This window comes from Lepidochelys olivacea (assembly GCF_965140295.1).
Source record: "Lepidochelys olivacea isolate rLepOli2 genome assembly, chromosome: 1".
Classification (NCBI taxonomy): Eukaryota; Metazoa; Chordata; order Testudines; family Cheloniidae; genus Lepidochelys; species Lepidochelys olivacea.
In genome coordinates, this window is record NC_140411.1 from 305,622,037 (window position 1) to 305,766,215 (window position 144,179).

Sequence of the window (144,179 nt, forward strand, 5' to 3'; positions counted from 1 at the left end):
CCATTTGCTCTTCTTTCTGAGAAGATTCTTATAAACATCAGGGGAGCAGAAAAACCTTTAAAAATGTTATGAAGGGATTTAATAAAAAATCAATATACTGTATTGGAAGGGTGCTCTTTCAAAAACCTGAACGTTTATTGAAATTAATGATTCTTATTGATAGGCTCTCTTTAAGGTTGTATTGTAGTGTGAAAAGTTGAATGCTGAGTATATGCTGCAAATAAATTAATTGTTGCAACCCAACTCACCTACTTTTGCTTGATTCTTGAATAATTCTTCTTGACTTATTTGTGGGAATATAGTGAATTGCTCGTTGACCATTTGTTGTGATGAAATGTCAGTTTGCATGCTTCAGTATATGATCTATTCCTTTTTTACATCTATTACCTCCTTGAGTAAACTACCTGCTTGAGCTTGCTCAGAAATAACTGAAACTACCATAAACAATGCCATATGTCTGATCTACTTTGCTAGACATGGGATAAAGTTTCTTGAGCCAAATTCATCTCTGGTGTAAATTCTTTGACTTCATTTATTTTATTTATTCATTTATGAATATTTTATTCATAATATTTTATTTTGCTTTACAGAGTAAGTTACATTCCTTACATTATAACGTTGCAGAACATGTTATAAGTATTTCTAACCTTCGCTGAAGAAACAAAGATCACTTTATTAAATGTAGAAAAGGGAATGATAAAAAATTATTTTTCAATAAAACTTACTGAAAAGGCCCAGTTTTCCATTCTTATTTACATTGGGTTCAATCCTACTCCACTGACCTGAGACAGCAAAAAGCATGCAGAAAACTGCCTTAAATGGGTAGCCAAGGATTCCCCCATGAGAGAGCAATCCTCCGGTGGTATCGAGCCATTACAGTCTGCTCTATGCTACCTGCTCCTCCCCTCAGAGGGGCCATGTTGGGGGCAGGGAAAGGCCAAGCCAGCCCAGGCCGAGGTGGCATGTGGTGCCTAGTCCTCAGTCATTACAGTGGGCCTTTGTGGGACTACTTCAGCTAACACAACTTAGAGCAGCCTATAGGCTGCTTTAGGTCACACCTGGTTATTTCAACTGAATAGAAGCCTAGGAAAGGATAGTTTAGGGCCCTCACCATTCTTCACAGCTGCACCAATTGTAATTTCAATGCAGGTGAGGAATGAACCCATTGCATAACTCAATGGAGGTGAAGATTGGGGAATTAGAACTACAGGGCAACACTAATAAGATTACACAGTTTTTTGGCCAAGTCTAGTGGGTGTCATAATTGAATAAAAATGTGGTACCACCACAAGTGGGCCTACACATTCTCATGACCTTATTAGGAGTACAGCAGAGATCAGCTGCCTCACTTAAATGGAACATATATGATTGCACTGCACTTGTAGCAATGAAATGACTTTATTTTAAATTTTTTCAAGTTAATGTCAGTAATCCATGGGTTGACTGGCTTTGCTGTGTTTTGATTCACTCTGGAGTATGGCAATTTAGGGCAAAGAGCCTTTTAAACAAGCCCTAGAAAAATTTCAGACCATTTGGGGTGGGGAAAAAAAACAAAACAAAAAGCTATGTTGTGGAAACAAGGCCTTGAATACCAAGAGCCAATGGCATCCCACTACCACTGTACCAAGCACCCTTATTCTCCTTCAAATTCCTGTTCAATACCCACTTCTTTTACCTTGCTTTTTCACTGTTGATCTCCACTTATGTGCTGTATACTCCCTATCTCGTACTGAATTTAAAAGAATAAAACATCAGAATGTATAAATTTCACTTGCAACATCATATTCTTTTACAGAATAACATTCTTTGCTTTAATTCTCATCTGTCTATCTCTCTTCCTTACCTCCCCTTTTTTATTTGTACTATTATTTTGCTACATTTGGCTGTTGGTACACTATAAAATTCCCAAGGTGGAGACTACATCCTTATTTTGTTTACGTTTTGTTTTCTTATACTTGAAATAGGGCTGTCTATTAATCACAGTTAACTCACGCGATTAACTCAAAAAATTAATTGTGATTCATCTCAGTTTTAATCGCACTGTTAAACAATAGAATACAGATTTAAATTTTATTAAACATTTTTGGATGTTTTTCTACATTTTCAAATATTTTGATTTCAGTTACAACACAGAATAAAAAGTGTACACTGCTCACTTTATATTATTGTATTACTAATATTTGCACTGTAAAAATTAACAAAAGAAATAGTATTTTTCAATTCACCTCATACAAGAACTGTAGTGCAATCTCTTTATCCTGAAAGTGCAACTTACAACAGTAGATTTTTTTTGTTACATAACTGCACTGAAAAATAAAATAATGCAAAACTTTAGAGCCTACAAGTCCACTCAGTCCTACTTCTTGTTTAGCCAATCACTAAGACAAAGAAGTTTGTTTACATTTATGGGAGATAATGCTGCACAATTCTTATTTACAATGTCACCAGAAAGTGAGAACAGGCATTTGCATGGCACTATTGTAGCCGGCATTGCAAGGTATTTACATGCCAGATATGCTAAACATTCATATGTCCCTTCATGCTTTGGCCACCATTCCAGAGGACATGCTTCCATGCTGATGGTGCTTGTTAAAAAAATAATGTGTTAATTAAATTTGTGATTGAACTCCTTGGGGGAGAATTGTATGTCTCTTGCTCTGTTTTACCTGCATTCTGCCATATATTTTATGTTATAGTAGTCTTGGATGATGGCTCAGCAATCTTGTTCATTTTGAGAACACTTTTGCTGCAGTTTGACAAAATGCAAAGAAGATAGCAATATGAGATTTCTAAAGATAGCTACAGCACTCGACCCAAGGTTTAAGAATCTGAAGTGCCTTCCAAAATCTGAGAAGGATGAGGTATGGAGCATACTTTCAGAAGTCTTAAAAGAGCAACACTCCAATGCAGAAACTACAATACCTGAACCACCAAAGAAGAAAATGAGCAGAACCTGTCATCAGCATGGATACATGTCCTCTGGAATGGTGGATGAAGCATGAAGACACACATGAATCTTTAGTGCATCTGGCATGTAAATATCTTGCGACGCCAGCTGCAACAGTGTCATGTGAATGCCTGTTCTCACTTTCAGGTTACATTGTGAACAAGAGGCGGGCAGCATTATTTCCTGCAAATGTAAACAAACTTGTTTGTCTGAGTGATTGGCTGAAGAAGAAATAGGACTGAGTGGACCTGAAGGCTCTAAAGTTTTGCATTGTTTTATTTTTGAATGCAATTATTTTTTGTACATAATTCTACATTTGTAAGTTCAACTTTCATGATAAACACTGCACTACAGTACTTGTATTAGGTGAATTTAAAAATACCAATTTTGTTTTTTACAGTGCAAATATTTGTAATAAAAATAAATATAAAGTGAGCACTGTACACTTCATATTTTGTGTTGTAATTGAAATAAATATATTTGAAAGTGTAGAAAACATCCAATAATATTTAAATAAATGGTATTCTATTATTCTTAACAGTGCAATTAATCACAATTAATTTTATCATGTGATTAATCATGATTAATTTTTTTATTGTGCGATTAATTGTGATTAATTTTTTTAATCATTTGACAGCCCTAATTTGAAACCAACCAGGGTACGGTTATGCATAAATATCTTAAGAGCACTGTAGTAAATCGTTTTACTGCTACCTAAATCTACCTTTCAAAAAACAAACAAACACCAATATCCAGTAAGGTTCAGTGGCTAGAAGTTGAAGCTTGACAAAGTCAACATAGGAATAAGGCACAATTTTTAACAGTGTGGGTGATGAACCATTAGAACAACTTAATATGAGACATGGTGGATTTACTTGAAATCTTTAAATCAACACAGGATGTCTTTCTAAAAGATATGCTCTAGTTTGACCACACGTTATTGGGCTTGATTCAATGGTGATTCTATAGTCTGTCTTCTGCAGGAAGTCAGACTTGATTATCATAGTGGTCTACTCTAGCCTTAAAGTCCTTGAATAACAAAAAGGAATTCTGTATCTTTTACAGTTTTCACAGAAAAAGGAAATTGATGAAACTCATATAATGCCTCAAAAAAATTGCCTCCTTTCCCAAATTCATCATCTTGATATCAGTGGTAGACTACATCTTTTACACCAGATCTCTATGAGACACAGGCCACTATCTCTGTAATAGTGTCCCCCCATCCCCACCCTCCAGCTGCTGTCTCGATCTGAACAACGATCATGCCCACCTTCCATCTAATCTCTTGAAAACATTTTAAATTCCCCTTCCTACCCATGTCATAGACTGCCATTATGGGCTGCAAGAGTATGCAGGGATTTTATTATCACATAATGAAAGAACATATTGAAATATATATGTGCAACAGCCCAGAGCTAAGGTTGCTGTGGTAACAGGAGTGGGATGGAGGACTTTGTCATATCTCTGCGTCTCATACCATATGTGAAGCATGGTACAGATAGGGAGGTTGATGTTAGAACCTTAACTGAGAACTTCCTGACTATGAAGTACTGCAAATGCTTAATATAACATTTTAGAATTTTTTTTTACTCTACCGTCTACCTTAATTTATATGAACTATGTTTTTATTAGAAGAATTATAGTGTGATGTTACTGAATAGTTCCATTCCCCTTATGTGTCTTATTGCAGTGTCTTTACTTATCCTTGACATATCCCATCAATGATGGCCACAATTGAACCCATTGGGCTCCAGGATTCTTTGTTAATTTCTTGCTGCACTTTCTAGTAAATACCGCACTGAGCTGAATAGGAACTTTTTGCACCCTTGAATTTTAATTATCTTGCTCACCAGGCAAATTTCTTAAAGCTATATCACAGCTCAATTAATTACAATATGGCAATCTCAACTGAAAATGTTTTTTGCTTTTGTTCATTTGTTTCAAACTGTTGTAATGGATCCAATCTAAAATATGTAGACTCCCTGCTATCTGAAACTTGGCAGAGTAAACTCATACTATCATCCATGAAGTTTATTGTGAGCATCTTCCAGATAAGACTTGAAAAATTAATGTCTGCTCCACATTGACATTTATGATTCAATGGCATGTTTTGAAGAAGTAGAGTTTGCCGCAGTGCACTTGGCTAAAACTTTCCTTCACCCACTGTTTTATAGTGTGTGTACTGGAAGAATGAGCATAAACTAGGAGTCAAGAAGCTTTGAGTTCTAATCCCTGCTTTGCCACTGACTTGCTGTGTAGCCTTAGCTAAGTCATTTTACTTTTCTGTCTCAATTTCCTTGTCTGTGAAATGGGGATAACAATACTTTCCCATCTACTTCACAGGAATGTTCGAAGTAATATTTCTACACGATGCTTGTTAGAGGGCTCGTTCCTTCACCCTCCCACTTTCCTGGTCCTTCTCGCGTGAATAGAGAGCAACAATACCTGAAGTCCAAAGGTGCAAACAATTCAATGTTTATTGGGGTGAACTTCCAGCAAGCTTAAATCCAAGTTCCTTTTTTCTTATTTTTGAATCCCAACTTACTTCCTGTTTGCCCCTAATTTATACAGTAATATTCTCAGCTATACCTTAACCAATCATTTTACTGAAATTTACCTAACCAATCCTAACATATTGTAACATGATTAGCTAACCAATTATATCCCACCACTTAATTAGTTTACACCCAGCAAAATTAATTATACAACAGATAGAAACAATCACAGAACCAGACAGAGACCAGGCAAATAAACAATAGAAAAGTGGGAACTATAATGACAAAACAATACAGAAGTGAGGATTTCACAACTACATTTATAAAGACATAAGGGTTTCCCAACTAAGTCTATTGATAAGTGAGTTCTTACCAAACAGAAAGCTATCAAACTAAATTTCCTTTTACATCTTCTAGGCTCTTCCCTTTATCTGGAGGTGTCATAAATATAAAGGAAAGGATAACCACCTTTCTGTATACAGTGCTATAAAATCCCTCCTGGCCAGAGGCAAAATCCTTTCACCTGTAAAGGGTTAAGAAGCTAAGGTAACCTCGCTGGCACCTGATCCAAAATGGCCAACGAGGGGACAAGATTCTTTCAAATCTGGAGGGTGGGGGAGGGACAAAGGGTTTGGTCTGTCTGTGTGATGCTTTTGCCGGGAACAGATCAGGAATGCAAGCCTTACAACTCCTGTAAAGTTAGTAAGTAATCTAGCTAGAAAATGCATTAGATTTTCTTTCTTTAATGGCCTGTAAAATAAGCTGTGCTGGAGGGAATGGATGTTCCTGCTTTTGTGTCTTTTTATAACTTAAGGTTTTGCCAAGAGGGATTCTCTGTGTTTTGAATCTGATTACCCTGTAAGGTATTTACCATCCTGATTTTACAGAGGTGATTCTTTTACCTTTTCTTTCATTAAAATTCTTCTTTTAAGAACCTGATTGATTTTTCATTGTTCTTAAGATCCAAGGGTTTGGGTCTGTGTTCACCTGTACCAATTGGTGAGGATTATTATCAAGCCCTCCCCAGGAAAGGAGGTGTAGGGCTTGGGGGGGATATTTTGGGGGAAGACGTCTCCAAGTGGTCTCTTTCCCTGTTCTTTGTTTAAAATGCTTGGTGGTAGCAGCATACTGTTCAAGGACAAGGCAAAGTTTGTACCTTGGGGAAGTTTTTATCCTAAGCTGGTAAGAATAAGCTTAGGTCTTTCATGCAGGTCCCCACATCTGTACCCTAGAGTTCAGAGTGGGGAAGGAACCTTGACAGGAGGTGATAGATTGGATCACCTTTCTAAGAGCCCCAGATTGCCTTATTTCCATGTGACTAGTTTGGAATGTGCGGATGTTACCATAGGCTTCCCAGCTTATGGCTGCCTCTGCTGCTTAGCCAAAGGCCTTAGCCAAAGAACAGGGCCTCAGACTGTCACAGTGAGAGAAGGCCCTCACACAGGCAGACAGTGATTTCGATTCTTTCTTTTATATCTCTAGAACTAGCTAAATGATAAACATACACCTAAATTCTTAAAGTATAGACCTTTACAGACAGGCCTGAATATCTATATCAGAGGTGGACAAACTACAGCCCGCAGGACCCTCCTGCCCAGCTCCTGAGCTCCTGGCCCGGGAGGCTAGCCCCGGTCCCTCCCCTGCTCTTCCCCCTCCCCCGCAGCCTCAGCTCACTGTGCCACCGGCACAATGCTCTGGGTGGCGGGACTGCGAGCTCTTGCCAGGCCACAGCTCTGCAGCTGCGCTGCCCGACCCAGTGCTCTGTGCTGTGCTGCGCGGTGGCGGGGCTGGCTCCAGTCGGGCGGTGCAACTGCCTGTCCCGGTGCGCTGGGTGGTGCAGCTGTAGCACCGCCAGCCACCGGTGCTCCAGGCAGCACGGTAATGGGGTGGGAGCAGGGCGGGGTTGGATAGAGGGCAGGGGAGTTTGGGGTGGTGGTCAGGGGGCGGGGGTGTGGATGGGGTCGGGGCAGTCAGAGGGCAGGGAACAGAGGGGTTGAATGGGCACAGGGGTTCCGGGGGGGCAGTCAGGAAGAAACAAGAGAGGGGGTTGGATGGGGTGGTGGGGGGCAGTCAGGGGCAGGAGTTCTGGGGGCAGACAGGGAGAAGGGGTCGTTGGATGGGGCAGGGGTCCCAGGGGGAAGTCAGGAATGGGAGGAGGGGTTGGATGGGGCAGCGGGGGGCTGTCAGGGGACAGGGAGGGAGGGGTGGATGGGGCAGGGGTCCCAGGGGGGCCGTCAGGGGACAGGGAACGGGGGGGTTGGATGGGGCAGGAGTCCCAGGGGGGCCGTCAGGGGGCAAGAAGCAGGGGGGGTCAGATGGGGGGCAGGGGCTGGGCCACGCCATGCCTGGCTGTTTGGGGAGGCACAGGCTCCCCCAACCAGCCCTCCATACAATTCTGGAAACTCGATGTGGCCCTCAGGCCAAAATGTTTGCCTGCCCCGATCTCTATCCTAAAACTCCATCCCCCCACTTCCCCTTTTTTTTCTTTTGGGATTTTTCTGCCTTGGCCTTTACAGACAGGCCTGAATATGCTGTATAGATATGAAGTTTTATATACTATGCACCAGTTGGCTGGTATCCACTGTCTAGCAGCTGGAAGAAAGTATAAAAGAGGGGAAGTGACATCATCACTTGGACTTCCCCTTCCCCTCCCCATCTCACCTGGAAAAATATTTGTAAGAAAAAGGGTTTGAACTGGGGAAGTTTGGTCCCAGGCTGGAAAGTGGTCTAGTCTGTGTACTGAGGAACTGGAACCTGCTTGTACCATCTGTTAGGGTGAGACATTGCTTGATTCGAATCTTGCTTAGTCTGTTTAAGTAAGAATTTAGGCTGCGTTTCTATTTTCGTTTCTTAGGTAACCAACTTTGATCTATGCCTGCTACTTATAATCACTTAAAATCTATCTTTCTGTAGTTAATAAATCTGTTTTATATTTTACCTGAAACTGTGTGTTTTGGTGAAAGATCTTGGGAAATCTCAGCTCAGATTACAAAGGCTGGTGAATATCCACTTTCTGGTGAACAAGTGGCGAACTAGGTAATGAGCTTACAGGGGCCACGCCTCTGACCAGTGCAAGACGCTACAGTTCTTGGGTGCAATATTGGGGAGTTAGGGGGAATTGGCTGGATCCTCTCTATTGATGGTTCATGAGTGACCAGGAGATCAACTCAATTGTGTGTGTCCCTGCCTGTGGATGGCTGTGTAAGTGCAGTACCAGTCAGAGGCTTGTAGCTTGACATCAGCATCACAGTGTGAGAGGCAGCCCAGGTTGTTGCGTTTGGAGGGCTCAGCAGTCCCACAGTCAAGGTTGTACCCTGGGAATCCCATCACACCCACTGTCCCAAAGGTGACTTTATACATATAGTTTCTGAAGTGCTTTGGGATGCTTCAGGATAAAAGATTCTGCCACATAAATGTAAAATATTATCTGGATTGCTTTAATAAAGTTATACAAATAATTCCATTAAAACTGTATGTATGCAAATGATTATAGAATAGAACATAAATATAAAGAATATCTTTGTAGAAAAACAAAAAAACATGTTAAGAACATAAAAATGGCCATACTGGGTCAGACCAAAGTTCCATCTAGCCCAATATCCTGTCTTCTGACAGTGGCCACTGCCAGGTGCCCCAGAGGGAACGAACAGGTAATAATCATGAAGTGATCCATTTCCTGTCGCTCATTCCCAGCTTCTGTCAACATACTTAACTTCTTATGCATACACCTTTTCAGTTCAGTCATTTTGTTATGAAAAGCTTTAAACAGATATTGTGGGATTGTTAAATCTACTTGAAATTATTAAAATTGAAAGAAAATTGTATACAATCGAATTTAAATTTCACTCGCTGTAGTTTTTCCTTTTTTATTTCTCATCTTGTCAATAAACAATAGAGCGATCAATTTCTCTTTAGTAAGTTTCACTTTCAAGTTCTTTTGCACTAGCGCTATTAATTATTACTTATAGTGGTTGTCATTAAAATGTCTGTATTTTCCAGGAGATACTACAATTAAGTTATTTCCTATTCAAAGAGAGAGAGAGAGAGAGAGAGAAATTGTGATGTCTTGGATACCAGTGTGAGGCAACTGATTGCACATGCTATCTTTTCAGTTATGACAATGAATATACAATAGCATCATAGGAATGCAATCTTGTTTTAACTGAAATCAACTGCAAAACTTCCATTTATGTCCACTGAAATAAGGTTGGGCCCCAAAGCTGCACGATACTTTGCAGGCAAATAAGGATGGCTCCTAACCCCAGGAATTTACAATCTACAATGGCTGGTTTGCAAACACTGCAGAGAAATGTTTCTTTAAAATGAAAAAAGAAAAGGAGTACTTGTGGCACCTTAGAGACTAACCAATTTATTTGAGCATGAGCTTTCGTGAGCTACAGCTCACTTCATCGGATGCATGCCGTGGAGCATGTTTCCACGGCATGCATCCGATGAAGTGAGCTGTAGCTCACGAAAGCTCATGCTCAAATAAATTGGTTAGTCTCTAAGGTGCCACAAGTACTCCTTTTCTTTTTGCGAATACAGACTAACACGGCTGTTACTCTGAAACCTTTAAAATGAAACTTCTCTCTAGAACACTTGAGCCATGTCTTTTAGTGCTTACAGTATCAAAACTAGCATCCACCTCTCACCTGCTCTCAAAATTTTATTACTTAGACTATTTTGTCCTTAGTCACATTTTTCCTACTTAGTTGTGTTTTTTCAGTCTCTCAGAGAGAGAGGTGAAAATATGCTTTGATGAAAGATAAGGTTCAAATATGGGGACTGAACCATGGTGTATGATCTGCTAGTGAGTTTAAAGGAAATTACAATTAAATCATACAAATTGCTTTTGTTTTAGAAGTTTGAAATGCTGACATAGAGGAGATTGCTTTATAGGAGCATATTAAGGCCCCCTATCCTGCAAACACTTAATACATGTGCTTCATTTAACTATCAAGCATGGTCCCACTGCAGTCAATGGAATGCTCATGGTAATAAAGCTAAGCACATGCCGAATCAGGGCCTAAGGGCTAGTCTATACTAGAAACGCTACAGCGGTGAAGCTGTACTGTGTGCCACTGTAGCACTGCTCGTGCAGATGCTCTATGCCCAACAGGAGAGAGCTCTCCCGTCAGCATAATTTCTCAACCTGCCCAAGCAGCGGTAGCTACGCTGGTGGGACTGCTTCTTCTGCCGACATCGCGCGTCCACACCACTGCTTAAGTTGGTGTGTAATTGACATCACTCAAGGGTGTCTCTTTTCCCACAGTGACTTATACCAAAGTAAGCGCTGGTGTGTACAAGCCCTAAAACTGACAAGAATGTTTTTTCTATATGGATGAAAACAGACCTGCAAGTGAGAGGTGCATGAGATTACAGAAGAGGTGCTGGTGGAAGGAAGTGGTTTAGCTTTCTAGGTATCTGCTCTGTAAAATCTTTGCTCCTTCCTTCTTTATTTATATATCGTACCTGTGCAATCATATGTAAATGTTGCATTGATTTTTTTAAAGTAAATCTCTGCTGTTGATGAAAGGCTTTAGGGCCTACTGCATCTCTGACTTTTGTAAATCAGTCACCTCAACCAGGTTGCTATTTGCAAACTGGTTGAACCTGAAAAGTAGCCTACGTTTTTCAAACCAAAGTGAATAATGTCAGAGTTAGAGGTTAACCCTATTAAAGTGCTACTCTCACCTAGCCCTATGCTACAGCTGCAAGCAATGCTCAGGCATGAAAGCCTCCTTTTTGGAAGTGGAAAGGAGTACTTGTGGCACCTTAGAGACTAACAATCTGTCTCTAAGGTGCCACACGTACGCCTTTTCTTTTTGCTGATTACAGACTAACAGGGCTACTCTGAAACCTGTCATTATTTTTGGAAGTGGTGGCCCCCTTCCCCCCCATTTGCTCAGGGCACTTGCAGGGTTACAAGCCCAGCATGGCCCATACCCAACCCCAGCCACCTGGTAGGAGGATGCTCCCAGTTTGGGCCTGGCTGGTGTCCATGACCTTCTTCTGGCCCAGCCTCCCTGCCCCAGCCTCTGGGGAACGGGTCGGGCAGCGGGACCTGGGGAGCCGCCGCCCCCACGCCTCGATCGCTGCCAGCCACAGCTGGCTGTTTCCAGTCTCCGGAAATGATGAAAAACGAAGAAGCTTTGGGGCGGGGGAGAGAGAGACGAAAAAAGTCCCCGTTTGGTGTGTGCAGCGCGCTGGCTGTAGAGGGCGAGGGCCCGCGCGGCAGCGGGGCGGGGTGCCAGGGGCTGCAGCCGTAGGAGCCCGGGGGCTGCACAGGAGGGAGGAGGCAGCCGCCGCAGCTGGAGAGGGGAGGCGAAGAGGCGGCCGCGCCGCCAGGGGAGATGCTGCTGCTGCTTTGGGAGCCTCGGTAAGTTTCCCTTGCCAGGGCGGAGGAAAGGGACATCCCGCCACAGGAGGTGGAGGAGGGGAGCGTGCCGGGGCCGAGCAGAAGGCAATGCCAAGGTATGGCGGGTGGCTCCAGTTGGCTATGGGGCGCTGAGCATCCCCCGAGCCCCCCAACGCTCAGGCACCCCGGGGGCTGTGCTCCGCCCTGAGCTGCCCGCCAGCACTTTGCGCCTGTGCATCTAAAGGCGCCCTCCGCATGCAGCGGGGAGGACAGGGGCGGAGGGACGCGCCTGCCGCGGAGTTGCAAAGTTGCTTCTTTGGGGCCGGCCCCTCTCCAAGCCCCAGCCCCGGAGCCGTGAGTGTGCGGGGGAGCAACGCACTCGAACGGCCTCTCGTGTGTTTGTCCCTTCAGGGTGGCGTGTTAGGCTGGTCGGGGGGTGGAAGCTCCTAGGACGCGGGGAGAGAGCTGGCAGATGTCCCAAGCGAGGGAACCTCTTCCTCCGGGGCCTGAAGGGCCAGCGCCTGCAGCTCGGACCGAACGCAGCCTTCTGCTCTCGCTGCCTGGCGGTGAGTTGCTTTAAAGTTTCTCTCCAATTGTTGCGCCTCTGATTGGAATGGTACATTCGCTGGTTCATTCGGTGTGGGTAAGGAGGGGGGTGTTGAGCCCTGGTCTCTGCTGTTCCTCTGGACTCCGCTTGTTACTGAAAATGTGTCTCTGCAGTCAACAGAAAAAAAGTAGGTGGGTCTCACCCCTCCCCCCCACCACCCAAGTTCCCTCTTTTTAAAAAACAAGGGGCTTTCAGAGAGCCCCATCATGCTATGCCTTAAACGCTCCCTTTCTTTCGCTTCTTAGCCTTGTGGTTTTGTTTGTAAGCACGTCTCTGTAATGCCTCTCAAATTCCCAGCGTGTCCTCCGAGCAGATTGCGGTAGGCAGCAGGTCTGTGACCATGACTTGTTCAGGTTGGAGGTCACTTTGTTTTCCCTTTGAGGCTACCCTTGAGATACTGCTGACAAACCCAGTTTGTGCTTTATTAACTTACTTTTAATCCACTATTCAAAGGGATGCATATCATTTGTTTTCATCTTAGTATGACACTCTCAGAATTAAATCTTATTTGATTTTTAGTTTGGCACCCAAATGAGTTGATTTCTGGAAAAGCTGCAGGTAAATTAGTTTGACAACTTATCTTCTGAAGATAAGATACAGGAGGATGTGGTCATTTACTGTACATACTTATGGTCTGTGGCAATCAGGCTTTATCTTTTTTTCTTTTACAGCTGGCAGTTTTGATTTCAAGAATTCTGATAGCGATATAAAATAAGTCTCTGAAGAATAGAAAGGAAGAATCTAATTTAAAATTGCTTCAAGTACCAGCTATGTATAAAGTTACACAGCATGGTAACTCAGTTGTACAACTATATAATAAAGCCACACTCTCTTCTTTGGCAACATCTTTAAATCAATAGCTACATGGAATCAAAGTTGACATCTCATTTAAGAAACCAGAAAGTATCCGTAGCTAAATAAAAATGATCTGGCATGTAGAAATGTTAAATTGGCTTATACTGATCTTACTGTTTTTTTTGTCCTAGAGAGTGACTCATAACTGCTAAACAGCAATTTTTTTTTTAAATTAGATACAGAAGATCAACCGTGCAGAACTGAACTGTTAGCACCATGTTTTTGCCAGAAAGACCAATGTCTGTAATACATATTTTGAGCATTAAGTGCCACCTTTATTGTGTCATATAATCAAATGTCCATACTGGTTAAACTTTACATGTAGGCCATGCATAGAAATTATTGAAGTTTGGTCAGTGAGATAATTGATTTAGGAACAAGACTTTATTTTTAAGATATGTGGCTTGGAATTGGGTTTTTGTATTTTATTAATACGAAATAAAATCATTTAGCTTCCCAAATATTAGGCTTTTTTTTTAACTACCTGGGACAAAATATGACCCTGATCTGGCCATGGGCAAAATATGTGTAAGAAGAAATTTGAATATCTATTACATGTGTAAGTATCATTTTAAAGGATTATATGATCATATTTTGAAGAGCCAATGAATCACAAGCGTTGTAAGTACTTTGGTTTAGATTTATGCACTGGTTGGGGCCTGTCACACTTTCTGGAGTGGTTCATGACTGTAAATGTCAGCCTCAGGGCAGACACCTGTAACTGGTTGTATGTTCTATAATTAGATTTTACCAACCCAGTCCTGAAGCATTATACCAGTCTTACTAGGAAGTCACAGATAGTCCCCTTGGGCACTCCAGTCTATCTTGCCACCTAGGCAAGCTGGATTTAGTGATAAATGGTCACTTACACCAAAGATCACAAAATATTCAGGTTGTTCCCAGTCCCAAGAGACCAGTCACTCACCCCAGATCAATTTGTACCTTAGATCTCACATCAAAAACAGTGCTGGTAACCAATCCTACAGTAAACTAACTCAAGCTATATTAACTAAGAAAATAAACAAGAGTGTTATTTTCAGGTTAAAGCAAGCAGACATATACCCAAAAATAAGTCTCTGGTTCCAAAAAAGTGACAGAGCTCTAGTAATCTGTCAATTCAAAATGTCTTCCAGGGTTACCCCTAGGTCCACCCTGAGGATCTCTTCTTCAGTTTAGTGTCTATGGCCCTGAGAGAGTCCAGACTCCAAAGATGAAAAATTTTCATGTCAGCTATCTTTATTTTCCTCTTTCAGAATTCAAACTGATGGGACAAGGCCTTCTGCATGTAGCCTGTGTTGACGTAATTAGCAGAGTCTTTGTATCCGCATGTCTTACAATGGCCCATTTAGTCTCACAGTCCTCTTTGGTGGGTGAGGGAAGCACTCCTCCTGTCTGAGCTCTCAAGTTCAGAGCAGGCATTTTTACAGCTATAAAGCAAAAGATACATATTATCTTATAGCATGGGATACAGAGATTACAATAAGATTAATGCATTCAGCAATTTACAACCAATTTATAGAGTCTAAACACATCCTTACAAGTTTTACATCGATCTTAAACAATACTAACATAGAGATGAGCTGGTCTGGTTTTCAGCTATGAATTTGTCAGTTCTCAGCTGACACCTACACCTTGTCAAGAGCTGGCACAGGGTCTACCAGTGTCACAGCCCCTGCAAACTCTTAAGCACATGTTCAACTTTAAGCATGTAAAAAGTTCTATCAATGGATTGGGGTCTTATTTGCTACAACTTTAAAATGTGATGTATTTTGATGATGAACCTAAACTTGAATAGTATTTGTGGATATTTATTACTTTCTTTTAGCCTAAATCTGTTTTTGAAGGGAGGGGAGAAGGGAACAGGTGAGTTTATATCATTGTCAATCATTATTCCAGCGCTTCAATCAGTTTAGCAGTATATGGTTACAAAGCCAGGGTAGTTCAGGAATTACAGAATTGAAGGTTTAGGAAAAATATTTAGGACTTGACTCTTTCACCTTTACACATATTAATCTCCTGTTGCTTAGTAAGTTATTACTCAGTGTTAGGGTGAAAGAACTGAGTTCATAGTTTAGATCAGTGGTTTTCAACCTGTGGTCCGCGAACCCCTAGTGGTCCACAGACTATGTCTCAGATTTCCAAAAGATCTGTACCTCCATTTAAAATTTTTTAGTGGTCTGCAAATGAAGAAAAGGTTGAAAACTACTATTTTAGATTAATAAAATTGTTTTGGGGAATCATAAATAAACTAATGTTATGCTTTTTATAAATGTGATCCCAGTACAGTATGTGCTCTAGTAAATTAAAAACTGAAGAAAAATGACATCTACAGACTAGCCGTGGAAGTGTATCTTGTAGATCAGTGGTTCTCAAAGCCGGTCTGCCGCTTGTTCAGGGAAAGCCTCTGGCGGGCCGGACCGGTTTGTTTACCTGCCGCGTCCGCAGGTTTGGCCGATCGCAGCTCCCACTGGTCACGGTTCCCCGCAGCCCCCATTGGCCTGGAGCGGCGAACCGCGGCCAGTGGGAGCTGCGATCGGCCAAACCTGCGGACGCAGCAGGTAAACAAACCGGTCTGGCCCGCCAGGGGCTTTCCCTGAACAAGCAACGGACCGGCTTTGAGAACCACTGTTGTAGATTCAGTTAAAGAGATTAGTTGTATGATGTCTGAAGGTATGTTGTATATAATGTAAGGAAAACAAAAACAACGAGGAGTCCTTGTGGACTCCCATCTTTTCATGTACTATGTATAAATATACCTGCTACTGTATTTTTCCACCCCATGCATCTGATGAAATGGGTTCTAGCCCACGAAAGCGTAAAATGTCACAAGGACTCCTCGTTGTTTTTGCTGATACAGACTAACACGGCTACCACTCTGAAACCTGTAAGGAAAACTGTGTCCACTTCACCTTCAACTTAAGACCCTTGTGAAATATTTACAGCATTTATTTTAAATAGAGGAAGTTGCTGCTTTTTAAATCCGTATTTAAGAAGAAATATCTCTAAAATACTCTTTGCTTTGTTAGGAAACTGACAGAGGAACGTATGGAAGTGGAGTACCAGTTTTTCCCAATAACTCCAAATATTAGCAAATCAATGTGCATGAATTTTATTTTGAGAACAGGACTTGTGGGGAAATAGCAACGAACATTTGCAATATTCTGTAGCGCGATTTCCTTGTGACTTGACCCTGTTAGGTGCTGCTGAGGACCTATGATTCCACTGACTTCGCTGGAAGTTGTAGGTTCTTGAAAAGCTTTTCTTTAGCGTACTGAAAGACCAGAATGTTTTTTGGAGTAGGTCAGGGGGTTCATGGAAATAATTTGAGTAATTAATTACACAATTCTTGATATCATTTTCTTGAAAACTTCGTCATTTTTAAATTAGGACTCCGTACATTTGCAGTAAAGAGTATAACTGAATTTCTATTTGCCTGAGAAAACTGACCAAGTTTCATTAATTAGATATAATTGGATTCTTGTGTAGAATAGAAAATATTAAATGCACTTCAGTCAGAAAAACTATAATACAACCTTCTAAAATGTTTTCCATATTTGTCCAACTATTTCGAAAGACTCAGTTCTTGAGCACATCCATTTCTTCTTCTCTTCCATAATTCTGCAATGCGTTGCAAGGAAAACAGACTCTCCAATGGTGTTCTCCTCACTCAACTAATTGTACTTTCAGTTGCGCTGTCAGATAGATAGCTTAAGCCTAAATGTGCTCTTCCTCTTAAAACAAGACTCTTTATAAGGAAGAACTGTTTAAAGTTTAAATGTCTGAAAAATGCCGCAGTTATGTGACTAAGAAAAAAGAAGTGAAAGAAAATAGCTTCAGCAGCTAGTTGGGCACACCCATGCAAGTTGTGGGGAAAGAAAGATGATGATGCTAGCAAAAGTTATAAAGTGTATACTTGGCCACGTTAAATGTTTTTTACACCATGCTCACTGACATGGCATCGGAGCATCCTCCAATCACCTTTCTTATGAGACCATTTTAAAATTAATTGGTAAATATTTGTGTGAGTAAGGTAATTGGAATTTGGCTCTTCATATTGCTGGGCTTACCATTGGTAGCAAATGAATTAGTCATGTCGTCCCTTTTGAAATTGAGCCATTTTAATGCTTAGTTTTGAATCCTGAGAGCCTCATCGGTACCAGTGAGGTACCTCATCAGTACCAGTGAGGTATACCTGGCACTGAGGAGAGTCCTACGAGTGCACCTTTGATACACCTTTTAAAGGTGCTTGTCCATTTCCTCCCCCCAGTAGTGATTAGATCTGCTTGGGTGGGGCCCTGATCTTTTCTGGACAGGCCCCTTGTAGTTGTTGAACTCGTAGTATTAGCACCTCTCACCTCCTGTGCTCCCCGGCTGCCTGACTGTCCCCTGTATTAGTGTTCTGTGGGATGTAGATTGGACTGTGAAGGACCCCTAACACACCTAAATAAGAAGTCTGACTCTCACCAGTAGCTCCCATTGAAGTAAAATGCCTAAAATGTTAGCACTGACCTGGTGCTGATTATTAGTTGTACCCATGGACAGACTTTTTTATATTAAATCCTGTGTATTTAAATAAACTGTATGCTATTAAGAGGTTGATCTTGCACAGAACTCCAGCTGAATAATCAGGCCATATTTTAGACTGTTTTGGAGTCTCATCTAAGAGTACTGAGCAAGCTTTTACCTTGGCCTGTTATTAACTAAAAATAATCTAGAATAACAATTAGTGAACATTGTCTAAGTGTTTGCAAAATAGAGAAACAAACAGTGTTAGTATGAAAGGAAGAATAATCGTATGACAGGAAGAATACTTTAGAGAGTAACAGATATCTAAAGATGATTTAGAGTGTTGAAACGGATTCAAACACATCAGTTGAAAAAATAGAAGAAATAGAGACATTCTGAAAATGACATCCAGCAGCCTCCTCTTTCTCTGCAAAATATACTTCCATATGAATTCAAAATATGAAATTTAATATACTGTTTGAAAAAAGAAGAATTAATGTTCAGTGCCTTGCTCAACTTCAAGCATGTGCTCAAAGTACCATTGACTTTGCATGCTTTAGTTCTTATGTGAATGGGGATTCTTTCCTGAATCCTGGGGCCATTAAAGAACACTGCACCCAAATTGGATTTGGACTGTAATAATCCTGCTTTACGGGGACTCCTAGAATTTCTTAAGGTTACAGCTAGCTACTCCAGTTGCCTTAATAGTCACACTTTACCAGCAGTTTGAGTGTTATGAATAATGGGGATTTTTTTTTCAACTGTTGGGCAATTTTAGTTGTTTTTTTCCAAACTAGTTAAGTAGTTACTTTGTGTGTTTCCAAATATAAAATTATTTGGCTTATTATTTTTGTGAAATTGGTTTACTTCATAGTTGTCAGTGTTGGTTCTAAAGTGGCACCAAATGAAAAGCAGAAACTCATAAATGCCTAACTGTAGATTTTACGTAAACCTACTTCTGCTTTCAGTTTCATATGCATAATACCAGTGAAATGATTCATGTCCACAGGGCTGTGATACGTCTGTAAAGCTTTGTGGACAATACCAAGCTGGGAGGGGTTGCAAGTGCTTAGGAGGGATAGGATTGAAATTCAAAATGATCTGGTCAAACTGGAAAAATGGTCTGAAGTAAATTGGATGAAATTCAATAAGGACAAATGCAAAGTGTTCCTTCCTAAGTGGAGTAATCAGTTGCGCACATACAAAATGGGAAATGACTGCGTAGGAAGGAGTACTGTGGAAAGGGATCTGAGGGTCATAGTGGATCACAAGCTAAATGAGAGTCAACAGCATAACACTGTTGCAAAAAAGGAAATATCATTCTGGGATTTATTAGCAGGAGTACGCAAGATACGAGAGGTAATTCTTCTGCTCTACTCTACTCTGATTCGGCCTCAACTGAGGATTGCGTCCAGTTCTGGTCACCACATTTCAGGAAAGATGTGGACAAATTGGAAAAAGTCCAGAGAAGAGCAACAAAAATGATTAAAGGTCTAGCAAACATGACCTATTAGGGAAGATTGAAAAAAAATGGATTTGTTTAGTTTTGGAGAAGAGTAGACTGAGGGGGGCAGAACAGGTTTCAAGTACATAAAAGGATGTTACGTGGAGGAGGGAGAAAAAATTGTCGTCCTTAACCTCTGAGGATGGAACAAGAAGCAATGGACTTAAATTGCAGCAAGGGTGGTTTGGATGATTAATAGAAGAAACTTCCTGTCAGAGTGGTTAATCACTGGAATAAATTGCCTAGGGAGGTTGTGGAATCTCCATCATTGGAGATTTTTAGGAGCAAGTTAGCCAAACACCTGTCAGGGATGGTCTATATAATACTTAGTCCTGCCATGAGTGCTGGGGACTGGGCTAGATGACAACTCGAGGTCCCTTCCAGTCCTACGTTTCTATGATTCTATCAGGGCCTTAGACTGTAGTTAGCTGATAGATCAACAAAGGAATTTAGGCACCTAATTGCCAGTTTTGCTGCCTAAATCCAAGGATTCTAGTGAGAAGGAGGTCAGCTAAAAGTTGTAATGTATAAGTACCTTTGTGGATCTAGTCCTGAGCTCTTTGGGGTAGGGACTGTCCCCCCCCCCTTTTTTTTTTTAAAGCAGCAGTTCCTAGCACAAGAAGGACTTGATCCTGAGTCAGTACTGTAATACAAATGAATAACCATAATAACCAGGGAAAGGGTATGATGCTTTTACTGTATCATCTGAAAAAACTTACAAAAGTTTTGAAGAGAGGTTGGTTTTCTGGATGAACGCATTCTAATGAATATCAAACAAAATATCTAGGATGTTAGAGTTTGGAAATAAGCTGGGTTGAACAGCGTCTCTTTTTCCTACTGGCTGTCAATTTTGAGGGTTTATTGCATATAGGCTGAAGAATGTAATGGAGAAGAGAAGGCTAGTATACAGAGAGAGAAATTTCAAGACCGAACTTGTTTGAACTAGAAAAGTGTTATAAGTTCCTACACAAAACCCATGAAAAAGGAGTGCCTGATCATGCCATTGCTCTCATAGCAGCTTTAGGCTCTGTTTGGAAAACTTTCTGAGTAGGTATGACCCATCAACCAAGGTTCAAGCATTTCCTTGGATTGTTGGTAATAGTCATTGTAATGCTTTAATTTAGTGACCTTGCTTTCAGGCATATTTCATAACAAAATGCAAAAATAAAGTAAAACAACAAAATACCTACAAATGCAATTTTTTAAATTGTAAATTATTGCCGCAAATGGAGGCAATGTTCGTCTTCATGCATGCTTGGACAGCAACTAGCACATTGTGTCAGCACTTCCGGAATCAAGAAAATAATCATAAAATCATAGGAGTGGAAAGGACCTTGAGAGGTTATCTAGTCCAGTCCCCTGCACTTATGGTAGGACTAAGTATTATCTAGACCATTCCTGACAGGTGTTAGTCTATTATATAATCCAAGATGTCTCCATTATTTGAAGCCTAATAATGCAATCCAAGAAGCCTAAGATCTCAACTATGGGGAAAATTCCCATTTAAAAAAAAAAAAATTAGATAGTCTAAGGCCAGTCCTTGCCTACAGACAGTCCCCCAACCTGAAGCAAATACTCACCAACAACCACATACCACACAACAGAACCACTAACCCAAGAACCTATCCTTGCAGCAAAGCCCGTTGCCAACTGTGCCCACATATCTATTCAGGGGACACCATCACAGGGCCTAATAACATCAGCCACACTATCAGAGGCTCGTTCACCTGCACATCCACCAATGTGATATATGCCATCATGTGCCAGCAATGCCCCTCTGCCATGTACATTGGTCAAACTGGACAGTCTCTACGTAAAAGAGTAAATGGACACAAATCAGATGTCAAGAATTATAACATTCATAAACCAGTTGGAGAACACTTCAATCTCTCTGGTCACGCAATTACAGACATGAAGGTCGCTATCTTAAAACAAAAAAACTTCAAATCCAGACTCCAGCGAGAAACTGCTGAATTGGAATTCATTTGCAAATTGGATACTATTAATTTAGGCTTAAATAGAGACTGGGAGTGGCTAAGTCATTATGCAAGGTAGCCTATTTCCCCTTGTTTTTTCCTACCCTCCCCCCTCAGACGTTCTGGTTAAACTTGGATTTATGCTGGAAATGGCCCACCTCGATTATAATACACGTTGTAAGGAGAGTGGTCAGTTTGGATGAGCTATTACCAGCAGGAGAGTGAGTTTGTGTGTGTGTGGGGTGTGTGTGTGAGAAAACCTGGATTTGTGCTGGAAATGGCCCACTTTGATTGTCATGCACATTGTAGGGAGAGTGGTCACTTTGGATGAACTATTACCAGCAGGAGAGTGAGTTTGTGTGTGTGTGTGTGTGTGTGTGTTTTTGGGTGGGTGGGGGGGTGAGAAAACCTGGATTTGTGCTGGAAATGGCCCAACTTGATTATCATACACATTGTAAGGAGAGTGGTCACTTTGGATAAGCTATTACCAGCAGGAGAGTGAGTTTGTGGGGGGAGGTATTGTTTCATGGTCTCTTTGTGTATAATGTCTTCTGCAGTTTCCACAGTATGCATCTGATGAAGTGAGCTATAGCTCACGAAAGCTTATGCTCAAATAAATTGGTTAGTCTCTAAGGTGCCACAAGTACTCCTTTTCTTTTTGGAAATGAGAAGGTAAATCAGTGGTTATTACTTTCACTGTGAAATTTGAAAAAAACATTGGGATAGATTTCATCTATGGACATTCGGGGGCAGATCCTCACTTGGTGAAGTTAATGGTGTTATGCTGCACATCTGTCTTTTGATATCCCTTCAGCAATTTAAGAAACTCATTTTTAGATAATCCTCAGATCAAGAGTTATTTTACTGGTTAGTTGTGACACTCCTTTCTTAAATGCTGCACCTTTGTTTTCTTGATGTTAACAATTTAATCACAATTTCAGGAGTGGTTCACAGAATAGCCAATGAAGTAGTGCTGGCTGGCAGCGTACTGTACATACCATCATAGTTTTTCAAACAGGAATCAAAAATGAGAGAATTCAAGTATGGTTTAGTCCTCAGCAATGAAAAGATGTTGGGAAATGAGTAGAAAGCTAATAGAGAAGTAAAATTAAAGGTAATTAATTATGAATTATTCCGCAGACTTCAGATATTGAGAAGATGTCTACTTAAGACTGAATGACAACTGCTGTAGGTGTGGTGACATCTAAGGAAATTTGACACTTACAGTTGGTTCTACGCTCAGAATTCTAGTTCACTTGGCTAAAATTTAATTTGGAATTTTGACTGCCCCAAAATACAGTTATTCTTTCAGTAGGACTGTTTAATATAATCTACTATATCAAGATTTTAAATAGGATTGTGCACTATCACATCTTATACAAAACAGTTACCGCTGCACAGTGAAACATCAATTGTCTTCCAGCAATTCAGGATTGGTTTCATAATCTTCCTAATTTTGCTACTCTGGTTAGTTTAAGAGCAAAATCTTTTAAAATGATTTAAATCGTTATCTGTGTGCTAGAGATACAGTAAATTAATAAAGGTAACATTAAGAATTTCATGCAGTTTCCTCCCCACTATTCAACAGGTGGTAGTTCACTTTATTTTAAAATAGCTTTACATAGCACACGTTATAAAACACATTCCAAAAATGTTATGAAGTAATATTTCAAACTGCAACTTGAAATCTAAGTGCAGTATTTTTATGAACCATTGTAACATGGAATATAGATTCTTAAACTACAAGGAGTCTGGTGGCACCTTAAAGACTAATAGATTTATTTGAGCATAAGCTTTCGTGGGTAAAAACCTCACTTCTTCAGATGCATGGTGATCTATCAGTGACTGGTGTGTTTTGAATAAAATAATTGCCTACGGAAGATACCTATGAAAGCTTTCATTTATTTTGGTGAGTGAAAATATGAGTCAGTGCTTGTGAGCAAGGAGAAACTTCATATGGGAAACTACATCTGAACATATTACTGTTGAATTCTCTAGTACTTGTAAAGAAGGCTTAAGAATCTCTTGGCCAACACGGTGAAACAAGCTTTCTTACATTTGAAGCATGTTTATTACAAAAAGAAAAGCATTTTGTAAATTTGGTTAGAACTTCATTTTAATTCAACAATGACTTTTCATATCTATAAAAAAACAACAACTGAAAGTTCTGTTACCATGGGATTTTCGTCTCCATCAGTTTTGGCTATTAGTCAACATAAGTTGTCTTATTAGTCATATGTTGAATCTCAGACCTTTGGCACAGTTCCTATAGCTTTCATGAAATTCCCACATAGTAAGTAGTTTCTACACAAGAAGCACATCTGCATGGGCAAAAATACCGGATTTTGTGTGTCATTTAGAGGTTTTATCTGAAAATGTTGTTTTGGGAGGTAAATAAACGTTGTTAAATGCCAAACACAGTTTGCCATTAAACTGTTGTCTTAAGGTGTATTTGCATATGAACATGTAAAATGCAAGCCCACTGAAAGACTTTCATTAAAGAACTAGTCTGATTAGATGAGCAAAAATGATGGGAAAAGTGGTTGAAACTAACATTATTATGCATTATTTAAAAGGGGAAAATAACAATACTAATGTTATCAGTGATTTGAAATTAAAATATGTTTTTTCTTTGATTTAGAAAAATGTGATAAAGAGAATACAGCTGCAGGAGAAAGAGACATAACACCACCTTCCAATAACCAAAGCATACAACCAAAGATACAAGACCAGTCTGTCTGGGGAAATCGCACTGATGGTGACCTCATCAGAAGTAAGTATTTCCAGAACAAATTGCTGTCGTTTAGGCTTGCTTTACTAGTGTAATGGGGTACTGACTGTTGACTCAGTTAAATGTGTGTCAAATCAATTATGTTGCAACCATAATGTATGTCAACAGAATTTCTTCCCTGGAATGATTCCTGTCAGCATAATCAGCAAAAGGTTGAAACCAAGACATAAACAAGATGTTTTGGTGATTTGAGTGTCTCTGCATAACAGTATGATAGGGAACTCCTGTATAATTTACCTTTTAAAGACATAATATTATGTGATGTGATGTACTTTGCCTATAAGTTCATGACCAGATGAGTTTATGTAGCAGACAAACTAGTTGCAGTGTGCAACTTTACTAGGTACTATCACCATAGATTTATCAAGTTACATGTTTAAGTGGCAGAGTAAACTAAGCTCAAAGCAGCTTTTTTTAAAGCGAGAGCTTCCATTCAGATACATTGAGCAACTGAGGAATTTCAAGTCCTAAAGTAGCATGCTTGCAGAAACGTCTTGCATAACAAAATGTAGCCTCTCCAGACACTGAACTAAAAGAATGTTGTAAAACATACCTTAAAGCTTGATTGGTAAGGGATTAACACTAGATAGACTAGGGTGCAGCTTCTAAAACCTATAATTTATTTTAAATGAAGAATGTAAGGCTATTTTCATTTTCTTTTTCAGTCAATGTTTATGCACTGCCCAATGTATTCTGAACAGTTGCACATGCTTAAAGGTCAAATGTTTTGCTAATAACTGTTAGTGCTAATACTGTGTTTACTTTAACATTCTGTAAATAGTTGAGCTTTTGAAAGTCAAAGGAGTGGTAGCATGGGGAAATGTCTCTAATTATAAGGTATATTCATAAATTGAATAAGCTTAAAGCAGCATTTTGCATCTACTTTCAACCTGAGGAATATGGACTGACCATCCACTTAAAGGTTAGCGTTGCGGCATACTCTGCATGTATTGTCCTTCAGCAGCGTGTCAGCAGGATAAATTTGTGCTACTCTAGTCCTCAGAACTCTCCATAGTTAAGCATTTCTTTTCCCTTGTGTGGTCCCATCTCCTCCCCTTTCTGTAAGCAGCTGAATAAAAGTCTCTCTTGAAATATCAACTTCTCCCTTTTTTTAGATAACTAACTCCATAAATATTTTGCCATATCTTGGATGTATTGTGTTACTGGTTAGGTGTTTCTTAGGAAAGCTTAAATTTACCTAAAGGGTAAATCTGCACATTTTTCATAGTTTGGGGTAATAGTTGTTGTTATATATGGTGACATAAATGTATGTAAAACAGCGTGGTGGGAGAGCTGTGCCACCATTAACAGGTTCCTTATCCCAAAGGACTATCAGTCTAAGGGCATAAACTAGGGCAGTTCAAAATACTGTACTGGGTATTAAGGTGTGTGTGCACTACAAGATCTACAGAGGCAAACCTTCTACTGCACCCCTGTAGTGCAGACATTTGCTACAGCAATGGGAGAGCTTTTACCATTGCTGTAGGACATTCCTCCCCCTTCCCCCAAGAGGTGGTAGCTAGATCTTCTGTGGACCTGGTGGTGTCTATATTGGGGCTGTGGTCATCATACCTACGTTTTTCAGTGAGTGATGTAGCTAGGTTGACCTAAGTTTGGAAAAAGTGGATGTTAAATGGTTTTGGAAAAGAAGAGAGTGATGTTCTAAATGTAATGGCGACAGGCAAGAAGATGCAGAGTTGAGAGTGAGCAAAGAGAGAGATGGGTGTAGTGGAGGAGATGAGGGTAGAATTGTTTGCAGAAGGAGGGGTCTGCGGTTCCTTGTAGGTTAAGAGAAAAAGTTTGAATTTTATGTGGGATTAGAAAAGAGGCTGGGGAAGAAGGCCTAGAGTTCTGGGAAAGTAAAATCAATTGGTAGCAATATTTTAGATGGACTGAACTGCAGTGGAGAGAGAATGATATAGCAGAAGGTTGCAGTAGTCAAGATTTAAAAAAAACAACTAGTGCGTGGATTCTGTTCTTGGCAGTTGGATTGGAGATGGGAGGATGATTTTTTTTTCTCTTTATGGTATAGGAAGAAGCAGCAGGAATTGGCAAGTGCGTGGAAGTAAGGAGAGTCTAAAATGACACCATGATTGAAAGCCTGAGTAATGGGAGGGATCATCTCATCATAAATATTTTGGTGGGATTTTCAAAAGGGTTTAGCATTGGCCTAATTGTTCCCATTTAAATCAATATCAGTTTTACCATTGACTTCAGTGACAGCAGTTAGGTCAGTGCTGAATACCTCTAAAGCTCCCATCCTTTACTGCTATATGAAACTCAAATATAAAGTGCTGCCATTATGATGAAGCATGTGTGAATAACTGTTGTGAAATAATGAATACTCATTTTTTATTTCACCACTGTTTTTTTTTTTCTTAATTTTCTTAATGCAGAGCAAAGTGATCCTCCAAGAAAAAGTAGTAAAAATCATGATACTAAAGCAGATTTTCTCACTGTTCTTCAGTTGTGGGCATGAGGAGAGACGTAGCTTTTACATCACATTAGCAGTATTTGACTCGATTACATACTGCAAGTGTTATTTGTAAAAGTTTTATGCATTGGTCTTCTCGATAATTGAAGCTTGAGTAACAGAACAAGTATAATAAAGAGAACCTTGTGTGTCTAAAACATTGTTTATCATCTTAATAATAAGTACTTCAGCTAAGCATGATAATTATTCAACCAAGTATATTGTATTATTCAAGTATGTTCAAGAAATATTGTATATAAAAACCAGTCTGGGACTAGAAGTAAACAGTGTTTTGGCATATTATTATGTTTTAAATAAGAAAATTTACATAACGCTGCCTAGTCAAATAATTAGTTTTTCATGTTTTTAATTAATTTTAAACAAAGGACACATTGTAATTTTTGTTCAAAAGTCTTGCCATCTATTTACCACTGTCCTAATGATTCAGTTTCTCTTTTTCCATAAGGATTGTTTTGTCCACCCACACAGTTGATACATGCTCCCTTTTGTAATAAGAACCTTTTAGTTTTCATATGATAAATGTTTCCATCTGTTAATTTTCCAGGTTTTTCTTTTTTACAGATGTTTCTTATCCTGCTGTGTATGTAACTAAATTCATCCGTCAGTTTTACTGATCCAGATACAGTACAATAGATTAGAATTTTAGGGACTCTGTGTAACGAGTTCACTATTTTTATCATTGCTCATTTGCATTTGTAAATTCATGTTACAAGGCAGAATTAATAAACTGAAATATCTCATCCACTCATTGTCTTATACAAACCCCTTCACACCCCTTAGCTTGCAGCCCGTTCCCCAAACCAGCTGCAGTTTTGCTACACCTTTACATGCTTGGACTCCCACATATCCCTCTTGTTACCACCCCCATCCCCCCAAAATCCCCAAACCCAAGTCTCAGAAACCAGTAATGAACACCATCATACTACCCCTGACAAGTGATCTACCCCCAACGTGCATCTTTCTCCCAGTTGATGATCATTCAGACCATAGTGTAGGCATACTTACAAGATGGGGAACTGTATTCTGGAAAGGAGTGACTCTTAAAAGGACCTGGATGTCATGATGACCATGAGTTCCCTCTACACTGCTGTGGCCAAAAGGGCTAATGCAATCCTTGGATTAATGAATGGGAGAATAGGAGTTGGGAGGTCATATTACATCTGTTTTTGGCACTACCTGAATGCTGTGTCCAGTTTTGATGTCCACACAAGGTTATGCTAATAAATTAGAGAGGGTTCAGAGGAGAAAGATTAATAGGCTGGCCCAGCCAGGAAAAAAGAAACCTTCACAAGCACTCATACGCCCATTCACATACACCCCATAACCATATATGCTGAGCCCAGTAATCTTATCCTGTCCTTGCCTGTTGCTGTGCACCCACACCTTTCAAAGGCTCTGTATGTTTTTTTCCCCACTGTTAAGCTGAAATTAAAGAAGGTGCTTAAGTTTCACTGCATTTGCTTTAACTAGTGTCTGTGGGAAAGGCTATGATGCAACAGCACTGCTTGTGGTAGTGCTCATCTCTCCCAGTCGGAGACGGGGTGTACATGCTTTCACCGATCCCAAACTACAGTGGCTTCTGCAGTTTAATACTCAAGCTATACCGGCACAGAAAACATCTTTGTTATAGTCAAAACAACATTCAAAATGATTAAGTAGATAGATTTTAGACACAAGTCTTATAGAAAGTAAAAAGTCGTCATTAAGGTATGTTTTATGTAGGAAAAAGAATGTGTGTGAGAGATGGGGGAGAGTTGCAGTCACTTGATCGTTATTTACTTGTGAGGATTTAATCTCGTTTCTGGTTTTCAAGAAGGATAGCTTTGTAATATTTAAGAAAACAAAAATCATCTCCAATAGATTCAAATTGCCATGAATAATTGATTAATAATAATTCAATTCTGAAAATTAAATAGCCTAAAATATGCCCATGTTTTACAGATAGAAAGGTCATTGCTATCCATCATTTCTCTGCTTCAATTGCCTCTTTCTCCTCTACTAAACAGCATCCTGTGTAAGCGTTCTTCTCTTCGGAAAGGGATACTTTATCCATCTCTGGGGGGATAAACTACTATGTACACTGTGGTGCCCACTATCTTAATTAAAGAAAAGGAGGTAAGGAAGGTGGTGTGATTACATTACTCTAGGAGGTTTATGATCTTCTCTATTACTCAAATTTACCCAGAGATTTTATTTTCTACAGTTAATGAATGAAAACAACTGCTCTAGGAAAAGGTCTGTTTCGGGATTTGCAATGCAGTATTTTTGTTTTTTGGTAGGTTATATTATACAATTTAAAATTAGGACATTTTTATAACTCCCATTATAGTATCTGATTTTTAGAATGATCCCTTCTGCTTGATTTCAGTCCAAAGATGAATTTTTCTTAGAAATCTTAGACTGTATTAAACCGTTTTAAAGTTATGAGAATGAAAAATCTTGTTCTGTTTAAAAAAAAAAAAGTCTTAGTGCTTGGATTAACTCAAATGGCTGTTTTCAAACTTCAGAGCTGGCAAATCCTCTGTGATGGCTTGTTACTCTGTAAGTCTAAAATGCTTTACAAATTAGATTAACAGAAATGAATGAAAATAGCATACTGATCTTAAATAGTACATCCTCATCCTTAAAGACATAATTGTGCCATGTTCCAAATGGGATAGATGCAGTGCCTGAGCAGGCACGTGACCAGAAGTGTATCTAAATAAACAGTCCAGCTTTGTTTATTTCAATGCCCAGACATTCAAATAAAGGCAAGTAGGATATGAACTTGAATGTTTGATCCCCTTTGAGCCATTTAACACATTTTCAGAGGAAGCGTGTCCAGACAACAGATACAGTAGTTGTGTCTAGGAGCACCTTTATGTGTAGCCATTTCTTGGGACACCTAAGCAATTTCTCCTTCAACCAGATCACCCTAACCTCTGACCCATCTACCAAACACCTCCTTTACTAACTTCTACTTTTCCCTCTAATGTGCTTCCTCTCTCTCAACTCTCAGATCTCCTTCAGTATGTATTGACTGGCCTAATGTCATGTGTATTTTAATTTATTCTTCCCAGCCGGTTGTTTAATTCCTTATCTGAAACTAAATCTATTATACATGATGTTTATTCAAGTGAACTATTACAGTGAAGTGGAGAAAAGAGTTTGGCACCCAAAAGGCTGATGACCTACCAAATAGTGAGATTGCTCATACAGTGATTTCAAAAGTATGCACTTTTATTTCAAACTGTTGAGCATAAGCTAATCATTTCAGCACTACATAAGGATGAATAATTTGACTTACTGTGACAGTTTGCAACCAGTAAGTACCAAAACATTAATTCTGATTATTTAACTTATTTTAAAAAGACAACAGAGGATAAGTTATATGTCTTGCACTATATTGGTTATACATCTTGTACTATATAAAGTTTTTCTGATAAGCTTGATCTTACATTGTATGCCAGTTGTTGTGGGAATTCTGATCTTGAATGAGATGTTTAAGGGCTTAGTAAGCTTGGGGCAGGTCATTGCATTATGTGGTGCTTGTATTCTAGAGTGGGCTCTTAACTGGTTCTTTCTATGGTACTTGAGTTTAGTCCTGATACAGGTGCATCAAGCCTAGAGGAGGAGAATTTAGAAGATTTTAATAAAAGTGCAGTTGCTGGAAACTGGTAAATGCAAGTGAGAAATCGTAAGCCATTACCAGCAGTACACAGACAGAATAACAATCTTGAATATTCCTAATATAATCATCACAGTTCTGAGGTAACACAACAAGTGGAGTCACATTATATTTTTCCATAATGGATACTATTCACCACTACCTCCTGATGATTGAGCTCTGATGGTTTAGATCTCTTTGCCCCACACTTTCTTCTAATTAGAAATGTGGATGAGTTCTTTCCTATTGTGAGGAAGGCTTTTGCAAAAAGGTAGGCTTTACATTGTCCCTGGAAAGGGTCCATATTGGGATCATTCTTATTTTTTACTGTAAGATATTCCAAGGTGCCTCAGCTGAGCATGCTCTGCCCCTTACTCTGGAGAATTTCACCCTGGACTCTATCAGCTGCAGTATAACCTTGAGTACATTTGTCTTGGTGGCCTTATCAGTTAAGGTCCTTGAAGGTTAGAACCAGGACTTTGAAGTTAACCAGATATCGGAAGCCAGTAGAATCAGCAAAGTGCCAGTGATATGCACTTCGTAGCCTTTTTTGCTTAAAAAGGGGCGGGCAGGATTCTGCATTCTGTATAAATTGAAAATGTCTTGGTTTTTAATCCATAACCCCAGATAGAATGAGTTGCAGTGGTTTAACTACCATGGCTAGTTTTTCATAGTGTGTAACCTCCTGGGTGACTGAATGTGGAAGAAGGTGATGGGTGTTTTTTGTTGTTGTTTTTTGGCTAATCCCACTACTTGTGTATGTAGTAGCAGTCATGATTCCAACAGGAACCTTAGATGCTGTGCTGGGTGATCATAGTGTGATGCACGTATGCTACATATACTAATGGCCAAGGTTATTTGAAACCTTTTGTTTCTGTATTACTGCATGCCTGCCTCAGCAGCACTTTACCTGGTTGCTTGGATGACCATCATAAGTTCTGCATATAGTTTGGGATTTCCAGATAAAATTAAAGATGATCGGGTTTGCCATGTTTTGAATATAAAGTAAATTTTAGCTACATTTCAGAATAGTGTCTGTTGTTGGCACCATGTCAGATAAACTGAATCCAAAACTGTTATATGCTGAATTGGTTTTAAAAATAGTTCACTATAATTGTAATTACTTCTGTTAATTGGAAAATATGTATATTTGTCTTGTGCCTTTAAAGTGAAAGACGAATAAAAGTGTGACCAAATTCAATGAGAAATGGTATGGAGCCCCAGAGTTAGTGTGGCTTCAGTCTGCCATTTTTGGTAATACTCGTTTCAATTAGCCATATTTAGCATTGCAAACAACAAATTACATTCTGTACAAAAACATGATCATACATGGTTTGTACTTTTAGAATACTTTTTTGCCCCCCCCCAAAAAAAGTCATGAACGTGAACCATTGCAGAAATGGTTAGCCTTTCTCATTTTAATTTCTATGTATTTTTCGTGTATTTTATAGCACAAATTGGTGTAGGTTGCATGGCTGAAGAGTGTTAATGCGTCTTCCATATAATGTGTTTGTGCATGCATATATAGGTTACATACCATAGTGAATTCTCTCTATCGCTTAAATCAGCCTCTGTACAGATGACTGGAAGATAGCTAAATGTAATGCCAATTTTTTTTTTTAAAAAAGGCTCCAAAGGTGATCCTAGCAATTACAGGCTGGCAAGCCAACTTCATCTACATGTCTAATAATTCTGTTCTTTACTACAGTTTCAACCAATTTGCCTGGTAGTGAACATGATATGTTGGACTAGAGTCAACACAGCCTTTGTAAAAGGAAATAATGCCTCACCAAGCTATTAGAATTCTTTGAGGGGACTCAGCAAGCACATAGACAATGGTAATCCAGTTTTATACTGTACTTGGACTTTCAGAAAGCGTCTGACAAAGTCTCTTAAACAGGGTAAGCGGTCGTGGGATAAGAATGATCATGGATTAGTAAATGGCTAAAACGTAGAAAACAAAGACTATAAATAAATGGTCATTTTTTAGAATGGAGACGGAGAAATTGTGGGGCCTCCCAGGAACCTGTATTGGGACCAGTGCTGTTCAGCATACTCATAAATGATCTGGAAAAGGGGATAAATAGTGAGGTGGCAGAGATTGCCGTTGAGACAAAATTACTCATAAATCCAAAGCTGATTGCGAAGAGCAACAAAAGGATCTCAGAAAACTGGGTGACTGGGCAACAAAATGGCAGATGAAAGTAAGTGTTGATGAATGCAAAGTAATGCACACTGGAAAACATAAACCCAATTATACATACAAAATGATGGGATCTAAACTAGCTCTTATTCAAGAAAGAGATCTTGGTGTCATTGTGGACAGTTCTCTGAAAATATCAGCTTTTTTGGCTCTTGCTTTACATTGAGCAAACAGTGCTAGGAACTATTAGGTACGAAATCGATATTTTCTGTCTTATTATATGTCACTATGTAAATCCGAGGTATGCCCATACCTTTAATACTGCATGCAGTTCTGGTTGCCCCATCTCAAAAAAGATATATTTGAATTGGAAAAGGTACAGTGAAAGGCAATAAATGTTGTTAGTGTTATGGAACAGCTTCCATGTGAGGAGAGATTAAAAAGAGTGGGACTGCTGAGCTCAGAAAAGACTCAACTAAAGGGTGATATGATAGAGGTCTATATAATCATGATGGCATGGAGAAAGTAGATAGGAAAGTGTTATTTACCCCTTCATATAACACAGGAACCAGGGGTTATCCAATGAAATTCATAGGCATCAGGCTTAAAACATATATAAGGAAGTACTGCTTCATACAATGCACAGTCAACCTGTGGAACTCATTGCCAGGGGATTTTGCAAAGGCCAAAAGTATAACTGGGTTCCAAAAAAATTAGATTAGTTCCTGGAGAGTAGGTCTCCCCAAGCACTATTAGCCAAAATGGTCAAGGACATAATCCCTAAACCTCTGACTACCAGAAGGTATGACTGGATGACAGGAGATGGATCACTCGATAATTGCCCTATTCTATTCATTCCTCTGAAGCATATCACACCATCTGCTAGACAGCATACTGGGCTAAATGGACCATTGTTCTGACCCAGTATGCCCCTTCTTATGTTCTTAAAATGAGAGAGCCAGAATAGTAGTTTACCTCCTAGTCTTTTATAAACACTTTGTGGTTTTGACCTGTCCTGACTGACAAACTAGCAATCGTCTAAGGGAACTTAGGTACCCAATTCCCACTGCAAGTTAATGAGTGATTATGTGAATCTGAATTCTAACAGTCCAGAGGATAGAAGGATTTCTAAACATTATTAATTTATTTTGCATTCCAGTAGTCCCCGCAGTGTGTGAGGCACTGCCTACTAATAATATTGGTCACCCCAGTTTCGAGGGTGATATCAACCATCACAGTGTGTACTAATGGGGCTTTGCATGGCTCAGTAAACTAATTTGGAGAGAACATCATTTCCCGGACTGACCACAGAGCCATTTGCTTGCCAGAGTTAATTGAGTTGCATGTTGTTTCCATGCCTGGCTCTGTGCTTCCAGCTGCACAGCGTGGTTCTCCTCAAAGTTGTGGATACTCACACTTAGTGTGGTGCCATCTGATGTGGTCAGATGCCAGTTTATTAAAGATCGAATCAGAAATATTCATCTTGTGCAGATTTTGTCTGAGTATCTTTGAAGTGTTTTATCTGCTCTTCATAGTTACGGTTGCTGGAGCATAATTCAGAATATAGAATTTGTTTTGCTAGACAATTCTCAGGCATACAAATTACAATGCTAGTTCATCTCAGTTGGGTGCAAATCAAATGAGCCTCAATACCAACCAATCTTTTGCCAAGACTTCTGTGTTGGACAGCTGGTCCTACCATTTGATGCCCAGCAGTCGTCATAAGTGTTGCAAATGGAAACTGTCAAGGTTTTTAATGTGCCATTAATAATAGATCCATGTTTCACCCCATAGAGCAATGTCATTAGGACAACAACATTATACACTTAGATTTTGTCTGTTTTACAGAGATTCCATGTTGCTTTCTGATTCAGTGATAAAGGAAACCATATTGCGGCACTGGCTTTCTTTATTTGCATATCCACTTTTTGATTGATTGTCATCATTGTTTAACATGCTGCTGAGATTACTAAATTGTCTGACGTCTTGGAGCATGGTACCTTCCAGGCTTACATGTAGATCTCGATAAAGTCATTGTGGGGCAGGCTAGTACATAGTTTTTATTTGAATGACGGTAAGTCCAAAGTTCTGAGCTGCCACAGCAAAGCAGTTTGTAAGGTTTTGTAGTGCTGCTTCAGAACGTGCTAGGAAGGCACAATCATTGGGGTAGAGTAGTTCCTGGATCAATGCTTCAATCACCTTGGTATTCACATGTAGGGGATAGAGATTAAAGAGCTTGCCAGTGTGAAAGTGGATAAAGACTCCATTTGAAGAGTCTTGGAGGATTCCTCTAGTATTACAGTGAAGAATAAACCAAACATCCTTGCTTTGCCCCATTTGTGATTGGAAATGGGTTTGTTAGATCACCATCAACATTAACTCTTCCAGATGTGGTTTGTGGAATAGCCAAATGATCATAAAATTTTATGATCTGGACGTCCAAATTTAGAGACCAGTTGCCAGAAGTCAGTGTATTTGACCATGTTAAAAGCTTTGGTTAGATCAAGAAACACAATGTACAAAGGTTGATGCTGTTTGCAACATTTTTCCTGAAATTGTCGGATGATGCAAATCAAGTCAACAGTACTCTACTGAGCATGAAAGCTGCACTGTGTCTCAGATAGAATTTTATCGATAATTTGGTCCAGGAGCTAGTTAAAGAGGATCCATGCAAGAATGGAGAGCAAGGAGATACCATGGTAGTTATCACAGTTGCTCTTTAAGCCTTTGTGCTTATAGATATGACAATGTTGGCATTTTTCAGTTGTCATGGTATGATTTCTTGAGGCCAGATATGTGAGAAGAATTCAAAAAGCTTGTCAATGTGAACATTTCTTTCATGTTTGAAAACTTCAGCTGGAATGGCATTAGGACCAGATTTGCTATTTTTCATTGCTTGGATAGCCTTCAGCACCTCAGCTCATGGGGTGGACTGGCAAATGCATTAGATGCAGATAGTTTGGGAACATTATCCAGTGACACGTCAGAGACAGTAAATAAATAATTAATTCACGAAAGCATTCACGCTGCCGTTGATGGATGGCAGTGGGTTCAGTGACAAGAAATTCACCATCAGCACTTGTTAGTGGTATCAAGGGAGATTGAGTAGGGCTATATACAGCTTTGATTGCAAGCTCACACTGCAAGTCAATGCGTGATTATGTGAATCTATGTATTCTAACTGTTCAGAGGAAAGAAGGTCTCTGAATATTATTTATTTTGTATTCTGGTAGTATCCGCAGTGTCTGAGGTAGTGACTATGCATACAGGAAGACAAGGTGCCTACCCTGAAGAGCTTGCAATCTATGAAGATTGGTCCTCTGGTCTTCTAGGAAAGTCTGTGGGTGCCTAGGTCCTCTTTGTGTCTTTGACTACTTGATTATTAATGCTCAGGTTCATTAAGGCTGTATTGATGTGGTGTGTTTTTTTGTGATTTCCAATTAAGATCCAGGTTGTATTATGTGTGTTTGAGATTATATAAAACTAAATTTAGAAACAACCCACTTAGAGTAGCAAAATATGAGGTGTAGCACAATGTTGATCACTATTTGTGTGGGTATATGTAGGCAAGGGAGAGCAGACTGTTGCATCTTCAGATATCAACAGGACTTGAAATATCTATTTGTCTGAGAACATAGACAACTAATCGATTTGCTTGTAAAAGTCTGATGGTAACTGTAGTCATCTGCAGTGCAAGTAATACATTTAAAATAAAATCTGACTGTCATTAGAGGTACACTGTTGGATCAAATTTAGCTCAAACTTTAGCCTATGTAAAAAAATTTTTAAAGGCCAAGTCCCATAAAAATGCTTGCATAAAATAGTAAAATTTAATGAATTAAAAAACAACAAAAACAAATTACCATTCCTCTCAAGTTTTTGGAACCCAGGCATTGCAGCAGTGTGCTAATACATGAGAAGTCAAATGTAAAATTGATAGGAAACAGCCTATAAGCAAAAGGAAAGCTGACTATTCCATTTTAATTTTCTAAGGTAACTGAACTGCAAAAAGTATAGAACATAAATTGTGAAAAGTGAATTCGAGATTAAAAGCTCTCTCAGGTTTAATAAGTGAATTTGATTCAGAAAAATATTAGTAGGGAATTTAGTTTTAAAGAATAATTCTTAATCTGATACAAATTTTGAAGAGAGATACTATCAATATAATTACTAAAAAAAGAAGTTATTTTCACTTTCAGGAAAATATAGCCTGTTCTTGGTGTTAAGACTATAATGCGATTTAAAAAAATTAAAAAGCTATAATATTTGAATAGGACTTTAACTCTAGCCTGCCTGTTGACCAACACTGGGACTACTTTTAACTCAGAATGTGCATTGCTACAACAGAAAAATTTGAGCTGCTCCCCCTGACTGGTACATGTTACTCAACTTGCAAATATGTTTATATATGGCATTCCACATAAGCCGCTAAATTGCTCTCTGGGAGGACTGTATGTGGCAATATTCCGTTGGTTGCTTGATAATGGATACTATAGGTCAGGTTGCAAAACAGTCTGAACTATACTTTCTTGTTATCCCTTACTAGTTGCTGTTTGATTTTAAAAATGTCTGTGCTTGGTCCCTGTGAAAGGGTGTGTGTATATATGGGGGTGTCTCTTGAGTGGGTGGGGATGTTAATTTTTTGGGACGTTAATTAGTAAATCACTGAACAGATTTTACTCATCACTTTTTCACAAAAGTTACTCAAATTGGTTGATCTTTGAAACTTTCATTCGTATGTTTATGACTAAGTTTGGTAGGAGATAGGAATTGTCTGGATGACAGTTTTGATAAGTGACTGTAAAATCACTTCTCAGTCTTGGTTAACATCATAACGGACTTTAAATATTGAAGCTATATCTAAAAGATTTTCTGGAACCTAATGATCTTTACCCAATTTGTAGCATACAATGTATATTTTCTCTGCCCGGATTTTGTTGGGATAAGTTTCATAATGTAGTTGTATATGTCTCTGAAAAATCCTTGACATAGCCCACTAAAAATCCCTCTTTCCCCACTTCATTGGGAACAAGAGAAAATAATGTGTGTGGGGAAAAAATTACAGATCCTACCAAAATTTTTACTGCATTCTGTCACCGGTAAGTTCTAATCAATAAATTCCATGTCTTACCAGCTGAACTATATTAAATAGCTGTAGGTCAATCATGACTTGTCATTAAATACATTTTAAACCCAGAATGTGATTCGTGAAAATATTGTAAATATATAATTCAGACTACAGTACATTAATGAACAATGTTCATTTTGCTTGAATTTCCAAAGAAAGTGGTTAGTGATAGTAGAGGATTTGGGGCCAGTCTGCCATGGATTGAGGGTCTGAATGGTAACACTGAGTGTCCTGTAGAAGTTTCATTATGTATTAGGTATACTGGGTGGTAATGACAGGTGCAGATTTAAGACTTTGAGTGACTCTAAAGTAGACTTCCATATTTCCAGTTTTATATAGTTTCACTATTTAGCATTTCCTGGCTTTTTGGTGTGTAAGTACAGTGTTCTTATAAAATATCATTTGCCCCCCTTCAAAAGTCCATAATACAATTGATAAATTCTTCAGTGGAGGTTATCACTGTGCATCTTTATATCCCTAAGTCTGTCTTAAGAAAGATTTTTGTCTGGGAAAGGTCTTTGCAAAAGATCTTTACACTAACTCCTTTGCAATGCCTCAAGCAATATGCACCCATAATCTGAAAAAGTTATCAGGTCCTCAGTGTATTTCTTATATATACAGTGGCAGTCTTAATTATAGCCAGATTTAGTAAGGTGTGTCGTACTGGAACAAGACTTGGAAGTGTGAAACTAATGTGAATTTTCACCTTAGAAAGATTACAGTTATTGGAAACAAAGGAGATGCGAAAAAGATGATAAAATATTTTTAACATCCTTTATTTATTTAAAGTTGTTTGAATAATTAAAATAGAAATAATCAAATTCTCCCATCCCTACTTTGCTTTGTCTTGCCTTTCAGTCCCTTTTAATCTGCCTACAATTTCCTCCTTCCCTGCTAATCTTCTGGTTCTTATCTGCCAGGCAGGAATGCTGCTAGTGCGGCTTCCGCAGACTTGAGTTGCCCAGCATTGCAGTTTATTTAATTACAGCCCTTATTATTGGTGCTCTGGTCTCTGATCCTCTGATAGATGGTCATAGAACAGATCAGACATGTTGAAAAGGTGATCAGTTGCTTGCGCAGCCCTTCTCTGCCTCATAAAGTGCTGACCAGGAGTCAGAAACTAAAATCTTGGTAATATAAAAACAACATTTGAATGTTTTGATTATACAGATAATTTTCTTTAAAAAGCATTTATGCAAATTCTGGAAGAAATAGGAGATAGGATATGGAGCATAAACAAGGTAGATGTAGAATAATGGTTACCTTAGTTGCATGGCAGGTGGAGGGGAGCAAGAGTTCTCTCCATAACCACAATCCTTCTAGTTGCTATATGCTCAATCCCAGCCTTCCTCTACTTCCCACAGTTCACTTTGGGTCCTCCAGCATTTTGAAACTGAAATAATACTTTACACCAATCACATTGCTTTAAAATTGTTATTAAGTTTATTTATTTATTTTTGGTAATATTCTGCCATTTAAAAATTAATCACATGCATTTGTCATATGAAGAAATGGTATAGAAGCTATGCTACCAAATAGCTGCTGATTTTGTAAATACAAAATAATTTATTTTATAAAAATACTTTAACTCGCTGCTTCTGTTTAATCCTTTTCTACGAGTGCATTCTTCTTGCTCCCCTTTTGTCTCACTGGCAACTCAGCCTTCTGTGTGCACATGTGAAAATACACATATGATAATTTAAAATCACATATAGACACACACACTGTACACACAATCATCTTTCTTAGTAGTTTCTATTTCCTTTATAAGTCATGGTATCAGCACTGTTACAATTACTGCATCCAGACTGTCGTCTTTCCCCTCATTTGTTAGCTTTTTTTTTCCCCTTCACTTTTTCTGAACACTTTTTTTTTTTTTGCTTCCTCCCTACTATCTCCCACTGCTTTCTCTCCCTTGATCACTGGAAAGTGTTTGTGCCTCCTTCTGCCTCTCTTCTGCATCCTCTTCTCTACTTTTGAGAGTTTGAAAGTCTTTCTTTTTTGAAAGTTTCACTTTTTCACTGCTTGCGTGCAAAGGTATGCCGTGATGGGCAAGGAATGGAGAAAGAGTGACTGGCATTTTTTTAAAAACAAATTGTACAACGTAAAGGCTGTATTGATCCACTTTGGCCTACATGGTATTTTATATCAAAATCTGCTTGGAAGTCTTGTGCTGCTCAACATTTTTATTATAACTGTTTAGACTACTGAGGATTAGAGAACAGTGCATTAACAATTTTATGAAAAAGGTCACCATGCATTCATAGAGTTCTTTTTTCTGGATGTCTCAGCTCCTAGAGTTAGCGTTGCCAACTTTCTAATTGTAGAAAACTGAACACCCTTGCCCTGCCCCCTGCACTGCCCCTTCTCTGAGGCCTGGCCCCCTGCTCATTCCATCCCCCCTCCCTCCATCGCTCGCTCGCTCTCCCCTATCCTCACTCACTCGCTCATTTTCACCAGGTTAGGGTGCGGGGGGTGTGGGCTCTGGGGCGGGGCTGGGAATGAGGGACTTGGCGTACAGGAGGCGTTTCCTGGCTGGAAGGCGGGGCCAAGGAGTTTGGAGTGTGGGAGGGGCTCAGAGATGGGGGTTGGGGCATGGGGGCGGGTTGGGATGCGGGCTCTGGGCAGCGCTGACTTCAGGCAGCTCCCAGGAAGTGGCAACCTGTCCCTCTGGCTCCTAGGTGGAGAGGCAGCCAGGGGGCTCCGTGCGTTGTCCCCGCCTGCAGGTGCCACCCCCACAGCTCGCATTGGCCCCACTTCGTGGAGCCGGTGCTTGGGGTGGTACCTGTGGGCACAGAGTCCCCCTGGCTTCCCTTCCACCTAGGAGCCTGAGGGACATGCCAGCCACTTCCCGGGAGCAGTGTGGAGCCGGGCATTCAGCCTGCCTAACCACTTGTGGCTAACTGGGCTTTTAGTGGTCCGGTCAGCTGTGCTGACTGGAGCTGTCAGGGTCCCTTTTCAACTGGGCATTCTGGTGGAAAACTAGACACCTGGTAATCTTACCTAGAGTCAAGTGATTGATTATGTGAGAATTTCAACTTTCATTAAAAAAAAAAAGTTTCTAGTCCTCCATGGTTGCTGAGAAAACTAGAAAACATGAACCCTAAAGGCTCAAAACCCAGACAATAAGGGGAAAAAACCTACTTTTTAAATCCAGTGTTTTTTAAGCCAGTCTCGTAATTTTGGGGGGATGGGACTGACTCATATTTTTTTATGCTTGGGGTTTGCAATACTGCATAGTATAGCAAATGGCAACAGTTCTTGGTCTACAGAAAAGTCACAGTTGAAAATAGACAGTATAACACTGACTAAATACTGGGTGGAGGCCTGGAATCCAGAAAAGTGTTGGAAAATTTAAAACAGCAGGAGCAGAACGCAAGCCTTGAGGAACTTGGACGCAAAAGATTTTGGTAATTATTTCTAGGGAGATGTTCTAGTACTAAGATAATTCATTCTGTTTATAATCAGGCCCTGTGCATGCCACAACGTAGTGGGACCAAATATTGTGGCAATAGCTCAGAAATTCTGCAGCAGCATTACTTTATTCTCTTGCTATAAAATATCCTTCATTCCCATCCCCTCAATCCCCATGAAAATATGTCCTGTGGTGGTTTATAGTTTAAATTATTCATTGATGTAAATTCTGTTTATGATGATGATTTTCAAGAAAGGGTGATTCGTTATGGTCTCCAGGCAGTTGGCTCCACTCCCCAGGGATTGGCTCCCATTATGGTCTCCAGGCAGCCCAGTTTAGAACTTCCTTGTCCTCATGTGTGCCAGGGTAGGAAGGAAATGGTAGCTGACTTCAACTGCTTACTTCCCCAGCTCTCAAGCCTCAACGCTGCACTGTTCTCCTAAATTGCCAGCCGCCATTTGTGTCTCCCTCTCCCTGGCTGGTAGCTGGACTCCAGTTGTTGCTCCCCAAGCCTCTTCTGCCTACTCGTGTGGTTCAGTGCAGGGAGTGTGCATTATAATCCTATTCACTTCTTCTATGGGGAAAACTGCAGAGCAAGAGGCAGTTTAGGTAGGTTATGGCATAAGAGAGAGGCAGAAAACAAAATGTCAAGTGTCTGGCTTCAGAAAAATTAATTCTGTGTCATCTTGGGAAAATGCCAAATTATGCAGCTACAGAATTGTGAAGTCCAGGAGGCCCTGAGTGAGGTGAATGGTGAATCATACCTTTGATAGCTATAGATTCAGGCTCTCTGCAGATTCAGGTGGTGACATTGCATCTGTTTACACTTGATTCATATTTTTGATGTTTTCTCCGCAAACATAAGGACTAGAAAATCAGTCCTTTTGTTAAAAAAACAAAAGGTGAAATTATGCAGCACAATTCTCTGGCAAAATCCATGGCCACAGAACACATGGAGCCTGGTTATAGATAGATAGAAAGGAGAGGAGGGAGGGTTTAGGAGAGGAGATACTGGTGAGCATGTTTGAAGGTTTAGTGAATGGGGCTAAAGAACAGAGAGATTAGTGGGGAAGAAACAGTAATAGTGAGTTGGAAGGAGCAGAGGCTGAAGGATGAGAAATGTAAGATAGGGCGCGCTTCAGGGGCTGAAATGGAATAGAAGTTGGAGTCGGGGGAGGTAGAGTGAATATAGGAGCAAATAAATGAGAAACAGGAGTTCATGCATCCCACTAACTCTCAGTCTAGCCTGCATGGAGTGGTGAGAGAAGGCATTAAAGGGTGAAATTAAAGATGGAGATTATGGGATAGACAGAAGAGAGGATAGTGAACAATGGTGAAAGAAAGAAGGGGAGCAGGGATAGGTGTGTGAATATGGAAAAGCAAATGGAAGTGAAAATTTGAGAGACACCTGCAGGAGGCTGTTGTAGGGAAAGTGAAGGTAAAAGGTGCTTGTTAGCAAAGACATGGTAGAAAACAAAGGTTGGTAAAATGGCAGGATTCCAGTGGCAAAGGGACGTGACATGGGGCAGTACGGTAAAATTAGAGGACTGGCTACTATGAAATAGTTTAATGCAAAATAAAAATGGTGGGGTTAATTAAAACTGGCTTGACAAGACAACAGTGTAAACGAAATCGCAGAGTATATAAACCTTGAGTGCTGCAGATGAGAAAGTGGCAAGAAGCTGGAGCTCTGCCCCTCTGGCAGTAGTTGCAGTATGGGGCTGGGGGCTTTTATAATTGAGGCCAAGAAATGCAAGGAGGAGGGCTGAGATGTCTGATGCAGCTGCTTAGTCCTTTGGAGACAAAGGGAAGGAGGCAACAGATTTGGCTTGTTAAGTAGGAGCCTGATTGAGCAACACTTATTGGTGATGATGGAGTGTTTTTGTGGAGATTGTGGGGGCTTTTATAACCTCTGTAGGGAAAAAGGCTATTAGCATAGGATGCAGCTGCTTTCTCTGCTGTGGGTAGAGGTTCTGCTCTGGAGCTTGGTCCTGTTGGGTAGGTGAGAGGCAGTGTTTTTAACTCTTGTCTTTTTAGCTCCTGAACTGGACAGGTACAGAAAAAGGAGTTTGACTAAAAAGTTGAGCACTTCAACTTAAAACAGTGTTCCTTGGCTGTGAAATGTTACAGCAGAGTTATAAAATCCTGTAAGCAAGGGTTTTGTAATGGAAATTTTGACACTCTTACCATAGTATCACGAATAATGCTACTATAATAAAGCTTTCACTAATGTGTCTGCACTTTGTGTTAAGAGAAAAATCACTGTTAAAGAGCAGAAAACCAGATGTGTGTTTTTTTGAAGTGGGAAAGAGTTCATACAAGTCTTACAGCATCTGCCTTCTAAACATACTCCAGCCAAGGCATTTTTCAGAAAAAGATCCATGTTACAAGAAGCCCTTGATTGAGAATCATTCAAAAATTGAACATTAGCAGATTTTGAACATTAGCTAGGAATATTTTTAAACATGCGGGTCCATTAAATAAGCTGCAGCAGGGCCAAATTAGTTTTACAAATTAAAGGAAAAATCTTCAATATATAATGAAAATAAACTCTGATTTTTATTGCTGAATGCTTTTTATAATGTTATAATAAGACTACTGTAGTCTGTTAGTATGTTAAAGATAAAAAACAGTATTCTGCTGCCACTCAGTTCATTCCATAAGATAAGGACTTGTGAGTGCCACTGGTCTCAGCTGTATTGAAATTGTGTGAGCATAATGATTTCATAGAGATTTATATCTTGTTCCATGAACTGCAAGGAGGATCAGAATTTTAACTTGCTGAAAAAAAATGTTGTATGGGTAATTTCATCCCATTATGGCAGTCTGCCCTACCGCCTCAGTGAGTGTTCTATTACTCATCTTGACCTGTGAATTTGTATTTTTGTTTCTCCCCAGTTTTTGTGCCTTGCTGCCCCTGCTCGTCACTGATGTGACATCTTAACCGGTACTGTATCCTTGCCGCCAGTTATTTGATTCAAATACCAGTGCTGTTTCCCAGATTGTTTGGCACTGTTTTCGAGCATCTTGTGCTTTACTTCCTCTCAGGAAACTGAGTGCGTCACTTTTACAGGAAGTTCAGTCTTCACAGGGCTTGATCAGTCATCCCACCTTCTACAGTCTTGTATAGGGCAGTTTACAACTGATAGTAAAACAGTTTTTGTCTAATAGGTTACAGTTAGTTTTTTGTGTATCATTTCCATGCAATGAATCTTATGTATGAAAGGATTACCAGGATGAATGAGCACTGTAATAGTGCAATGAAATAAGAATTCTTTCTAGATCGTTATATTTTCTCTGGTAGAGTAGAGTAAAATCAGAAGTAAGAAAACCTACTTTCAGATGTGCTGAATATCAGATTGATCAAATCAAAGTTGTATCTGCAGTTAAATGTCCAGTAAATGAATACTCATAGACATGGCAGATAATTTATTTTTCATGTATGTTTTTCAGTGCTGAAAAACAACATTTGTAAGCATTTGAAACGTATCAAGAAACAGGAGTTTATCTACATGCATTTTTTGCACTCATTTAATTGTATCAGTTTTGAAACAGCTGTATAAGTCAGTACAAAAATTGTGTGGACACCAGCTCCAAGATTCTGTCTTTTTTTTTTTCTTCTTCCCCCACACACTTGTGCTTTTAGAACATAAAGTAAATATGCTGGGCGAGATTCTGTACTGCAACTCCAGAACATACCACACAAATAGCTGCAGCCCAAGGGCAGCAGGGACAGCCACCGTTTTACCATTCTGATGCTGAGCTGGTGCAGCCTTGACATAACCTAGCCAAGGGAGTTGCTCTGCATTATGACATCCCTACCTGAACTTGCTGTGCATAGTTCCAAAACCCAAAGCTGTCCTGGAGTCCCCATAGTGCTGTTTGCTATGGAGATCCCCTCTTATGCCTGTTCTGGCTCCAGGCATATCTGCTGCAATGGAGCTTGAGGGCGCCAATCCAGGTCCCTTATACAGTACCTGCGCTGGGGAATGTCCCTGGTGAAGGAACCGTAGTAGTGTACAGGGGCTGTCGTGGAGGAGAATTCCTCCCAACATGTCAGCATAATAAGTGCAAGTACATGCTGCTTCTCTACCTCCCCATCCCTTGATTCTTCACCTTAGGAAATCCTCTTCTTGGGAGTCTCAAGGACATCTCCCCCTTCCACTGTTCTCCTCCTTCTCCTCCCTCCCGTTACCCACCCTCATGTCTCTCAAAATTGCATCTAGTCCTCTAGAAGAGGAAGACTGGATGTTAAAGCACCATGAATTGCACCTTGTATCCCCCTCTCCTCCTTTCCCTATCTCTGCCCCAGGTCTCCATTTTATGTCTCCCCACTTGAACACAGTGTGGCTGACTTCCAGCCTGATGATCTGGAGTCAAACTCTGGCCCTGCATAAGAGGGAAGCGTTGTGGTGGTATTAGATCACCATGCTGTTCCAAGTAACCCCTGTTTATTATCTGTGTTTCTTGCAGTGTTAAGCTGACTGCTGACTTATCTTTCTTATTTCCATTGCATTTAAAAATTCTAGGAAATCATATAGCTATTTCCATATAGCTTTTTACATCTTTCAGACTTTTGTTTTGCTTTGAGGGGCTTCTTACAATTGTTATGCTTCTTTTTACCCCAGAAAATCCCAGTGGTTCTGTCTGCTTTCTCTTCTGATACTGTCTTCTCCTGGATTGTCAGGTGGCTGCCACTATTTTCTCCCATTATTTTGCCTTCTCCACAACTCAGGTATCTTGTTTGAATAATGAAAAATATGAAGTCTCTCTTTCTGCTGCTTGTGGTTCCTGACCGCTCTGCTTTCCTCTAGTTTCATTTTCATTTCTACTGTGCTTTAGCTGCATCTTTCTCTGTCCTCTGATACATAAGAGACAAAAAGAAAAGCAGGGAGAAAATCGGTGCAGCAAAGGTGTCAGAAACACAGATCAGAGGATCTACTTCCCTTCCCTCCCTCCCCTTTTTTTTTAAATTTGCACTGATGTTCTGTTTCCATTTCCCCTTCTCTTGGAGGATATTTCCTTTTCTCTGCCTTTACTCTTTCTATTTTTACACTACTTAGCTCTTTCTGAATCTTATTGTTAGGTCTGAGATATGGGCTCCAGTGGTGCAATGGGTTAGCGTACATTACTTATAGAGCAGTGTTGCATGGAGTGATGCTGAGGTTGTGAGTTCAAGCCTCATCTGGAGCACCAGTTTTGGGGGGTGGGATAGCTCAGTGGTTTGAGCATTGGCCTGCGAAACCCAGGGTTGAGAGTTCAATCCTTGAAGGAGACATTTAGGAATCTGGGGCAAAAATTGGGGATTGGTCCTGCTTTGAGCAGGGCGTTGGACTAGATGATCTCCTGAGGTCCCTTCCAACCCTGATATTCTATGATTAAGTGTTGGCTAATATATAGCATTATAGAACTGAGAAAAACTAAAATTGGAAACAATGGGCCAAATTCACCCCCAAAGGGTAACTCTGTTGAAGTCCACTACTGACATGAGAAACAACTTTAGGGGACTAAGTCTAGTATGCGTAGCAATGGTAGAAATCAAGAGAGATACAAATTTTAAAGAAGCTCCTGAATTTTTGCTTTGTTGGCAGTTTTTTGAAAGCGTGCATGCACGTGTGTATTTGTGAAGCCCCAGTCGTATGAAAGTTAAATATACAAGTCACATTGTGAATAAGCCTGATGATCGTTTCTGGAGGGGGTGAATGGCAGAAGTGGGGAGAATATTGACAACTCTGTGGAATGGGATTAGGCTGCCTTTACTATCTCCGCAGTCTGTCCTTGCAGAGGACGGAAATGGCAATTTTCCAAATAATTTTTCAACTGTGGTGTTTTTTCATAGAATCATAGACTTTAAGGTCAGAAGGAACCATTATGATCATCTAGTCCAGAGGTGGGCAAACTACGGCCCGCAGGCCACATCCGGCCCACGGGACCCTCCTGCCTGGCCCCTGAGCTCCCCGCTGGGGAGGCTGTCTCCCTTCCCCTCCCCTGCTGTCCCTCCTCCCCCACATCCACACCGCTACATGGACAGCGGGCCCTCCATACAGTTTCACACCCCAATGTGGCCCTTGGGCCAAAAACTTTTCCCACCCCTGGTCTAGTCTGACCTCCTGCACAACGCAGGCCACAGAATCTCACCCACCCACTCCTGTAACTCACCAGCCAGACACCCAAGAAAGAATTCTCTGAAGTAACTCAGATCCCATCCCATCACAGGCCATTGGGCATATCTACCGCTAAAAGTCGAAGATCAATTAATTGTCAAAATTAGGCTATCCCATCATATCATCCCCTCCATAAACTTATCAAGCTTAGTCTTGAAGCCAGATATGTGTTTTGCTCCCACTGCTTCCTTTGGAAGGCTGGCCCAGAACTTCACTCCTCTGATGGTTAGAAACCTTTGTCTAATGTCAAGTCTAAACTTCTTGATGTTTGGTTGTTTGTGTGTAGGGTGGCTTTCACACAGGGTCTAGCTGATGGAATTACTGATGAGAATGAGAAACTCCGGGCTCTCTTTGGGTGGGGTGATTAGTCCTGTTTTGTACATCCTGAAGTGCAGCTTAGTAGTGACAACCAGCAGCCAATATCCTGTCTTTGGTGTCCTCTGTTAAACACTGTTTTGAGAGCTTCCAGGTAGAATAGCCGGGAGCATCAACATTGTTCTAACTACGTGGTTTAATATGTCTAAGTCTCATTGGACACCTGTGTGTGTTTATGTCGTGGTATGACCATGTGTTGTAATATGTACTAATTACATGAGTGCTGTAATTGTCATTCCAATTGCGCAGTTTACTTTTTGGCGCCTAGTGGTACACTTGCCTTCTTTATAAAAGTATAAATCTAGAAGCATAGCTCTGTTTTTCAGTGAAACAGTTGATCATATTGGTTTGTTAGGATCTTATATTAAGCGTAAATTCTAGAATTTTCCTGTATATTTTTTGGGGTAAGTCTTTTTTCATTTATTACAAATAAATTCTCGATATTTGACTTAGAGCAGTGGTTCTCAACCAGGGGTCCAGGGTCCCCTGGGGGGGGCTATGAGCAGGTTGCAGGGAGTCCGCCAAGCAAGGGCAGCATTAGACTCACTGGGGCCCAGGGCAGAAAGCCAAAGCCCCACCGCATGGGGCTGAAGCCCAGGTCCCTGAGCCTTGCCACCCGGGGCTGAAGCCGAAGCCTGAGCAAGTTAGCTTCAAGGGGGGGCCCTGTGGTATGGAGCCCCAGGCCGTTGCCCTGCTTGCTACCTCCTAATGCCAGGCCTGGGTTTTATATGCAGAAAACCAGTTGTTGTGGCACAGGTGGGCCATGGAGTTTTTATAGCCTGTTGTGGGGGCCTCAGAAAGAAAAAGGTTGAGAACCCCTAACTTAGAGAATTTTCAGTAGTGCAGAAACTCACAGAAAAGCTTAATTTCTGTGACCTCTGATTGGTGCATTATTTTGGTCTATCATACATGTATCCTCAAGCCCAGGGATGGGTAAACTTTTTGGCCTGAGGGCCACATTGGGGTATGGAAATTGTATGGCGGGCCATGAATGCTAACAAAATTGGGGGTGGGGGTACAGGAGGGGGTGAGGGCTCCGGCTGGGGGTGCGGGCTCTGGGGTGAGGCCAGAAATGAGGAGTTCAGGGTGCAGGAGGGGGCTCCAGGTTGGGGTGCCGGGGAGTGAGGGGTCTGGGGTTGGGCTGGGGATGAGGGGCTGGGCTGGGCTTGGGCTCTGGGGTTGGGCTGGGGGTTTGGGGTGCAGGAGGGGGCTCCAGGCTGGGACCGAGGGGTTTGGAGGGCAGGAGGGGGATTAGAGCTGGGGCAGGAGGTTCGGGTACAGGAGAGGGGTGTGAGAGCTCTGGCTGGGGATGCAGGCTCTGGGGTGGGGCCGGGGATGAGGGACTTGAGGTACAAGAGGTGGCCCTGCGCTGGGATCGAGGGGTTTGGAGGGCGGGAGGGGGATCAGAGCAAATTTCAGAAGTGAGTACATTTCTACTTTGACTGTTCTGGCTTTGTCTGGTTTTCCTGACAAACTATTGTATTGTGGCTCAGAGAGGGAAAGCCAGTTTCTTTCTGTAAGTAACTTGAGACCTGGCCATTTAGGGCCTTGTAGCAACCTTTTTTTTTTTTTTTAAGGGTGGGGGAGGGTTGGGGGTTGCTATAAATGGATTGACAATTGCTGCTGTGTGTAAACCAGAGATGCATTATGTCTTCAAAGGTCCTCCCTGCTCTGGAGGTTGCTAGCTACTTTGTGCTCTGTTGAGAGCATCCAAGTTGCCTTTAATCCCAGGTAGCAGCATAGTGGTTTAGCCTAAACATCACACAAATGTGGATGAGGGTGGCATAATTAGCATTTGAGAAGGAACGAGAAACCGCTTGGCCAGTTGAAGGTAATGAAAGGGTAGGAAAATATCCTAATGTTAGAATATTAAGACATCGACAATTAAAAAAAATATTAAACTGAATAATTCAGCAAAAGTTCATAACTTGCTATTTTTAATTAAAAAATTGAATAGGCATTTCTTAGATGGCGACTCCTTCAACATTTGAAACTCCACTTGAAGAAAGAGGATTCATAAATGGAATAGTTAACATTATTTCAGTGGGAATGCTGGTCAACTGTATGAACTTGTAGTTCTCAACCTTTTCCATCAATGTTATGGATATATCAAAGAATCTTTTGAACAAGTTCCTGCTGCCCTTCAAAGGAGGTGCAGGATCCTGCAGTACTTCCAGAGGAAGTACTATAGGCATGCATACACATATTTGAGAACCTTTGGCATCTGAAGAACTGGTTGCAAGTGATGGAGGAAATTAAGTTCTGCGAAAGGTTGGAGATGGGATGGGAACCAGGGTGGACTGATTTAAATCAAAGTGAGTTAAATAACTGATTTTAATCATGATTTAAATCAGCAACCAGGAAACCTGGATTTAAATTGTCATTTTAGTCTTGTTTTACATTTGCACTTTTTAGTTATAGCTCTTAAGAAAGATAATGATTGGTATAACTTGGTATTAGTTTTTGCTAACCAGGAGGATACCCTGTATCTATACACATTTATTTAAACAATTAGATATCTTAACACACATTTAGTCAGATTCTTAATTTTTATGTTATATTAGAAAATGGTGACTAGCACATTTCTTATTTACTAGATATTTTTGTTTTTTACTCATAATTTGGGTCAGACTGCATTTGGATGGAAATTAGAATTTAATTAAAATGCACAAAACAGTATTTTAAATTTTGTTTTTATTAGCTAAATTAAACTCCCTTAAATGTGCTAGATATATAAGGAAAAAAATCAAGTTTTTATTAAAACATGTTTAGTATATACAACTGATTTATTAAACAAAGGAAGCATTATCTGTAGTTAGTGAATCGAATGGTCACCATGTCCATTAAGACTTTAGAACTAGTAGATCTCATCCTCACACCTAGTTTTTATTCATAGATCAGAAGAGGAAAAAAAGCTTTTCCTGCCCCCCCCCCAACTCTTTTGGTTTCTCAACTTTGAATGAGCTAGTCATTGAACTGAACTAGCTGAATGAACTGAACTGCAGTTAATGTTCTCCCTGCACCTACAAAAGAGAATACTTCTGTCAAAAGCTGGTTTAGCACTTCAACAGACTCTGATTCCAGGTGGTTAGCCAGTGACTTCCACCAGTTCAGTGGTTTGACTTTCTTTAAAATTTCAACAGCGAGTACTTGTATTGCTTGATACTGTTTTTTATATTGAATGTAAATTATTTTAATAGATGATAATAAGCTTAGGTCTTAACATAGGTTATCAATTTCAGATTTAATTGTAAGTGGGTTTATTTTTAAAAAGAAAAATGTATTTTAATGTAAATAGAATTTGATTTTTAAACTATTTTTTTAAAAACCTTTTATTCAGCCTGATGGGAACAGGTTTGTGACACCTTTTCACCTCTCAAACGTGCACACAATTGCCAAAGGCTTGTCTTCCTCTCCCTAGGTTGAAAACTGATGTTATAAAATTTATTTTTCCACTCCTATTATGTTTGGTGTTCTGTGGATGTGTTTTCTGACACATTCTAACAAACTGTTCTCAGTTTGGGTCTTGTAAAACTTCTACCAGCAATTTCACCAAAGTATTTTCTTTACAAAGAAATCCTGTTTCATAGTAATACATTGTATTCATTTTGAAGATGCTTCTTGTAAAACATGAAGATGTTTCTAAAAAAAAATGGTTGATGCTGTTAGTTGGTACTTTGTTTTCCTTCTAAAGTCAGCATGGTATAAAAAATTCAGTGTGAAAAATTGATTTTAAAAGATAGATTGTACCTTGATGGTATCTTGTTATTTAGTTAATGTATGCTTTCTTTGATACAGAAGGTGCAGTATATGCTATTTATTTCCTAGAAAATATTCAAAAATAATTGCTGACAAAAGCCACTTCACAGGTTGACTCAAAGGGTACATCTTGTAATCTGAATGTTAATATTCTAGATAGCTATGCAGAGCTACCTATTGATGTAGTTTGAAGATTCATGTAGAGTCTAGTCAGGATTTTAGTTTGGAAGGGAGGGGGGAAGAAGGAGGGGAAACTACTGAGGTCTTTGAGTCCTACAAGCTTTAATAAAATGATATGCTTATGGAAGGCATGAATACACTCAATTTGTAATTTTTAAAATATAAGCTTTTGTGCAACAGTCATTTTGAAATGTTGCCTTTTACATCAGGATTTTCTTAGAAGCAATTGTACAGTCATCTTAGTTTTCCATTAAATAGAGACCAATACAGTTCTGGGATTTTTTTTTTTTTTTAAATAACCCATGGTTAATTGTAATGTGTTTTTTGTTTTTGTTTTTGTTTTTTCAAGACAAGGTTTGTGTCATGAAGATGAGCAGGCTAGAAACTAGAGGTCTGACTTTTCACTGCTTTGCTGTTTGTTGCATACTTTCAGCTTGTGCAGAGCAGATGTAAACAGTTACCATACAAAGCGGTGGAGAGCCAGTCCTTTGATGTTAGTAGACCAAAGCAGGACCTTCCTATCTCCTAATAGATGATCACTCCACTTGCTGTATTTAAAGTCGTTGGGAGAAAAACAAGTGACAAGTACACTTTTAAATTGCAATAGTCCTTCATATTTTCTCAGTACCCTCCAGAAGACATCATTTTTTCTTTATTAAAAAATAAATTGGAGAAATCATATCTCTTAGCGTCTCCGTTACATTTTTTTATATTATTTCAAAAATGTTGCTCCAAATGAGTATTGTGATGCCATGTCCTGAACCACCACACAGTGTTGGATCTTCTTTCCGGATAATAATCCAATGATTCAGGTAATAAACTGGAGGACACTTTTCCTTAGATGGGCTGCTTGGTAAACTCCACATTGTGTCGCCAGCCTTGGAGTTGTTTTGAAATGTAATCAGCTGTCTCAGGTTTTCTTCCTCCTGATGTTGTCGTCATTTGACTCCCTTCAGCTCTGACAAATTTTGTGTATTCTACATATATATTAAGTTTTTGTGTAAAATCCCAAATGTCTTTACACAGATCTTCTTATGCTAAAAAGGGAATTTCCCCATGTTTGCATATATTTTCCCTTTAGATGAATAAAGGTTTAGTCACAGATACAATAAATGTGTATTGTAGTTTTCTAAATCTTTTTCCAAATCATTACAAAAGTCATATTCTTTTATGTGTACGGGGTATGTGTTTATATGTATATTCAAGTAAGCCTTTTTTTTTTTTTGACCTAGACATCTGGCTTGCATTCAGAATCTGAATGAGAATGCACATAATCACTTCAAAATTATCAAAAGCATAGTAAATGTATTGTAGTTTTCTAAATACTTTGTTACCATTTACTCAGCTTACAATTGCTTTATTATATAAAGTTGGTTAAATAACAGCAGTTTCTGTATTAAGGCCCACTTTGTAAAGAGACTCATGACAGGGCAGCAGTGAAACACGCTAATAGATTATATGTTATAGCAATATATTGCCTTTTTATTGCTTTTCCACAGGCAGCAGATTCATGTATAGTTATTGCTAGCTACATTATCTGCTAGTTTTCTATCAAGAGATTCACTCTATTGAATCATTAATCCAATATTTATCATTCTTATTGAAAATTCACTAGTGTTAGCACTGTATAAAATATTGCTCTAAATTTACTGGTTTTGCTACACACTGAAAACATTTTAACCTAAAAAGCATAGTATTTCTTAGGACATTTGAAACTATTCATTGTGGATATTCATTGTGCAAGGAAAGGTGGGGTTTTTTTTTTGTTTTTGTTTTAAATGTCTTTAACATATAGTAGGTGACCAGTGCCATTCTGGTTTTAAGATACTGAATGTTCATACACCTGCTATTTGAAATTTTGATGTGTATTGCATTAGTTACTGAATATCAAGAATAAAATTTTTGCTCATACATAGAGTGTAAAATGAGGTCTTTTGTAGCAGCACGCGACCTGTTTAGAATGATATAACAGACGCTGAATGTTCACATATCAAACAAAATGCCATCTTTCTGTAGAAAAGAGGTGTCAAAAAGTTTCTTTGTACCTTTAACGCATGTGATTATGTAGTACAAAATGCAGAGTTTGTAAAATTTCTTGAATATACAGGCAAAAAATGAATAATTCAAAACAACTCATAAGTTCTACATTCTATTGTATCTTTTATAACGCAGGCAGAAGATAGCATTGTGTTCCCAGTAGAGCTGAATTTGCACAAGTTACACCTCTGAAAATGCCAGATGGTCTATGGTCTACTTTTGAAAGCTGTCACATATGTAAAGATTTGAAAAAAGAAAGACAGCTGAATGAGAGCAGTGGATCATTAAAGGGAGAGTGAGGGTCCCTGGGTATCACTGTGTTTTAAGAAGCATTGTGTCATTTCCCATATTACTTTTCCCATATTCCCATATTATTTCCCATATTATTTTTTAAAAGGTTGTTTATATCTTAAAAAAAAAGAAGTAAGGTAAAAATATTTCTGTTTTAAACCAAACGATTGTGGCTTAATCTTAAAACTGTCAACTGCTTTTGTTCTTTATGCTAGAATGCAGTCCTATGGTTCCTAATTGGTTTCAAGTGTATTTTAACCATAAGATTCAAGTCTCCCTGGTGAAAAATTATCAATAAAGTTAAAATAAATTTAAATTGAGATAACTAATACATTTGGGGGTTTTATTCAGATTTGGCCTACATATCATATGTGAATACTGTAAAGCCAGTCAGCTAAAAAATTGTATGTTAATGCTAAAAGGCTGAAGTAAGAGTACTTTGGGAACAGAATTATTAAAAAAAAATCCCTAGTAAAAATAAAATAAAACAAATAACTGAGTATAGCTTAATTACCTCAAGACTTCCCATTCATGCACAAATTGACAGAAACAGACATAATTTTGAAGATTGGATAATTTGTCAAGTTATTGTATTGTAATAAAGCTCCAAACATGCACAAACAATTGTAAGCCACCATCACCAATTTAGCTGGCTTGGAAAAGGTCATAACTGTCAATTTTAATAATTTTGTGTCTAGACACACAGAATTCTTTCTACCTTCTCTTGTTTTCATCTGTTGAGGAAGGTTACCCACTCCCTCAGTAACTTCAGGCTATTGGTGTGCTGCTGTAACACTTGGTACCATTGCATCTTAAGCAAAATACTTACTGGCAGAAATTTGAGTGGGCAAAGCAAGTTTTGTTTCCACGAAGAACTGGAAAGGATCACTTCAATTTTCGTAATTATATACATTAGAAATGGAAAAGAACTATTGGGACATAATGGTTAGAGCAACTAGAAATTGAGATGTAAGAATTCTATTTCTTACTTTGCAAATAGTTTGCTGTGGGACCATGAGCTAACCATTTAACTTATGTGCCTCCATTTTCAAAATGGAGCCAATGTCATTGGATAGTGGTTTGAGACCACTGGATGAACTTAGCCGTATGTGTGTACAGTTTTACTATTATGTAGGTGAAATTTATATAGATTGTTCCCTAAAGTATATTTGTAATTCCCTGTCTAATCCTCTTTCAGATGGGTTCTTTCCAAGTTTTACTTTCCCCAAAAAATGTTTCTAGACCTTTTATGGTTATGAAGACACGTTTCCAATGTTAACAAAATGTATAACAATACTCTCCGGAGTCTGTAGAGAAGACAGCCTAAGTGCTTGTAGTGTTGTTCCTAGATTTGCCAAGCTTCAAAACACGAGTCAATTTCAGTATTTCTATTCCAAATCTGCAGGCAACAGTGAAATGGTCAGGAATCAGGCGCGTTTCAAGTTGCTGCACTTGGCAAAGCTATTAGAGGAGGCAGGGGAAGAAGTAACCAATAAACAAAGGCAGGGTGATTAATAGAATAATAGAGCCTTCTTTGCCTCCACTCCCACCTCCTCTCTGTTGCCACACCAACCAGGAGGAAGGCAACATGTAGAGTAATGAAGGCCTGCCAACTCCACCATCAGGCAGATTCTGGACGGGGGGGGGGGGGGGGGAAGAGAAGCACGCTCTCTCTTATCTGAAGAAGGGCTCTGTGTAAGCTCAAAAGCTTGTCTCTCTCACCAGCAGAAGTTGGTCCAGTAAAAGATACTACCTCACCCATCTTGTCTTTCTAATATCCTGGGGCCAACATGGCTACAACACTGCATACCTTTTCTCTTACAGCAGTGTGGATGATTCAGCTTCAAATATATCAGATACACTAAGTGAAGGCTGATACAAAATGGAGATTCCAAGCTGGGGACAAAACTTTGTTATCCCTCTCCTGAGTAAGAAGAGGACAGGGGGCTCATCTTCTCACCTGGCAGTGTTCCTGGAGCTCCACTGAGTGTGTGTGAACCTTTCACCCTCTGCATTTTTGGTCTGCTCAGTCTTAGTAGGGTTAGACCTCCAGGTAGTATTTTTAGTGTCCAGTAATTTTTTTAAGTCATGATCTAAAGGACAAGAAAGGGGAGGTAGTTAAGTAATAGGAACAATTCATTGTATTTCTATCATTGAAGCTTTGATCTTGAGTCAGCATAGTGAAGAAGGCATGTATCTGAGATAGGCAGAACATTCTGAAAAATGGGAAATGAAATTGTAAAGAGAGGAGAGAAAATAAACAACTCCCCCTCCTTTTTTTCTGTTTTTTTTTTTTAAATCACCCCAGCAATGTTCGTTTAGCTATAGTATGTTCATTTGGGATTACTATAGAGGAGAACATCTGGTTCAGGGGCACATTAAAATTATTCCCTGATTTCAATCTGTATGTTTTAGTATAATCTGTTTGCAACTAGATGAAATGTTCATAAAAATCTGATAAACTGCTTTCATATTATAAATCTGTTGTTGTGATTTATTAAATGCAAAATGGCTGATTTGGTGCCTGAGTGAGATTTAATCTGGAAAAGACTGAGTCAGTGTCAGTAGTTTAGGAGAAGCAGCTAAAAAACCTATACTGGATAAAAGGAATCTGTCCACTCTTTATTACTCAAGATTGAAATTTAGGAGTATTTTTAGATTCTGCAGTGCTCATGTATGTGCATTTGTGGCCTCGAGCTGGTGCTTTGTATGGGCTCAAACCTCATTATGTCACTATAATGTGACTTCATCCATTTTAAAACTCCATAGGTATTGATTTTTTTTTTTAAGGTAAAGTGACTAGTCCAGACTGGGGACTACTATTTCTATTTAAAAACACAAACTTTTTTTTACATTAAGAGCATAAAAAGCATATTTAAAAGCCCTAATTACTCTTTTCCTTACATATAAACTTAAAAATTCTTGGAATAGATATTGTCCAAAAATATTTCCTACTGCTTTGAGATATTGTATGTCAAGTTTCAGACCAGAGAGAATCTTTAATCAGAGATAATGACACCCTAGTAATAGGCATTTATAACAGAAGTATTTGTATAATCTTAGCCAGAGCATTGTGAACTCATGTTAGTATGTCCTGGACACAGTTTAGACAACTGTTCTTTTGACTGTTTAAATTTGTAGCTGTTAGCATTTGAATTGATTCATTAGAAACATTTTTAAATTGTGACTTTGAATTGGGAGGATTTGATTTTTGCATGGGTTGTTGGTTGCCATACAAATCAGTTGGCATATTGCTTTTGAAAATGGTGCTCCTGTCAGTTGAACTGACTGCCCTGCTCTCCAAAGCCTGTGTCTTAGTCCTTCCCAAGAAACATTGGCCTTCATGGGTTCCAGCTCAGAATTTTGCTGGCTGTCTGGCCTCCCTTTACTTGTCATCTGGGATGACAGCCAGCCTAGGTGCACTGCCTTCCTCCTATTTCACTTCTGTACTGTCATGCTTGTATACTCTTCTTCATTCCGCTGCTCTCCTTTCTTTCCTGTTCTGTCTATTTGCCCAATTATCTTCCCATATCCTTTTTACTGTTACAACATTCTAACTCCTTTTCTCTCCATTCCTGTATCTTCCTTCCTTTTCTGCAGCTTCCTGTTCTCCCTCTCTCTTCCCATTTCTTTCCATCTGCACACGTTTTCTCTGCTTTCTTCTCTGTTCTTCCTGCTGTCTCCCTCTAACTCATGCTGAATTGTAAACTGTTCAGGGTAAGGACCATGTCTTATTCTTGACTTTGTAAGTGTCATATATTTATGGCATTATATGAATGTTTAAATTGCACTAATCTCCATAATTTTTAGTCTAGAGATTTTTCTCATTAATTTCTACTCTTCCACTTTTTCTCTCTGGTCACTGAATAAAGGCAATAAATAGTTATGTTCCCAGTCAGGTCTCAGTCTGTTCAGATACCAGTTGACAATTGTATTAACTATTTCTCTTTTTCATTTTAAGCACAACCTCAACGTTTGCCTCAGCCAAATATTTCAGCATTGGAAAAGAGCGAGGAAGAAACTGGCAAGATACAGAATGGTCATGCAGGTCTGAGTAATGGAAATGGAATTCACAACGGGGTCAAACATGTAGCTACAGATAATAGAAAATGTTCAGTTCCTGTTTCACAAAAAATGCACAGAAAAATTCAGTCCAGCTTGTCCGTCAACAGTGATAGCAGCAAGAAGAGTAAAATAAGCTCTGCATATTCTCAAAAACCAGGTTCTTCTCCTGAAGGTAAGATGAAATTCTTATTATAAAAACAAACAAACACAAAAACCCACACCAAACCAAACACAGACTAACCAAAACCCGTTTTCTCTCATAATTACACAATCAACTAAAAATAATTGAAGAGCATGGCTCGTGCTCCAGAAGGAAATAGAAATCATTATGATAAAACACAAGTTACTTCCCCAAAGGAAAATATTAAGTATTGGAGGGAAATTGAAGCAATAGGTGATTTCCTGCTTTCAAACATTTATCTACCATAGTTGGATAATATTTTCAGACTGAATAGTTGCAATTCTAAATTGGCAACGTCCTCACAAATACACCACAAACAGTGTACAAGCATTGGTTTGGGAGATTGGTACAGTGTTAATTCCTGTAATGGCAGATTCTCCCAGGGCAAGATTTGTTGTTGAAAATTTGCTGTTAGCAGATTTCCTGAGTTCCTGTGTGGTCTGAAAATCAGAAGTTAAAAATGGACCAGTGATTTTGTTTTTATTAATTATTATTATTATTATTATGCATCATACTATATTTAGTCTGTAAATAGTTTGCATGGAACAATTGCTTCTTACGCTCTCTTCCCTATGCCCAGCTTAAATGAATAAAAGTAAAATTTTTCCTTATGTTTAGCTGTGTTTTTTTCACTCCCCACAATTACACTAATGGTCCCAGAGTTCCTGAGCCCATTTTCAATCCATTGTCTTTCCATTAGTACTAATATACTCAGAAAGCTTTGCTTCTGCCTGTTACAGTAGGAGCTACGCTAGAAGCTCTCTTACTTTTATTGATGGTGAAGCAGGCTTTCATGCACTGTTGTGGGGAGGAAGGTGGAACTGGCTTAAGCAGTCTGGGAACACAGGTGAAAACACAGAATCATAGGGGACAGGGACTGGGAGGTAATTTTGTTCAGAGACATGGGGGAGACTCTCAATCTGGATGGGAGGAGAGGAGGCATAAGGAGGATTAAGGAGAAGGGGATCAGAAGATAAGTACATATCAGGCCTGAACCAAAGACTATTACAGCAGTGGAATGATTCCCATTGACTTCAGTGGCCTTTCCTTTTGAGTGGAAATGTGTAATTACTGTAGGGGTAGAGTCACTCATACTGGTACTGTGGGGCTCATTCTGGTTCCTGTGGATTTATTTTCATATGATATTTTCAACTACCTGCTATTATTCTCTGGTTACCCTCTCATTTTTTTCAAATTTACTTCCAAATGCACCATCTTTTGCTTTGCTAGACCCCTCTATTGCTTTATTTCATTTTAAAGCCACATCACCTCCCTACCCAATATTTTCCTCATACTCACTTATTTTTCATATTGTCTTTTTATGTGGCTCATGTGGGCAGAACACATGGCTATTCATGTGGCTCATGTGGACTGAACATTGCTGAGTTTAGAAAATCCAGACTCTTAAAAGGATATTTTAGTATTCCTAAAAACTGGTGCTCCTGTTGGTGGGTCGGGGAAAGTGTACAGTGGGAATTTGTAAGACTGTAACTGCTACTTAAGAACTCACTTTATTGGCAAAAAATTAATCATGACTGGTGTTCAGGGGAAACCTGACTGCTAAGAGAGGCAGGTATAGCTATAAATTCCAATTCAAGATTTAATATCAATCGTGAGACTAAAAGCCACAGTCATATTGGCATGATAACCAGCACCCTTATTGACAACCTCAGCAAAGATTGAATGAGGTTAGATACTAAATTATTCTCTTATCCCTGGCAGTGGTAACCCTGAGTCAAGGTTGAGGCACATTCACAGTGCACTGTGAGGAAGTTTGCTCTGCTTCTGCCTGTGCTCTGTAATTCCATAATTACTTCTATTTGAAAGTCAACACATTGATACAAGTGAAGAATCTGACTCACCACTTATAAACATAGAGGATGTCAATTTTTTGTTGTTCAATTTTACGTCTCTAGGTTGCTTTTCAGAGATGCTAAACTCCTGAGACTCCACTGACCTAATTAAGATGGTGAATGCACTTATCCGCTCTGAAAACCAGGTTCAGCATGTCTCAAATTAGGCACTCAAATTAGTGGATATTTATCATGCAAAAAATAAAAAGAACAATTGGATGCAAGTCAGTGTGCAGCAAGTCAGTGGCATAGTTAAGAACATAACTGGGAAATCCTTTCTCTCAATTCTGTCTTCAACAGCTAATTGTAAACATTCAAAATAAAATTGGCAGAAGTATTACTTTTTTTTTAATTGAACACTAAACAACAGCAATTCAGGCCCTGAAATCTCTTATGAACCATTGTCTTGTAACAAGAGTCCTATATGCAGGCACAACTTCTCAGTAACTTAATTCTCTTTTCAAAATCAATTACAAAGCAAAATAATCCCTTTTAGATATGTGTTTAAATTGAGTCTGATTTTCCCTTCACTCATTATGCTCCCATTTCTTTGGCCCAAATGAAAAATCAGGAGGTTCCCTGTGGATTTGCTACTTTGTAGTTCGACATAGACCCTCCATACGTTGTAAACACATGGAACATGGAAAGTTTCAATAGTGACACATACTATGCTGTGTATGCTTAGAAATGACACTTTATAGTCAGGACTGGATTGTGCAGTTTGCACAAAGGCCTGTGTAGGGGTGGCACTGAGCAACACTGCCGCTGGGGCAGCACCAGGAACATCCTGCCTCAGCTATGCACAGTCTGTCCTGGGGAAATCAGGAGTCAAGTAAGCCCTATCGGCCTTTTTTTCCCCCCCTAAACGCCCCAAGTCCACTGAACAGATCAAATTGAAGGGTCCTCCTGCTTACCCCTTGCTTCCTCTATTGTTTACTCCCCAGGGGAAGCAAGGGGCAAGCAGGAGGACCCTTCTGTATGATCCGTTCATACAGTGGGTGTTCTTTAAATAAAATAAAATAAAATAAAATAAAAAGGCAGATAGGGCTTATTTTACTTCTCTTATTTATAGGGATCTCCCGAGTTACTTCGGGCTTAAACAAATGATCTAAGCCCTACCTGACAGGGTTTAAAGTATAAAGTAATTGTTTATATGTGAAAACATGCATCTAAATGAGACCTAAAAATTGCTACGGAACTGTTAGCAGGTCCTTACTGTTTTCATTGTTTGAGTGATTCTGATTGATACAATTGTGGCTTCACTTTGTGTCATCATTTATAAATTGAGGTAATTTCTTACTTGTGTCCTGTAAATTAAAAATACAGTACACTCCCTGTATAGTCACAAATAGTACACTGTCACATATAATCTCTAGATACAGAATTATCCAACAGCTAAAATTAGACATGTTTAATTTGGTGCTTAATGCTATGGTTTTTGGAGGTGAGAAAATTTGTCTTGGCTCTGAATAGTATGATCTAAGACAGCTGCTGAAATTGTTGCTCAGGTTCAACTGTTTTCAGTTTGAGTGCAGCATAGCTTTATTGTGTCGTAATTAAACTGTATGGAGGTATCAGGTGATGAATACACATCTGTGGAAAATGTTATTTTTCTCTTCAGTAACTTGGTTTATTTTGCATTGTGGTCCTATGGCAGGCACTTCTGCATCTGTGTCAAAAAATAGGATAAACCTGCTGGCAACTTTTTCAGCACTTGAGTAGTTTATTCTGCTGGAAGTGGAGGTGCAGTTGTGGAGACTGTTGGTGATGTTTGTATAAGTCCTTATCATGCAGGAAATATTCGTCTTGCTCTCTCATCACTCCTTTTGTTGATTAAACCCCCAAGTGGACACACTGGTACTGGTCATTTGACCTAAATGAAATAATGCACAGGGACTAAATCACCACTCCAGAAAAGAACATTTATTTAGAACAGTTCTCCGCTTTATTTGCTCATGATCCCCTTCGTTGTGTGTGAAGGCAGAGCTGGGAGTGGTGGCCAGACGCCCAGCTCTGAAAGCAGCACTGCCACCAGCAGCAGTGGAGAAGCACGTCTGCACTACGGCTGGCAGTGGCATGGCCTTCAGAGCTGGGTGTCCAACCAACAGCCGCTGCTTTCCAGTGGTCCAGCTCTGAAGGCAGTTAGGAGAATGTTACCCTTTTGTAACTTCTTATAGAAGGCTAATTTGCTTATTATTAATCAAATGCATATGCAATCTTCTTTAACTATATTCAAAGTAACAAATATAGTTAGCTGGACAAATATATAGGTTCACACGCCTCAGTGCTGTAACTAACATTATACATTTATCCACCCAGCAATGATGTGCACAAATTTTGGGCATAGTTTCTAAAACCTTTTTCATATTGTGAACCTTATCTTCCCTAACAAAGAGATTGACAATCACATCACAATGATAGCAGTTGTTTACACAGAAAAGTAATGTTATCAGATTGTGTTTCAAGAGCTCACATTATGAGCTTCCTTTTGTTGCGCAAGGTTATATGCCTGTTTATTTCAGGTAGCTTTTTAATTTTCCCGAAGAAGAGAAATGACTTTTGTCAGCTTTTAAAATGCTTAAACTATCCTGTGTCTTCTCGTGTTTCACATTTTTATATTTTTTCCTAAAATAGGGAGAACTGTACTGTTTGTGGCCTGTTTGTGTATTTAAAATTTTAGTTCAGTATTTTGCTTAGGAATATTGAATATTTTCAAGGTGATGTGCACAGCAGCTGGAGAGGGGGTTGATCACATAGATAACAGTTTTTTTAATCTGTTACCTCTTGTACACTGCTTTGTAAATGTAAACCATATCTCTATTTAATTTAATTATTATCATCATCATCATTATTTTACTTTTGTTCAGCTGGCTTCTCTTCAGCTTGTCTCTTGTTTGTCTCAGACTGCTGTGCTGCTTTGGTTGTGGCCTGTCTCTTCTGACAGTGCTCTGTGTTCATCCTTGGCTTTCTCCAGGTCTGCTCCTCCGATCTGCATGAGACCTGTAACACCTGCTGAGACTTCTGTTCATCTCTCTGTATGGGCCTTGAGCAAACCCCTGCTGAGGACCTCAACTGCCACTTTGATTGCGGTTTTGCCCTTTTTGATTCTTGCTGTGAGACAGCAGAGTGCTTGGGAGATCTGTTTTGAGTTGTCTGAACTGTGTGAATATAGTTAGCTAAAAAGCTGACCAAGGTCTGCATTCTGTAAGTGAGCTTATTTACCATTACAGACATGAAAACCTTTTATTGTATATGACCTGCCTGCCTGGTATGAAAGCTTATTGAGTCAGTTTGTGACAGGTTAGTGTCAAGTATTGTAAAAGAAGCAAAGATCAGCCTGCATGTGTGTTTTTGCTATACGTGTTGCAATTTAACTTTGGCTGATCTTGTGCAGTTTAGATGGTCATGTAATGGATCTCTTAAAATCTGTTTGTTAAACAGATCTACCCAGTTTAAATAAAAGAAGTGGGTGGAGATAGCAGAAGGGAAGCTAACCTTGTTTCAAAAAATGCTTGTTTCAGTCTTGCATATTAAACTGGGATACTGAGGAATTGTTAATGTGTGTAAGGAAGATAAAAAATGTTATGCTAATACTGCTAGTTATAATAATTATTGTGACCCTTAAAAACAAAGTGACATTAAAATATATAACTAAAAACGAGGAATGATTTGGCAAACTTTGGTTATGGAAAGTTAAGTTTAGGCAGCAAGGCTTTACCCTAACTTAGATCCTTGCTGTTTGTTGTAGTTAAAGTGGCTTTTTTAAAATTTTTTTTGAGGAGTTATCATCCACTTGCAGCAATGTGCTGCATGTGTGCAACCTCTAAGATACTGAACATGTTCTTAAAAGAAATAGTGATAAAGAAAGGGACTGTTTGTTTTCAGAAAGTATATTTCAAACAGAGAAAGTTGTTTTTAAACCAAAGTTTGCTGTTAAATACAATTTTTGCGGGACCCTGGGAAAGTTTTGTTCATTTTTGGGTCTTTTGCTCCCTAAATTGTGAGCGGTGAATCTCTCATTTGGCAAAAATAAATAATAGTAAGAAGTTAAGACTGCTAGGTCCAAACCTAGGTTGGATCTTCCCAAATCTACCGAAAGTAACTTTGTGCATATGCACTGTTTGAGCTGCAGAACCTTGACTAGCTTGTGGTATTTATTGCCCATTTGTTCTGACACTGACAAGGAGTTTTTAGAACCCTGTCCAAGAAATCTTAAAATACAGAACTGAGAAAAAAAGTTAGTAGTGTGCTAATAGTTAACAGAAGCTCAGTGGAATGACCTGGGTAACTTCAGGTTGGTTAGCTTAATGTTGATCCCAGGCAAAATCATGGAAGGGTTGATTTGGGATGCAATTAGTAAAGAATTAAAGAATGGTATAATAATTAATGCCAATTGACATGGCTTTAGGGAAAATAGGTCTGGTTGAACTTGATATTGTGTTTTGATAAGATTACAAGTTTGGTTCATAAAAGGAACTATGTCATTCTTAGTCTTCCGTTAGACTTTGTACTACACAATTTTCTGATTACGAAAACAGCACTATTCAAAATCAATGTAGCACATACTAAATGGATTAACTAACTGATATGTCTCAAAAAGTAACTGAGCAATTGTTGTTCAATGGCAGTGTTTGTTGTGGCATCCCACTGAATGGCCCAATGTTCTTCAATATTATTTTCAACGATCTGGAGGAAAACACAAAATCATTGCTAGTTTGCAGGAGACAGTTACATTGATGAAGTAGTAAATAATGGTAAGGACAGGTACGCTTCCATAGAGCAATTTGGATCACTTGGTGAGCTGGGCTGATTTGAGTAATGTACGTTTTAATACAGCCAGAAGCAAGTTCATACATCTAGGAACAATGAATGTAGGTCACGCTTACAGGATAGGGGATGGTATCTTGGCAAATAGTGATTTTGGAAAGGGCTTAAGGGTTGTACTGCATAAACAAGAGAAATGAGCCCCCAGTCCAGTGCAGAGGCAAAGAGAGTAAATGCAATCCTAGGATGTATGATCAGGTATTGAGTAAGAGGAAGGAGGTGGTGTTACTTCTATATATTGCATTAATGAGACCATTACTGAAATACTTTGTCCAGTTCTGGTGTCCACACTTTAAAAAGGATGTTGAGAAATTAGAAATTGTTTTAGATTTGTGGGGAGGAGAGTGAAAGAGAAAAGGTCTATGTAACAGGGCTCTCTCTCTGCCCCTGTCTTCCTCTGTGCACCCAGACCACCTGGAGAGACTCTGCTAGTAAACAACATGTGATTTAATTGGTGCTACAGTGATCAGAGTGCTGCATAGTTGCTGTTGCCCAGCACTCTGACACAGTCTGTTATAAAGAGCAAGTTCTACACCTGATCAAAAATAGAGGAAACCTGATTACCAAAAGTGCTGCACCATTAACTTTAAGGCAAATATATCTTGGTTTATGGTGAAGGGGCACTGCTATGTGGGATGGCAAACTGGGAGATGAGGAACTAAAGAATGCTGTTGTGACTGTGTGGGCCCCAGTTTCTCCAGCCTACACTATGTTAGGAAATGTCCAATTTTTAAAAATGGATGAATGTTTTTTCTGCACAAAGAGAGATTTTTTTGAAGTTAGCATGTCACTGAGGTGAATAGTGGCTTTAGTTCAAACCTTTGGCTGTTGTGGTTTATCAGGAGACAGTTTTAGGCCCAGCAACCCTACTTTGTATTACAGTATAAAGAGGAAGACTGTATTGCAACAGAAAAGAATAGGTGTTTAAAAAGTTGCAAAAAGATACACTCCACCCCCAGGTTGCTGGCTTTATTCTTTTTCCATGATTTTTGCTCATCTTTGGGAATGTAAAATGAAACTCATGTTCCAGATAGTTGGCTTAATGTGTTCCACTTCTGACTCATCTGTAGCACCTGCTGTGTTTTTTTATGTAAGTGGAAATAAACTCCATTGGAAACAATCTTTCATACAAGCACTATCATCAAAAATATTTGTGCTTATCCAAGATCTTCTAGTTAAGTAATCTGTAGGACTTGGTTTTGGAGCCTGGGAAAAAGTGTTTCAGAATCTTATGAAAGGAGTAGAAACATAACTGTCTACAAAGGAGTATTGAAAAACCTGAAATTATCTTTTTGACTGAATCCTGTGTAATATACCAGTGGTGTGTGTCCTGTTGCCTTTAAGTGACTGACTTACAAAGAATATAAGGGACCCTCTACCACCCACTAAGAGAGAGATCAACTAGGCCAAGTGACAGACACACTTATAGTTTTGGAGATGGAAGAACTAGGATACATCTGCCAGTACCACAGCCGGGCATGTGTGTGGTTTCTGCAGCACATTGATCTGTTGCATATGCTCGTAAACCCAAGATTAAATCTCAAATATTACTTTGGATGTGAGACTTGTCTCTTCCTTCTGCCTCCCCTTATGTGTCTTTTTCTTCCCCTACTTTATTTCTTCTCTTTCCGATCCTTCTCTTTTCTCCAGCAGTGACAGAAGCTGCACTTCAATCTTTGCTGGGGGTTTTTCTCCCTCCTTTTGCAAGTGTTTGTCTTCTTTTGTCTTCTACGAAACAGATCAAACTTTAACAACAGCTTGCTACAAACTATCCCTACAAACTTCTCTTTTCCCCAAAAGGACAGTTATCTTTAATGCAATCTACGAGTCTATCAAAGAAGAGGATTTTCCCTTCTAAAAATGCTCCCCAGCTAAGGGGAAAGGGAGCAAAGGAAGGTGATAAAATGAAAACCGTATTCAATGCTTTACATTTCAAATGCTTTAAACTGCTTTTCCTTTTTTTTTTTTTTTTTAAACTTTCATAAAAGGTTGAAAGGATTTCTAATAGTGTGCTTGCCATGGTACTAACCAGGCTGAGGTCTCTGTATACCAAATCCTGAACCTTGTTTAAAGTTAAGGAGTACTTGTGGCACCTTAGAGACTAACAAATTTATTTGAAAATAAAATAAATTTGTTAGTCTCTAAGGGGTGCCACAAGTACTCCTTTTCTTTTTTGCAGCTACAGACTAACTACTCTGAAACTTGTTTAAAGTTGTTTAACATTGGACAGTGACTTGGTTATGTTAATACCTTTGGCTCATATATTCCATCTAAATTGATACAACTAGAACTCTGCTCTTACTAGTGTGTTCTATTCAACATAACCTCCGGGTCAGTTGTACTTTTGGCTATGGTACCTCTGGTACCAACCAAAGTATAGAGATTTTGGAGAAACTACTGAGAGTCACCAAAAACCTGAGGTTAGGTGGATGTGGTGATAACAACTTGCTCATCACAACATATTCTATAATCTTCTAGTCCAACACAGCTGTTCAGAGTCCAGATTTAAAATCAATAGCATGGGCGGGGAAAAGTTTCATTAATGTTTCAACTTTGCCCTTGAAACATGGCCCAAAATTCTTGTTCATCATACAGTTGAGTCACTGGTCACTGAAAGGATAAAGAAAGTAACACAGATGTTATGCCTTTTTTTTCTTTTCATTCTCTGAAGTCTGTGTAGGCTAGTAAACCTCATAGGAAACTAAGGTTTCAGAGTAACAGCCGTGTTAGTTTGTATTCGCAAAAAGGCAAGGAGTATTTGTGGCACCTCAGAGACTAACCAGTTTATTTGAGCATAAGCTTTCGTGAGCTACAGCTTCATGCATCCAATGAAGTGGGCTGTAGCTCACGAAAGCTTATGCTCAAATAAATTGGTTAGTCTCTAAGGTGCCACAAATACTCCTTTTCTTTTTATAGGAAACTAAGTATCTTCTGAGTGGAGAATGTGTGAGTTTGCTACGTCAGGGCAGCTTAGATCAGAATAAACAGTATGTGCATAAGTTTCTGCTTCACTCCTGTGAAGAAGAGATGAAAGAAAAAACATCCATAGTGACACCCATAATAGAACCATCAGCCAAAATTAACAGTGCATCATTTCTTTGTGTAATTGAGCATGCATGGATAGCTTTGGCCTTTGATAATTAGCCAAGAGTGAAGTAGCTTTATGTAGACCAACACAATCGGTCTGCTTCAGTAAATATCTACATAATGGAAAGCTTTGCAGGTTCCACGGAATGTCTTTCTCTACACTGAGAACTGAAAAGTAGACTGGTGAGTTTTTTGCTTCTTGCTTTAAAAGCCAGTATATCAATGTGTGCTATATCCTGAGTGTGTCTGTTTGCCTCTATCTCTGATTTACACATCGCTGGAAAAGGAGGCAGTGATGAAGGTTAGTGTATGTGTTTCTGTATTTTGGCCTTTATCTCTCTGTGTAACAGTTGTGAAATGTCCTGCAGTCTACTCAAAATCATTACCTGTTTTCTTTCGTTGTTAACCTCTGTCTATCTGCCTGTTTTGAGGGTAGAGAATAATAAAAATAACAGTTCCTCAAATGTGGACATTCCATAGACTCATGTGACTGTTGTCTTCTACCTCTAGTTACTTTACATCAAAAATGAGAGAGGAAATTGTACCTGAACAAATCTATGGTCCCCAGCTAATTCCATGACATGGTCTCCATGACAGCAAGCTAATTAATCACAGTCCCTGTGGCTTTGGTCAAATTCACTTAGCTAATATTTCCCAACTTCATTTCACATATCTGCAGAGTTTTGGATGAAGGTCACTTATATAGGTATAGGATTTTTTTCCATATAAAGAAGCCACTTTAACAGACATAAGCAAAGTGGTTGTTTTTTTTTTTAAAAACTGCTAAAGCTTATCAGCATTTGTGTCTCGCAGTTCTCCTTACCACACAACGCTAAGGAATTTCTGAGAGAGTTGTTTTGTTTTTCTCGCTCTTTCTCTGGCTTTACTGCATCTTGAGGGTTTATTCTAGGCCACCTCTATTTATTATTTATATAAATTCATTTGTTGGCTTAAGTACTGCACCTAACCTAAGATATTTATGTATGCAGATGACAATGTTCTTACCTACTGCTCCTGATAATCCTCTTGTCAACGCTTTCCTGTGTCAACTGGCTCAATGAAATCACCTCATTCATTTATTTTTTTAAAACATGAGAACTGCAACTTTGCTGTTTCCTACCAGAAATTCTAATTCGCCTTTAATGTCAAAAATACACATTTATAATTTTAATTTCTCAGCTATTAAATGTATGTAAAAACCCATAAGTCTTGCTTGATCACAATCACTCAGGGTATATCTATGCCGCAAATGAAGATGTGATTGGCAATATGGGCTTTGGCATGGGTTAGCTGCGCCAGTACAAGCCCGCCAGGAACTCTGCGTATGTACTGAGGTTACTGAGTTGTGAGAAATTAAAGATAGTATGGATGTACTTATAGTCACCCCTTTATTTACAGTGTAGACGTATCTTTAGTACGTACACTGACTTAAATAAGATTTCTTCCAAATTTAGTACATCAGTTTGGACTCTGCCTACTATAAATAAGTTAGTAAGCTCATTTATTATACCACATCTGGACTTCACAGATATAGTTTGGTCACGTTTTTCCATAAAGCCTTTCAAAATGTGACATGGTCTACAAGTGAGCATCTAAAATTGTTACTGTATTCTTGAGTGCTATGTTATCATCACTGTTGCCTCTGGTTACATTTGTAGGTTAGCGTGAAAATCACCTTGCGATAACTGTTTATAAATAGCTAAACAGTTTGGCATCAAGTGTTTTTGAAAGGACAGACTAACTTACAAGTGTACCAGTAGAAAAAACACTAGGACTATATTTTCTCCACTGAGTTATAAATATTAATCTAATTTATGTTTTAGTCTGTCTAATTTTCAAAACTGATTGCCCATTCTGATCAGATTTGTTTTACGTCCAAGTGAGCCGTTAATTTCTTACAATATTCCACAGCTTTAAAGATGTAACCCTGTAGTGTCCTTTTGCTTTAAAAAGTCTTGCAACTTTAAAAGTTTCATTTGTGTTCTAAGTATTCATGTCTCTTTCAGATTAAATATACTCCTCCCCAAATAGTATCTGTTGCTGAATGATGAACACAAAATCAAACTTGTGTGCATGATATATGGACCTATATCGGGGGGGTTAAGCTGAGCATTTCAGAACATACTGTATGTAATTGGGTTTTCTTTGGGTTGATTTTGATGACAATCTGATAAATGTATGCCTCAGTACTATAATTTTCTTCTCAGTGCTCAATGTTTTGCTGTTCTTCCAATCTTTGTGTGACAATTATTTGATGTGATTACATGTATTCATTATTTGGGTGCCATCTCTCCAACCGATGATGTGTGGGGTAGCAGTCAAGTGCACTTTCTCATTTACCATGTGTGACTTACTGGTGCCCATGACAGCAGGATATTTCAGTTCAGGTTTAGTTCTAATTTCCAGTTAGCTTTAAAAATTAATTAAATCTAATACTAATAAGAGAATTGTGCTGAGGAATAATTTAAAATGTGGGATCAGAACAGATTTTTTTCTTCATTGTTGAAAATGTAGATGTGTGTATATATAGCATGTTGATATGGCTGGTTTTGGGATTACTTTCTCTGATATCACAGAGAAAGCAAAATCCTCATGCTGTGGTGGCATCTCCTTGGCTATAACTACTTTTTTCCATAAACATCAGCAACAAGCAAGCACATAATTTATGCATAAATTATAAGCAGCTGGGACCAACTTTCAGTTCATAAAGTCTCAGTGTTCTGTTTTTGTCTTTGTTTCTCTTATGAATTATGTCTCATGAAGGTGGCTCTCAAAATAGTTGGGTTTGATTTGACTTGAAATGTGGCTGAGGTATGGTTCTTAATTCTATTCCTCCCCCCAGCACCAGTTCTCCTGTCCTTAGTCACACAACTATAAAATTACGTGTAGCAAAGGTCCCCAATACAGTATGAACAGTAAAAGTAAACAGTACATAAATTGTATTGGACCTTTACCACACAAACTGATCCTGCTAGAAGAAACTAACATGTTTATATGCCAGCTCTGTGGTTGGTACCATATATGGCACAGATATAAAATATGGTGAGTTTACAATCTAGAAGACAGATGCAAAGGTAGACCAAAAGGAAGCAGTCACTTTAGATAACTTGATATTTCTTTCATAATCAGGTAATTTATGGGTGTCATGGAAGAAGTAAGTTTGGACAAATTTGAATGAGGAGATGATAGAGATATGCAGGGGGTGATGTGAAAACAAGAGGAGAGAAAGGACATGAAGCCTGGCATCGAGGCTAGCATAATTGACTAATGGAGGGGGACATACAAGATGAGATCCAAGATTTAAGCTGACTGTGTTGTGACCTTGAAGAGGAGGACACAAAATTTGAACTTCATGTTGCAGGGGAGGGGAAGCTTGGCAGATTGTAAAGCAGTGCCAGTAATTATTATGCGACATATTTGCACATAAAATGTAATACTGATTTGTCCTTTTTTCCCCTCTTTTTTTTTTTTTATATGCGGCACACTACAAAACTGGTACTTACGAAGATTGCTGTGTTCACTGTATCCTGGCTTGCTTGTTTTGTGAGTTTCTCACCCTCTGTAATATTGTTCTGGGACAAGCTTCCTGTGGCATCTGTACATCGGAGGCCTGCTGTTGTTGCTGTGGGGATGAAATGGGGGATGACTGTAACTCCCCTTGTGACATGGATTGTGGCATAATGGACGCTTGTTGCGAATCATCAGACTGCTTGGAAATCTGTATGGAATGCTGTGGGATTTGTTTCCCAACATGAAATATTTGTATCTTTTTTTTTTAAATTCTGTTAAAAACTGGAGAGCTTTTAAAATTACTTTTGAAGAAAAATAAGGTAAGAGTCTCACACAGCAACCTAGTATTTGCACTGTTAATTTGCTATGTTTAAAGAATCTTTAGAGAAAACAAAAAACCTGTACTTTAACAAATGTTTTATGGTTTAGTATGTGAAATTCTAGTTACTTTCCAACCCTCTTTGGCTTTGCAAATGGAATAGTTGGCTGTAATCAACTTAAAGGCCTGATACAATAGGCCTTGCTTGGCTAAAATAGCAATTTGAGTTAAGTTTTTGGCCAGAGAAAAGACTGCAAAGTAGCCTTAAATATTTTCCCCTCACCTTCTTTAATGCTTAAATGCTTGAATAGCCTTCCATACCTAACACACTTTTGCAGGAGTTCTTGAAAGCAAAATGTCTTTATTTCAACCTTTTATGGTTTGAAGTAACTTTGGCCTATTATATTTCAAAGTGAATTTAAAATATGCAGTGGGAATCTACAATTGGTCTTGGTGCAGTGGTCACATTGAAATGTTTCTTCTGTTTTGAAAGATTCCATTGGTTTGAGAGAGATTCCCTGTGCTTACCATGGTGAATACTGATAATAGGTGAAATCCAGGTAAATTAAGTCAATGAGAGTTTTGTCATTGACTTAAAAAGGGCCAGGATTTCACCCACCGTCTTCCAAACCACAATAAACTTTTTATATGGGACCTGTATTTCCCTTCAGTGTCAATGTTACTTGAAGTGATCAGTTTTAGAACAAGGTTTTGAAAGCCTAGGCAAACATGAAACATACCATTTCTCAGTTAGATGCTCAATCACTCTGATTATTTTAAGGAATATCATGAAAAAAAATTGAGATTCTAAACCTACCAGTTTTTGTGGCTTTACAACCACATTTCCTAATTTAATTTTCTCTCCCCCCCCTCCCCCGCCCCCATCCTCCTTCCTCTGCTGTAGGAAAGACCCACACAAACAGGGGGAATGGGCAGTCAGAGGAAATAGTGAAACCAGCTAGAGAGGAAGTACTATCAAGTGTAGAAAGTAAACTTATGAAATATCTTATTCTCAAATATTGGTTCTTTTAAGTGTTACTTATAAACAGTATGTAAAGAATTTTCAAATAGTTACTTTTAAGCTGATTGTGTCGCTTTAAAACTGAAGGAACTGTAGTAATGTCTTTTAAAAACACATAGGATTCAATGGGCCAAATTTTTCTCTTAATTACACCATGTATATCTAGATTTTCTCAGTAAGTCTAAATTTTCCCAGTGTAATTGAGAACAGACTCTGGCCCAACTTAGCTAGTGATTACACAATTTCCAGATGTTGAGAAATAATGGTGCCCATTTACCTTAGCATCTGCTAGTTTCTCCCCTCAATACCTCTGCCTCATTTGTTCTGTTATATAAACTACCTGTACGTCTTGATCTCACATGTTTAACTTTGCTATCTAGACTCCATATTTCCTGTTTGTAGCTTGTTGGTCCTAGTAGATTTAGGTCTCACTACAACAGTCCTTGATGAGTAATATCACATTTCCTTAAAGTGAATTGACCCTAAAACAGTTCTTTCCAATGTAAAGAATTCAATGTATGCAAATGTGACAAACTGAAAGAGCATGGGAATGTGAAATTCACGGTGAACACATTGTTCTTACCTAGGGCCTGGTCGTGTAAACACTGACTAGTAGTGCTTACTACTGTGAGTTCTCACTGAAAATTATAACCTTAAAATAGCTGTATCCTTCACAATTCTGTGGAACTAGGGAGGTGTTTCCTTCTGCCTTGACCTCTCCAGGATTGTGGTATATTCCAGTTCAATGCAGATTTATTCAGCAGGTATCTTTATCAATTTTTTTTGGCAGTTATTACAGTAGCTTTTCCCATCTCTTTTTGCTACATAGATAGATCCAGATTCTGATCTCACATTAAGGTAAACCAGGTGTTTCTCCACTGTCAGCGTTTTCTAATGGTGTACCTTCATTAAGGAAGTGCTCAGATATTATGGTAATGGACACTATAATAAAAATCTACATTGTTAAACTGATAAAATAACTGAGCTCAGAATCAGGCCGATGGGGCTTATTTATGACTCCTTTTAGTCTGAACCTCACTGGGACGGGGGAAGAGGCATGCTGACTGAGTGGCAGTGCCTGGAGGCATTTTGCCTTTGTAAGATATAATGCCTCTGGGGAAACTGGGGGCATCACCGTGAGCAGTAGGACTTGCTGCACCTTGGGAAAGTGTAGACAGTGCTTCCCCCCAGCACAACGCTGATGGATATCACCACGGTGGTGTTGGGGAAATGTTCTCTGGAACCAGGTAGCACTAAAAACTGTGCTAACTGTCCCATCCCCTGTGTTGCTTAGCACAGCCAAATAAGCTACGGCTATCCCTTGTTTTGAATGCGTTTGTGAGTCAGGGGAGAAGGGCTTCCTATGTCTTCTCTTTGTGCCAGAGCAGTCACATTTTGGTTTATAGATTTCTGGAAAACTGAACATCTGCATTATTAAGCTTTTAGTAAATATTGAATTTTAAGAATTGTTTAGTATTGTTCTTGAAAATAAATTACTATACCACAGGCTGCTATAGATGGGCAAACAATTATGGTCTATGCAAACTACCTTTTCATGGTTTAAGGTTTGTTTGTTCACTTAGATTGTTATACACACAAATGGTTCTGCTTGTAGGATGCTTTACAAATGGAAATGTTTTGGGTTCAAAGTAGAAAAAGGTGGGAAATGCACATATTTCATTTTTTTTCTAAAGAGTATAGTCCCAATATTGTTAAACCAAAACCAAGAAGAGCTCTGTTTATAATTTATATATAATCAGAATCTGGATATTTATATATACCTAATTTTAATATTTCTCTTGTGTCCACTTGATTTGTGAAATATTAGGAAGTGAAAATACTGGCAGTTAATAGGACATTTAAAGCCTTCCAATGACTTGGAACTATCATCAGATTATTGCACATTTAATTCTGAAATTTTTAACCGTGTGATTTGTTTAACATTTAAATCTATTCTGCTATTCTTTGTCATAGAAATATTAGCATTTTTGTAATATTTATCTCTGCAGCAGAGAACATTAGTGAGTAGTTTAAAGAACTTTTTTAATATTTATATTCTTAAAATTCTCTTTTGTTATGTCCATTCTGTAGGCAATCTTATGAGCACCTTGTGTAACAAAAACAAGCAGAACTAAAAGTAGACAATGTGAAATGTAGTTTAAATAAAAAATCAGTACTCATCAAGTTTGTAAAATTTCTGGTGGACATTTCACAGTGTTTCAGTTTTACAGTTTTGCAAACTGGCCCTGTTTTTTACAAATTGGTAAGTTACTATTTGTATTTTATATTAACTGGATCTGTGTAATTGTAAAACACTATTTTGAAATAAAAGAACTTTATTTTAAAACTTTGGAATACTTTGTTACTGTCTTGTTACTGTTTTGCATTTTAACATCATGTAGAAGTCTCTGCATACAGACATTGCTTTACGCAAGACTTCCTGCTACAGCTTGTAATCTTTGGCTGACTCACAGTGTGAGTGAACCAATATCACTATGTATAATTTCGCAACGCATAGCAAAGAAATAATATCCGAAGAAATAACTTGGGACTTTGTAATATGGAATACATTTAAAATACATTTTATGTAAGTTAAACACTAGTGGGATAAATTTATCCCTGGTGTAACTCCATTGACTACAGTGGAATCACACTCAGGGTGAATTATTGTATTTTTAATATATTCACTGACATGTCCCTTTCAAATGACTAAAAAGCTACACTAAACATGGAGTAGTCGGTTCACAGTATTATTTAATTGGCAGTAAGATTAATGGACTCACGAGACTGCAAAAACTTAAGGTTCATCCACACAAGAAAATAGCATTGCTTTAATTTAAGGTGTGATTTTTTTTTAAACCAATTTAACTAAACCAGTGCAAAAGGCTGTTTGGCACTTACTGTGGTTTAAACTAAGGTTATTTCAGTTTGGCTCAAATTGAGTGGGAACAGGGTTAAGCTAAACCTAAATAAGCCTCTCAAACTGAAAGAAGAGTGTCCACATGGCCTTTTACAATGGTTTACTAAATCTTTTTTTTTAAAGTGATAACAACCCTCCTGTATACATGAGACCTTAGAAAATCAAAAATAATTCTAAAGACTCTCCACCAAATGTTACTAATATTTTAGTTGCACTGAATGAAATTCTGTGCTTAAAAGGCTACACAATGAAATGTTGCTTTTGGGATAATAGCTAAATTTTTACTAGAAAATAATAGTGCATATAAAAATACTAATAAAAACCTCTACAAATAGCCGTGGTTTGAGGTTTACTCCAGTTATTCAGATATAATAGTAGATGGCTATATACAATAACATTTTTGGAGAACAATGTCTTCAGTCAAGAGGAGACCTGATCCACATTTAGGAACTTTAGTGTGCATAGTAATTGTATTTTAACACTAGTAGTTTATAGTAAAAACTGTTAGTTAAACTCAAAGGGAATCGCCATCTTTTAAGAAAAGAATTCATTTCTAAAGGGAAAAGCTTTTTCATTGTAGGTCTAACTATTTTATTATGTGATACCCAAATAATATTCACAACAACAGAGAGAGAGAGACTGTGTGTGTGTGTGTGTGTGTTTGGAGACGAACACTGTGGTTACACTGAGGCAAATCCATTAAAAGCCCTTAACAGATACGTTACAGCTTTCTGCAAAACTTCTGTTAATCTGAAATTTCTTGCTCCTCTCAGTCCTAAAGATGGCAAAGAGCTCTCTGCCTGTGCTTAGAACTTTTTTAGACATTTGGAAAACCCTGTCAAAATTGTCGCCATGTGCTCTCGTTAGGAGTGAGAGAAGGCAAATCAGAGAATTCTATCTCTGAACCAACAGTGGTGCAGGTATTTGGAATACTATTCAGAGCACCAGAGTTCAGCTTGGCTCAAGTAAATAGTGACCTGAGGGGTCCTACAAAAAAAAATGAGGATTCACTAAGTGGAGACTAATCTTTCTCCCCTCCTAACCAAGCCTTCTGGTACTTGTATGCTGCTAATACTTTCCAATTCCAAAGGTAACAGGATGATTTTGACCCAATCGGGACATGAGGAAATTGAAATGTTTCCTTAAAATAGCAATAAAAGTTATCCTGCACCTACTTGGACTTGTTCAGAGCACTCAGCTTTTTAGAAGATGATGTTGACTACCTGTACAGAGATCTACCTATTCATCAAGGAGCTTTGTCATGAGCATTCACCAAATCTTTGACAGTGATTTTGGCACTGACTAGATGAGAGAATGGTCTTTCCTCCCTTATCAGCCTTTGCCATGGTGAACTATTTCCACCACAGTTTGAGAGGAGTGCCATCTCCACTCTGCAAGATGGGGACAGATGTAGGATTTGATTACAGGATCAGAGCCTGTATATGAGTTGACTTTTTAGTATGAGGATTACCTTTGTTTTTAAATTATCCGCAAGCAGTCTAATTTTGCCCTCTTGTGCCTATGCATTACAGTACAGTCTAAAATTAACGCTTTACTGAAGTACAAAATAGTACACAATATTTTTCTATAACCTTTAATACTCATGTAGTATCTTATTTATTTTTATTCTGGAATGTATTCACTGATTTCATTACCGTAATAGTCCAGGATAATTTGGCATCTTTTTTATATGACCCTCTAAAGTGTGTAGTCAGCAGCCAAACACTATCACAATTTTTTTTTTAAACAGCGATGCAGCCTTCCTCAACTACTTCATCCCTGAGTTGCACCTTTATGTGCACTAAACAGACAACATACCTAAGTTATATACCTAATGTAGGTACACTGCAGAAGATAAGATAGTTACTACTAAGTAAACTTGGGTCATCATCCTGCATACGCTTCTGGGGACAGCTGGTGTAAATTATTATAGCACTGGAACTATGACAGTTTATACAGTTGAGGCTCTGCCCCTTGATATCTATGGTGTTGCACACATGCTTAAATGTTTGAAGAGTCTAGACCTAAGATGGCCTATATATGCTAGCAAATATCACTGTTCTTTGAGTGCTTGCTCATGTCAATTCCATTCTAGGTGTGTGCGCGCCCACGTTCACAGTCGTCAGAGATTTTTGCCTTAGCAATATCCATAGAGTCAGCTGTTGAAGGCCGCGCCCATGCGCTGGTATATTATGTGCCGCCAGCATCTCTCACTTTCTTCTTACCACCCATGATGGTTGATCGGAGCACCTCGTCTTGCATTGCAAACGCGTTAGACAATGGGCTGTAAAGAACCGCTGTCTTCTTTGTACATAGTTTATAGGTAATTAGTTAGCCATTAAGTTAGTTTGGTAGTTAGAGTCCTGGCTGGGACTTCGCCCTGGAGCAGGGCATTCCCTGTTCCCCCGCTTCAAATCATGCTCGTCATGCAACAGGCCGATGCCTATTAGTGACCCCCACGACAGCTGTTTGAAGTGCTTGGGGGAGTCCCATAGAAAGGACAAGTGCAGAATCTGTAAAAACTTTTGCCCTAGAACCCAAAAGAAGCAGGATATCCACTTGAGGGCCCTCCTTATGGAGGCTGCACTTCGTCCTGTGTTGGAGCCCTCCCGCTCGGACCCCACGCCAAGCACCTCGGCATCAGTGCAGCACGCTCTGCAGCATGCTCTGCTGGCATTGGGCTCTGCACAGCACTGTTCCTCCTCACCGGTGCCTAAGCAGCAGCAAAAGAAGAGCCCTCAGCTCCAGAGGGGAAAGGGACTTCAGGCAAAGGACCTATGTTAGGCTATGTGCCTGCCCCAGGGCTTCATGGGGGTACCGCTGCAGTCGGACCCCCCAGCCTGGCCAGGGATCGGACTCCAACTCCTGGGAGTGGCAGGGGACCCTGGCTTCTCCTAGGGCACTCATTGCCTGAAGTGGACCCAGCGGCTAAGGAACAAGCAATGCGACTGGCACCGCACCATCCCCACCTGCCTGGAGGAGTCCTCCAGGGCCAGCGGCAGCCTCCTCTTCCCTCCCCTCCCCAGATCCCAAGCCGCATGGAGAAAAGCATGTGTTTTCTCTTCTCCAGAAGAAACTTTTTCTATGCCCCAGGCAGGTTCCGGGGTGGCTGAGCAGGCTATAGCACATACCGCCTCCTCAGCCACCCCAGAACAGGCATGGGGCATAATAAATCAAAAACTTCCCTCCAAACCCTGCAATTGGGGATCTGGTGGCTTCCCTGGCCTACTATACCCACCACCCATGCAGTACCTATGGTACTGGCAAGTCCCGCCAAAGATTGCTGTGGCACAGGTCACGTTCACCTAGACAGTCTCCCAGATGTCAGTCCCCCACCGGGGCAGGATCGCTCGCCATCATGGCACCAATCTACACCTCCCTGGTACCACTCATCGGGCAGGCACCAATCCTCGCCCCCATCTCACTGATCGCTGACTAGGGTCAATCGGTAAACTGAGGCCTCGATAGCCCTGTGTTGGTCACTGGAAGGGCAGTGGTCGGAGTCGGACTGGGAGTTCAGCCTCTCGGCAAGGAGGGGTGATTCGCTGCCGACCCGCGAGACCAGTGTAGCATCTGCAGCATGGCAGCAGGCACCGTGTCCTGCTCAATGGCCATGCTGGAACCCGTGGGGCCTGCCCGTAATGCCAGTCCCATATTCCCACCATTCCTCCCTGGCTGCCTTGGAAAAACCGTCTCCAGCACCGCTGCACCAGAGTCAGAACACGGCACTGAATCCAATGCGGGGACAGTGCTGCAGGCTCCAACACCCAAGGAGCCAGAGAGGGAAGGGGAACCCGCCCCACGCCCGGTGGTGCAATCATCGTTGTCTTCAGACGAAGTGCTGGCGGGTCCCTCCCAAATGGGCAGTCCCCCCAACGACTTCCAGGAGCACCAGGCCCTCCTTAAAAGGGTGGCTTCCAATTTGAACGTAAAAATTGAGGAGTTCATGGAGGAATCCAATGACCTCTGTCATGTTATATCCTTCTCCAGGGCCCGTCCACGCAGAGGTCCTTAAGATTGCCAAATCGCTGTGGCAGATGCCCTCTCCATTCTGCCTATTTCTAAGAAGGTGGAAAAGAAGTATTACATTCCTGCAAAAGGGTTCAAATATTTGTACACGCACCCTCCAGTGTGTCTGTTGTTAATGAAAGGGACAGGCAGGGCCAAGTCAGCGGCATGCCAAAAAACAAAGATACCAAGAGACTGGATTTGTTTTTCAGAAAAGTTTATTTGATGGCAAGTCTGCAATTTTGAGTGTCTAACCACCAGACCCTGTTAGGCAGGTACAATTTTAATCTGTGGGACTTACTTAACAAATTCAAAGGGGCCCTCCCACAGGACTGAGCCCAGAAGTTTGCCTCTTTGGTGGACGAAGGCACAGTGGTGGCGAGAGGGGCCCTCCAGATAGCCTGGGACGCTACAGACTCAGCGGCTAGGGTGGTCGCCTTCTTGGTGGCCATGAGGCACAGCTCCTGGCTGCAGTCCTCTGGGTTATCCCAGGAGATGAGGCACTCCCATCTCAGGGGATGGGGCTCTTCTCCATGCTCATGGACTTAAGGCTCCACAGCCTTAAAGACTCACATGCCACCCTCCACTCCTTGGGCCTTCATAGCCCTCAGCAGGACAGGAAGCGGTTCCATCCTCCACCTCTTTCACCCCCCAAGTCTAAGTCCTGGGGGAGTCCTTGGCTGAGCACCTACAGGAGAAAGGATAGAGACAAGGGTCCTCAGCGACGACACCCATCGTTCTCCGGTTCGTCTGCTCAGCCTGGCTTTTCCAGGAGAAAAGGAAGCCAGAAGCAGGCATTTTGAGGTTGTGCTCGAGGACGGCGCCCCAGTCACTTGCCAGGATCCACCCTCCCACTCTTTCCTCGACTGACTGTGCCCCTTCGGTTGGGTTGGTATCGGCTGACCTCAGACTCTTGGGTGCTTGAAGTAATATTTTCAGGTTACACCCTGCCGTTCATGACCAACCCTCGCTCCCACCCACCTTCCCATTCCCTTTCCAGGGACCCTTCTCATGAGCAACTTCACGTTCAAGAGGTCGAGAACCTCCTGCAACTGGGAACAGTGGAGGAGGTCCCTTGAGACATGAAAGGAAAAGGGTTCTACTCCCGCTACTTCCTAATCCTGAAAGCAAAAGGGGGCCTCAGACCCATTTTGGACCTATGTCGCCTCAACAAGTCTCTCAAGAAGTTGAAGTTTCACATGGTCTCCCTGGCCTCCATGAGCTTCTCCCTGGATCCGGGAAACTAGTACATTGCCCTCAATTTGAATACTTTCATACTTCCATATTTCCATTTTCCCAAGGCCTAGGGACTTCCTCCATTTTGTGCTGGGCCAGCGCACTTCCAGTTCATGGCACTGCCATTTGGTCTCTCATCAGCCCCAAGAGTTTGCTCCCTGTCTTGACTTGGGGCGATTAATAAATGAGAAAAAGTCAACCTTCAGTCCAGTGCAACACATAGAGTTCATTGGAGTGGTCCTCGACTCTACTTGGAGCAAAGCCTTCCTCCCGGGGGCTCAGTTCCAAGCCATGATGGATCTCATCTCATCCATGCACCCCCACCCTCTCACCACTGTTCACAGATGCCTGCAATTGTTGGGCCACATGGCAACCTGCACTTACGTGGTCTGACATACACAGCTCTGCCTCAGGCCCCTGCAGACATGACTTGCGTTGGTCTATGGACCGTGTGGTCTGGGTCCCAGACCTGTACTGTTGTCACTCACCTGGTGGCAGAATCCTGAACTGGTGTTGGAGGGAGTTCCCTTCGTGGCTCCATCCCCGTAGGTGACCCTTGTTTCCAGTGCCTCAGACCTGGAGTGGGGAGCCCACCTGGGCGATCTCAGCATGCAAGGCCATTGGTCATATCATGATTGCTCCCTACACATCAATGTCAGGGAGCTCAGAGCAGTTCACCTGGTCTGCCAAGCCTTCCTACCTCACATAGAAAGCAGGGTGATCCAGGTCCTGATGGACAATACAGCAGCTATATTCTATATCAACAAGCAAGGCAGAACCAGATCGTCTGCCCTTTGCCAAGAAGCCCTCAGGCTCTGGGACTTCTGTGTGCAACATGACATTCGTCTCCTAGCTGGACACTGGGGCCATGAACACATCGGCAGATCACCTCAGCAGGACCTTCTCATCTCGCCACGAGTGGTCCTTCCATCTGGAAGTGGTCAGCATCATCTTCCAGAGGTGGGGGACTCCCCAGGTGGACCAGTTCACACCCAGGGAGAACAGGAAATGCCCCATTTTCTGCTCAATTCGAGGGATCAACAGAGGCTCCCTGTCAGATGCTTTTCTACTCCCGTGGTTGGGGCCTCTGTTGTATGCCTTCCCCCCCAGTGCCGTTAATTCACAGGGTCCTCATGAAGATCCAGCAGGACAGGGCGAAGGTGATTCTCAGAGCGCCGGCCTGGCTGCGCCAGCACTGGTTCAGCATGGTGCTGGACCTCTCGGTGGCTGCTCCGTTACAGCTACCGCTGAAGCCGGACCTGCTGTAACCAAAATCACAGCAATCTTCTGTAGCAGAACCTGGCAGCGCTGCACCTGATGGCTTGGATGCTGCATGGTTAAATGCCGGAGGAGCAGGAGTGCTCAGCTGGTGTCCAACAGGTCCTGTTGGGCAGCAGAAAGCCCTCTACCAGAGCAACCTACCTGGCCAAATTGAAATGGGTTGCTTGTTGGACCTCGGTTAAAAGCATTCTGCCCGAGTGGGCCTCGCTGTAGTTAATCCTGGACTACCTTCTTCATCTCAAGCTCAAAGGCCTGTCCCTTTGATCTATCAAGGTCTACTTGGCTGCGATCTCGGCCTTCCATCTGCTGCATGAGGGTAGGTCGGTTTTCGCCCAGGATATGACTTCCAGGTTCCTCAAGGGCCTCAAGCACCCTACCCACACATTAGGGAACTCATCCCTCCATGGGAGTCTCGTGCTGTCAAGGCCCTTCCTCATGGGGCCTCTGGCTTCCTGCTCTCTCCTTCTCCTTTCCTGTAAGGTCACATTCTGGGTTACAATAACATCTTCTCACCGGATCTCTGAGATTAGGGTGCTTACCGCAGAACCGCCCTATATGGTCTTTTACAAAGACAAGGTCCAGCTGCGGCCTCACCCAGCTTTCCTACCTAAGGTGGTCTCAGTTTCATATGGGCCAGGACATGTACTTACCTGTCTTTTTATACGTTGGAGGAAGAGCCTAGGTTGCATTTCCTAGATGTCAGGAGGCCGCTAGCCTTCTACATTGAAAGAACCAAACCATTCCGCAAGTCGACACAATTGTTCGTTGCAGTGACCAACTGGATAAAAGGTCGTCCAGTGTCTGCTCAAAGAATTTCTTCTTGGATCACTGCCTGCATTCGCTGCTGTTATGATCAAGCGAAGATGCCACCTCCAGCAATTATCACCGCCCACTCAACCTGGGTGCAAGCCTCTTCGGCAGCTTTCCTAGCCTAAGTGCCTATCCAGGACATCTGTAGGGTAGCCATGTTCACCTCCCATTACATACTTGCCCAGAGGGCCCAGGACAATGATGGCTTTGGTAGAGCAGTACTGCAAGCCGCTAGATTGTGAACTCTGAGCCCACCTCTGAGGATCCTGCTTGCAAGTCACCTAGAATGGAATCAACATGAGCAAGCACTCAAGAAAAAACTGGTACCTACTTTTTGTAACTGTTTTTCTTCGAGATGTGTTTCTCATGTCCATTCCATTACCCGCCATCCTGCCCCTCTGTCGGAGTTGCTGGCAAAAAGAAACCGAGCGGGCATAGCGTCAGCTGCCCCTAACGTACCAGCACATGGGCACGGCACTCAAGGGGGCACCACAGCTGACCCTACGGATACTACTAAGGTGAAAATCTCTAACTGCGCATGTGGGCGTGCACACACCTAGGATGCAATGGACCTGAGCAATACATCTCGAACAACAATTATGTAAGGTAGGTAACTGCTTTTTTTTCTGTATGTGATTATTTAGTCTTTAGTATGCTGAGTGAAAAATCAATTTAATGGTCTATTTGTCCTGCACAGGCAGAATAAAAATTGTTCAGAATGGAACTTAAATTATTGGGGGGAAAAGTATATTAGTTGAGAAATAGCATGTGATCATGTAATGAGATTATATTTATATGTAGAAAGAAGCAGAGTAAAGCTTTTATTGTGCAATGAAGCTTTGGCATTTTCTGACTTTTGTGTGCTTAACCATGCAACTTTACCATTCTCATTCCCCCTTCTTTTTTCAAAAGAAAAAATATAGAAATTCTATGTTGTCCAATTCTGTGGCTGAATACTACTGAAATGCCCCACCCAGGCATCTTATTAGGTCTTCAGGAGCATCCTATTAACCTTAGCAAATCTTTTTAGACCCCCCCCCCTCCTGCACTCCTTGGGCGTGTATGACATTTCTATGAAGTTTTTGCCTCCCTCGTTATGCACCTCCATTAAAGTTTTCATTGTGTAGCTAAGTTAGCCACGCTCTGTCAGCCATGCATTCATGTACACTATGGTCTTTTTAGTTGCATCGTTAGAGAATTTATGGTTTGATCCAAAGATTTCTCTTGATTTCATTGAGTTTTAGATCAGACACCAAATGAGAGACTGGGCAAAATGTACTGAGGTTGCAGAGAGTGTAATTTTCAACAGCTACTAACTTGGACAAATTCATTAAGGAATTTCCACCAGAAAACTTCTTAATGAAGGCCACATTTCAACTTTGTACCCTTGTGTGTTTTGGTGTTAGAACTGGATTAAAAAAGAAATAAGGAACTTGTGTGTACTCCAAAATGTCTGAACTTTTCAAAGAAAGATTAAACTTTCCAAAGAAACTTACCTTTGGGCAGAGACCAAACCTGTAAAATTATAGTCCAAATGATCAAATTTCCAGAGTTAAATAATTTAAAAACAGTGGATGAAAATACAAATGTATATACAACTTTAGTTAAAGCACACCAATGCAACTTTAAATAGAACAAAAGCAAGCTTCAATACATAGAACAAAATGTGTGTTAAACATTCCAACTCATGTTCCTGGGTTTTGATATTTCCCATTCTTCATCTGTATGTATTCTATTTAAATGATAAATTCAGCACGCAGTTCCATCTTTGGGTCTTTTTCAAGTGATTAGCAAACTTTTGACACTATATAATTATAAAATGTTTCACTGCATATTAAAACTGTGTTTAAAAATGCTGGAATCAACCATACACAAAACAAAACAAAAATAGCATGATTTCACACGTCAAACATTCCCCAGTGCATGCTTTTGTTTAACCTGATCTCCATCTATTTTAAATATTTGTATTCCAAAGAAGAGAACAGGTAAAGACACATTCTTCCTTTGTAGATGTCTTGGACCCTTTTGACATGTCAAGGTTTTTGTCCTATGGTAGATTAAATTCTTATATTTTCCATATTTGGTACTAGATCCAACTCCAAGAAAACAGACTTCTGAAGGTAATATATTTGGAGATCTCCAGCTTAATCTCCATTAAGTAACCTACTATGGGTTTTCTGCAGCAACTGTAACTCAACTATATTTTAAATGTAGAACATGTAACGGAGAAAATGTATCATCCATGTATAGTAATAGATAGTGCTACTGATGCATAGGACCCTGAAATTATGTGCACTTGAATAACTACACTCACTTGAGTAGAATTGCAGCATTGGATCCATAATGGATTTCTTCTTTCTATGACCGCATTTGGCCTCCCTTACTCCTGCTGAGTAGTATCCCACTGCATGAGTGGTTTCTTTGAAATCAGTGGGATTAACCATGGAATAATGGACTACTGCTTCCTGAATCTGGGCCATACTGAAGTTGTCACATGGAGGGAAAAAATTACTTCATTTTAAGAGGTTTCCACTGTAATAGTGTATTTGAATTCAAAATATGCTAATCCATCATTATCATTGATATTTTTCATATGAAATTACTTCAAATAAGTGCCAAATAATAAATAGTACTCTATAAAAATCTTGGTTAATCTCTGCTTGATTAATGTGTCCAATTAAAGAACCAGCAGATCTCATAATTTGAGCCATGCTCTATATAATTTTTATAATTTTTATATCATTTATAATATAAAGTTGACAATCTTGAAACAGTTTCTACTGTGTGGCCTGCACATTTTTCTAAACTTGGTAGATAATACAGTGGAATGATGTAGTCTAGCTGCTGAATTCTATAATGCTTACAGCTGTTGAAAACTGGTAAGTGGAAGACCTGCAAGCAGAAATGTAAGAGGTGAGATATGATTAAAAGACAAGGTTTTGCTAGCCTGCCTAGAAAACATAACTCTTCATTTGTCTGTTTCTTGATGTGGTGGTAAGACACCTTGATTACATAATTAATGAAAGCTTCAAGTGATGGCTTAGAATCCACAATAACTTGAAGGTCATCATGAACACTGTCTGAAGGATAAAGAGAACCACCATAAATGACAACTAATATCTTTGTATGAGTGATCACTTTTTGGCAAGTATGCTTTGGTGAAGTTAAGTTTGAGAAAAGGGACATCATCGATGACTGAAATTTATATTCAATCTTGTTGCATCAGAAAGAATAATTTAGACATATTTACGCAATTACATTTTAGTAAACTATTGTGCCAGCTTAACTGTAACACATATTCCGGTAAAAGTACATTAAACAGCAATCCAAAAGCAATTTAGCTGCTGAAGGCATTATTTTGTATCTAATTATTCACAAATTAATGAAGAAAATTAAATTCCAATCACTGAAAAAATGAAGCAATTGTGAGAATCAGAACTACAGATTAGTTAAAGCAAAGCTATGCAATGCATAACATAATTAAAGCATTCTTTTATTCAAATTCAATGCTTAAAAAAGAACAAATCCATCATCTTGAAATTTGACTTGTAGCTTGACATTAAAAATAATATGAGTAGAATTTTCAGTGGGGTAAGCACAAAACTAGTTCAAGTAGTGTCACTCTCAATTAATGTACTCAGGTGGTGTGCCCATTAAAATTCCCACTTGTGGGTTCAGCTCTCTATGCAAATGGGGTCATTACCTGGAGAATTTAATTGGGTATGACACTGGGAGTAGGAATTTTCCTTTCAAAATAAACCCACTTGCACACATTTTCACTAGAAATTTGATTGTTACATATACTTCATATTGTTTGGCTCTATAAATATTTACCAAAATCCAGAATGTCTTCACTTTATTTATTTATTTATTTATTTATTTTACAGGTGATTCATAATTCATCAAATGATTTTTAAATTGCAAGACTTGTTAGAAGAGGCCTTTGGTAAATATCTATTTTTTTGTTGTTTGTTGAAATCATGTTTTTATTTTACTATCCTTTAAGAGTTGTATCAATTTTTTTTTAATATGTAAAACCAGAACTACTTGGTTTCTAAAATATGAACATAAAAATAAGGACAAATTGTACTATCGGGTATGTATCAAAACATTACAGAGATTGTTTCATATGTGCTTAAATATGTTACATTTCTAAGAAGCATTATTTATTACTTTTATTACTGTATGGAGCAGAAGAGTAAGCTTAAATGAGATTAGATAGAAAAAATTAAATCCCAAAATACTGTAAAAAATAATATACAATGGTATGAAAATAAACACATCCCGTAGATGTAATGTACCGTGAGTCGTAAATGTTCCACATTCCTAAGTGTCAAAACTTGGTCTATTGGAACCAAGCTGACAGAAATAGGCCTCAGGTAGGGGACATGCTTGGTGTTGGGAGTTAGAACTGTTGCATTTTGAATGGAAGAGAGGAGCCTGGGCGGTGTATACAGGCACAGAAACACTCACTTGGAAAGCTGAATAGGCCTTTGTTAGAATGAAACTAAAACAGTAATTCTGTTGCACTCTTACTTTTGGAAGGGCTGGAAGTAGTCCTAAGACCCCACATAATTACTGATTTATGTATACAGCTCTCAAACACAAATCACATTGCAGGCTTTCTGGGGGCAGAAACATATATTATCTAATGGTTGGGGAAGAGAAAGTGTATGTGCACAATTTTTTATTTTATCCCATCCCTATTTGTCACTATTCTATTCCTGCCCAGCCCTAAAGCTTCTCACTGTTTTTACCTCTTCTATATTTTCTTCCTTACAAACCAACCTTCACCTATTCTCCAAATGTCTTTACCCGTTTTTTATTGCATGGCTTTCTACTGCCTTATACCCATTTGTGCATAAATGTAATTGCTAAGTAAGTGTGTCAGTGTAAATTTCAGCCTTATGATGTGGTTGCAACAGTTTGGCCAATTTGATAATTAAATTTATGATTGTGAGGTATGTTTCTATTGTAGAACTTAATGTTCCAAAAAGATTAGAGTGCCAGGACTGTGCCAATATTCAAAAAGGGCAAGTGGAATGCCGCAGGGGAGCCTGACATCCATTTTGGACAAAATAATGGAAAAACTAATATGAGATTGATGAAGAATTAAAGGATAGGAATGTAATTAATATAAAAAATCAATATGGTTTTATTAAAAACAATAGGTCTTGTCAAACAAACTGGATTCCATTCTTTGGTGAAACTACAAATTTGGTTGATAAAGGTAACTGTAGATATATACTTAGACTTTTGTAAGGCATTTGACTTAGTACTGCATGACTCTCTGATTAATACGTTAGCACTATAAAATATCAATTAAGCACACATTAAATGGATTAAGATACTGGATAATTGACAGATCTCAAAAAGTAGCTGTCAATGGAGAATCATCATGGAATGGTGTTTCTAGTGGGGTTCTGCAGGCATCATTTTAAGCTGCATGTTATTCAACATATATATTCATGACAGATGTGGAAGCAAATATAAAATCACTGCTGATCATAGAATCATAGAAGACTAGAGTTGGAAGAGACCTCAGGAGGTCATCTAGTCCAACCCCCTACTCAAAGCAGGACTAACACCAACTAAATCATCCCAACCAGGACTTTGTCAAGCCGGGCCTTAAAAACCTCTAAGGAAGGAGATTCCACCACTTCCCTAGGTAACCCATTCCAGTGCTTCATCACCCTCCTAGTGAAATAATGTTTCCTAATATCCAACCTAAACCTCCCACACTGCAACTTGAGACCATTGTTCCTTGTTCTGTCATCTGCCACCACTGAGAACAGCCGAGCTCCATCCTCTTTGGAAACCTCCTTCAGGTAGTTGAAGGCTGTTATCAAATCCTCCCTCACTCTTCTCTTCTGCAGACTAAACAAGCCCAGTTCCCTCAGCCTCTCCTTGTAAGTCATGTGTGCCAGCCCCCTGATCATTTTTGTTGCCCTCCTCTGGACTCTCTCCAATTTGTCCACATCCTTTCTGTAATGGGGCACTCAAAACCGGATGCAATACTCCAGATGTGGCCTCACCAGTGCTGAATAGAGGGGAATAATCACTTCCCTCAATCTGCTGACAGTGCTCCTACTAATGCAACCCAATATGCCATTAGCCTTCTTGGCAACAAGGGCACACTGCTGAAGCATATCCAGCTTCTCATCCACTGTAATCCCCAGGTTCTTTTCTGCAGAACTGCTGTCTGGCCATTTGGTCCCTAGTCTGTAGCGGTGCATGGAATTCTTCCATCCTAAGTGCAGGACTCTGCACTTGTCCTTGTTGAACCTCATCAGATTCCTTTTGGCCCAATCCTCCAATTTGTCTAGGTCGCTCTGGACCCTATTTCTACCCTCCAGCGTATCTGCCTCTCCCCCCAGCTTAGTGTCATCCGTGAACTTGCTGAAGGTGCAATCCATCCCATCATCCAGATCATTAATAAAGATGTGATAAAAATCTGTGGATGACAAAAAGATTGGAGCACTGATAATTTATGATGAGGGAGGTCAGTTAAGATGGGCTCATTCAAAGGAAGTATGTTTCTGGTATGTTTTTGCCATACACGTTATGCTTTAGTGAAACACAAGTTATTGGGCTGAATACAAGGATGCTACAATATCAAGATCTAGAGATAGACTGTGTCTGAAATGTGAATTGTTTCTTACCTGATTTACTCTAGTGGTTTCTACAATGTCTTTGTACTTTCCCGTTTCCCTTCCAACAGTAAATTATATGGGCCCAGAGAATATGAGTTCTTCAAGTGCTTGCTCATGTAGATTCCATTCTAGGTGTGCACGTGCTCAAGTGTGTGGCTGTTGGAGGTTTTTTCTTTATCGATATCTGTAGAGTTAGCTGTGGTGCCCCCTTGAGTGCCATGCTCATGCGTCGGTATATTAGGCACCGCCGGCGCTATGTCCTCTCAGTTCCTTCTTACTGCCTGTGGTGCTTAGTCGGAGTGCCTTTTCCTTGCCTACCAACAGCTAGCGGTTTTTGTCTCTTCTGACTTCAAGACTTGGGGCCATGTACAGTTTGTTTACAGTAGTTACTCATTGGTGTTGTTAAGTATAGTTAGAAGTTAGAGTCCCAATGGGGACGTTACCCCAGGCTGGACATGCCCCATTCCCCAGGGTTTAAGCCCTGCTCTGACTATAACAGGGCTATGCCTGTTAGTGAATCATAGAATCATAGAATATCAGGGTTGGAAGGGACCTCAGGAGATCATCTAGTCCAGCCCCCTGCTCAAAGCAGGACCAATCCCCAACTAAATCATCCCAGCCAGGGCTTTGTCAAGCCTGACCTTAAAAACTTCTAAGGAAGGAGATTCCACCACCTCCCTAGGTAACGTATTCCAGTGCTTCATCACCCTCCTAGTGAAAAAGTTTTCCTAATATCCAACCTAAGTCTACCCCACTGCAACTTGAGATCATTACTCCTCATTCTGTCATCTGCTACCACTGAGAACAGTCTAGATCTATCCTCTTTGGAACACCCTTTCAGGTAGTTGAAGGCAGCTATCAAATCCCCCCTCATTCTTCTCTTCCACAGACTAAACAATCCCAGTTCCCTCAGTCTCTCCTCATAAGTCATGTGTTCCAGTCCCCAATCATTTTTGTTGCCCTCTGCTGGATGTTTTCCAATTTTTCCACATCCTTCTTGTAGTGTGGGGCCCAAAACTGGAAACAGTACTCCAGATGAGGCCTCACCAATGTCAAATAGAGGGGAATGATCCCGTCCCTCCATCTGCTGGCAATGCCCCTACTTACACAGCCCAAAATGCCATTGGCCTCCTTGGCAACAATGGCACACCGTTGACTCATGTCCAGCTTCTCGTCCACTGTAACCCCTAGGTCCTTTTCTGCAGAACTGCTGCCTAGCCATTCGCTCCCTGGTCTGTAGCGGTGCATGGGATTCTTCCGTCCTAAGTGCAGGACTCTGCACTTGTCCTTGTTGAACCTCATCAGATTTCTTTTGGCCCAATTCTCTAATTTGTCTAGGTCCCTCTGTATCCTATCCCTACCCTCCAGCGTATCTACCTCTCCTCCCAGTTTAGTGTCATCTGCAAACTTGCTGAGGGTGCAATCCACACCATCCTCCAGATCATTTATGAAGATATTGAACAAAACCGGCCCCAGGACCAACCCTTGGGGCACTAGAAATGCCAACTAGACATGGAGCCATTGATCACTACCCATTGAGCCCGACAATCTAGCCAGCTTTCTAACCACCTTATAGTCCATTCATCCAGCCCATACTTCTTTAACTTGCTGGCAAGAATACTGTGGGAGACTGTGTCAAAAGCTTTGCTAAAGTCAAGGATTAACACGTCCACTGTCTTCCCCTCATCCACAGAGCCAGTTATCTTGTCATAGAAGGCATTAGATTAGTCAGGCATGACTTGCCCTTGGTGAATCCATGCTGACTGTTCCTGATCACTTTCCTCTCCTCTAAGTGCTTCAGAATTGATTCCTTGAGGACCTGCTCCCTGATTTTTCCAGGGACTGAGGTGAGGCTGACTGGCCTGTAATTCCCAGGATCCTTCTTCTACCCTTTTTTAAAGAAGGCACACTACATTAGCCTTTTTCCAGTCATCTGGCACCTACCCTGATCACCATGAGTTTTCAAAGATAATGACCAATGGCTCTGCAATCACATCCACCAATTCCTTTAGCACTCTCGGATGCAGCGCATCTGGCCCCATTGACTTGTGCTCGTCCAGCTTTTCTAAATAGTCCCAAACCACTTCTTTCTCCACAGAGGGCTGGTCACCTCCTCCCCATGCTGTGCTGCCCAGTGCAGTAGTCTGGGAGCTGACCTTGTTCGTTACCCACATAGCAGCTGCCTGAAGTACTTCGGGGAGTCACACGTGAAGGAGAAGTGTTGCATTTGCAAAAAACGTTTAACCCAGGACATAGAAAGTGTGTGACATCCATCTGAGGGCCATCCTCATGGAGGCTGCTCTCTGCCCGGCTTCCGAGTCTTCCTGGCTGGACTCTACTCCAGTACCTCAGCCTCGCTGCGTAGCGCACCCCCGGCACTGGGCTCTGCCCGGCACCACTTTCCATCACTGGTGCCCAAAAAGAAGGCCAAGAAGCACGGCTCACCAGCACCAGGGAAGAAAGGCCATGGGATTTCAGGCAAAGGATCCGGTTTGGGCCGCCTGCCCACACCAGAGATACATGAACCTGCCTCCCCAGTCGGGGCCTCTAATCCCCAAGGGATCCGCCACCCACTCCCAGAAGCCTCCACAAGTGTGGCTAGCATCAGTCTATATCCACAACAGGCACAACCTGTGGTAGTCAGGGTGCCAGATCACAACCTGTCATCCCTGGATTTATGGTTGGACCCTGAATCAGTGTTGGATGGAGTTCCCTTCACGGCCCCATCCCCGTCGCTGATCCTGGTCTCCAATGCTTCAACCTGGGCTAGCTCAGCATGCAAGGCCGCTGGCTGCGGGACGATCTCGCCCTCCATATCAATATCAGGGAGCTCAAAGCAGTTCGCCTGGTCTGCCAGGCTTTTTTGCCCCACCTGAGGGGCAAGATAGTGCAGGCCCTGATGGACAATACTGCTGTGATATATTACATCAACAGGCAGGGTGGAGCCAGGTCATTGGGCCTTTGCCTAGAAGCTCTCTGCCTTTGGGACATCTGTGTATGGCATGCCATTCTTCTGGTAGCCGTGATTCTGCCCAGGACCAGGAACATGTTAGCAGATGACTTCAGCAGGACCTTCTCATCTTACCATAAGTGGCTGCTCCATCTGGAGATGGTCCATACGTTCCCCCAGAGGTGGGGGTCTACCTAGGTAGACTTGTTCGCGTCCCATCAGAAAAGGAAGTGCCACGTGTTTTGTTCAATCCAGGGAATGGACAAGGGCTCCCTATCAGATGCTTTTCTGCTCCCATGGTCAGGGTCCTTGATGTACGCCTTCCCACCAGTGCTGTTGATCCACAGAGTCCTTGTGAAGATCAAACAGGACGGGGTGAAGGTTATCCTGATAGCCCCTGCATGGCCTTGACAGTACTGGTTTGGCACGCTGCTGGACCTTTCGGAAGCCACCCCGTTGCAGCTACCTCTCTGGCCAGACCTGCTGTCCCAGAACCCCAGCAGTCTTCTGCACCCAAACTTGGCGGTGTTGCACTTGACTGCATGGCTTAATGAGGAGGAATGGAAATGCTTGGCCTATGTCCAACAGGTCTTGTTGGGTAGCTGAAAGTCCTCCACCAGAGCAACCTAACTGGCCAAGTGAGAAGAGGTTCATGTGCTGGTCCTCAGACTGCAGTATCCGGGCTGCAGGCTTTGCTGCAGGTGATCCTGGACTATCTTCTGCACCTCAAGCTCCGAAGGTAGTTCTTGTCATTGATCAAAGTCCACTTGGCGACTATTTCTGTCTTCCACCCTCTGCTCCAGGGCGGGTCGGTCTTCACTCATGATGTGATGGTCCAATTTTTGAAAGGTCTGGAGCACCTCTACCTGCACATCAGGAATCCCATCTCTCCCTGGGACCTGAACCTTGTGCTGTCACAGCTCATAGGTCCTCCCTTTGGGTCTTTAGCTTCCTGTCCCCTTCTCCTCCTCCTCCTCGTGGAAAGTTTCTTTCTTAGTCACAATAACACCCGCCCCCGTCTGAGATCAGGATGCTTACTTCAGAGCCGCCCTATACTATGTTCTACAAGGATACGGTCCAGTTGCGGCCACACCCAATGTTCTTGCCCAAGGTAGTTTCACAGTTTCATGCTGGCCAAGACACATATTTACCGGTCTTCTTTCTGAAGCCTAATAAATCGGAAGAGAAGTGCAAATTGCATGCCCTGGACACCAGGAGGGCACTTGCTTTTTACATCGAAAGGACTAAGCCATTTCACAGGTCAACACAGTTGTTTGTTGCAGTGGAGGACAGGATGAAAGGTCACCCAGTGTCTGTGCAGAGGATTTCATCCTTGATCACAGACTGCATCCATTATTGGATGAGGTGAGGCCTCATCTGGAGTACTGTGTCCAGTTTTGGGCCCCACACTACAAGAAGGATGTGGATAAATTGGAGAGAGTCCAGCGAAGGGCAACAAAAATTATTAGGAGTCTGGAACACATGATTTATGAGGAGAGGCTGAGGGAACTGGGATTGTTTAGTCTGCAGAAGAGAAGAATTAGGGGGGATTTGATAGCTGCTTTCAACTACCTGAGAGGTGGTTCCAGAGAGGATGGTTCTAGACTATTCTCAGTGGTAGAAGAGGACAGGACAAGGAGTAATGGTCTCAAGTTGCAGTGGGGGAGGTTTAGGTTGGATATTAGGAAAAAATTTTTCACTAGGAGGGTGGTGAAACACTGGAATGCGTTACCTAGGCAGGTGGTAGAATCTCCTTCCTTAGAAGTTTTTAAGGTCAGGCTTGACACAATGCCCTGGCTGGGATGATTTAGTTGGGGATTGGTCCTGCTTTGAGCAGGGGGTTGGACTAGATGACCTCCTGAGGTCCCTTCCAACCCTGATATTCTATGATTCTATGATTATTGCTATGACCTGGCAAAAGCGCCTCCACCGGTGACCGTGACTACCCACTCAACTAGGGCACAGGCTTCGTTGGCAGCCTTCCTGACCCAAGGGTTGATTCAGGATATCTGCAGGGCCACTACCTGATCATCTAGCCACACGTTTACCTCGCATTATATACTTACCCAGCAGGCTGGAGAAGATGCTGGCTTTGGTAGAGCTGTGTTGTAAGCCACACAACCGTGACCTCCAAGCTCATCTCCAGGTATCTGCTTGCGAGTCACCTAGGATGGAATCAATATGAGCAAGCACTTGAAGAAGAAAAAACTTTACCTACCTTTTGTAACTGTTGTTCTTCAAGATGTGTTGCTCATGTCCATTCCATTACCCACCCTCCTGTCCCTCTGTCAAAGTTGCCGGCAAAAAGGAACTGAGAGGTCGGTGGCACCTAATATACCGAAGCATGAGTGGGGCACTCAAGAGGGCACCACAGTCGACCCTAGAGATACTGCTAAGGCAGAAATCTCCTGACGGCTGCGCACATGGGTGTGTGCACACCCAGAATGGACTGAAGATGAACAACACATCTCGAAGAACCTACAGAAGCTAAGTAACGTTTTTTTTGCAAATTTTTAATCAATTTTAAATTACACCTGGAATGGTATATAATCTAAGGTAGGTGTAAGTCCACCAAATCACAGACATGTGTCTTTAAGGAGGCTCCCTGGGATAATAGGACAGAGGCAGATGTTTTCAATACTAATATTCAAATAGGATGGGTATAGGATATCGTTCTGGACTAATAATGCAAATAAAGATTAATTTCTATTGCAAAAATGTAAAACACATAAAATGATCATTTCAAGGGCAATGCTAAATTGAAATCCCTGAGAAAATACTCTAAATTAGATGAACTACCTGTTAAACAAACATCATAGATAAAAAGTGAATTTACTTAATATACAAAAGTTAATAAAATGGGAGTGAGGGGGGAGAAGAGGAATGGCAGTGCACTGCTCGTTAAGCTAAATAGTCCTCTCTCAGTGAAATAAAACATGAAAGTTCATCCATGCTATAGGGGTTTATTGAAAGTTCACAAGACAAAATGCAGCCTGATGTATTAAAGAGAGTTACTGGGATTTCAGTCTCAGGAGCTGTCAGCATGGCTTCACTCACAACCTTTACAAATATATTCAAAAATTGTAAAAGAACAAAACTAGGTACTAGCTAGTCACTAGTCCTGTGTGCTATGCAAAAGAGCAAAGGGATATAAGACACTCCCTTGATCTCTTTTGTGAGCTACTCATACCTCATGATGCAGCACAGGATGGGAAGAAGCAGGGAATATGGTGGTGAAAGGGGGGTGGGACAGTGTTTGGGGCTGGACAGTTACCCTTGAATGATGGAGTCAAAAAGCTATTTGGAAAAATTAAAAAGCATGAATGCTTTTTGTCAATTTTCTTATTTACAAAATTTGCAGACTTCTCTAAATATTTCAAATCTAAGGTGTCTCAGTGTAGATATTCATTTAGGGCTAGATTGTCACTTTATGATTTGACCCTCTCAAGGGGCGGCACAGAGTTTTGCTGTCTCAGGAGCATCCTGAGAAACAGATTGTGACTGGTGCTCCTGCTGCTGATTCAGCACCGTGTACTTTCTCCCTGGAGCATCTGGAGACCAACACTCAGAACCTCTCAGAATCACAGTCCGTTTCCAAAGCAGCTTCTGGATTCTGTCATTCAAGAGTAACCGTCCAGTCACAAACGAGCGGTGAGAGGTAGTGAAATAGAAAGTTTGACAGGGATTGGGGGAAAAAAATCTATTTCAAATTTCTCAGGCGTGTAAATTGAGTGAGAAAAATAATTTTAGTAAACATAAAAAATTCTTCTTAAGTGTCTTTGTAGTAGTAAATTTTTCCTCAGTATTTACTTTTAAAACCAAATCTTTTGCATATATATATAAATAAAGTACCGAAATACTTTTTTGCAAAAAAAAAAAGTTGCCTAATTAAAAAATGCATATCATAATTACATTGAGACTTAGCATTAATACATTATTATATGTGTAATTTTTACAGCTCAAACTAGCACTGTGGTTGTCACATATAGTACACACCATTTGATTGTTGCAGAGTAGACATCTGCCAGAAACATTTCTGTTTAGCATGATGAATTTACCCTAGCCCTGTCAAGAATCACATCACAATGCCAAAGTATTGCTTTGAATATGGGTTGAAAAACAGAAATAAATTTGTTGAGGTAGGATTTCAGATTCCCTCAGAATCATGTCATTGCTGGTATTGTGGCTAGGCGCATATGCGCTCCTATTGTTCCATGGGGGATTCCCCAACAGCAAATGTCACTCATTTAATCAGTATGGTGAAAGGAAAGATATTGTTGACTGTGGGTGATACAACTAGGCTATCAGCACCTCATCAAGGATTCTAGCACACAAAGGGCATTCCATTACATGAAAGCATAAGGACTTTTTAAAGTGCAATCCATTGTTGAGCCTTTTATAGAAATTAGCATATGAAGTGCATATCCTCTGTTTATCAGTGGTCCTCCATGGTGAGTGTAATACAGAGATGCTTGATATAGTACTAATTATGTATGAGGTGCTACCAGGCTGCACTGTTTGGGTTAATGTGCTAGTTGGGCCCAGTTCTGAGCTCAGATACACATGAGGCATAATATGAGTGTCTGAGGGGCACATTGCTGTCTACACACGTAACTGTAATTCTCTGGGACCTTGACGTTTTGAAAATGACGTATGAGGAAAAGAAAGTGTGTTTTCTGCATCTGTGTTTGAAGATTCATCAAAATGAAATGTGATTTGAATAAGTGTGGGATGTCTTACTCTTTGCTCAGGTGAGTTGTTGTTTTTTCAGTAGGAGTCAGTGGTGTGCTAGGCATTTTCCAAATAGACAAGAAGCATGATCTGTGTATGTATCACATTCATATTAATGTATGTGTTAATATATCTTGTATAAAACAGTCTTTCTATCATGTATTTTTTACCAAGTTTGTGTATGTATTTAGCTGTATAGTTAGGCCAACTATCTGCCTACCCACCTGAATGGTTACGCATCTTTCAGCTAAATCCTGAATGCCAGGGCATCATCTGGATATTTTATTCTCTTTTTAGATTTCTCATCTGTTGTTATTATTAGCCACAATATATATATTTAGTAAATCAAGTGTAATTAAAGGAAGGTGTTTGTTCTGTTACAAATATTCCTCTTTTGTTAATCTGGTTCTGAACATCACATGTGAAAGACTACAATAGAGTGGCAATTGCTTGTTATGCAGCATAGGATACAAGGTTTCTGCATTTGGTGGGATGCAAATTGTATTGTTAGTGACTTTCTGCCCTTTGGTCCTCCAGCGGCTACCTCCTGCCTCCTACCTTCCTCCCCCAAGTCACAGCAGCAAGAAGAATCAATTTTAAAGCCATTTAGATCTTGCTCACCAAAGCATGATGACTAGCCAAGACTCTCAGCACTCTGAGGTCCGGTCATTGACTCTCAGGATATGATGGAGTTTCCTTAGCAGCTGGATGTGGTTGAAATAGTTATTCCTAAGTGTTCAATGTTAGGGAGGAATCCTGGACCACTCCTGAACTATGAATTATCCTTTCAGAAGTCCACAGCCCCTTTAGTAATTTGCATAAAGAACATCCTCCATCCTCCCCATGGAAGGAAAAGGCCTGGGTAGAGACCGTCGAATCGTGGAAGTCAACGGATGGCTATGCAGGTGGTGTTGGAGAGAAGGCTTTGGCTTCTTTGACCATGGGATGGCCAAGAAGGAGGAGTGCTAGGCAGAGACGGGCTCCACCTAACAAAGAGAGGGAAGAGCATCTTCGCAAGCAGGCTGGCTAACCTAGTGAGGAGGGCTTTAAACTAGGTTCACCGGGGGAAGGAGACCAAAGCCCTGAGGTAAGTGGGGAAGTGGGATACCAGGAGGAAGCACGAGCAGGAGCGTGTGAGAGAGGAGGGCTCCTGCCTCATACTCAGAAAGAGGGACGATTAGCGAGTTATCTCAAGTGCCTATACACAAATGCAAGAAGCCTGGGAAACAAGCAGGGAGAACTGAAGTCCTGGCACAGTCAAGGAATTATGATGTGATTGGAATAACAGAGACTTGGTGGGATAACTCACATGACTGGAGTACTGTCATGGATGGATATAAACTGTTCAGGAAGGACAGGCAGGGCAGAAAAGGTGGGGGAGTTGCATTGTATGTAAGGGAGCAGTATGACTGCTCAGAGCTCAAGTATGAAACTGCAGAAAAACCTGAGAGTCTCTGGATTAAGTTTAGAAGTGTGAGCAACAAGGGTGATGTCGTGGTGGGAGTCTACTTTCTTCTGGCAACTCACAGAAGTTACTAGATCGCAGGCCCTAGTTCTGATGGGAGACTTCAATCATGATGATATCTGCTGGGAGAGCAACACGGCGGTGCACAGACAATCCAGGAAGTATTTGGAAAGTGTAGGGGACAATTTCCTGGTGCAAGTGCTGGAGGAACGAACTAGGGGCAGAGCTCTTCTTGACCTGCTGCTCACTAACCGGCAAGAATTAGTAGAGGGATGCAAAAGTGGATGGGAACCTGGCAGGCAGTGACCATGAGATGGTCGAGTTCAGGATCCTGACACAGGGAAGAAAGGAGAGCAGCAGAATACGGACCCTGGCCTTCAGAAAATCAGACTTTGACTCCCTCAGGGAATTGATGGGCAGGATCCCCTGTGAGAATAACATGAGAGGGAAAGGAGTCCAGGAGAACTAGCTGTATTTTAAAGAATCCTTATTGAGGTTACAGGGACAAACCATCCCGATGTGTAGAAAGAATAGTAAATGTGGCAGGTGACCAGCTTGGCTTAACAGTGAAATCCTTGCTGATCTTAAACACAAAAAAGAAGCTTACAAGAAGTGGAAGATTGGACAAATGACCGGGGAAGAGTATAAAAATATTGCTCGGGCATGCAGGAGTGAAATCAGGAAGGCCAAATCACACCTGGAGTTGCAGCTAGTAAGAGATGTTAAGAGTAACAAGAAGGGTTTCTTCAGGTATGTTAGCAACAAGAAGAAAGTCAAGGAAAGTGTGGGCCCCTTACTGAATGAGGGAGGCAACTTAGTGACAGAGGAAGTGGAAAAAGCTAATGTACTCAATGCTTTTTTTGCCTCTGTCTTCACAAACAAGGTCCGCTCCCAGACTACTGCACTGGGCAGCACAGCATGGGGAAAAGGTGACCAGCCCTCTGTGGAGAAAGAAGTGGTTTGGTACTATTTAGAAAAGCTGGACGAGCACAAGTCCATGGGGCCAGATGCGCTGCATCCGAGAGTGCTAAAGGACTTGGTGGATGTGATTGCAGAGCCATTGGCCATTGTCTTTGAAAACTCATGGTGATCGGGGGAAGTCCTGGACTACTGGAAAAAGGCTAATGTAGTGCCCATCTTTAAAAAAGGGAAGAAGGAGGATCCTGGGAACTACAGGCCAGTCAGCCTCACCCAGTCCCTGGAAAAATCAGGGAGCAGGTTCTCAAGGAATCAATTCTGAAGCACTTAGAGGAGAGGAAAGTGATCAGGAACAGTCAGCATGGAGTCACCCAGGGCAAGTCATGCCTGACTAATCTAATTGCCTTCTATGACAAGATAACTGGCTCTGTGGATGAGGGGAAAGCAGTGGATGTGTTATTCCTTGACTTTAGCAAAGCTTTTGACACAGTCTCCCACAGTATTCTTGCCAGCAAGTTAAAGAAGTATGGGCTGGATGAATGGACTATAAGGTGGTTAGAAAGCTGGCTAGATTGTTGGGCTCAACGGGTAGTGATCAATGGCTCCATGTCTAGTTGGCAGCTGGTATCAAGTGGAGTGCCCCAAGGGTCGGTCCCGGGGCCGGTTTTGTTCAATATCTTCATAAATGATCTGGAGGATGGTGTGGATTGCACCCTCAACAAGTATGCAGATAATACTAAACTGGGAGGAGAGGTAGATACGCTGGAGGGTAGGGATAGGATACAGAGGGACCTAGACAAGTTAGAGGATTGGGCCAAAAGAAATCTGATGAGGTTCAACAAGGACAAGTGCAGAGTCCTGCACTTAGGATGGAAGAATCCCATGCACCGCTACAGACTAGGGACCAAATGGCTAGGCAGCAGTTCTGCAGAAAAGAATCTAGGGGTTACAGTGGACAAGAAGCTGGATATGAGTCAACGGTGTGCCGTTGTTGTCAAGAAGGCCAATGGCATTTTGGGCTGTATAAGTAGGGGCATTGCCAGCAGATGGAGGGACGGGATCGTTCCCCTCTATTCGACATTGGTGAGGCCTCATCTGGAGTACTGTGTCCAGTTTTGGGCCCCACACTACAAGAAGGATGTGGAAAAATTGGAAAACGTCCAGCAGAGGGCAACAAAAATTATTAGGGGATTGGAACACATGACTTATGAGGAGAGGCTGAGGTTACTGGGATTGTTTAGTCTGTGGAAGAGAAGAATGAGGGGGGATTTGATAGCTGCTTTCAACTACCTGAAAGGGGGTTCCAAAGAGGATGGATCTAGACTGTTCTCAGTTGTAGTAGATGACAGAACAAGGAGTAATGGTCTCAAGTTGCAGTGGGGGAGATTTAGGTTGGATATTAGGAAAAACTTTTTCACTAGCAGGGTGGTGAAACACTGGAATGCGTTACCTAGGGAGGTGATGGAATCTCCTTCCTTAGAAGTTTTTAAGGTCAGGCTTGACACAATGCCCTGGCTGGGATGATTTAGTTGGGGATTAGTCCTGCTTTGAGCAGGGGGTTGGACTAGATGACCTCCTGAGGTCCCTTCCAACCCTGATATTCTATGATTCTATGATTGTTTCTTGATTTGTACCACGATTCGCATGGGCCCTTTTTTATAAATCAAAATAAATATCCTTGTCTAGAGCATTCACAGTTGACATCTTTTTCTGCAGTGCTCTTGTGAATAGCCCAGTATACAGAGTGACTGACAAGAGAGAGACCCTATTCTTCTACAGCTGAATTAGGACTGATACACATGTTACACAGTGTGCTGCCTGACAAGTTGAATCAGCTACTCCAAATTCATGCTGCCCTATTCCAGAGCACTGGAAAACTCAAAGGACATCAAATTGAATTACACAGATAACAGAGTTCACCCTGTGGTTTTGTGTCACAGAGGAAATCCCATTCCACATTAGGAAATTAATGGAAGAAGAGCTAATGCTCCCAGGGAAGCTCAGAACTGAACATGTGGAAGGCCCACATATCTCTCCTACTGTGATAGCTCAGAAGCCAAAGCATTGGGGAAAGAGCCAAATCTATGCTGACGTGCAGCTCCCAAACAATGCAAGAAAATGTAAACCATATCATCTGTCCCAGGGACAATGTAATTCCAGTCCTAAATGTAGCCCAGTTTCCTTTTCCCAAGCTAAATCTCACAGCAGGATACCACCAGCTAGGCTTCCGTCCAGACATATAACAATGAAACTACATGTAGGCCTGCATCTTTACACATTATTAGATCTCAGAATATTGTCAGTCACAGAGATAATTGAAAACATAATCTAGAAGATTTTACTACAGATATCTGGACTTTGAATGCCAGAGTGATCCATTAGTATTGGGCACATAACACTTGCTTTCACATTTTCAAGCTTTTCCCTTCAACCAAGGGGGCTAGAACCTTACTTTAAAAAAAAAAAAAAAAAAAAGCTGAGATTCTCCTGAAAACTCTTGATTCCAGCAGCTGGGTCTTTAAATTAAAAAAAAAAAAAGCACCAAACTTTGAAACTTTTAATTTTACTTCAGCACAAGGACCTGATCCCATCCCCACTGAAGTCAGTGGAACAAATTCTGCACCTGGCTACACAAAACGTAGAGCATCCGCCCATCAACTTTAATTTACACTGGTGTAATTGAGCTCAAAATTTTGCCCAATGACTGCTATGCAGCAGGAACAGGCCTTAGTTGGGTGTTTGTGGCTCTCATACTTTTAGAATGATTTTCGAACGCATTAAGCCTGGTCCTTGATGTCTTCTAGTTTCTGTCCATTTTCAGGTACATTTCCCGATTTGTTTTGTGAAGTTGCTATTTTCTGTTACATATTGTGAGCATAAGATTAATATTTTTCAGGTTAAGTTTTCAGTTCTCTTGGCTCTCACATATTAGATATTCTATCAATTATTGTATTTCCTTGTGTTGTCAATGGGCAAGATATACAGCACTGAAATAGTTCAAGTTCCGTATTTATTGTCTATATAGATGCTGAATACATTCAAAAGAGATGGCTCTGTCTTGTCTCTCATTCTTTCTTTCGGAAATTATTCCCTTTACTTGTCTAAGTGTATACAGAAGATTCATTTTCATGTTTATTTCTCAAAGGCTGGATATAACTCTATTTTTTTTGTATGTGCCTTGGTGCTGAACCACTCATAACAAATCTATTTTTATTTAAATCAAAAGCTCTCTTATAATCAATGAGTTCCATACACAGTGGTAGATTACGTGTGCATATTTAGCAGCTTTGTTCATCATATATCAAGATTGTCTATTATAGAGAATTTCGATTCAAGGACAGATTATTCTCTTGATTGGACTTGAAATCTATTATTTCTGTTGTTTGATGTCAAAATGTCATGATAAAATCTGTCCATATTACTTACAAGTGACTCATAGGTCTGTACTTTCTCAGGTCCCTTTTGCCACCTTTTTTAGCTTTCTTGTTTTGAAAATGACAATAGCAGTATTTGAGTTTTCTGGGAATTTCTACAGAGTGGTGCACACTGTGAACAGATTTTTCTAGTTCTGCTTCTGGGATCCCTCTGATCTTTATAATGTTCTATGCAGTGCTTTCTTCCCCAGGCACTCCTCTTACCACTTTTTTAACTTATTCTATTCCTAGTATAGGGAGAATCTTACAGAGCTGTGCAAAAAACATTCACACCACCAGCCAACCAGGTGAAAAAAAAACCACATTTTTGAGCAGTGTGCAAAGAGAGAGACAGTCAATCAATTTTTGGTTTTGTTCTTTTGCACTTTTCAGCAACTGCCTCCAAACAAACAAAGTCAAGTTTTGGAGGTCAAAAGGGTAATATTTCTCTCTGGGAATGGCTATGTTTAAAACTGGTGATATTCATGAAGTTTCATGATTTATTCAATGACAGGTTTTTCAGGCAAACAAAAACCAAAACAAAACAAACAAAAAACCTTGTTCACTGGCAGAAAGAGTAAAATTTCACTGTTGACCAAATTTGTAAATCCCCTTGATTTCCCTCTCTCCATTTGCCGTATCATAGGAAGTGCTGAAATTTACCCTCCCTGTTTAGAGAGTTGGGGTTTTTTTTCCAGTTAATGTGTTTGCCTTTTATCTTCCTTTTTTCTCTTGATGTTCTTACATATATAGGGCCTGAGTCAATGTCCATTGAAGTCAATGGGGTGTCAAATCCCAAGAGATGAGCTATCAAAGTGTTTTAAAAAGAGGCTTTTGCAAAAAATCTCCTCACTAACTTGTTCTAACCCTCATGTACTGGGGGAGAAGGTGCTTGTCAACATGATGGACCACGAAGCTGGGCAATCTTTCTGCAAAGTTTTTAAATATACCTGCCCTTCGATGTCATTTGTCAGTTCCTACGGTAAAGATTTGCTCTTCAGAAATATTGTTAGAGCCCTATGAATATTTCACCTCTGGCAGGAGTGACAAAGCTGTATCCAAGCAGGGTGAATTCTATCAGAAACAGGAGATCATCCCAAACCTTCTTTGATTTTACTGACAATTTTAGCAAGGGCCTTAGGGAGCCCCTTCTTGCACATAATTCTATATAGAATTTATCTAAACTATCTGTCTGTTGCACCTCTAAAGCACCAATGATCCATGCCAAACAAGAAGCAGTGAGCATACCAACAAAGGGTTTATAATCTCACTCTTCCTGTCCTTTCCCAGTGGATGTTTGGTTGTCTGGTTATTTTATTTGTATTGTTAATCTTTTTTGCTCTGTTCACCCCATTTTCCAAATGTTTTGGCTGCTGCACATGATTGTCCAATGTCTACTTTGCAGAGTTTTTGCCTCTATTCTAGTTACAATAAGCTGGCCAGCCAAGCACAGGTAGAGGATAACTGGCCCTTCCTTCTTTTTCCAGCTGCAGTAGACTAAAGCAGTTCCTCCCGTGACCAATGTCTGGCAAAGAATAAATGCCTTCTCACAGCCAGCTTTAAAACAAATAAAAATATAAGGCTTCCTGCAGCTGGAATCTTAATGTTACATGAGGTTTCCTGCAGCCAGTCTTCCAATGTGTATTTAGTGCTGCAGCCCGTGTTTCTGAAAGCGCTCTTGCCTTTGGGATAGTGATGCTCCATTTCCAGTTAAACTGAGTAATGACTCCTCAGCACAGACCTGCCAAAAGCCCCTACTTTCTTGTGCAGCTTCCTTCTTTCTGGAGGGCTGATGGGGAAATCAGCAGAGCCCGGTCCTATTATTTCACAGCAGGGTTTCTCTGCAATTCATGCAGTGAGGGCAGACACTCTGACTCTTCCTTTAACTGCATTGCTCTCTCTAGCTTTGTATTTAATTAGATGTTACATCACTGAATTCTGTGATACCTTCCTTTCTGGCACTGGCTGAATTTTACAATATTGGAATAATATAGTTTGTCAAAAGTATACTAATCTCATTTTAAAAGCTGGGCATTTCATGCTCATTTCCTAGGCTGCTCTTGTGGAAAGCATGACAATCTTAAATCCTTATCAGAAAATTCTATGAGCCTGTCATTTTTTCACTCTTGACTTTCATATCAAAGAGATCTGGTTCTTTATATCATCCTGTCTACCTTCCCATTATATTTTTACATTATGATATTGAAGACATCTTTGATCGTTTTGTAGTTTTCTTAGATCCTTGTGTAATATGTACACTTGCTTGTCTGGTAGCATGTTCACTTTGCTTGTCTAGAACGCTGCATGTCAGGGAGACAATCTGCACAAGCCTAATCTTGTCTGTCTTGGGTTTTGAGTAGTTGGCATATTTTGTCTGATGCACTACATAAGTTGTCTTAGCATTTTGGCTGAGCCTTTGTTGATCATTAATATATTTTCTCCAGGGACGTTAATGAATATATTTCCTCCAGTGTTTTATTCCTTCTTTCCTTGATAGTACAAAATAAAAACCACTGTAATTTTTGAAGTGCCTTAGGGTTTCTCCCTCCCCTGCCTACACCTTACAAAAGTGGTTCTACTACATCAGTAATTCATTTAGGGTCTATTATATCACTGATAATGAGAAAATTAGTTTACTGATATAAGTAATATTCACTCTTCCTTAGCACTTGCATTATATTACAGAGTTAGCATGAAGTGACTGTTAGTTGTTCTTATAGATCTTTGTAGATTCAGAAAGCTCCTGTTATATTGGCAAAGGTCAGTTCCTCAAAGGCAGCCTGTTCAAACTGAGGGCTAGATTCTGCCACCATTACTCACAATGCGTAGTATCTGTACTTCTTAAGTAGCCCCATTCATTTCAGTGAGACTACTCAAGGAATAAGGTACAACAAGGCAAGGGTGTCAGAATCCAAATCTAAGTGATTATTTTCAAATGATGTTCCACTTGTTTTTCTCATGTTAGATTGTTATTCTGGAGCAAAATGGAGCTTTTGGTCTGGAGGCAGGTAAAGTTCACTTTTGACTATTCAGACTGGTGAGTAGTTCTGGTGCATCTTTCATTTTTGTCATGTATGAGATACATATCCCAGCCTCTAGTTGCATTTACAATGGATGTAATAGAAAACACAATATAAGGTATATTGCAAACTCCTTGGGGAAGGGGCTGCCTTTTTGTTCTGAGTTTGTACAGCACTAGCACAATGGGCTCTTGGTCGATATCGGGATCCCTAGGTGCTATTGCAATACATATAATACAGTAATATGAATAATAAGGTGTCGCTAAACAAACCTTTGTTATTTAGCAAACACAACAAAACTGCTTCTCCAAACCAATGAAAAAGTCTGAATAAAACCAGAGGCCAGTTGGTCACCACACACAAAGATGGTGGGGGAAGTAAATTCCAAAGTTAAGGGTTGTCATCTACTAGCCCCTGAGAGATACCAGCTGGAGGACTGTCAGAACAAGAGAGTCTCTGTACTGTACACAGTCATCCAGGGCACTCTGCAGTAATCCAGTCTGGAGGGTGATAAAAACAAGGCTAACTATGAGGAGACCCATATCTGGTATCTTTAAAAAAGAGATTACAACCTCCTGACCAGCTGCAAGTTAAAGAAAATGTGGCCCTCAATACTATCAGGCAATCTATATAATGCCTCAGTATTTAATCCTCAGTTTATTTGGAGTAGCCTAATGTAGTGTGGGACAACCCAAGGTGTTTTCCTCATTCTGCCACTTAGGAAAGAAGGCCATTGTGCTGAAACATCACTTGGATCAGCTATCATGCTGATATCCAATGAGGCCTTCGTACATCTAGGAAAAAAGGTTTGTGGATTCCACCAGCTTCCTGAGGATGGAGCTGGTTTTCAGTATGTGCTGCCCTCTCCTCCCCCAACCCATTTAATTATAAGCTAATAAAAGTTACATTGAAACTCCTTCATTCAGAAGACTGAGAAGTACCACCATCTTGTTTTGTTGCACGGTGTTCTGGAGTATATATAATAACAATGTGCATCACAGTAGGAGGAAACTGCTGAAAAATAATTACAATGAGATATTTCACTGACGGTTTATGGGGAGCCTGCTGGGAATTCCTCATGTGCCTTTATTTTTAATAAGAATATTTACTGTAATAAACACTGTAGATCTCTATTTTTAGTTTAATAAAAAGGTTTAAGTCAAAAATTATGAATTATATTACTCAGTTGTATCTCTTGAATCATCTTAACCATATGGGGCTGCTTTTAAAATTAAGCAATTTATTATTTTCTAAAGAGCAGCTTGGGGACCATTTAATACATATAACTGAAAGTGATGTAATTACAAACAGAGGGGCAGAAGTCATGTTATGCAGTCACAGTTTATAAATTGAACCTTGAATATCTTAATATACGTCTACATAAATTATTAGTATTGGTTTGGTACTGCGCTTGTCTCAATGCAATGCTTTTGTGACTATGTGTGTATTCCACCTGTTAGTAAGCCAGTAATCCACTGTTAACTCTGCCAGCAGCTATATATATTCTTTCCTGCAAATTTGATTGGTTTTTTTTACAACTTGTTTGCAATACAGAGTGCTTATTTCCACAATCAAATAAGAATGGGTCAAATCTCCAGAGATGGTGAATACTTTTGGAAAGGATCTTGAGAAAAGTATTCATTTTGGGGGAAAAAAACTGTTACCAGTATACTATTATTTTTAATTTTTTAAGCTTGTGTATGTATGTGTATTTAAAACTTTGAAGCTGTACTGGCAACCCCATGGTTGAATTTAGTACTGAAACTTTGTGTGTGTGTGTGTGTGTGTTTCCGTTCAGCTGAAAGTTTTTGCTCACTTATTTCAATAACAGATGAACTTAGCCTTTTTGCACCTACCTACCAATCTAAGTAGCTCAAACAGATTTTAACTATAGATCACGGCATGTGCATTTTCAAGGTTCTAGCTCAGCTTTTTTCGTGAACTCAGAAGTAAATATGAACCAAGGTAAAAGTTTAGATACATGGGCTCAATGTACTGAGTGGAAACCATGTCTGATTAGCATGCCTTAATGTTCTTACATGTTCTGAGATTACTATGTATTTTCTGTACTTTTCCCTCATAGTTAAGAAGAAAGTAGACCCTCCTCCCCCCCAAAAAAAGAAGGAAAAAGAAAGAGGAGGAGTAAATCTAATTTCATTTAATTGGCTCTGGTATGCCAAACTTGTGGCTAGGTCACTTAACTCCTCACTTTCATTATGCTATTTGTTTCCAGGGACTGGTCACAAGTGTCCCCAGATTACACCCTGAAGACTATGGTTCTGACATAGGGATGGATGAGACACAATAATTACTGTCCCTCACTGTTTCTGCAAATGCTCTACATAGGAGATATTGCTATCAAGTTTACAGAAATATGTATACGGTCTGGTCTGGAGAGTTTTCCAACATTGGTGTGAAAACAATGACTGTTGGCTATTTTGTCCTCCTTGCTGGAGGATTAAGAGGAGGAACGCCGTGCTATTTTCTTAAAGGCCTTAAGCAACATGTTATATAAGGGCTCCACGTTACTACCTGCAACCATATATTGTTAGTCCCCTGGTGTCTGAAAGGGTTAAAATTATAGCGAAGGATGCCTTTTTTTACAGTAGATGATCATGATTTTAAAAGCAAGGGTCATAGCTGTAGAGCTCAAGGATTTATTCACATTTCTTAGCAGAGATAATTCTGTACCAGTCTCATAAATGTTGCTCTTCTGCATTATTCAGGGTGGCTCAGAATAGGGTGCTTTGAACTGATTTTTCCCCCCACTTTATTAAAAAATACTGAATTCCTGTTTTCCTTATTTTTTGAATGTTGTACATTTTATAGTGCTTTCTAATTAATGCCTTTGTTTTAAATATGGGGCATAGAGACTCCTATCTCAGCAAATATCTTAGCGAGTATACTTTTGCTTTGGGGCAAGCACAACTTAATATTCATAAATCTTGGAATGCAGAGGCATAACGTGAAGAGAATCAATGTGGATTCTCAAGCATTAGGTATTGGGGCTAAATATCTGATGTGAACAACTTATCAGAGGATTGGCAACATTATTAAAGTATCATGTAAGAACCAAGATATCTCTAAGTTTCAAAAATCCATGGAAAGAAGAACTCCAGTACTAGTTGACATTTCAATAAAATATGGCTAAGAAGAAAATACCATGTATAAAGAGATCTCAGTTGACTCGGTTGAATGAAACAATAAAGTAGAAGACAAAGCAATAAAATAAAAATAGATCCTTATGGATGAAGCTTGAAATATGAAAATCAATTAAAGCCAGTTTTTAAAATGAAATGCAATTAGACAATTTTATGAGAGGCACGACAAATTGCATCTCTTTGTGGATGGGTGCATGGGTGTGTGTCTTTTTAAAAATTAATATTTCATTTATTTTTGATTGCTAGAAGTTTCAATAGGTGTGCACCTCAATAGGTGCTCTGGGTGCTTTTTAGACAAATTAGCATTAACAATATCAATCATGCAATCTAATACCATGAATTGTTTCTCCCACTTCAAGGAACAGATAAACATCCATGAGCAAATGTAGTATAAATAAAACAAAACAGCCCGTAGCAAACATAATAGATCCCTCCAACCCAAGCCCAACCCCCTTCCCAAAAACCTAGGGGAAACTATGGGCTTTGCAACATAACCAGAAGGTTAACACATCCAGGCTGAGGCACAAAGGGGCAAGTTCCAAAGTGGACGGTCTCTTATGGAAAATGCCCTGCCAGCAACTACCTCTCTTTTGTATTGAGGGGCCTCCGTATCAAGCATTTTGACTGAACTGAACTGTGACAGCATCAAATGGGGAGAGAAGCAATCTCCCAGGCAGCCAGACCCCAAACTATTTAAGACTGAATAGGCTAAGGCCTAAGGAATCTTCAGTTCCACCTGGAAACTTACTGGGATCCAGTGTAGATTCCTGGTGAGGCAGCATTAGGGACAGCTTTAGTTTGGGCTGTTTGAGGTAGGGGTGGAGCCTGAGTAATGTGGTTGACCTGGCAGTCAGCATTAGTGAGAAACAAGACTATTTCGGACTTCTACAGGTTAACCAGGTTTACTCTAGAACATATTCTGAACCCAGAGGAGATCCTGAGCCTGCTCTACTTTACCTTAAGGACTGTCCTGGTGTGACTGCATGGTGAAGCCTGAGCCCAAGCCCTGTTCTAGGGTTGCAAATAAACTGATGGGCTGGAGTCATTCTGGCCACTTTGCACCACTCAGGATTCTGGAAATAGCCAATGAGAATTCCTAGTGCAATCCCATTGCAATTAGTTTGCATATATAACTGCTGTTCAACTTGTGTTACGAGTTCCCTTCTGTGCCTGATCCACGAAGGATATGGGTTTGCTACAAGCAGGGGATAATGCCACAATCCTGCAAACATATAAGCATGATTGAAGCCTTAGCCCTTTAGCTTAAGTTCATGCTATGGAACTTCTGAGTTCAATCTTCCCTGACTACCAAGATTATGGTTGTTATACACAAGCATAGGTGATTGGAATTTTAAAGAATTCTGTTGAAGATGAACAAGGAGGAATAGAATCTTTCTTTCTCTCCTAGCTGTGTTCATTCTGCAGGTCCACTGCTTAAAAATGAGTAAAAGCTTTTTGTCACTAAAGTCAGCAGGTACAACTCAGAAAAGGAACAGCGCCATGAAATACAATAACTATTTTTACAGAGTCATGGCCACTTTTCATAGTAGAAACAAAGTTTAAGAAGCGCAAGACTTATCTGTTTTTTCAGGCCTTTTAATTCTGGCAGTGGTTTATCCATGTTAGCTGAGGCAAGGTTTTGAAGGTGTCTGCTCTTTTGGCCTGTGCTATCTGTTTTTTGATATCTGATTTTAGTTGCTTGTATTTGTGCATAGATTTGGTTTTGGTATGTGCTTTATAAAGGAACATTTAAATAAATATACATCAAATAATAGATTTTTTCATGCCACCTGCTTCACAGATGTTGGTATTATTAAGGTGATAAACTGTAATTACTCTGTGAAGGCAATATCTGGATGTAAGTAGGCGAAACATGACTCGTAAATGTGTGCACAGAGCCATTTTACAATCCTGGTAAAGATCATATTATATTTGATTCAAAATAAGGTAGGCAAAATCTACACCACCTTCATCTTTTAAATCAGTGGCACTTAGCTATAGAATGGTGTCCCAGAGAGGCAAAAAAATGAATCTGTGGCTCTCTTATCTGCCTCTCTTAACTGTGATACTCAGTTTTTATTTTAAATTATTATTTTTCCTTAGGGCACTACCACACCATTGTGAAACTTTGGAAGAAAGCCCCATACAATGTAAGAGACTTGGCTGACTATTGCTGCTTCAAATTATTTATGAGTAGACATTTTGGATGAGATTTTGAGAGGTATGTCTAGAAGCACAAAACTCTCAACCCAGCATGAGGGGAAGCTCAGCTAATCTCCTGATTCTAATCTAAGCAATTGTCAGAGCTGATGTGACCCTCAAGTAACTTTAAAAAGAAAAGGAGTACTTGTGTCACCTTAGAGACTAACAAATTTATTTGAGCATAAGTTTTCGTGAGCTACAGCTCACTTCATCAGATGCATTCCGATGAAGTGAGCTGTAGCTCACGAAAGCTTATGCTCAAATAAATTTGTTAGTCTCTAAGGTGACACAAGTCCTCCTTTTCTTTTTGCGGATACAGACTAACACGGCTGCTACTCTGAAACCTGTCAAGAAACTTTGACTGCCAGCAGCCTGTCCCCAGCTGCCTCTGGAATCCCTGCTGTGCTGCAGCCTTCCCCCTTCCTGATGAATCCCTCCCATCCCCAGACGAGCCCCTTGTGCCAGAATTTGTGGTTCAGGGACAGAGAGCCGTGAAAGCTGCCTTGGATAAAGCTTGTACTCAAGGAAGGTCTCCCCTGGACAAATCCAGGGTGCTACTGGTTCTTTTATGCTCTCACAGCAGCATAAATAAGCCATAGTGGTGGGGATAATCTTACCCTTTGCGCATATATTCTCTGTGCCAGGGACCACTGTTCTATTTTAAAAAGAATCAAAATATCACTGTGGGCAAAATTCTGCCCTCAGTTACTTGTGCAAAGCCTCCAGTTGAGTTAGTAAGGAGTTGTGTGCATGTTTCAAAAGGAACAATTTGCTCTTTTGTGAGACAGACAGATTTGCTGAATTTACAATGTAAATTATTATTTTAAAATAAATAAAATACACATTTAGTAGATTAGGACCTATAAAAATTATGATTTCAGATCTTTCAAAATGATGGTTGTGTGTTGAGGAACTAAGAATTACTGTAGGAGGGAAACAACGTATCAAAATCTTTGTATGCATAAAATATGTAAATGAATTAATAAATATCATATGCTTGTGATATAAGATTGGTAAATTTCTAACTGATTACTGTGCTTTCTGTGTTGCATTACCTCTCACTCATCATGGTTTAAGCTTCTTCCAAATTAAAAGTGCAGCAATTTGGTGCTCTTTGAGGGTCCAACATTATGTTGTGATGACCAAAGTTGTAAGACATGTAAATAGGATTGCTCACCAAAAAGTTCTAGTTCTTAATGACACCAGGGGCAGCTCTACCAATTGTGCTGCCCCAAGCAGTCGCTGCCGAATTGCTGCCGCCGCAAGAACAGCGGAGCTGCCGCTGAAAGCCGTGGCGGCGGGAAGAGTTGCTGCCGAATTGCCGCCGCGGGACATGGACTGTCGCCCCATTCTAAATGCCGCTCCAAGCGCCTGCTTGGAAAGCTGGTGCCTGGAGCCGGCCCTGGAAGACATCATGCCATTTGCCTGGCATTATTTGTCTTTGACATCATATTGGTAGTTATTCACTGAATTTATTTCAATATTTTGTCATAGGGTAGTGTTCAGTAGTCCCCCAAGTGACTTAGGAGCCTATATCTCATTTTCAAAGCTGACTTTAGTCTATTGTTTTAAACCTCCAGTTACTGGTTTTAAGCTCCTACGTGTCTAAGTCTCTTTGAAAATGAGACTTAAGTGACATAGGCCCGGTCTACACTGTAAACTTACATCCGTATAACTGCATTATTTAGGAGTGTGAAAAATCCACACCCCAGGCAATGTAGTTGTACTGACTGAAATCCCAGTATAGACAGAACTGTGTCGATGGGGAGGCTTCTCACATAGCTACCACTGCTTGTGGAGGTGGATTAACTATGCCGCTGGGAGCTGCTTTTTTCAATCTACAGAGTAGCGTCTTCACAGGGGCACTACAACGGGGCAGCTGCACCAGAGCAGCATTTTAAGTGTAGACCTGCCCTTAGCAGCCTGAGCTTTTGAAACTGTTACCCTATACACATAGCAAATAAGTAGTTTTTACTGTTGTGAGAATTGTCCACAGAAACAATGCAGTGTTCCATAATTATTTATGCATTTCCACCAGACACTAGAGCTTTTGTTTTATTATGGCACTAATGGAGAAAAATGTCAAGATTGTGGGCATAGGTTTCCTGTTTTAGTGCAATGAACTGCAAAATTTGCTTGAGCTGTGTATTGGAGGACAGATTTGACTGTAGCATTTGCTGACTAAACTCTGCAAACCCAAGATAATTCTTAGTATTTTCAATATATTGACTAAAAATATTTTGAATTCTGAAAAATTTTGATGAAAAGGGAACACATTTTTCAGAAAAATTTTCCCTTTTAACCAGCTCTCGTTCTCTGTGAAATCTGTACAATTCTTATCATGTCTACCAACCCACATGCAAAATTCATGGATAATTTTTTAAAAAGCAATGTAAGTCACAAAATCCATGAAAACAATGAAGACTTATGAATCTCATAAATAGACTGAGTCTCCTTTGGAGAAAATACAACAGATTGCCTTGATGGCAATGCAAAGGTGAGTAAAATTTGTACAGTGCAATCCAGATATAATGGGCAGATTCTTGGCTAGTATTAATAAGCATAGCTCCACTGAAATCAATAGAGCAATGTTAATTTGCACCCATGGAGAATTTGGCACACCAGTTAGTGATTGGAATCAGGTAAATAAGTCAAAATCAGTATTGCTGATTGTTATGATTGATCCTTTTTAGGAACTTGAAACTAAGTGACATAGGTGCTGGAACTAGAAGTGCCGGGGGTGCTGCCACACCCCCTAGCTTAAAGTCGATTCCACTATATACATGGTTTATAGTTTGGTTCAATGTCTCTCAGCACCCCCGCTATACAAACTGTTCCAGCACCCCTGCTAAGAAAGTGTAGGGAATGCTCCTGAACATTTAGGAAATTATTTAAGAATAGTTTCTTAATTTAAAAACATTATTCCTGTAATGCTAACAAGGCCAGAATAGGTCCATTATCTGCCAGGCAAATGCCAGTCACAGATATATGATAATGGTGAATAACTTTTGAAACATAACCCAAAATGTTAAAACTACTACATAACTTTAAAACAATCCTGTCTTCAGAAAAGATGTCAGACTCCTAGGTCCATAGAAATTTCATAGTTTTAGATCCCATAGTCCTAGAGTTGTAAATCATTAAATAAATGGGCCAAATCACTTGTTTTCCTTTAGTCAACTCTAGATGGCAACATAGAAATAACACAATTGGGAGCAGTATCTGAAGAGAACACTGGATGGTCTTCTATAGCTGGTTCATAGGTTATTCCTTGTTGCCTCCCAGTCCTCACCCCTTGATCTGCTTCCAGCCCCTTCTTTGCTAGTGTTATGTTTGCGCAAGTACCTGGGATAATCCATATTCAGTCCAATTTTCAAAATCATCTTTAATGTATTTCAACATATGAATTTTATGCATTATTTACAACAGAGGGTTGTATACAGGGTTCATCCAGTGTAAGGATATCCCTTTTCTCAGAAACATGTTCTATACATTCCACTGACTCTACACCACCTGGGAATTCTTCTTACACTAGGGGTGCCAGTTAAACCCACTCTCTGATGCCAGAGCAGACCAGAAAACCAGGCCTAGGGCGTTTAAGTGACTTACAAAACTGTACGTATGCAGCCTCTTATCTGTTAGGTCACAGCATGTCTCATACACATTGGTTCAAATTTCTGTAGTTAATTAGGTCAGTGGTGAAATGAAGATAAGGAAATCTACATATTTTTGAGATCTACAGATGGAAAACACTAGAAAAAGGGAAAGCACGAGTAACAACATTTTTCAGAAGAGGTAACAGAGAGGGCCAGTAACTTAGTTAGGAAACACTATAGCCTGGAGGCTATATGTGAGAGCTATACAATAGCTTCTAGTCTGAAAATTTGCATTTGCTTTGTAGTTCTTCTTACCAACCTTTGGGGTGAAGACAGGTTGCACTGTGGCTGCATGTATGGCATACCAAGGGCACATGTGTGTCTTGTCACACATGCATCAAATGAGTTCGGGGTCAATGGGTGTCATTATCAGTTTACTCAGCCCTTCACTGTAATAGTCTGGTAACCCATCCATCCTAGTTACTGACGGCATCAACAAAATCTAAACAATTGAAAGCAAGGAAAGGAATAATTAAGGACATAAAAAGTCTTACGCTGCCCACATAAGCAAATACACTAGCAAGTATTAAAAAATGAAAATTTTATCAGAACTCAGAGGTTTCAATGAAAATGTCTGGGCCTATTCCTGCAACCATTAATCAGACAAACAGCCTTTATTCACAGGTGTAGTTCTATTGACGTCAACTAGTCATGTCTTTAACTGTCGAAGGATTATGCCCTACATTTATCTACAGTTTCAAGTTCCTAGAAAGGATCAATAATAATTTGCTACAGTGATTTTGAAATATTTTCTTAGTTGCCTGATTCCAATCACAGGCAAGTTTTCACTCAACATTTAGAGATATCTTCCTCTTCAACTTAATTTTGGTTTTGTAGAAGAAAAAGTAATAGAATGAAAATATAAAAAGTCATATATGTTTGGCATTCTCTATTTTCTTATTTCATAATCTCAGGGATCCGATGGATAATACCTAATCTTGTTCCACATAGACTGTTTCTTATTTGGAGGACTCTACTTCAAGACATAAGGGTCATGTCAGCAATCAGCACCGATTCCACCAAAACGCTGTTGTGGCCTGAAGCTGCATTAGCTTTTCCATAAAGGTCCTTCCATGCTAGGAAGTGTCCACATATCTATTCAGGGGACACCATCATAGGGCCTAATCACATCAGCCACACTATCAGAGGCTCGTTCACTTGCACATCTACCAATGTGATATATGCCATCATGTGCCAGCAATGCCCCTCTGCCATGTACATTGGTCAAACTGGACAGTCTCTATGTAAAAGAATAAATGGACACAAATCAGATGTCAAGAATTATAACATTCGTAAACCAGTCGGAGAACACTTCAATCTCTCTGGTCACTCGATCTCTGACATAAAAGTCGCAATATTACAACAAAAAGACTTCAAAAACGGACTCCAACGAGAGACTGCTGAATTGGAATTAATTTGCAAACTGGATACAATTAACTTAGGCTTGAATAGAGACTGGGAGTGGATGAGTCATTACACAAAGTAAAACTATTTCCCCATGTTTATTCCCCCCTGCCCCCCCACTGTTCCTCAGACGTACTTGTTAACTGCTGGAAATGGCCCACCTTAATTATCACTACAAAAGGTTTTCTTCCCCCCCCCCCACTCTCCTGCTGGTAATAGCTCATCTTAAGTGATCACTCTCCTTACAGTGTGTATGATAACACCCATTTTTTCATGTACTGTGTGTATATAAATCTCCTCGCTGTATTTTCCACTGAATGCATCCAATGAAGTGAACTGTAGCTCACGAAAGCTTATGCTCAAATAAATTGGTTAGGCTCTAAGGTGCCACAAGTCCTCCTTTTCTTTCTGCAAATACAACCTAACACGGCTGCTATTCTGAAAGGTTTAACAAGGCTTCCAGGGCAGTGAGAGTCCTGGCAATACAGCATAGACCTGTACCTAGGGGCCTAAACCAGAGGTTAGGGTCCCCAGTGCCAATATTAAGGCACAGAGACCTCATACGGGTGGTCTTGTATCCTTATTAGACCCTTTAAAATTAGCATGTCTCAAGGGATCTGAGGTATCATTTAGTGGTATTCTCAGGGTAGAAGTGCTGCCAACTCTTCAAAGAACAGGCTTGTGGATGGGATAGCAGGAAATCCCATTTCCCCAAATGGAAAACTCCTTGAGGATAATGTTAATAATTTCCTCCCCTAAATCCACCTCCTGCAATCTGGTCCAGGGTCTTAAAAAATTACTGGAAACATAATTTCTTAATTGTTTAGGGTTTTTTCAACAAAATACATTATATGTTCAAAACCCGTTACCATAATATTCTATAGCCATCATTCTTTTGATCTGGACATCCACAGTAATATATCCCCAAACACAGTTCATAATTCTTTCTTGAAAGAAAGGTTCAGTGACTCCAAGACTTGCAGGATGGCTGGTTCTGCCACTCTCTCCTGCCAAAATGTGACAGGCACAGCAGGATTGGATGGAGGTTTGGCCTTTGGGTAATTTTCTAGCTCTGCTCCTGTTCCTTATTTTCCAACAGCAGCCAATAATTATGATAATATTTTACATATATATAGACCTTTTCATGCCAAAAGATCACAAAGTGCTTTACAAACTCGCACTTGACTGTGGCAAATAACCAGAGGTCTGCCTCCAGGGTAGTGGGGAGCTCACTACTCCAAGAACTCCTAAGAGCTTTGGAGAATGCAGCATGAACCTGCTTGCTGCATCACCCGTGGACTGGGTGTGGTGTTTGTTCCTTATCTGCTTGGCTAGTGCCAAGGGATGGATTGAAAAGGACCCTGACTCAGCATCCTCTCCCTCCCCTTTACAGAGACTGGAGCTGATGGTGGAGTTAGCTCAATGAAATCCTTGGGCTCCCTGAGGTCTGGCACTCCCATTTTGACCAGCTCAATGTAAGGGATACAAATATTGGAGGGACATGTAGAGGAGCTACAATATGGCTCTAAATGCATCCAGACCCACTGAAATACAGCCACCTCTGGGACAGAGAGCTTTAGTCAACTGGTGCACAATAAGTGCTTGATGGGATAGGTCTCCCAGACCTTAGGTTGTAAGTACTTTGAATCAATGACTCTGTCTTCCTCTGTTTGTACAGTGCCTGGCACAATATGGCCCTGATCAGCATCATGGTAGCTGGGTACTATAGTAGTATAAATAATAATAATAATAAATACATGAAATCCATATTCAACTTTAAATTGATTAAATTCTGCCCAGCTGAAGATATAAAATATTATTATCTGTAGCCAACACACCTGTTCAAACATGTAGAGAAATTTCTGTCATTAATAGTATTGATTGATAATTTTAAAAGCATTTTGTTTGTATTGTGTGTTTTCTGGTCAGATAGCACTAGCAGCACCTACAATAATCAAGGTATTATGTGGTATCCGTCTATTATGTGGTATCCGTCTATTTTAAAATTAATGTGGGGTTTAGGCTGCCCAAGCTGCAAATAATACATAGTGGATCTAATAAGTCTTCTATTGTTCTTGTAGCTTGGCCAGTTACGTAGTTTTAATGGCAATGGTAGAATAAGTATCACGGTTGTATTTTACTGGAAGCAATTTTCATCATGATGTATTTAAATCAAGTATCTAATGATGACATTTTGGAGAATAAGTTAGTTACATGGTATGATTTAAGACTGGCATGTTGATGACCGCATATCAATTAACATGTACATGTTTCAAATAAATCAATATAAAAGTTTTCCCTTTATTGATCTTTGAAATCCTGAAAATTATTCACCTAAATTCTTGATTCCCTTTTGACTGCTTCTGTAATTTTAAATATAACTTTAGTCAGCTGGAAAGTGTCTGTTAAAGGAGAATAGCTCAACTGAAACAAATTCCCCTTGCTTTTGTCTCCAAGTCAACTGCACTGTGAAAGGACATGCGATGTGCGTGCGCTGCCTGAGAGGTTTGCAGAAGAAGAAAAGGTGCAATCTGACGGGTAACTAACAACTTCTTCATAGTAGAGCAAATATTCCGAATGGGAAAAGGCTGTTGGTTGAGAAACAACAAGTAAAACAAGACTTCAGGTTAAAAAAAAAAAGTATATTAATTTTTCATGTGAATTGTCCTCATAACCTCCTTAAGAGCTGCTATTAGAAGGTGAATTCTGCTGCATGAAGAAACTAATGGTTACTCAGGTGTATGAAATGATATTCAATGGCAGTATGTGTGAGAAGAGGAAAAAACACCTCTCCCTTTAATCGGTGATGATATTAATTATATTTCTGGTATTAAGAGTAATATTTCAATATAGTAAGGGACATTTTCTAATAATTTACAATCTAATGTTTATGCTGATTTGTGCTCAGAAACAAAGTTTATTTATGTATTTATTTTGTGCATTGAGTTTGAAAGCTTTGACCATATGCTGCATATTAAAAATCAAATTAGGGATATGTTCCTGTTTTCAATTGTATTAAGTGTTGCCATGCATCTTACACTTATAACTAAATATTGGTAGATAATGCCAGCTTTCAGAAAAGTTCCCAAATTGCAATCAGGTTCTGAAAAAAATAGGCCACAAAAACTTGCTGTATTCAGTCTTTGTTTTCATTGTGTTGTTTTCTTATGGACCACATTTTCAAAGACACAAACTAATTTATGAAAAATTATGCACGTCTACATGTGTGCATATAATTACAACAGACGCTTTTGGTTATAGGCCTGATCCCAGGACCACTGAAGTCAAAGGAAAGCCTCCCATTCATTTCAGTGGGCTTTGGATCAGGCCCTATCTGCATACACAAAATACTGCAGATTATTATTATTAATGATTTGTATTACCATGGAGCCTACATTAATACTTGCATGTATAAACGGATGTTTAAGCATCTAATTTCTCACTTACATGCACACATTTGTGGGCACAGTGGCTAGGCAAATTAGGCCTGTAGTTTTGTGCAAGGACCAGGGCTCCTGGGGATTTGCTAACTGGACCTTTTCAATAATTTGGTGCTATATTTGTAAAAAAATTGTATTTAAGTTCCCCAGTTGGTCCTCATAAATTGAAACTGTTGGTGTGGCTTGGGCAGGAGAATAACTTGGGACCATGCTGAGTTTTCCGATTTGATTAAATCAAAAAAAGCCTATTTTAAAGGAGCAATTGCAAAATTTACATTTAAGAAATAATGCTCCTGAACTGTATTCTGTTCATCCCATTTTGACATCAAGGACCCTTTTTTCCCCCTCTCAAAATACAGGGATAAGGAAAAGACTATACAGATTGAACTATAGGGAAAAAAATTAGTACTATTGCTGTCACCTGCTTACTCTACAGATTAGGTTTGGTGCATCCTGAACAGGCCTCTGAAAACTTGAGTGTTCTGTGGTCCAGTATGCAAATTTGTTTTTGTGGCAAATTTTAATACCTGAATGTAATGTGCCATAAAGTACAACTGGAAATGGCCAAAGGATCAGACCCTGATTTCATTTACATTGATCTAAAGCCACTGATTTCAGTGGAGTCACTCCAAATTAACAATGCTGTAACTGAGATGAGAATCTGCACTACATGCTATTTTCTTCTTTATACACACATGTAATTTCAGGTTTAATTAATTAGTGTTGCATAATGTATTAAAAGGAACATATGCCATGTCAGTGTTTTAATCCACTGACCCAAATCAGGGGTGCTGAAAGAAGACTCATTCAGAACGAGTCTTCTTTATGCAATCTCATTCGAAATATGACTTTGGGTTTTTTAGTTTTCCAGAAGTGGTGGCTGAATGGGGAGAGAGGTGGAGAAGAAAAGTGACCAAAAGTCATTTACAGTTTGCCTCAGTTTAGCTAACTGTGCATATAGTTCCTAATGGACACCTGACAACACCTCCATGAAATATCTTCATTGTCTAAGCAGAGCAGCAGGCCAATCAATCAGTGCCCAAGATGATTTACTTACACTCGTGTCCCTATAGGTGTTTCTCAAGAGTAGGAATGAGGTATGTTGGCCAGCCAAACCTATTGCTTATGTTGTACGTGTTCTATGGATAAATAGAGCATTTCAGTTTGCTGTGCTGTTAATTCTTTCATCTATTGAAGAATACTATTTTTAAACAGCCCTTTGATATAGATGTTGACTTAATCTAAGCATTTAGTCAAGTTCCAGACACAAAAATAAATTACAAAAGAACAAGTTTGCTTATAAAACAACTTATAAATCACTCTCTAGTTAGTTTAGATTAGAAAACCTCCAGTAACTGAATTAGAGAGCATACGAAAATTTCTGCTGCTGTTACTGTTCTGTCCAGAGTCATCAGAGAACTGCCAGTGAAACACCTCCTGAAGAACAGTATGTGATCAGTGCAGAATGCTAACAGGAGAATACCAATGATATTAAACACCACCACGGGCCAACAGTCCATCCCTCATCCTCTACTTAATGAATGAGCTGTGAAAAGCTATTGTACAACTTACAAGAACTGAAAAGAGGAGCCACTTTCATTCAATTTTTCCTCCTTCTTTTCTAAATGCACTGTAAATCTGACTACTGAACAATCAAATCAGTAGAACATACCAGAGGAACCAGCATGACATTCATTTATTGCACTGATGTGAACAAAAGCATTAGTTTGTTTTTCTCAGCAGATTATTTATTTTTGGAGAATAATTCATTTTAATTATGGGTGCACTATAGTAGTGACTAAAGGAATGGAGAAAGTATAATGAAGTACCATAAACAAAGTCATGAGTAGGGCTGGTTGAAAATTTTCCATCAAACTGTTTTCACTAGAAAATTCGGTTTTCAATCAAATGCATTTTTTCATTAAACATGTCTGCTTTCTATGGAAAATTTCAATATGTTGTCAAAAAACAAGATGCTTGAAAATTGAAATATTTGAATTCAGATACATTGTGCATGGTGCCTTATGAGAATTATAGGTCAGTGTCATCATGTCCCCATTTTCCCTGATGAGTAGGGCTCCCCAATCAGTCTGCATCTTCCACAATGCACTAGAGCAAGGCACTCCTGTGATGGAACTTCCTCCTCTCATTATGAGGGGAGACCATGGTTCATCATTGGAGATGTATTCCGACCTGGAAACCGGCCTATAGAGGAAATAGGAACATGAGGCATCCAAACTACAAACTCATCAGGCATTTTCTAACTGAAATATTTTGTTTTTTGCCAAAACATTTCAGTTTCTGATATTTTGTCAAAAATTTACAATTTTCCATGGAGATAAAAGGATATTTTCTGACCAGCTCTAATATGAAATTTATTTTTGTCAGACATCTCTAACTAGTACTCCTCCTTTCCTTCCTAGCCATCAAGAAAGTAAATAAAAAATAGATTGGATTATAACAAATCTCACATGTCCACCAAGAATGTCATTTCTGTCCTTACTGGCATTTAGTAAATACTGAAAGCAGGTCAACATAAATGATCTTATTGTAACTATTATTGTTTTCTGACAAGAGACACAGAAGAAATAATTCAATATAAATAGGTCTGGATGAAAATACGTCTGCTCTTCGATGAAAGATTAGGTTTCTGAGTAAACTATTTTTGGGGGGAAAAGTGTCTTTCTTGCAGAAGATTTCACATTTGCTTAAAAAAAATGAAGCGAGCAAAAAATTTTGGTTTTTGACAAAAAGTCAGAATTTTCTCCAGAGGAAAACACATTTTCCAAACAACTCGAAATATAAACTCTTGTAAATAAAAATGAACAGCCATTTTACATGAGAACTGAAGAATCATGTCTTCCTTTCTTTCTTTCTAACCCACTGCAAGTTGCACTACCGAAAACTTAATTAGTTTATTTGATTAACTTTAACTGAAATTAATCGGACTATTTTACATTTAAAGCAGTAGAACATGTCTCATACCTTAATTATGTAACCCTTCTGCCTGTCAGAGTTGGCAGCAACAAGGGCCGGGTTCAGTATCTAGGGGTTCCATTCCAATAACACAGTGCAAAACCGGCTCAAGCCCCCACCCAATGACCTGGGACAAATACATACCACCCCCGCTGGGCGCCTCCAAGAGGCAATACTTCCCCTCTCGCAAGCACAGAGTCTGAGTGTAGCAAAGCCTTTTAATAACAGAAAGAAACAATGTGGCATTATGTTGGGAAAACACCACCAACAGGATTCATAACACAACCCATGAGCAAAAAACCCACCCCAAGCAAATCGGGGCATGTCCTTTCCCTTTGGTTCTTGAGTCCAGCAACCCAAAAAGTCCAACACCCCAAGAGTCTCTGTCCCTGGTCAGGGCAGCCCCAGAGTTCAAAAGTTTATCTGTAGAGTTTTACCTCCCAACCTGGGTGGAGATGGGGTGGGGGGGTTAAGGGGCACCTTACGTGGTCCAAAGCTGATTGCCCCACCTCTCCATGGGGCTCCGCTCCACCAACCGTTCCACAAATGGCTCCGCTCTGCCAACCGCCCCCAGGAGTTGCTCCAGGCATCCCACAAACTGCTCCACTCCACCAGCAGCTCTGCCAGCCATCCCATGAGCCGCTCCAGCCGTCCCACAAACTGCTCTGCAATATATCTTCAGGCTCCCCATACTTAACACAACATTCAGTGATTTCAGCTTGTAGTAGGGGAGCCTCAGTACTGGTGCACCATTGGCCCAAAATTAATTCAGTTCAGCAGCCTGCAAGTAGATTCCTAATGGAATCAAAATTAGCTCTGATATTCCACAGGGGAGAGAGAAGGAAGTGCAATTAGCATATAAGACCCTCACCATAGGGCCCATACCACCAGGTATTAATATCTATCCCCAGCCTCTTTCCATTCACTGAATTTTGGAACCCATGACCTTTGCCTAGCGAGTGCTGCTTAGTTGATGGTGAATCCCTCCATCATAACAAAAGACCAAGTACAGTTCCACTGTCCTTGATTCACAAAATCAGGATAATAACAGTTTATTCCAGCCCCAATAACAGAGAAACTGGGGCCTATTCTGACCCAAAGTGACCATCTAGGCAGGATGGGTGTGCCTATTCAAATGAGATCAGCCCCTGAAGTTCTTTTCCACAACCCACCATGACTCGCCACCAGATGTCAGGGTAGAGCTCATCCTGACTCTGCTTACAATTAATTCCAGTGCTAGAACAGAATTGCCACAGATCTACAATCTTTCATATCATACAGAAAGTCTGCTCTTCCCTCACTGAGAAAGTCTTTGTGTCTGCTGATGAACTTGGAAAAATATCAAGATATGCATATAAAATACTTAAGTAACTGCGGGCCTTACTTCTCTAATATATTTTATTCCTACTCTCTCCATATTGTTCAGTTTTCTCACTTGTGTTGTCTGCAATTTAGACCCTGATCCTGCAATAAGCTCAGTACAGGCAGGTCCAGGTGTGTCTATACAGAGTCTCATTAAAGTCAAGGAGTCTCTTTGGAGGACTGAAGATGATGGAAAGCCTCCCATTGACTTCTGGTCAGGTTGGGCCCAATCAGATTAGGTAAGCACTATGTAATGTATGCATTCATGATAAGCAGGTATTTTAATACCTGGAATGTGAGTATAAAAATCCACATAACCATTTGGTGTGCAAGTTACATCTGCCCTTTTGCGTTGTTGTCTAGTGCTTTGTGTTGGGCTGATTGTGTCTCTCCCCATTTATGTGTCTTTATTTTAGTCTTGCTGTGTTTTGAAATTGAGAATCTCTCAGTGCTATTTACACACAGAAGTAAAAGCCCATGTAGTGCCCTGAATATGTGAGTAAGGGTTTCAGGATTAATCCCATGCTTTCCACAGCAAAAGTAACATACAAGCAAACCCAATTGTACAGAAACACTTTGAATAACAATGCTAGGGATAGTGCTTTCAATTTTTAAATAGTCTGGGATTTTTTTCTGTGATAGATCTATTCTTTTTGATGTTAGCTACATATATCGCTTTGCCTCCCAGGTGAGCTGGTAAAGTTTGAGTACGTGTTGGTTGTATCTCTATTGAAAAGCTGCTTATAGTTCATCCAAGTTATTTTTGCTACACTAATTTATCCCTCCACAAATTATCCCTTGTTAGGGGGAAGAGGGGGAAAAACACAGCTAGTGAGGAACATTTTCCACTGGTCTTGCCAAACCTGTTAGGGAACGTTCCACTTATTCTTCCAAAGCTAATGTTTACCTTTTCTAATACTCCTGACTCTTTTCCTCTGAAGACCTAATATTTTAAAAGTTTTACTTATCACGTTAAAAGTATTCCTATGCCTGTGTGTGTTATGTATTCATCGCTTGCTCTGATTTCTAGGTTAAATACGAAAAGGCGAGAAATCATTTGAAAACATAATGATAAGAATGAAATGCTTGCCAATCTCTTTTAGCATGTGCCTGCCTTATGCACTCTACCTTATTATAGGATACGTATGGAAAAAAAATACATATTCATGGAAATATATTGCTATTTTTTAATTGTGACCTTTGCTTCATGAACAAAGATTTTACTTTATTCAGTAACTATATTCTCCAAATCCTAGTTTTAAAATTATTAAAGGAAAATGAAGTGCAGTGTTTGGGATTTTTGCATAGTCAATGTTACTTTTGCAGGCCATTAGCACATAGTGGAAACTATTTTGGGTAGAAAAAATAAACATAACCCAAGTTATTTAATTTCAAAGTGGTTATTGTGCACACACAATCTCTCATTCTCAATATAATATTCACATGCATTTTTGATATATGATTGACTTTCCATGCACAGGCATTCAGCAGGAAAGCATATCATAGAATATCAGGGTTGGAAGGGACCTCAGGAGGTCATCTAGTCCAACCCTCTGCTCAAAGCAGGACCAATCCCCAATTTTTGCCCCAGATCCCAAATAGCCCCCTCAAGGATTGAACTCGCAACCCTGGGTTTAGCAGGCCAATGCTCAAACCACTGAGCTATCCCTCCCCCCAAATCTCCCTCTCCCTCTGCAAAAGAAAGATCCTATTGCAAAGTAATCTAATCTTAAATATTAGAAAACAGAATTGACCTCTAAAGACCCACTATGGTCTAATGAGTAAAAAATTTCCGTTTAAAAATAAAATCCTATTTTGTATACCTGTATATACCTCAAACTGCTCTGTGCAATCTCTCTGTACAACTATACTGTTTGATAGACAAAATAAGTAAACAATTTATTTAAAAATCCATAAATGAAGATATATATGATAGCCTATTATACTTCCAATATTTCTTATAAACTATTATAAAACTATGCATTGAAAAGAAAAAAATTAAACATGAAATTTATATATGAGAATACCTTAGTATTATAAACCTTGTAACAAGTAAAGGTTGGAAATTCAGAGTTAAGTCTCAGACTGTTCCATAACTCATGCTATTCGGATCCAATAGAGTACAATATCGGGGGTAGCTGTGTTAGTCTGTATCCACAAAAACAACAAGGAGTCCAGTGGCACCTTAAAGACTGACAGATTTATTTGGGCATAAGCTTCCTTGGGTAAAAAAACACTTCTTCAGATGAATGGAGTGAAAATTACAGATGCAAGCATTATGTATTGACACATGAAGAGAAGGGAGTTACCTCACAAGTGGAGAACCAGTGTTGACAGGGCCAATTCGGTCAGGGTGGATGTACTCCACTCCCAATAATAGATGAGGATGGGTCAATTTCAGAAGAGGCAAAGCTGCTTTTGTAATGAGACAGCCACTCCCAGTCCCTATTCAAGCCCAAATTAATGGCGTTAAATTTGCAAATAAATTTTAGTTCTGCTGTTTCTCTTTGAAGTCTGTTTCTGAAGTTTTTTTTGTTCAAGTATAGCTACTTTTAAATCTGTTATGGAATGTCCAGGAAGATTGAAGTGTTCTCCTACTGGCTTTTGTGTGTTACCATTCCTGATGTCCAATTTGTGTCCATTTATTCTTTTACGTAGGGACTGTCCAGTTTGGCCAATGTACATGGCAGAGGGGCACTGCTGGCACATGTTGGCATATATTACATTAATAGACATGCAGGTGAATGAGCCTCCGATAGTGTGGCTGATATGGTTGGGTCCTCTGATGGTATCACTAGAGTAGATATGGGGACAGAGTAGGCAATGAGGTTTGCTACAGGGATTGGTTCCTGGGTTAGGGTTTCTGTGGTGTGGTATGTAGTTGCTGGTGAGTATTTGTTTCAGGTTGTGGAGCTGTCTGTAAGCGAGGACTGGCCTGCCTCCCAAGGTCTGTGAGAGTGAGGGATCATTTTCCAGGATAGGTTGTAGATCATTGATAATGTGCTGGAGAGGTTTTAGCTGGGGGCTGTATGTGATGGCCATTCTTAAAACTACAATAGCCACCTGGGGAAGTGAGGAAACAGATTGACAGAGTGAGACAGGTACGCAGAAATCACCTACTACAGGACAGGCCCAACAAGGAAAATAACAGAACACCACTGGCCATCACGTACAGCCCCCAGCTAAAACCTCTCCAGCACATTATCGACGATCTACAACTTATCCTGGAAAATGATCCCTCACTCTCACAAATCTTGGGAATTGGCCCTGTCAGCACTGGTTCTCCACTTGTGAGGTAACTCCCTTCTCTTCATGTGTCATTATATAATGCCTGCATCTGTAATTTTCACTCCATGCATCTGGAGAAGTGTTTTTATACCCATGAAAGCTTATGCCCACATAAATCTGTTAGTCTTTAAGGTGCCACTGGACTCCTTGTTGTTTTTATAGAGTACAATAAAATTTCTAAAGTGCCCTTTGTGCTAATACCTTGGCAGGGGTGGCAGGTTTGTATAATTTTTGGTGGTGCCCAGAATCCACCCCTGGCTGGGGCTGGGGGTTTGGGGTGTTAGAGAGGCTCAGGGTTGGGGCAGAGGGTTAGGTGCAGGGGGGATGAGGGGTCTGGCTGGGACTGGGGATAAGGTGTTTGGGGTGTTGGAAGGGCTCAGGGCTAGGGTAGAGGGTTAAGGCTGCAGTGGGGGGAGGGTGAAAGCTCTGGCTGGGAGTGTGGGCTCTGGGGTGGGGCAGGGTGTTGCCAAGAAGGCCAATGGCATTTGGGGATGTATAAGTAGGGGCATTGCCAGCAGATGGAGGGACGTGATTGTTCCTCTCTATTCGACACTGGTGAGGCCTCATCTGGAGTACTGTGTCCAGTTTCGGGCCCCACACTACAAGACGGATGTGAAAAAATTGGAAAGAGTCCAGCGGAGGGCAACAAAAATGATTAGGGGACTGGAACACATGAGTTATGAGGAGAGGCTGAGAGAACTGGGGATGTTTAGTCTACGGAAGAGAAGAATGAGGTGGGATTTGATAGCTGCTTTCAACTACCTGAAAGGGGGTTCCAAAGAGGATGGATCTAGACTGTTCTCAGTGGTAGCAGATGACAGAAAAAGGAGTAATGGTCTCAAGTTGCAGTGGGGGAGATTTAGGTTGGATATTAGGAAAAACTTTTTCACTAGGAGGGTGGTGAAACACTGGAATGCGTTACCTAGGGAGGTGGTGGAATCTCCTTCCTTAGAAGTTTTTAAGGTCAGGCTTGACAAAGCCCTGGCTGGGATGATTTAATTGGGGATCGGTCCTGCTTTGAGCAGGGGGTTGGACTAGATGACCTCCTGAGGTCCCTTCCAACCCTGATATTCTATGATTCTATGAGGGCTGGGGATGAGTTTGGGGTGCAGGTAGGCTGCTCCGGGACAGAGGCCAGAGAGGAGGACTCCCCCCAGCCCTTTCCCTGCCAGAAGCAGCGAGCTCTGCGGGAGGAGCCCCCCTTACCCGCCCCCCGAGCAGCTCACTCACCCCCACCACTGTCCCTGCATGTGCTCCTAGGGCCCCTCTCAGGTCCAGGAATCTCCCTCGCCTCCCCTGTGGTGGGTGCCAGGGGGTGCTGCGTGTGCCTCCTCCTCTGCTGTTGCCCCTGACTGTAGCCTCACTGGGGCTGAGGGATGGGGCTGCCTCCTTGCCCAGCATGGGGCAGGAGTGGTGACTGCGGGTGGGGGGGGCCCTGTGCTGGTGGAGCATCCCGCCAGAAAAGGGAAGGGTCTGAGGTGGAAGGGCAAGCTCAGTCAGTCTGTCCTGACAGGGAAGATGCGGGGTGCTAGGACCATGCGGCAGCAGTTGTTGCAGGGAGGCAGCATGGAGCTGGTCGGAAGAGGCAGCCAGGGACGGAAGAGACAGAGGCAGGGACCCTCTGCTCCGGGGTACGGGGAGGTGCGTGGGGGCAGCAAGCGGGGGCCGGGGGACACTTGTGGGGGGAGGGGTGGCAGGTGGGCCGGGGGGGCACACCTGGCCCCAAATATTGGTGGAGATGGGCCCCTGGGCTCTAAATATTACTGGTGCCAAGGCACCACGTGGAGATATAACTCGCCGCCCCTGTACCTCAGAGCACTTTACAGTGGATAAAGTTAAAATTAGCAACATAGCACTCAATTTCCTAAAGACATTATTTTAGAAAAACTAAGTAAAATCAATGCCTTAAATCATAGAATCATAGAATCATAGAATATCAGGGTTGGAAGGGACCTCAGGAGATCATCTAGTCCAACCCCCTGCTCAAAGCAGGACCAATCCCCAATTTTTGCCCCAGATCCTTAAATGGCCCCCTCAAGGAAATGTTTGAATTTAAAATTCTAATGACTGGAACTCTCTTTATTTCAACTGGCAATGTGTTCCAAATCTAGTGAACAAAATGGCTGAAGGCTTTATGGATTTATATCATCAGAAAAATGATAGTTTTATCAGTTACAAAATTCAGGGTGCATACGGATACCAACAGAGAGCAGATCTGTTAAGTAGGGAAAGCCATGCAATGCCCTGTATGTCAAATAATAAAGTAAGACTGTTTGCATTTCTATAACATGTTCCATATAAGGATGTCAAAGTGCTCACTGTATTAGTTCCGAGGGAACAAAACAAAGCATTTACTAATTTGCAGTAATGTGCTGAGAAGAGAAATTTTGTGTATGTACTCAGTGCAACCTTTTGCTAAACCATCCGCCAGTTAGATATGGTAAGGAATGGCTTGTATAGCATGGCTGTGTGCTAGCTAGGCTTGTTGTAAGTGCTTATGATAACCTCCTTCCCTTGCTATCTCGCCTGTGGGGCCCAGTCTGGTAGTCTTTCTCAAAGGCTGCCTTAGAGCATGTCTACTGGACCAGATTCCACACAGAACACAGCCAGAGAAGGAAGAGGTGGTGCCCCCTTTGTAACTTTAGCCCAGCGGGTAGAGCCATCGTCGGCTATCCCTCGATACGAGGATGATGTCTACCAGGAGGAAAAAAGTCATTGATGGACTTAAGATAGCTGAGGAGTCCAATCTGTGCTCTAGGTTTTTCCACATATATAACAGATGGTTGCTTAGAGAGAACACAACTGATGGACGGGATGCTGTACACTTTCCTTCCTCCTCTGCCATTTATCAGCCTCTTGAGCAAGACGATTCACTTCAAAATGGGCTGATGCTTGATGTATGATGCAACACCATTACAGTCTATTGCCAGCCAATTCTTCCCAATTCATGGGGTCAATGAATGTACATTTTTAAGATGTACTTTCAGGGTGTCCTTGTAGTATTTCCTCTGCCCTCCATGAGTCCTCTTACCATGACTAAGTTGAGAAAAGAGGACTTGCTTTGGAAGACAAGTATCAACCATCCACACACAATGGCCAGCCCAGCGAAGTTAATGTTTCATAATCTTCAACTCAACACTGGTGATGTTAGCTGCAGAGAGAATGTTGACCTTGGTGCGATGGTTTTCCCATCTGATACAGAGAATCTTCCTAAGGTAGCGCTGTTGGTATCACCCCAGACACTTAAGGTGGCTTTGGTATGTCACCCATGTCTCACACCATAAAGAAGAGTGGGGATGACTACTGCATTGTAGACCAGAATCTTCGTTTCCATCTGCAGATCTCTGTCAATAAAGACATGATGGAGCAACTTTCCAAAGAATGCACTGGCACAATGGATCCTATGTTCAATCTCCACATCAAGATTGGCTGTCTGGGAGAGGTGGCTACCAAGGTAAGGGAAATGCTCAGTGTTTTCCAGGAGTTCACCACTGATGACAATTTGTGGGAGAAGGGGGCAACTTGTGCTGGGGCATGCTGGTGAAGCATCTTAGTCTTCCCAATGTTGAGGGAAAGTCCCAGGCTATGATAGGCATCTTCTAATGTGGATTGCAAATCAGCCTCGGTGTGTGTGAGGACAGCACAGTCATCCACATACTGAAGGTTGGTAATAACAGTCCTGGTGACCTTAGTTTTAGAATGAAGACACCACAGGTTGAAGAGCTGGCCATCCATGTGATACTCAATCCCAATTCCAGAAGAAAGGTGGTCATGAATAAGAATCAAGATCATGGCAGGATGGATGGAAAAAAGGGTTGGGGGAATAACACAGCCCGGTTTGAAACACCAGTATAGAGGGTGAGTGGGTCCAGCTCCAACCCACTACAAAAGATGGTGGTGGTCATCCCACCATGAAGTAGCCTGAGAACGCAAATGAACTTCAATGGACAACCAAACCTAGACATCACAATTCCATAATGCTTCATGACTGATGGAATCAAAGGCCTTAGTTAGGTCAATAAATGCCATAAACAATGGCTGGTGGTGTTCTCTACACGTCTCTTGGATCTGTTGTGCAACAAAAGACTTGTCAGTGGTTCCCCAAGATAGACTCTGAAATCATGTTGGGATTCCAGAAGGACATCTTTGGCAAGAGGGAAGAGATGCTTCAAAAGGATACAAGAGAGGATCTTCCTGGCAATGGAGAGGAGTGCAACGCCTTGGTTCCCTTTCTTAAAAATGATCACAACAAATATTGGCATTCTTTAGGTTGGACGGTTAGAGCACTCCTCCAGGAGGCAGGAGATCCAGATCCAATTCCCCCCTTCTGCCAGATACGGAGCAGGGATTGGAACCTACATCTCCAACCTCTCAGAAGAGTGCCCTGGCCACTGGGCTTTGGAATACTCAGGGGTAGGGTTCTTTCAATCTCTTCTGTTGAAGATGTTGCACTTTGTATAAATAATTAAATAGTTATTAGCCCAGAGAAAATATTAGAATGATTAAGTTATGAAGAGTTAGAATGACAGAGAAAGAGTGTCCAGTAGTTAGGATACTCTCTTTGGATGTGGGACACCCAAGTTCAAGTCCTCATTCCACTATTTAGAAAGTGAAATTGACAAGAATATTCCAGGTGGTAAGCTGAGCAAGTTGAAAAAAATTCATTCTGGTTTGCCTAAACCAGATTTTCTGGAAATACTGTCTCACAAAAGAGTTTGCTTTTCAACAATTGGAATGAATTTTTTTTTAAAAAAAGTGAATTTTTCATGCTAAAGGATTTCTATTTCTGGTCAGCTTTATTAAGGACTATTGAGGCATTTTACAAGTGGATACTGAAGGAAATATCTGTCTTCTGCTAGCCAAGCTTCCATCTCCAAGATATTTTAAATATTTTTATATTGAGTTAGATAAAACAAAAGTTAGCGTGTAAGTTTCTGCTACATCTAGCAGAAACAAACATATCAGTTTAACAAGGAAATAAACATGGACATTCAAAAATATTGAATTCAACCAGGGATTCCAAGGCTTGTTTTAAGTTTTTGGGCTTTTTCTTATTCTGTACAGCAGTACTATATTGACTTTACCCTGCAAGCCCTCTGTAACCCATTCTGCATGATGAGTGTTTTAGATGATTGTCAGTGTCAGGTTATGCGGTTTGGGGCACACAAGGAGAGGATATTTAGAACTTTCTGCATGATGCTGACTACTCATTGAAACACAGAACTCAGAACTGAAAAAATACTAATAGGACACCCAGTTCAGGACCCTGCTAAATGCAGAATTGTCCCTTGTAGGTTTGAGCCGATATCCATTGAAGTGAATGGGAGTCAAATCAGACCCTGTCAATGTTCCTTCCCCACTCTGAACTCTTGGGTACAGACGTGGGGACCCGCATGAAAGACCCCCTAAGCTTATTTCTACCAGCTTAGGTTAAAAACTTCCCCAAGGCACAAAATCTTTGCCCTTGGACTAGGGTATGCTGCCACCACCAAGCGCTTTAACAAAGATCTAGGGAAAAGGACCACTTGGAGTTCTTCTTCCCCCAGCAATCCCTCCAAGCCCTTACACCCCCTTTCCTGGGGAGGCTTGAGAATAAAGAAGTTGAGCACAGACCAGCTTGGGTTTCTTAGGACCCTAAAAATCCAATCAGATTCTTAAAAAACAGAACTTTATTAGAAGAACAAAACAAAGATAAAAGAAAACACTCTGTAAGATTAGAATGGAAGATAATCTCACAGGCAGTCAGATTCAAAACATAGAGAATCCCTCTAGTTACAAAAAGACACAAACACAGGAATACTCATTCCCTCCAGCACAGCGAATTTACAAGCCAAAACAAAGAAAACCTAACACATTTTCTAGCTAGATTACTTACTAACTTTACAGGAGTTGGAGGACTTGCATCCTTGATCTGTTCCAGCAAAGGTAGCACACAGACAGACAAAAGCCTTTTTTCCCCCCCTCCAGATTTGAAAGTATCTTGTCCCCCTCATTGGTCATTTTGGGTCAGGTGCCAGTGAGGTTACCTTAGCTTCTTAGCCCTTTACAGGTGAAAGGATTTTGCCTCTGGCCAGGAGGGATTTTATAGCACTGTATACAGAAAGGTGGTTACCCTTCCCTTTACACTTATAACAGACCCTATATTCTAATATTTTGTACAGTCTAGTTTTAAATGTGTCCCAGACAATGGCTTATAGCTTATATATTTTGCTGTTCAGAAGGTTTTTCTGATAGGTAAGCTATTCTATCTTTCTTTCTTAGACCTAAGGCCCCCTCTAAATAATTCCCTCTCATTTTTGGTGTTTATTTGTAGATTGTCATCCTGTCCCTCTTTAGTTGTCCTTTATGGAAATTGCTCATACAACAGTCATCATGGGGAACATTTGTAGCTTGTCCCTACACTTAGAATAGGCAATAGTACGCTACTCCCAGCTGTTGTGCTGACTGATAATGGGCTTGCACAAATAATGGTCTTGATTCAGGAGAGCACTTAAGTATGTGCATAATTTCCATTAATTCAATGGGACTTAAGCACATGTCCTGAATCAGGGCCAAAGAGGAAAACAAAGGAAAATTCCTAAAGTTAGAAATGTAATAAACATTAAACAGTGTTGCAAATATATCCATCTCTATATATCTATCTATACTGGGAGATAAAATTTATTTTCAAGCTTTTTAAGAGCATTGTAAGGAATCATCATCAAACATGCATAGTCTACTGGGGACCATTGTGTCTGCCAGAGTGATCGCAGTTGATGGCATGGCACCTGGCATTGTGTATTCAAGGTTTCCCAGATCTGGCTCAATCCTGTGAATACCCAAATCTCTGAGGTGACCCTGCAGGCAGTCCCACATAGGGTCAGTGCATGCTCCCATTTGAGTGTCGATGGAGAGTTTGAGAGCATGCCGTGCTGGGGTGGGTTTTGTCCCTCCAGGCGATATGGCCAAAGAGCATGCAATGCCACATTTGAATATTCTATATTGCAAGAAATGAAGAGTTTTACAAAATATACCCAGAAAACTATGATGTACTTTGCAGTTTCCTTTTAAGTGATGATAATAGCTACCGGAAGAATAAAATAGTATATTGCTTGTAGACATTTACTGAACTATTCATTTGGCTATAGGCAAATACCATACAGATCAATGCCAACTGACTGAAGTGTAGTGGGGCAAATTTTTTTTTCAGCTAGTTCTTCTATAATAAATCTCTTTAAATTTTTGCCACAGTCAGTCATGTGCATCATATTATGTCAGTTTACATCACATGATTTTATGTAGCTTGCTGGTAACATCACTTGCATTATAGATTTAAAGAAATATCAGTTCTTTTCACATATGAGTAGAAGATGGTAATCACCTGACAAGATTTCTTCTGCTACCCATGAGAAGAAGCAGAGTATCAGATCTAATACTTTCCACCCCCGACAAATAACTTTCTGTAAATGCTTGTGCATGACAGAATTCTAGCAGATACTTGGTGTTTCACAGCTGCTGAAACTCTTATTGCTTAACTCTGATATCTGCATCTTATCGCTGTGCAAATTATTTAGCAACTGCCATATTATTTATAGGTATGAATTGCACAAATTAATCTAATAAATAATTCATTTTTTTGCTGTGAATTAACAGGCTGCCACAGTTAAAAATCTATTTCTGAAGCTGGTATCAATTGTTATGGTGTCTTGTACTTAATTTCCTCAAGCCAATTCATTTGAAAACTGTAAGTTACAATGAAAAGAGTGTGAGTTTTTCTTTTTTTTAACTTTACACACACAGTCTACAGGAACTTTTCAGGTTGCAAAAAATACCATCATGCTCTTTAAGCAGAATTCTGTCATTTACAGGCATTTACAGGAAGTAATTTGATGGGGGAAAACATTGGCTCTCATCCTAACAGTATGGCAGTCTGTCACTACTATGCCACAGGTTTGTAAACAAAAAACTAGCTTAGGTGAATAATGATCCATTTTTATAACTTGAACCAAAAAAAAAATAGCATTTTTTCCCCACCCACAGTAAGACATAAGAATGTCATTGCGGACCTAACAGAAAGACAGTCGCAAGTTTGTTTGCTAGTAGACTCCTAGGGAGCTGAACACAAAAATCCAATAAATAATTAGCTCTCCTGTGACAGGCTTCTGAATTACTGTGATACATTAATTGGACAAAATTAGCATGAATTAAGGCAAATAAGTATAACATGTAATTTATTACTTACTAAGCATGGTGCTGCAGTGGAAGCCTCAGATTTCCCTTAAGATTGCTTTAACAGCTATAATGCATTCCTTAATTTACTCTGTGGAAAATCAATTTTTTCAGAGTTCATTAAGCACCAATATGTTACAGTGCAACTCTCTAGAGCGTACAGCCACAATACATTATGCAAATTCATGGCAGCATGGTACCAATATGTAAATAGCAATAATACTATTGTCGGTTGCCTATTGATAACTACACTGGAAGCATAATAACTGAGACTTCTTAAAATCTGTTGGTTTGTTTCTGATATTAATCTGTAGTCCTATCAAATATCATTTCTTAGGAGACTTGTGGTTCTGGAGAGAGAGAGCTTTTCTTAATGGACCATTAATGTGAATGTTCTGAAGTTTCTGTTTGCAAAGAAATGGCATTTATGACTTTCCTGTACATTTATGAGCATCAACCTTTTCAGAACGAAAACTAAATAGTTCAGTGTACGTGCATAGTTGGACATGGCTGTCTATGGATTATGGCGAAGCAGGTTAATACATGGACTTGTAAAGCATTCATAGTTTATAAGGCCTTATGCAGAAATCTAATAAGAATATTTTGCAAACAAAAAGGTAAAAAATACTAAGATAAATGGCATGACTTCCAACTAATCACATGTGAGTCACAAGAAACTGGCATTAAAAGAATGAAGTCTTCCAGACTATTTGATATTCACCTTATCATATGATGGACTCCAAAGCTATGCCTCTGGAGCTCTTCAGGAGATTGATGTCACCAGTGGAAGGATAATTTCAACATCGTTCTATGTCATAGAAATGAGGAGGAAGGTGGTGGTGGTGAAAGAAGATATCTGTGGAAAGGAATCTGTGGAAGATATCTGTGGAAAGGCCACAAGTCACCCTTCTACTTTTCTTTCTTTCATCAATTTGTTTTGAACAGTTTTAATTTTGATTAAAAATGAAGATCAAAATTAGTCAGTTTAAAGACCATATGGTATCATTCCATGGATCTGCAGGTGTATGGCACAATATATGCCTTAGAAAGCAGAGAACTATATTGAATTGAAAATATAAACATCTGAATAGTTGGTTTAAGTCCATAATTAGACCTTGGTCCTGTGAGTTACTGTGCTTAGGAAACCCCCTGTGCCTACACAGATCCCCATTATAGTTAATGGGTCAGAGGTCCAGCAGCATGCAGTCACCTGCAGAATTGGGGCCTTTGGGATTTTTTTTTTAATCATGGATGCTTTACTGCTTAGTTTTATTATAGTCAGGGCTATAGACTGGCAGGGCCAAGCAACTTGGGCAATCTCTTTTCAGCTGCAGAGGAAACAGCAGCTGAGCAACTGGCTAGCCCTACAGTTGATTGCAGCAACTGGTCCACCAAAGAATATCCTGTTACCTATTGGCTTGGTATTGGCATGATCAGAGTTACATACAGAGTTATGCAGAATTCTTCCGACAACCTAGCTCTGTCTACTCTGGGAGTTATGTCATCTTACCTACACCACTCAGGGCATATCCCTGAGATACATACCTGGGTCTACCTATATCTTTAGTGTAGACCAGACCTCGGAGTGTCTGAGCTAAGTACAAGTTGGGACAGACAGTTAAGCATAAGGGGTAACATATTGCAGAAAGTAATTTGAAATGAACTCGCACAGAAAAATGATAGAAGACAAAAACACCGTACCCCCGCGGATAAACACTTCACAAAGTGAGCACTCCATATCTGATCATTCATTACTCGTCCTCAAAAGAAACCTGCACACCTTCAAAAGGTAAGCCTGGGAACTTAAATTCATAACTCTGCTAGCCACTAAAAACCATGGACTTACCAGGGGCACTGGTTTCATGACTCATTATAACAAACTGTAACAAACACCTGCCTGCTGTCCTTTTAACCCTGATGCTAATCCTGCTTACCCTTTTCCATAACAATCTCACCCTCATTGCTCACTCCATTTCAAATGACCTCCTACAACATGTGATATCCCTTATGCTTAATTATCTGTCCCAACTTGTATTTAGCTCAGACACTCTTATGTCTTTCCCCAGACCTGAAAAAGAACTTTGTGTAGTTTGAAAGCTTGTACTTTCTACCAAAAGAAGTTGGTCTCAAGATATTACCTTGCCTACCTTGTCTCTCTCAAGTTCTGGGATCAACACAGCTACAACAACACTACAAAGGGGGAAAAAAAGTTTTAGTTCTGGACAGGCTTCTCAACATCAAATGGTGAAAAATCTTGAGAGTATTGGTGGTGGTGCAAAAAACCCGCAGTACAATCTTTAGTTTAAAAATACAATGGGTAGTGGTTGGATTTTCACTTGTTAGAAAACAAAACTGGTAAATACAAAGGAATTACATTTTTAAAATGAAAAATCTCTCATGGCAAAGCCAGTGCTTGTTTGAGATTAGTATGAAATACAGCATGAGCTTTCATGTTTCTGGAGCTCTGAGCGAGACCAGATTATAGTGCCCTATATGGGTCAGAGATGGAAGAGTTTAAATCTCAGAGTGCGTCTTTCACTTATGTGCCTCATACAACCACTTGCTTAAAGTCTCCCTGAGGCCTGCCCTGATTCAATACAGTATATTGTGGAGTATAGCCGTAACATTTGTGACATTTTATGATTGGCTCTGGAAGTTCATGGACTTAACACATTGTAGAGGTACAGCAGTAGTTCAGAAAATAATGTATGTCAAAGATTTTTACTGCTGCATTTAGGATGTGTAAAGCTGTGTAAAGCTTCCACGTTTTACCTGTGGTTTTAGAATTTATTACTGGTTTTAGAATTTATTCTTTAGACAAAGTAATATGTATTTCTCATTTTATTCTTCTGTTTACCTGTGTACTCTTGTACAGTAGTTAGTTAAGAAATTTTTACTGCATTCCTCTTGATTTTTTATCTTTAAAAATAATAATAGGAAGGAATTCATAGGTAACATACTACAGTTTACTGCGGTATAAAGAGTGAGGAAAATTTTAGGGGCCTAATTTGTAATCCTAGATTGCTAATAATTTAGAATGCAATAGAAGATTATTTATTAGCAGGTTTTGTCCAAAATACCATGTTTAACTACAGCATTTAAATGTAAAAATGGAGAACCAATGTTAATAACTTATATCTTTATTCTAATTACATAATGGTAAAATAATGTTTAACTCACTCTAAACTGCAATGAACTAATTAAGCTGTCTTTTTATTTATTATTTCACAATGTTTAAAATAATTATTGTATTTTAAAACTATATTTTCATGTTAATTTTCACAATTCTTAGAGGAATCCAAAATAACAGTGAAATTTATTTTGCTCATTAAGATGTTAGTGCTCATGACTACATAAACCAGAAATACATTGAAATATGTTGTTCTGGATAAATTTAGAATAATATTCAACATTTTCTGTCATTGTGCATAATATTGACGGCCTCAAGATCCCACAGTACAGCAGTTTCATAAACTAGCAATGTAATAGTCAATAAGCATCTCTAATCATTTATAATGAAACAAAACAATGCCAGCAATTCAAAATATTGTTTCAAATTAGTAAACACCAGAAGGATTTCTGACACTATAGACCATATATAAAATATATATTCCCTTCCATAAAACAACTACATAAACAACCCTGTATTTCATTGCTTTGGGGGGAAAAAGTCTAACTTTTACTTTGATGATAGAGTGTACTCAGGCATGCAGACACTTTCAAAGCTAACCCAAAAGCTGCTAAATAAATGCTTCAGGTGCCAAATTTTCCCTCCAGTTACACCCATAATTGGTTTGCACTGATGTAACAGAAAGCAGAATTGGCCCAATCAGTCAGTGTCCTAGTTGAGTTGGCTGTTATAGCTGCGTCCTAAAACAGAGGAAATGCAAGTTCATAAAAATACTCTTAAGGCCAGATTTGGTCAAGCACTTAAATGTGTGTTTAAGTTCCATTAAAGTCAATGGGAGCACGTACTAAAGAGCTTTGCTGAACTGGAGCTTAAGACTCAGTTGAAAGTCAATGGAAATTTGAATAAATATAGCACTAACACAGTCTGTCAACTGGGCATAACCCACACATCACATCATGAATGACTGTGATATCACTCCTCATGGAAAAATGATGCTAAGAACATGGGGGCTAGAAAGGAAAAGATAATAAAGAGTCCAAAAAACCCTGGGTAAATGATACGTACATGAATGCATGTACACTAGCTTAATATTGCCTAAGCTATTGCCATAAGTGTGAAACCAACTCCCATGGATTTCAGTGAGGAGTTTTATTAAGACTCTAGAAAGACATGAGTCCTTCTGGTTAATACCAAAATACTTGCTTTCATGTATTACACATTTGCCAGGGGTCTTTTTTTTTTCTACTTGAGTGTAGGTATTTACTAAATGGCTACAGTTATAGGAGTTTCAACAGAAGCATGCCAGAAATTTATTGAGTGCGCAACTTCATGTGGAAATCAAATGGCAAGTATGGGCTGAAACAACCCTTTTGTCTGTAGAAGGTCTGATTCTCTGCTTTGAGCTGGAATTTATACACATCATTATTTTACTGCTTTTTTTTAGCATTGAGAAAATGATGACAAATAAATTAACTTACCTTCTAAGCACACACAGCTCTTTTTGCCTTCCCTCATATTCTCTCCAAATGTAGCTGTTTCTTTCTGGTCTTTGTTGCCACTAAAAGTGTTGTACGTTTTTGGCCTGTGCATCCCTAAAGCAGTCCCACTCCTTGACCCAGTTTTGTAAGAGTATCAGCCATGTTAGTCTGTATCTGCAAAAAGAAAAGGAGTACTTGTGGCACATTAGAGACTAACAAATTTATTTGAGCATAAGCTTTCAGGAGCCACAGCTCACTTCATCGGATGCATGCAGTGGAAAATAAAGTGGGGAGATTTTATATACACAGAGAACATGAAACAATGGGTGTTACCATACAGACTGTAACAAGAGTGATCAGGTAAGGTGAGCTATTACCAGCAGGAGAACGGCGGCAGGAGGGGGGTTTGAACCTTTTGTAGTGATAATCAAGGTGGGCCATTTCCAGTAGTTGACAAGAACGTGTGAGGAACAGTAGGGGCGAAATAAATAAGGGGAAATAGTGTTACTTTGTGTAATGACACATCCTCTCCCAGTCTTTATTCAAGCCTAAATTAATTGTATCCAGTTTGCAAATTAATTCCCATTCAGCAGTCTCTCCTTGGAGTCTGTTTTTGAAGTTTTTTTGTTGAAGAATTGCCACTTTTAGGTCTGTAATCGAATTACCAAAGAGATTGAAGTGTTCTCCGACTGGTTTTTGAATGTTATAATTCTTGATGCCTGATTTGTGACCATTTATTCTTTTACGTAGAGACTCTCCAGTTTGACCAATGTACATGGAAGAGGGGCATTGCTGGCACATGATGGCATATATCACATTGGTAGATGTGCAGGTGAACGAGCCTCTGATAGTGTGGCTGATGTGATTAGGCCCTGTGATGATGTCCTCGGAATAGATATGTGGACACAGATGGCAACGGGCTTTGTTGCAAGGTTCCTGGGTTAGTGTTTTCGGTGTGTGGTTGCTGGTGAGTATTTGCTTCAGGTTGGGGGGCTAAAATGATGTATTAATACTGTGTTTATATTAAAATAGAAATGTTGTTGTGACACTGCACCCTATATTCTTCATAGAGATGATATTATGATATGATTATAACATATTTATGATATATTTTATGCAAGATAGGTCATGTAAGATATCACCAAAAAGGTTTCAGAGTAGCAGCCGTGTTAGTCTGTATTCACAAAAAGAAAAGGAGTACTTGTGGCACCTTAGAGACTAACCAATTTATTTGAGCATAAGCTTTCGTGAGCTACAGCTCACTTCATCGGATGTCTTCAGTGGAAAATACAGTGGGGAGATTTATATACACAGAGAACATGAAACAATGGGTGTTACAGTGGTTACAGGGATCCTATCTTTATTACTTGGTGTACTGTGCTGTATTGCTTTTATGACATAGCAGTCATTTGAATTTGACAACATCATGTCTAATCGCACTGATCATGAAGTTCGCCTTTATCTTTGTGTTTAAAAATTGTTTTTATTTTCTTTAAGAACTCCATCTAAACATATTCCCATAGAGCTGGTTAATTGAGATTAAAAAAACCTGGAGTTTTTGTGTGTAGGAGAGTTCCCATTTATGTATGGTGCTTTTAGAATGATAATCTTCTTATTCTGTGTGTTTTGTTTCAGAACAGTGCAATATCTGTCTGTCATTGTCTTTTTGAAGTACATGGCCAATCACATGAGCAAAATGAAAGGACCTTCTACCTAGTTTCTTATGTATTATATTGGTCATGTCATGCTGCCCTGCTGAGCTGTCCACTGGTTTCCCCCATCTCCAATTCGTCAAATTCTTTACTCGACTACCCTTTTCTCTTAACCTGGGACACCCTGTCGCCTCTGCTCCACCGTGATGTCAGCCTTGATATCACATTTGTTCACTGCCACCTATGAATGGAATGCCATTCCTTTGCTGACCCGCAAAGCCACTACCTTCTCTGCATTCAGAGTGAGATGCCTACAACAAATAGCTATAGGCCTGGATCGCCGGCACCTTGCACTTTGTGCGTGTAGACGCCCTCTACTAGAAGGGCCTCTGAACTTACCTGGGAGTGTTCCAGTTGGAAAGATCCTGAGTGCTGCAATCCAGCCTTGGGGACTACAACTCCCATGATGCCTTGGGAGACAGAGAGAGAGAGAGAGAGAGAGAGAGAGAGAGAGAGAGACTTCCACTTCAGGGGTAGACATGCCAAACCTGCAAAAAAAAAAATGCAAAAATTGGGCTTGTTTTTGCTTAATTGGCTTGTGAGTTGCTTATTGGCTAGTTTTTGCCTTGTAGCTTGCTGCTTGTTGTAGCTCAGGGATTGGCAACCTTTGACATGCGGCCCACCAGGGTAAGCCCCGTGGCGGGCTGGGCTGGTTTGTTTACCTGTCGTGTCTGCAGGTTTGGCCAATTGCAGCTCCCACTGTCTGAGGTTCGCCGCTCCAGACCAATGGGGGCTACAGGAAGTGGCGGACAGCACATCCCTTGGCCAACGCTGCTGCAAATCTGTGGACGTGGCAGGTAAACAAACCAGCCTGGCCCACCAGGGGGCTTACCCTGGTGGGCCGCGTGCCAAAGGTTGCCAATCCCTGTTGTAGCTTGTTGCTTCTTTTTTTTGATCGGCAATCAGGGCAAGGGGGGGAGAGAGTCAGCGGTGCACAGCGGGCCCACCACAGTCTAGACTGAACACTGGAAGGATCTAGTCACATAGAGTGTTGGGGTTCTTAGGGACTGGCTTGTTTTGGCCTTGTTTTGAAATGGGATTAGTTTGTTTTTTGGCTTACTGTGAAAGTCGGGGTGCTTATTTACTGCGTGAAAGTTGGCAACTGTGTCCAGGGGTTGCAGAGAGAGCATACGGTGGGCTCCATCTTAGAGGAGAGCTGAGACTTGAGGAGCTCTGTCCAAGCCAGGAGCTGCTGCTGAGAGTCTACTGGGGCTTTGACCAAGCAGGAGGCCTCAGAGGTGGCTGGTGGACTTCACTCGGAGCCAGCGCAGAACCTGTTGCTTTGCCAGAACCAACTCAGGTGGGCCTGCAGTGAAGGCTGTGTAAGTAACCATGGCCTTTGTTGTTTGGGAAAGTGCTTGCAGGCGAAAGGGGACAGGAACCCTTAAGAGGTTGCCCCAGTCTGAGAAGAGACCAAGTGGTCTTATTGTTTAACCAGAATCCAGGGTTACTGTCTTCTTGTTAAAACAACTCCCACCTTTAGAGGGCTTGTGCAGCTTAGAATGATACAAAGTTAGAATTGCTCTGCCTCTTGTTGCCTAAGCTGGACTGTTTTACTGGGCCAATACAGTGCTGTCTTCAGCTTCATGATCTTTAAGCGCACCCACTCAAGCAAGTGTTTAGAACTCAGTAATTCAGTAGAGTGTACACTCAGGGATGAGGTAAATGGTGCCAGTGTAAATGCAAACTGCATTTGTTAATTGATTTAGTGTTGTGCCCCTTACTGATTTATATTGGTTATGACATTTTTCAATTAATCTCCATCTATTACATCATGTTTTTATTTTTAAGTTAAGTGAAGGTATGTTAACTTTAAGTGTCTAGTGGTTGTATGTTGAATTAGACCCATTGCATAAATTAGCTCAGGTTAATTCCTGGATGCCCCCTCGGCATCCAGGGGAGTGTGCACATGGCCAGCCAGGTGGAGGCACTGCCAAGATTAATTTCCTTTATATGTGAAAGGACTGCAGCAGAGGGGTGAGTAGAGGGTTCCCATCTATCCAACATCACCACCGGGAAACTCAGGATCTCCTTTACTGTCGACGTCATCAGGCACCGGGCACATAAGTGAGTGTTGCCTGACCCTGAGTAACCCAAGAAGGAAAGTGCGGGGGGGAGGGAGGGAGATTACATGTAGTTATTCACAACTGTGCATAAAATGCTAGCATTATGATTTGCTTTGTACATGTGTAAATAACTACACACGGTGCAAGGCAGTGGACAATC

The 144,179-nt window shown here is 40.3% G+C and overlaps 1 protein-coding gene across 2 annotated transcripts; it reads left to right on the forward strand.

The window, feature by feature from the left end:
- The first annotated feature begins 11,373 nt into the window (after positions 1 to 11,373).
- Positions 11,374 to 74,822, forward strand: MDFIC (MyoD family inhibitor domain containing). Of its 2 annotated transcripts, none has more exons than XM_084620655.1 (5): positions 11,374 to 11,821; positions 12,212 to 12,366; positions 23,890 to 24,021; positions 57,633 to 57,908; positions 71,189 to 74,822. In XM_084620655.1, exons 2-5 carry the CDS (start codon positions 12,273 to 12,275, stop codon positions 71,434 to 71,436), a joined length of 750 nt encoding a protein of 249 aa, XP_084476781.1. In that variant the 5' UTR covers positions 11,374 to 11,821; positions 12,212 to 12,272; the 3' UTR covers positions 71,437 to 74,822. The 2 variants fall into 2 exon arrangements, with proteins under 2 accessions (XP_084476781.1, XP_084476782.1); XM_084620656.1 differs by lacking the exon at positions 11,374 to 11,821 and adding an exon at positions 11,853 to 11,916.
- The last annotated feature ends 69,357 nt before the right edge of the window (positions 74,823 to 144,179 follow it).

Bases quoted from the DNA above. Each gene is read 5' to 3' on its own strand.
- MDFIC (XM_084620655.1), top strand. From the start codon at position 12,273: ATGTCCCAAGCGAGGGAACCTCTTCCTCCGGGGCCTGAAGGGCCAGCG. The intron at 24,022-57,632 runs GTAAGTATTTCC...TTTCATTTTAAG, and splicing joins TGATGGTGACCTCATCAGAA to CACAACCTCAACGTTTGCCT. The intron at 57,909-71,188 runs GTAAGATGAAAT...GTACTTACGAAG, and splicing joins ACCAGGTTCTTCTCCTGAAG to ATTGCTGTGTTCACTGTATC.